Below are 121,896 nucleotides of genomic sequence, written 5' to 3' on the forward strand. Positions count from 1 at the left end.
CGTAGGTCTCAACCACAAAACACAGGACCAGCTCCTGCCACTAGGCGTCAGCAGAGCTCTTCCAGACAAGGTAACTGGCAACGCAGACAGGAATCACATCAAAATAATGGCCCTTTTGCACTTAGGCAGCAACCTTATAATCCACATTTTAATCCCCACCCATATGATAACGAAAGACTGGACCGACAATAGGGAGGCCCAGGTGAAGACGAGGGACAGTGTGAAGCACTACACACGATGCTGCATTTGCAATTGTCCCGTAACACAGAAAGCTTGCCCACGTTAGATATAGAAATAGGTGAAAAGATTTATTCCTTTTTAGTTGACAGTGGAGCCACTAAAAGTTCACTGTCTGGAAAATTCTATAGTGGGCCTGTTTCCTCTGTGTGCATCAACACCATGGGAATAAACGGAACTCTAGTGCAATGCCCCAAAACTCATTCTCTAAAAACACGCTGGGGCCCAAAACCAGACGAAATTACATATCATCCATTCATAATTATTCCAAACTCGCCTGTGAATCTATTAGGCAGAGATTTAATGGCAAAAATGAACTTGTGTATTTCATTTAACACAAAGGGTGAAATGTTTGCAGACAGCTATGTTTTCTCTGCCCTATGCACCGACACCATGGAGAAGGAACAGCCTCTGTGTCAGCTGGACGCCTCAGCAGAGAATGAACTCAATATCCATCTGACTGGTACCCCACGTCACACACTGTGCCAAACACGTGTACAGACACCACTACCAGGTAACCCCATGCCTGGAAGCCACATATTTGTTTCTCTCACACTGTTCAACAACATGATAACTGCTCACACCAGTGAAGGCCAAACAGTGGTTTTGTCACATAACTCAGACATAGGCTATGACATTACTGCACCATGTCGACACATAGATCTAACCTACCCCATACACTGTACTATCTCTGCTGTCACATTGCCAGCTGAATATCAAAACATGACATTATGGTCAAGAGGTGAGAATGATGTAGGATTTATCGACTGTACACCTTATCATGCTCAGCTGAAAAACAACAAGCCGGTATATGTCAAGCAATATCCCATTTCCGCTGAAAAAGCCGCAGCCTTAGACATCATCATAGGAGATTTATTGACAGCTGGAGTAATAAAGCCCACAGTATCTCCATATAACACTCCTGTCAATCCTGTGCCAAAGCCTAACAAACCTGGCGTATGGCGTTTCACACAAGACTTAAGGCAAGTTAATGCAGTCATTATGCCTCTGCCACCTCTCGTCCCAGATGTTCCCAGCATACTGACATCTATTCCAGCAACAGCCACACATTTTACTGTGGTGGATTTGTGCTCCGCCTTTTTCTCAGTACCTGTGCATGAGGACACACAGCCGATATTTGCTTTTACACATAGAGATAAGCAGTACACATGGACTCGCTTACCCCAAGGCATGGTAGACAGCCCTGCGGCTTTCTCAATGGTGGTACGTGCTACCCTGGACGGCTTCATTCCTCCAGAGGGCTGTACCTTGATCCAGTACGTGGATGATCTCCTCCTCTGTGCTGAAAGTGAAAAACTATGTCAAACTGCCACACATATGCTACTCCAGCACCTCCAACAGACTGGCCACAAAGCATCAGCAAAGAAAATGCAGTACTGTCAGACTTCTGTTCAATATTTGGGATTTACATTGTCTCACGGACAACGTTCCATGACTACAGACAGGGTCAAAGCTGTGACCTCTGTCCCTAAGCCCACTACACAGAAGGAAATGCTGTCTTTCCTAGGCATGGTGAACTATTGCAGACAGTGGATACCAGACTGTTCTTTTCATGACCACATTCTGCGTGAATGCTGCAAAAAAGACAAGCCTCCTCGAATACTGTGGTCAACAGAAATGACTGCCTCTTTCAATGCATTACAGGGAGCGCTGACCTCTGCCCCTTGTTTGGGTCTGCCTGACTACCACTTACCGTTCCACCTGTACGTCACAGAGAACGGCACAACCTGTGCAGGCGTATTGGCCCAAGAGCATGGCTGTGGCTACCGTCCAGTAGCCTTCTACTCAAAGGTGCTGCCAGCAGTAGTTCAGGGGATGCCGGCCTGCCTGAGAGCAGTAGCAGCTTGCTCTATCATGATAAGGGACTGCGAGAAGCTCACACTCTCACATGACACTATTCTACACACCAATCACCAGGTCACGACCATTCTAGCAAACATAACTACACAACACATGACCGCACAACGTCGCTCAGGTTATGAAGCTACACTGACTTCAACAGCAAATCTCACTATAAAAGCAAACAGCACACCCAATTCGCCAGCACACTTACTCATTCGTATGCTGTGTTCCTCTGACCGACAGGATGGTTCAGACGACCCTGACGATCATGATTGTATGACACGTATACAGGAATCCACAGCACCACGCCCAGACTTAGAGCAGACACCAATACCAGACTCAGTCATTGTTTATGTGGACGGGTCCTGTTCAAAACCAAATGACAACTCATTTCTTTGTGGCTATTCGGTGGTGACATTGCCTGACATCATACTAGAGGCTCACTCATTACCATTTCACTCAGCACAAAAAGCAGAGCTCATGGCTTTAATACGCACCTGTGAGTTACATGTGGATAAGCGGGTAACAATTTACACTGATAGCCGTTATGCATTCGGTGTGGTGCATGACTTTGGCACATTGTGGAGACAGAGAGGCTTCACATCTGCTGATGGAAAATCGATCGCTAATTCTGATCTTGTTCAAAGACTTTTGCAGGCTATACAGCTGCCATCGGCAATTGCAGTTGTTAAAACGAAGGGGCACAGCACGGCTGACACAGACGAAGCAGTGGGAAATGCTCTTGCAGACGTAACCGCGAAAGCAGCTGCTGCCTCACAGCAACCACCCAGAAAGGAAGTATTATCTTTGCCTTTACAGCTGCCACTTGTCGCACTCCCAGACTATTTAGAAACAAATGTTGACCTAAAATTCATACAAGAGCAAGCCTCTGCCTTAGATTACACTTACTGGGAAAGTAATGATTGTACCTTAGATAACAGAGACGGCTTATACAAAAACCTTGAGGGTTTGATTGCCCTCCCATCTTCACTACTGCCAATCCTTGTCCGCCATTTTCACGGTGTGAGTCATGTCGGACAAAGAGGGGTAATAGGAGCAATAAAATCAAGATTTGTAATCGAGAAAACATCACACGCAGTAAAACGCATATTAGCAACCTGTCTAACATGTGCACGAACTAATGTAGGTAGCTCAAAAGCAAAACATCAGCATTTACCACAACCAGATTTCCCATTTCATACATTACAAATTGATTTTACACACATGCCAGCACAAGGAAGCATCAAGTACTTACTGGTAATAGTGGACCAATTTAGTAAATGGGTAGAAGCTTATCCAACATCAAAAGAAACTGCAGAAGTAGTCTGTCAAAAGTTGTGCAATGAAATAATACCCAGATTTGGAATACCTCACCAGATTAACAGTGATAGAGGACCTTCATTCACATCAGAAGTAATTCAAAAGTGTGCTAAAACTCTAGCAATAGACTGGAAATATCATGTGCCATACCATCCTCAGAGTTCAGGAGTTGTAGAAAGAATGAATAGGACCATAAAAAATCGCCTGACTAAAGCAATGATAGAAACAGGAATGACCTGGTTCAAACTACTTCCTCAAATCCTCTGCGAGATTAGAATGACTCCATCCGCAGCAACCAAATTATCTCCATTTGAAATAATCATGGGAAGACCGTTTCCAACACCATGGTCAGCCTCCAGAGGGGCACCGCTATTGGAAGGGGACATAGACACTGCATTGTCTGACTATGTTCATAACCTGGTAGAAACACTGAATAATAACTATCAGAAAGTTTGTCTCTCTCAGCCTCTCCCTTCCACAGATCCAACCCATCCGTGGAAACCAGGAGATGCGGTGTTGGTGAAGTCGCTAAAACCAAGGGCACTCAGGGAGGCCGCGTGTTCCAGCCCCCAGACTGTACTTGCAGTGACGAGAACCAGCATCCTAACAGACGGACAACCTCAGTGGATTCATGCCAGCAGGGTTAAGACCAGCCCCACCAAACCACCTAAGGCGTCGGATCAAGTAGATGACGACTCAGGCGAGCCAGCGCCCGGATTCAATACACCTACACACGCACAATCACTGATTAACACACAACGCCTGAAAGAGCCAAGACTCAGAAAGCCCTTTGATCCCCCACCTGAACAACAACAAGGTACTCGAACATCCAGCAGGAACAGAAAGCCTAGAGTACCACACAATGTCTAACCTGATAAAGATAGACTCGTTTCATCCTGATAATGGAAAAAATGAAATGCCCATTGTCATCACACGACGCTTAGGTCTCTCGAACCTGGGACCAGGCCAGGAGACGACTGAAGAACTGTGTTTTTTTATATATTTAGATTATTAATCATATCTACTGCATTAACCTTAGGATTTTTATTTACTATTTTGTATTGTAAACTGCAACCCTGTTCACATTTCTACAAGCCACATTTTGCTGACAATACCTCATGCTCCACTTGGCAAGACACCCACCTAGTACAGCTACTTCAATGTATTTGCAATTAGCACAAATTGATCCTGAGGATGTGCCAGATGTTACCAATGATGATCCTGGTGTGTATATTGAACATTAGGCTGTGAACTATTACATTTTATGATTTGCTTTTTATATTATGTTATTACATTTGTGATTTTTCCTTTCTATTTGAGTTATTATTTTAAAAAAATAATAAAAGAGGGGAACTGTTAGGTATTTTAGTACCATGGGAGCATTTACTGGATATTGTTTTATAGTGACATTATGCAGGAAAACTCTGTCATTCAATAAGGCCCCTTTGTTTTAGTTATTTTTCTCTTTGACCCAAGAATTGATGTGTGAGAATCACAGGCTGGTACAAGGTTGAAATACCACAGAGATCACTCCCTCAGCTACATTAGTTTCTTAATCTTTTAGGAGACGCCTGTTGAAGGCCAGATGGTTTGTTTCAGAATTCACTAATGAAAGAACTCTTTATTTCGTGCCTTGAAAATATGTCGCTGAGATAATCACAATTGTAGCTGAACTGATACACTATACAAAGGATGCTTCTTCACCCAAGGGCAGAAAGACGCTCCCTTATCTTGGTCTGTACTGGTTTAAACTGAGAATCTGCTGACTCATGAATTTGTCCCTCTATATAAACTGTTGTACTTGTGAATAAAGTTGAGTCAATTTGGGAAGACAACCTGAAGCAGTCTCTGTTTTCTTGTTCTCCCAAGCTGCTCCCGAGCTCGTACTAACACGCTGAATGGCATGCTTGAATATTACTTGAGAATATATTTGACTGTGTTACAGACTAAGGTACATTCTCTGCTGATAGACGTCCACGCCTCGGAGGAAGCCGATCCACGGATTAGGCCCTGGAAGCCGTTTCCTTCAGTGATAATGTAACACATTATCACAGTTTAGCTCGTTGGGTTGTGTTGGATTGTTACGTTTTTAAAGCTTTGTAATGCGACAGGTGCGATAGCCGACACCACACCTTCACCTGACGTACAACGTGACGTATGACGCACACGTTGGGTATTCACTTTCAAAACAACACTGGGGATAGAAAATAGTGCTCGAGGTGGTTAATGCTCCTTTCGCTGGTTGCCAACCACCATTAAATAACAACAAGAAGAAAATATTGATCTGCTTCTCTTAGTTTTGCACGTTTAAGCCGCAATTCAGACTCAAACAAAGCTGCAAAGCAGGAGAACGACATGGCCATCAACTATTCTGTGCCACAGATACAGTTCGCTGCAGCACAGAGTGATGATGAGACCGTTAACATGTGCAACTTAGAAGTAGTCAGAGGTAACTGGATGTTCAATCGGGTTAAATGCAAGGTTGATTGGATTATATCTGAAGATCGTATGCTATTCGTGGTAACTCTGCTAGACTCCAAATTGCTGCTCGTCCATGCGGGAGTATCTCAAAATTAAATGAAACCACTTAACACTTTTTCCCTAAAACGGACTGACATGGGACACATTAAAGTTGGATCGGAACCTGCTAATCAGTCTGAAGGTAAGTGTTTTTTTCACTTATTCGAGAGAAGTCCGAAATGCGTTCTTAGTACTGTTTGTTTTGACTTTTAAGCTACCCTACCAGGATATTTTCATTTAAAGACAAATTGTCAATATCTCTGAATGTGGAGACTCAAAAGACTAGTTAGGTAATTTGCCAATGGATTTATGAGACTTGATAGAAACTTGGACGTTTGCAACAGGTGAATCGGTGAACTACCGAGGTTGCGCCCAAATGCTTAAAGCTGTTAGCTGGTCAGTGTTTTCAGGTGTGCTTGTACTACCTGTACGGTGCGGAGTGCTGACTAAGTCATGTTAAACCCATTAAAGCGTCGAGCTCAAATATCTTTTCATTTTTGTGCACTGTTCTCTTGTTGGCACACATTTTCTGTTTATTGAAGCCTTTTGTGAATAATTTTGATCATGTAAAAACTGGGAATTGGTCCCTATTGACAATACTCTTATTTTTTGCATTGAATATGTCCTTTAGCAAAGGTAATTGGTCACTGAAGTTTTTGCAACTGTGTATTTCTAAATTTTGTGGCTTCAGTGCACACAAATTTATATTGTTCAGCTTGCATGTTAAAAGCCTGCCAAGCTGATTATGCTTGGTAAGAAGTCATTTATGACATAGAGCTGATTAGACCATATTAAAATTTCTGTTTGGCACAGGAGCTTTTCGTGGACACAGGTATCCAGTCTCTGTTTTGTTAGCTCAAATTTCTGTAATTTCCTTTATAAACCAAGGTTGTTGGACATGTGTCTCAGTGAATCCAGCAAAGTAACAATATCAAATTTCACATTACATATTACTGATCAACAGTAGTCTAGCTACACCAACAGCAGGAATACTGAAGTCAATACTGTAAAGTTTAACAGCAGCACAAACTATAAACTCCAAAATAACCATACAGTTGATTCACCTCTGGTACTTTAACTGGGCTGACTCTTTGTTAGGTGTGTTTAATGTGCAGAATAATTCCCAATTATATACAATTATAATATGTTAAAATGGACCTATGTACACAAGGCCATTAATAATTAACTGTACGTAGGTATTTGCTTTATGACTATCTAGACAGTGTGAAGAAGTGAAGTATTGAAATTATTTTATGTTGCATAATGACAACATGTTGCCCCTATACATTTAAGGACAAAGTTCAATGACCGCCACCTGCTGGATGGTGAGTGCAGAGGGGCGTGTAATTGTTGAGCTGGACAAAGAGAACACCTGTGCTGATGCAATGTCAGTCTTCTTTGGTTCATTCTATGTATTGAACCTGGAATACCAGGAGTCAGCGTGTGCAAGGTTTTTTGTAAGGATAAACCCTGAAGAGGGAACAAAATGTACCTCCAAGGTTGGGACAAGAAGGACTGGGACCACTGTGAAGCGAAAGGTTGTTCATATTAACCCTCATGTCACAACTTTCCTCCAGTGGCTTACTGAATTTGAGTGGAGAACTTCAAATTAGGGAAATTAGTAAATTTCTTGTATAATTTAAGTGACCAATGTGTTGTTACCCATGTCTCCACAGATGATCCATGGCCCATGCTTTCTGGACATTTACACAAGACGAGCAACAATGAAGACAAGCTCTCTCGCCATCTTGCAAGACGCTGTCTCTGTCCAATAGGTTTTTTTGAGTGCAACAGTTTTGATTTTTTTTCCTTCTTTTACCCATCCATCCATCCATCCATTCACTTCCGCTTATCCTTTTTCAGGGTCGCGGGGGGCGCTGGAGCCTATCCCAGCTGTCATAGGGTGAAAGGCGGGGTACACCCTGGACAGGTCGCCAGTCTGTCGCAGGGCCAACACACAGGGACAGACAACCATTCACACTCACATTCACTCGCACATTCACACCTAGTGGCAATTTGTATTATCCAATTAACCTATCCCCACAAGCTGCATGTCTTTGGACGGTGGGAGGAAGCCGGAGTACCCGGAGAGAACCCACGCAAACACGGGGAGAACATGCAAACTCCACACAGAAAGACCCCGGCCTGATGGTGGAATTGAACTCAGGACCTTCTTGCTGTGTGGCAACAGTGCTAACCTTCTTTTACCCGTTTGTTAAAAATTATTTCAGCTACTTACACTTTAATTGTCACATGTATTGGCTCACCCTACAAATCAATGAACTCAGTCCACAAAGCAAGATCAGGGTTCAGTGCAGGTCAGTCAAGTTCCTTCACACCACACACGCTCATCCATGTCCTTGTGGACCCTGTTTTGTGCAATGATTTGGTCGTGTGAGCCAGTATTTTGGACAAAGTGTATATAAAGGCAGACGTGTGGGGCTTGATATTATATCCATTACAATTCAGTTTGTTTGTATGGTGCCAACAAAATGAATGCCAAGGCACTTCACATTGTAGGTTTGAGACCCTACAAAATATAAGTAAGGAAACCCAACACTTGAGCATGTGTTGTCTGCCATGATATGGATATGACATAATATTGTTATTGTTTGTACAACCATCTGAGAAAATAATGGATTACATGGTTTAGTAAAAACAAGTGCTTCCTCAATGAAAATATGTTTTCAGTTCTTTTCAGTTTTTGATTTTGGAAATGTGTATTTCAGCAGGGAAGAATCAGAATTGAAATAAAGTGGTGTAAAGCACATGAATTATATTTTGTGTGTGTGTGTGTGTGTGTGTGTCTATCCATCCATCCAACTTTTTTGGAACCCTCCAGTCTCTTACAGTATGTTACTGTTAACTGAAATTACGGTAAATTACGACCTTTTAAAAGAGTAAATGACCGCCTGTTGGGACACGGTGTCCTCTAGCAGAGATGAATATTTTTGGTACTGATGATGCGTGATAACGGTAAGTTACTGGTTAATATATTGCAGTTTATTACCTTGCAGCGGGCTTACAGTGACATACCGTGAATAAGCGGTAGTATACCAATTTCTTAATCACAGTATGATGTTACTTTGTTGACGTAATTTACGACATAACGACATAACGGTATCTCACTGACATAACTGTCGCCAGTGAGATACCGTAAAAAAGGCTACGGTGCGTTACCATAATTTGTCCAAGAGTATTATACCACACCAGCAAAAAACGGTATCATCCTGCAGAAAGGTAAGCTACCGTAACACGGCGTCACGATATGACGCTGGCAGCAGTGACGCCAGTATGTTACCGTAAAGTGGCGATGAAAAGTCTAACGGTGCAGATACACGGAGTAATCAGAAAAGTTTAGCATGAATCTGGACATTAGATTTAAGATTTAAGTTTTAAGCTTATCAGATATCACTTGTTAGAAGCTCCTTACCGTTTGAATAAATCTCTTCTCAATCTGCTGTCCTCTTCTGCTTGCATCTTTTTTTTTTCATCTAACACTGACGTTATTTTTTCTCCGTGAAAAACACAGCAACTCATCTTATCCCGGGGTGCCAGGAAGTCGAGCTGCGGATCTCAGCAGAAAACTTTTCAAACTGATTCCAGGTTGATCCAGGTATACATTTGAAACAGGTTCTCCTCGGTGACGTGACAGTCGGAATGCATCTGCGTAACCATGGTTACAGGGGGACGCTTTGGAGCTCTGCTGCTCAGCAGCAAAATATTTCAGATCAATATGTAAATACTCCAACTCTAAAACCAAGTAATATAAATATGCTGCATATGTGTATAGTGCGTTCATGTGTGTGTGCGCTGCGTGGTGACGTAGGCGCGTGCATGTGTGCCCCGGTCACAGCTCCTTTCAGCATGGCCGGAGGTAAGTCACTGCCACGTTGCCCTCAGCTAATTAAAGTTTGTTCAGATCCCAAGCTGCAATGTGAATACAGCCAAACCGCCGCGTTTTTGTTTGTCATTAAGAGACTCATTCGGGATAAGTTTTGTGGAGGGCGGAGTTCACTAATATACGCTTATGAGTTTTAGCCGAGAACGCAGCTAAAATGCTAGCATGCTAAGTTAGCCTGATTGCTAGCGGCTACTCGCGGCAGTCTTTTTTTAACAGCATGCACTCCTCTATGGAACGCCAGGACTGCCATAATGAATTAATTAAATACACCATTAAATAATTAATTAAATGTGGCAATAATTAATTAAAATTGGAATTAATTAATTAAATAAATAGTTATGATATATGTAATTAATTAATTATTGACACATTTAATTAATTATTTATGTATTTCACGTTTTAATTAATTATTGACACATTTAATTAATTAATTATTGACATATTTAATTAATTATTTATGTATTTCACATTTTAATTAATTATTGACACATTTAATTAATTATTGACACATTTAATTAATTATTTAATGATATATTTATTTATTTCATTTTGGCAGTCCTGGCGCCTGGCTCTCATCATGAAATAATTTTATCTGTCAGCCTCACCCATCAAACTCAGGGGGCGGGGTTAACGCTGATCGAGTCAAAACCATTGCTTTGGCCTGGTGGCCATTGTTTCTAGCACACAACAACCGGCATGTGGAAGCTAACAGAACTGAGCTTTGAAAAACCCTGTTTGTGTGTTACCAAATACCGTTTTAATATTTTTTTAGCCGAGAATGTAGTGGTTTAATCTTCATGTGTCTGGTCGGTTTGTCAAGATACAGCCTCTTTGCAAAAGTGTTTCGATGATTTCGGAGATGTCGTTCCAGTCTCACGGCAAAGCGTGGGATAGACCCGCTCGCCTCGCAAGCAATCCCACCGACAAAGCGCAGGCCCCGGTACACAGCTGTAGTAACCCCCGCTGACTTCTTTTACTGAGGTTATATTTATCGGTGTTTTATTTCCTGATGTTCTTATGTGTCCTACGTGTTTCAGTCGCCAATTCTGAATTATAACTAACATTAAAAACATGTTTAAGGAGGAGAGAGAGCAAATAAATCTGTTTAACATCTGATCTTTGGGTTTTTGTTCAGTAATCAGCGTGACCTGTGTATAAACACATAAAAGAGATAACGTTGGTGTTTCCGTCATGTAGTAACTGCTGGCTTTAACTGTACAAAGGTTGTTCGACACTATGAAACACATACAGACTTCATGATGTTCGGCTAATATTTTTATTGTGAATATTAATCATGCTGACCTCGCTCTGTACACCACGCAGCGAGGTCAGCATATCCACGATATCCTCAGCTCCATGAGTTAACACAAAGTTTCCCAGCTGACTATCTAACTGCCAACTATTCCAGAGACGTGAAAATATACAGCATAAAGAAAAGTGTAAGAGACTCAGCAGCAGATTAGAATAACAGTTATACATTTAATAAATCACCAAATGAATCCAAGAAACGAGCAAACCTGTTCCGACAATTTGAATTTGTGTTCCCTCAGCTGCAGACTCGCTGCTGTTTAAATGTTTGAAAAGGAAGATTAGATATAAAAAACGTCAAACATAGACTCAGTCTGCCTTCACATTTGATATGAGGCCAGCACGTATAGTGGCCTCAGCAGGCTATTACTGAAATACACGTGCTATATCATAAACTATGATATAAACAGGGAGGTCCTATTAACATGTTTAGTTTTAAAGGACACCTTCCTGCCTTTAGTCTCATTCATGAGCAGTATTAGTTTTCTTCTAACATCCAGAAGTCTGCACAATGTGTTTCATAGTTTGTAACAAGCCTTTGACAAGTAAACATAACATGACCGAAAAAGCAAAAAAAAAAGAAAAAAAAGAGAGAGAGAGAGTGTTGACATAAGAAGAGAAAATGCTCTCAATTATGGAGACAGGCAAATGGTTCATTTATGTTTGATGTGTGTTTATTCCTCCCTAAATATCGTCGGTGAAGTTTGCCATGCACGTCAGATTTTCCTGCGCATTTTTATACCTCTGCCAACAGAGAGAGAAAAAAAATCACATTCTAACAGACAGCTGGTGCTTAGAATACAGTTGAATAACTATTAAAAAACAGATGATATTTAGATGATAGTTCAGTCTAACACATGTGCCAGTGAACCATTAAACGTCTGTGAAACTATGCAGTTATGAAACGTAACTTTAACCTCAGCCAAACCGATTTGCTCAGTTGTAAATAAAACAGCGAAGTAAACGTGACCCGACAGACAGAACCTGAGTGAATGAAGTCCAGCGTTTAACCACTGAGAGCTAAAACTCAGCTGAGGTTTGAAAGCTGTGTGCCGGTGATTGGACATCAGCCGCCGATGAAGCTGTTCGCCTATAAAGTGCTCTGTAAGGAAACAAGCTCCAGCAGCTCTGCGCTCGGGGAAAACACTATATTTACTTATCTTGTGCAGAAAAATGCGCTGACATTGCTTTATATCGAGCACCGGCTGCCCAGTTAAACTGTGACTATCACCAGGTAACTAGGCGTGTTTCTTGAATTAGCAGCAGGTGTTAAACAGCTGACAGATGAGGAGGAGGATGCATGCAGGTAAACTGAGGGTCTGCTGAGCTGATCGCTGGTTTCGTGAGAAAAATGTCAGCTCGTTCTTTATGTTACAGAAGCACAGAGACACAAGACCAGGCGGAAAGAGACGATCGTTCGGTGAAAATGAGAATCTGCGAATGCAACATGTGGAACACGGAGAGTGGAATATGTAAACAAACCGGTTAATGTACCCCCTCGGTGCACTCTGCATGCTAACTGTTAGCAGAGCTAGTGAAATCTCTGAAAACATCTGAGCACTTTTGCAAACATGTTCTATGTTGACAACCTGACCAGACATACGTCGCGACATTCGCAGCTAAAACACTGTTAAAAGTGTAGCTGGTGACAGAAAAACGGGGCATTTTAAAACTACACCACCACCATTGCTGCTTGTGATTTGATCTGCATTCTGGGATAACTGGCTGCCCCAAGTCTACACAAGCAATCGATTATCTAGGATCGACCTGTTTTGACTTACTTTGCACGGCAACCAATCAAATGTTAGAGAAGCTGCATGGGCAGCGTTAACCCCGCCCCCTGAGTTTGATGGGTGAGGCTGACAGATAAAATTATTTCATGACGAGAGCCAGGCGCCAGGACTGCCAAAATGAAATAAATAAATATATCATTAAATAATTAATTAAATGTGTCAATAATTAATTAAAATGTGAAATACATAAATAATTAATTAAATGTGTCAATAATTAATTAATTACATGTGTCATAACTATTTATTTAATTAATTAATTCCAATTTTAATTAATTATTGCCACATTTAATTAATTATTTAATGGTGTATTTAATTAATTCATTATGGCAGTCCTGGCGTTCCATATTTTCCTTCGTCAGGAGAGGTGTACTGGCAGTCGCGTGACACACACAGATCAGACACATATTTCTGTGTTGCAGGTATGGAGATGTTCTTATGTTTTGGAGATGCAGTCTTTCATTCATTGTTTTTATAAGTACAGTGTTGTACTGCCTGTTAGATGGCGGTTATTAATATAATTGTACTGAAGTATAATGTTTGAACTATAAGTACCAGAATATTGGGTCCTGGTTATTGAATTGTATTTATCTGACTGTTTATTTGTTTTTGAATTATTTTGTTTATTGTTCTTATAAGTTGTTTTTGATGTTTTTTTCAGTGACATATTATTTATTTTGTGCTTTTTGTTTTTGAGAGCTTAAGTTAATGTTTTAAAACAATTTGTTGTATTTGATTCATTATATTATTGTAGTGTTAATGAAGCTGCAGACACAGCTGCTTTCAGCATGGCCGGAGGAGAGGTGTACTGGCAGTCGCGTGACACACACAGATCAGACACATGTTTCTGTGTTGCAGATGTGCAGTAAAGAGCCAAAGACCCAGTACTGTCTCCTGCCTCTTACTTTCACGCCAGAACACAACGCAAGAACAACAGGCGTAACACATGAACGGGTTACACATACTGAGGTGAGTTGTTGAGGATATGTCGAGCTGTCGATAAGCACGGCTGGTTTTGTGCTCTTATATACTGTTAGCCTGTTTTGCTGGCGTTAGTGAAGCTGTTTTCAACTGGATGTAACATTGTTGAACTCTGATGATTAATGAATAAACTCTCGATGTGACGATGTGAGCATGTAATTGTAACCCTGTGTTCATTTAGTCGTTTGATACCGTTTAATATCCAGTACATCTATTGGGTGTTTTATAACATGCCCTGGAATCATTTTAAGTTTTACAATGCCGGTGATTTACGACTCTTTCGCGACAGTCAACTGTGGCGTAAACTCTGGCGGGTCTCAGAGCTAGCTTATGTGAGCCAGCAGTGACATCTATACATGCAGTAGCCTTAAAATACTGATTATTTATTCTCCTGCTAGGTAAGAATTTGTGTTTTATACGTTTATTGTCACATTGTGCGCCATGTTATTGTTTCGGTGAAATGAATTTCTACAATGGCGGACTTAGACAAAATAGTGTTACTGTTAATTTGACTCTCTGCAGTGTTTAAATGCTTACACATACACACACAGTTACTGTCCCTCCACACGTAGGACTCAGTTCTGCTTCTATGCCCCATCTTTGTTTACTCTTTCCCACCCAACAAGTGCATAAATAAGATGTTAAAAACGTCATCATCATATCAAACATGATCGATTTGGGGGGAGTTTGTTTGGCACATGCTGACTGCATTCTAATTATAACCAGAAGAGGAGGCGAGAGCAGAGAACGAGAGTGCAGCAGTTTGGTGAAAGGAACAGGTGAAGAAGAGGTGAGCATCCAAGAGACGAGCAAGAGGACAGTTTCAAAGCAGACATTATGGCACAATAAAAGCTGTGAGAGCAGAGATTCATTCATATCTTTACTATTTTTCTTTAGCTTCTACTCCCGCTGCTTACAATAAATGAGATAAAGAACAAACAAGAACAACTCACATGGCATTGATTGTTTAGTTCAGTGTCACTCTGTGATTGTTTGACATTTCATATAAATGTGACTCTAAAATATAGTCAATAATATTAAAAAGCTGCTGTTACTGAATGAAACTTGAAGGATTATGATAAACTTCAGTTCTTACTGAATCTGTAACATTGCTTTTTTTAAAATTGTTAAATGACTTTTGTGTCACTGTGCACAGTGAAAAGCTCACCTGATGGTGGTGTAGTGGTGAGGCCATGTTCACCACTAGATGGAGACAACCTGGCACAGGTATTTTCTATACACTAAATTTCACACTGAAAAGCCTTGGTGGGAATTTTTGTTTCATAGAAAGTAAAGGAAAACATGTCTTGAGGTCTTTTTCCAGTGTTTTCAAAATTGTGTTTTTCACATACACATCAAAACTTCACACAGACAAACACACACACGAAACAACAAAATATGTCAAATTAGGGAGGGCAGAGAGGGCAGCCTTTACATTGTTTTATTGTAGAGTGACAGGAACTGCCTATGAGCTTCTAATCAAGCAGAAGTGTTGACGGAAAATCTATCAAAGGAAATACATTGATGAAAATCAAAGAAGAGAAATATTTATGTGATGTTCCATTTTCCTGAGAGCTGATTGGCTGTGATGACTCCTTCAAGTACTACATGCTACTTTGTCCTGCTAGTTAAGCCTGCTGTCTGTTCTCAGGCCTCCTCCTGTTTCACTGCCATATATCCACCACCAGAGGGCTCCACTGACCTGCCTGCCGACATCAGAGCACACCCCTGTGTCATGTGACCTGGCAGGAGTAGCAAAGCTGGACTCAGACCTGGCCAGGCAAGTTCAAAGGCAGCTGTGGTAGAGAGAGTATATGGGCTCAAATTGTGGTCATAAATATTTTGTACTTGTAAATCAATTTGTGTGGGTATGGGATCAGAACGATGCCACCTTGAAATGAAACCGAAAAAAATATTGAAACTGAAATAAATGTACAGCGCGGCTGCGGTCACGGACAAACTTGCATGTGTCTGTTCGGGAATGGCAGATGCTGAGAGGTCCAGCGTTTACATTACCGGCTATTTCAAAGTGACAGCCTGAGGTGTTCTTCAGTAAATTGGACTACCGGACAGGAGGACCTGAGGCCCCACCGTATTATTTTCGGTAAGTTAAATGTGTGTGTAAGCTAATCCGTAACTTAGGTCCTTAGGTGAGCACTCGGCTGTCGGGGAAACTTGTTTTGTAAAGTTCGTTTAGCTAACCCGTGCAGGTGAATGAATTTACCCTGACTAAAGAAATCAAGAGAAACGCACCGGGCTGCTCAGTGACTAACCACGGTTACTGTACTTTCTTTATGAGTATTATACTGTAAGAGCAACAGGCTGGACTCTGCTTCTGCTCCTGTGCAGAGCTGATTATTAATAAGAAGCTCGGTATACAGACAAGGATAACACAGTACCCAGGCTAGAAAGACAACTCCAGTTTGAGGCGCATGTCCTCCTGACATTTGGTGTTTGTGTTAATGATCCAATGGAAAAGCTTTGATGGGAGTGAGCTGTTCACTTGCACTATAGCACACAAAACGCTGCGCTGAGCACTGAGTGTTGCATCCGTGTACACACTGCATTGCTTCATATTTCACTCGTAAAGTAGGAAATGGGTGGAGCAGTTTATTAAAAGGGTAAACGTACATGGGTTTGATTGTAAGGCCCAAACAGAGCTGGCACAGGTCTAACAAGCTTGTGCATGAAGGGACAAACTGAGTGTGACATAAGGAAATGCTTACATGTGTAATTATCTTGATTACTGGTGAAGGACTACGTCACATGTAATCAAACATGACTCATTACTTATAAAAACCCTTTAACTAAAAGTTTATCAGAAACTCTCCTCTATTGTTTACTCTGTTTATCACCCAACAGTGACCTCGACCCTCTTCAAGCTCCTCACTGGTCAGTTCGAGTCAGGACGGCTGAAAATCCTCAGTGTTTACTGGGTAAGTTAAACTGATCAGTGGGACACTCAGGGGCAGAGACCATGATGCTTTGGGGCTGACCACAGAGGTTTTACTAGTCAGTACAGATTTCAAACACACCGCTACATACTACATTAAGGTCAGTGCATTAAGTGCACTGACCTTAATGTTGTATTTTTCTGGTTGCTAATACACTTGGATCCATTACAAACATACACATTGTTGTGTGATGTGTGAAGACTTTTTATGGCTTTGTTTTTTGTCCGAACAGCACAGAGGAAACTATTTCTAAGCCAAGAGGCTAAAATTCATGCACCAAATGATACGCAGCAGATAAGATGGATGTAATCAAGCTACCGATAGAAAGAACATAATCAAGGACAAATAAAGTGTCTTTTTTTCCTCATTGTTCTCTGTGTGGGCCTCCTACTTCCTCCGTGTGGTAGTTTGACTCGTACTGATGTGGCTCCTCTGCTTCTTTTCACAAACAGTTTTTCCTTCCTGGTCACTGTTGAGCCCGTCACACTCAGCAGCTCGAGCTCGAGCTAAGACAGCCTTGAATCTTAAAACTACAGCCGTAATTGCATTTATGTCTTAGAGTGCTGGCCACAGATATTGATCCCATCTGACAGCAGCTCAGTAAAGCACAAGAGCGTCATCTTAAACAGGATATCAGGCAGCGTTCTTATTTTTATTGTCTACTTCTGGTCACATCCTGCTTTTGCCACTGAGCGATCAGCATCCTGTGTTTTATCATGAAGTGATGACTACGTGAGCTCCACTTGTTTAATTCTTCTAACATCTAGAAAACAACAGAGTTTCTAAATGACAGACTTATTTATTTGTGTTTGTGTCTCAGTATCTGTTTCCAGATGCTGCTGTGGAGAAGTCTGACTGTAAGAATAACACTCAGCTGTCCAACTCCAGTGGGACATCGGAGCAAGAGAAAACCTCTGATTATGTATGTTTGCCTCTTCACCACTCGCACACTCAAGGTTACACTCAGGTCAGGTCCAATATAAGTTTCAGAGTGAAGACAGGCTCAGTGCTGTCAGTACTTTGTCAGGATTTTTATTAGAATGTATTAAATTTGGTGTCCTGCTGTTTGATTTCATGCTGGTCTTTTCCCTCGTTGTAGAACCTTTTCCACCAGCTGAAGTCAGCCCCCAGTGACAGTCTGACCTACCGTCTGGCTCTGTGTGTGTGTCTGGTCAACTATTACTACGGTGGGCTGCGGGCTGTTGGACACCTCTGGCAGGAGTTTGTCCTTGAGTTGCGTTACCGGTGGGAAAATAACCATCTTATTTGTGGGTGGGTACCTCACAGGCTCGTGCTGCTTTGATTTTAAAGATGTCACACATATTAACATTTTCATTTTATAGCAGGTAAAATAAGTATTGAACACGTCAGCAGTTCTCTAAGCAAATATATTTCTAAAGGTGCTTTGATGTGAAATTATCACCAGATGTCGGTAACACAGGGACATTAAACACACAGACATTTATTTATTACTTTATACAAATGTTGGTGATGACAGTTCATGGCAGCTTCTGTATGGAGAAACCAGTCCCATCATTGCTCATGACTTTGACCCACTCACCACACAAACAGTCTATAAATCCCGAATGCTCCGTGGATCCTTCCCACAGATTCGGCTCAGGTGATTGGCTGGGCCGTTCCAGCAGCTTTACTTGATTTCTCTGAAACCAACAGTTTCCATTGGCTGTGTTTGAGATCATGGTCTTGCTGAAACATCCATCCTTGTTTCATCTTCATCATCCTGGTAGATGGCAGCAGATTTTAATCAACAATGTCTCCATTCATCCTTCCTGGAGTTAGATTTAATAGCTCAGTCCCTTTTGCAGCTTGTTATAAAGTTTTTATGCATAACTTTTCTAAGCAATCACACATTTTTTTGGGAACATCAAAATCATCATGCTCCCACCTCCAGACTTCAGTGTTGCTGTGGTGTTTTTGGGATGCAGCCACCCAAACACGGTGTGTTTACAGCATTCAAAGAGTTTTGCTCTTAACAAAGGCAGTCGCACTTTTCTCCTCTCCCTTAGCTTCCCTGCTTAGCCTCTTATGTCCTTGTCTTGTCTCGTGTTTTTTGTATTACTTTTCCCTGGAACACTCTCTCACAGTCTGTTCTCTAAAACCTAAAAGAGGAATTATGGATTTGATCAACTGGTCCCTGAATGCAATTGACACCCCTTTCTCAACGAGAAGTCTGGGCTCGGGTGAGCCTGAGTGCTGAAGATATCTACCTGTTCGGAACCATGGTAACAGGGTTCTGGCTGATCGGAGCTGGCTTGGCCCTGACTTATCGAAGAATTAAGAAAGCGGAACCGGCTGTTCAAACCCCCACAAGGCTGCCCGCTGGGATTCAAACGATGGGAAGAGGCGTGAGTTTCTCAAAATGGGCTCATTGAACGCAGCATGGATAAGATCTTGGAGAACGCACGGCTGCTTTGAACACTCAGAATAAGACTTCTGAGTGCAAATTGGATCACATCTTGGAGAAGCTGACTGCGGTCGTTACTAACTTGTTATTTTCTGTTATACTGCGAGAGTACTGTTGCCCGCGAAGGGTTGTTGTTGGTGTGGAGAAAAATGGCGTAACAAATAAAGCGCTGGGAGTGAGACTACGACGTCGTGTCTTTGAGTTCTCAGAATCGGCTCTCTGAGCACAAGAATGACAACATCACGGAGCGCAAGTTTGATAACATCATGGAGAAGCTCACGGCTCTCCAACGGGAGATTGAGAGACCAGTGTCGGAGTGTTAGAACAGCTTTGAAATTCATATGAGCTGTTCGCACTAAAGTAAAAACCTCCATCACTTATGCGGATACCCCTTCGGCCCCAGCCGTGGGCTCAAGGCTGGAGCCGAACAACAACTCCCTGATAACGACTGTGTTTAGACTGTTCTTCCCACTCCATGCAAGGCCACCTGGGTTGGCTGGAAGACTGTTTACTTAGCCTGGCAGGGAGGAGGACACTGTCTCAGCTGAACTCTGGACACGCACACGCTTACACAGACATATATACACATGCAGATGTACACTCCTCCCCCCTCCAAACGCCTTCGACGCTTATTCCCCTCCGATGCTGACGGTGGATCAAGGAGACCAGCGCACGCAGGCCCGGATGTACTGTCTACGCTGGCTGTCTCTCACCCTTTACCCATCCCTGTTGCTTGTCATGTGTTTCATGTGCAGAGGTGATTTTTTCTGTTCTCAAACTGATCTCCCTGTTGGAGCTCAGTCTGGGGGGAGTTGTTTTTTTCTCCTTATCTTTCCTCATGTGGTGCATTTTCCATTGTTACACCTCTCTGACCTGTCTTCCCCATGTGATGTTTGTGTCATGTATGTATGGTCAGAAGGGTAAGTTGGCGCTGGCAAAGGTCGGCAGCCTTAACCCAATTTCCATCGGGGTCAGCCTTCAGGATCAATAAAGTTTTATTGAATTGAATTAAGTGACCAAACTATAAAGTTAAAGCGTATTGTTGTACCTATGCATTACACTGGAGCAGAGCTTGCATACATTCTTACCTGCTTACACTCATCATTCATTCGTCAAACTGAATAAAATAGCAATAAAATAGGGTGGCTGCAGCTCAGGCGGTAGAGCGGTTCGTCTACTGATCGGAAGGTTGGTGGTTCAATTCCTGGCTTCCCCCAGGCTGCATGCCAAATATCCTTGGGCAAGATACTAACCCCAAATTGCTCGCCGATGCATTCATTGGAGTGTGTGTGTGTGTGAGAGAGAATGTTACTTAGAAAGCACCTAGAAAAATGTGCTTGTGCGAATGGGTGAATGCACAAGTTGTGTAAAGTGCTTTTAGTGCTCAGAAGAGTAGAAAAGCGCTATATAAGAACCAGTCCATTTACCATTTAACCAGAGGAGTATTGCACTGGTTGGATGGCAGCAGCCATGGAGGGAGGGTGTAATCGTCCCGTGTTATGCTGGTGTTTTGTATTAGATGTAAGCTTACATTTGGCAGCATTAGTGAACATTATACTGAATGTTACACAGGAGTGTCTCAGGTAGGAGGGAGGCTCACTCGGTCCATTCACTGAGCTTAGTGTTCAGTGATCGATGGTCCAGGGGAAAAGCTGTTTTCTTAGCCTGGCTGTCCTGTTTCTTGAACAGGTGCTGTCCAGGATGAGATGAGATTTGATTGGCTCTCCTGAGACAGCGAGTGCTGACCATGTCCTCCAGGGAAGGAAAGGGACAGGCACTATTCTTCTGTGCTGTCTTAATGACCCACTGAGCAGTTAGCATACCAAGCTGTTAGCAGTAGGTGGGGACACACTATGGTGCTGTGGTAAAAAAGCCACCAAGACTTTCTTCTCCAGATGGTTCCTCCTCCTCCTCAGCATCCTGAGGTGGAGTCTTTGACTTTGGACCATGAGAGGTCCTCAGCTACGTGAGTCCCCAGGAACGAGGACACTCGCTGAACACAGTCTGCTTGATGTGGAGAGGAACGTGTTTCCCTCTGCTGAGGTCACATCTCCTTAGTTTTGATGGCGCTGAGCAGACGGTTGTGTTCATTGCAGCAGCCTGTCAGGTTTTTAACCTCCTGCCTGTTCGCCGTCTTCTCCGCTGATGATTGTCGCATCATCAGCAAATGTAACGATGGTGTTAGAGGGGCAGGTAGGTGTGAACTCATGAGTGTACAGGAGAGCAGGCAAAGACGCCTGTGGATACTTTATGAATGCAGATGATAATATTCTGCCAGCGTTTCACAGACTTGTTCAGCAAACTTTAAACACACTTCACGCTTCTCTTTTTTTCTGTGGCTCTTGCACACATATTGTTTTCTTTGAAACAGTCGTACCTGCTGATTCCAGGCCTTTCTGTGGCTCTTCATAACTGGGCCTTGACTCTTCTGATAATTCTTTTCACTGGTCTGTGTGAAATCTTGTGGGAAGCACCTGGTCGTGGCCCATTTATGGTGAAATAATATTCTTTCCACTTTACCAAAAGTGCGCTGGAACCTTCAGTAGTTCTACTGTGACCACTGCCACCAGCATGTTTTGCAAAAGTCTTGAGAGAGCTCGTTGTTTTTACCCGTCATGAGACGTTTCTTGTGTGAAACCTGAATAATGAGACCATCAGTTGGGACTGAACCAGCTGATATTTGATTTGATATTAATTGGCGAGGTCTGTGACGAGTTACATGACTCTTTGGTGGCAGGACTCCTGGGCTGGAGGTGCGAGTCCCACTGAGTCTGTGGATGTTGTTGGACTGTCCTGGTTTCCCACCTCGGGATAAGCAGACTACAGTAGCGGTTTCCCTTTCTAAGAAGTGGGACTAGGGGCTGTGCTTGAACTTGGGAATGATACTCCAAAGCCTCCCTGGAAGTCTGTGACTGGGTCAGTTCGTTAGTTGAACCTGAGGTTGAGGATATATTTTCAGCCCTGGAGCTCCTCTGTCAGATGGTGACGGCATACAAAGTATCTGGTACCACTGTCCTCTGTGTGCTGCTGTTGGTCCGTCAGCTGTGGAGAGAGTGAAGAATAAGTGATAATGAAAAGTTGTTGTTCTCGTTGAACTCTGTTATTGCTGCTTTATTCGTGGCCAACACTCAGCAGATATTGGCACCAGCCGATTTCAGTCGGGATCTCAAAGGACTTCGTGGAAGAGCAGAACCTATTTGCAGACATTTGTGGGACCTCGTTAGACTGTTGACTTGGACACAGACAGAAGACAGAAACACATTTTGAGACCAGAGGAGATGGATCTGACAGAGCGGGGGCCCCCAGGCTGTGGAGTGCTTTGCCTCCATCATTATGTTGCCTTGATTGCATTTATTTTTATAAACAGCAGCTTGAGACTCATTTATTTAGCCTGGCTTTGAACTAGATTTGTGCTGTTTCATATTATTGTGAAGCACTCTGTGGTTCTTATCCTGTGCCATATAAATAAAGTCAAATGCTGGATGTCTGTACTTTGTCCAGCTTCAGCTGTCCAGCTGAGCCGACACTTTAGAATCAGGCTTTGGTCTTGTTGTCAGTCATGTTGGATCTCCGTCCGTCTCTAATAACAGACAAATGACCAAAATGTAAAAATCCAAGTACATAATACCAGGCACAAAAGCCCCTGCAGTGTTTGTGCCGTGCTCTAACTAAAACTTTGCTTGAAATTGTTTAAGCAGTATTTGTTTCTCTGTTAACACACTGGTGTTCACTCATATCCATCTCTGTGCTTCCTAATCTGCAGGCTGGCAGGTGGAGCTCCTGATCTTCGCTGTTGTCTTTTGCATCAGAAGTTCCAGGTAGCCACACACAGTGCACAAAGTGCAAGGACTAATCGAACGATTTAAAAGACAAAAAACAACATCATGCACATTTGTAGACTTGCAACTTTAATTCCAGTGGTTTATCAAAAGTGTTGTGTTAACTTTGATAATTGGAACGATGTTTAGGTGATAAAGAGAAAAATGAATTCTGAGAGCTGATGCTCAGTGTGATACAGCATCTTCAAACTCCCAAACACCTGTTTATGTCGTGTTGTCTGTTGAACACAAGTAGCAGTGTTATGTTTCCATGTGTGAAAAGAGTTTTTGTTCCTGGACAGATGCTGAATTGTTGTATCGAAAGGAAGAAGGCCAGAGATGAATCTCACAAGGTACCCGAGGGGAAAGAAAAGGAACACAGGGTCTCAGGTGCCTGCCAGAAGAGCCGCCAAGGACCAGAGTGTGCAACCAGTGCTTCCAGTTCAACAAGAGAGATGTCTCAAGGAAAATCCTGGGACTCGTGGAGTGACAGCGAGGAGGAATTCTTCGAGTGCCTGAGTGACCAGGGCGAGACTGAGGCGACACAAGCTGAGGGCAGAGCTGAGGGCAGGCTGCACCCCCACAACAACATGACTCTGCTCAACTCTGCAGAGCCTCTCTATGTTCCCGTCACACAGGTCAGAGTCACTGCCTCACTGTGCAAACACATCATATGCTGTTATTTATTCCAAATACAGCATGTTGAAAATAATAGTCGGGGTCACACGGGGTGGAGCCTATCCCATACCATAGGGCGAGAGGCGGGGTTCACCCTGGACAGGTCGCCAGTTGCAGGGCGAACACAGAGAGACAGACAAACATTTAACCCAGGGGTGGGCAACTCCAGGCCTCGAGGGCCGGCGTCCTGCAGATCTCACCCTGTGTCAACACACCTGAATCAGATGGTTAGTTCAGCCTCTGGAGAACTTCCACGATAAGGATAAGCTTTATTTGTTGGTTGCCTGCAACTGAGATGACCTAATCGACCATACATACAATGTACAAACTTAACATTGGGGATACAGGTCAGGCTAACTAGCAACAAAGGATAGCCCTAACCCAAGACACGTTGAGGAGGTAATTTAGCCATTTAAATCAGCTGTGTTGGATCAAGGACGCATCTAAAACCTGCAGGACACCGGCCCTCGAGGCCTGGAGTTGGACACCTCTGATTTATGCTCTCATTCACACCTGTGGGCAGTTTAGAGTCAGAGTTAACCCAACCCCACTCGCTCCATGTTCAAAGACGTGCAGTTAATAATTAGAACTAAAAGAAAGCGGTTGTAACAGTACAGAGGCGACCTTTGTGTGACAAAACCATGAAAGCAGATCTCATATAAGTGGTTCACAGAAATGTCATTAACCTCAGCTGAAGCTGACTGAGTCTGATATCTGTGCGTCATGTTTCATTTTCAGGAACCTGCTCCAATGACAGAGGACCTGTTAGCAGAGCAGTCAGAGGTACTGACCAAACTGGGCACATCAGCTGAAGGTACCCACCTGCGTGCTCGGATGCAGAGTGCCTGTCTGCTATCTGACATGGAGTCCTTCAAAGTGAATCGGACACACTCTGGGTCAGCTGTCTCCTAAGTTTCTTAGTGCTTCCTGTCTAACATCCACACTTAGACGGACACATCGGAGAGCAGCTTAGGGTTAGTATCTTGGCTATGGGGCGATTATGGCTCAAGAGTTGGGAGTTCGCCTTGTAATTGGAAGGTTGCCGGTTTGAGCTCCGGCTTGGACAGTCTCGGTCGTTGTGTCCTTGGGCAAGACACTTCACCCGTTGCCTACTGGTGGTGGTCAGAGAGCCCGGTGGCGCCAGTGTCCGGCAGCCTCGCCTCTGTCAGTGCGCCCCAGGGTGGCTGTGGTTACAATGTAGCTGCCATCACCAGTGTGTGAATGTGTGTGTGAATGGGTGGATGACTGGTTGTGTAAACCTAGGGACTAGTAAAGCACTATGCAAATACAGGCCATTTACCAAGGATACTTGGCCTGCAGACTGGAGGAACCAGGGATTGAACCACGACCTTCTGATCAGTAGATGACCTGCTAATGAGCTACAGCCACCCGTTAGCCTTTAGCATTAGCCACATGTTGTGGAAGTTTTCCATTAAATAAAGCCTGCAGACGAGCGGTAGCTAACATTCTTTAATCAAAACAAAGAACAGAAAACCAAGCTTGGTGGAGAGCCTGCATGATCGCGGGGCAGACGGTCAGCAGAGTCTCCCTGAGCCTAGCATGGCTCTGTGTTAAAAGCCTTCTTCAGGAACAAAAGGCAGTGCACAGCTGTTTCACACCTTAAGGTCCACACTCCCTTGCTGCCTCCCAGAGTCCTCGAAGAGACAAAAGATTCTTCCTGTGGAGTTCTGCTTCCCCCCAACTTCCTTACCAGACTCCCACCATCTGTCTAACTGCATGAGTGTGAGACATGCTAAAATCCAGTGGCACCAAGGCATCATACAATAACATAATATGAATAATACATAAATAAAATAAATTCTTATACACACATTAGCGTCAGTGTGCCCTCGAGTTGCTACATGTCTGCTAGTTTTACTGTTCAGGATGTTTTGTGTGTGTGTGTGAACTGCCTGCAGTGAACATAACTGTGCAGTCACACACACACACAGTAGTCACAGAGAGTACCGCTGTGGTAGGGTGACCATAAAGAGGACACTGGGCCCAGTCATGAAGAACTTTAAGAATACTGTTAGCTTAAAGAAAACGACGTCTTCTCTGTGCAGTTAATGATGAATTAATAAAAAATGTCATGTAGGCTTTTACAAGTAAACTAGTGTGAAATAAGAGGACTGTTGATCAGCCTACGCTGTGGAAAGCTGTGACTCTGTCACTGACACGTGTGGCATGATGGATGCAGTCATGCTGGGAGAAGCTACGTGAGTGCAGAAACCTCTGATCACCAGACGATCACGTGGTCGTCAGTTTTCAAACAGCTCATTGCAGTTTGATAAATCATCTTCAGAGGTTATTTGAACCTTGTCTTTGCAGAGACCTGCAGACCTGAGGCAGTAATGCAGTGATAATGACCAGCACACAGTGTAAGTCATGCTGCAGCTGCCCTGAATCTACAGTGTTGGTTATTCCCACCATGTTTCTGATCCAGTGTGGACGAGCTCTTTATTCAGTCTGAACTGGTTTTAATACTAAAATACAATTGATTTGTTATTCATAGATTTTCAGATTTACTCTTACACAAAAAAGTAAAACATTTTTGTTGCCAGATCACACGTATTTACTTCCAGTCCTGAACAGAAGGAAATCGTTTTGATGCCTAAATGACATTTTATGTTCAGTGACAGCCTGGTGTGCTTGGGTCCATGAATGCAGTGGTGTCGTGAGTGGGCCCTGTTCGAGTCGTCAGTGCCAGTATGAGGTGTCAGTGAATATATTTACACATTACTTCATTTAAAGTACGAGTTTGTGTCTCTGTCCACAGGCAGCCAACCCCGGCTGTGTCCTGGAGGATTTTGTGCGCTGGTATTCACCTCGGGATTACGTAGAAGAGGAAGTGGTCGATGAGAAGGGCAACACGATGGTGACGGGGACACTCAGTCCCAGGATGAAGATCCCAGGCAACATGTGGGTGGAGGCTTGGGAGACTGCCAGGGTCACACCTGCACGACGCCAAAAAAGACTTTTTGATGACACCAAGGCCGAGAAGGTCTGAAGCAGGTCGTTCGTTTTGCCACATGCATGTTTTAAGCCAAACGTGTTTACTAAGTGGATCACAAAGTGTTTTCATGAATGTTTCTGCTGATTTTCAGGATCAGCTTCTGCCATGGGACCGTTTTGGCTCATGTATGTTGGAGAAGTCAGTTTAACACAGATCTGTGCTCACAGACATGTTGAAGCATTTTCACATGTTGATGAAAAAGGATCTGATGCTGTCACACACGATGTTTAACTGACACACAGCAGCTCTCTGTGGTGTGATGGTGTTAAATGAAGAACAACTTTAAACCAGCTTCTATTAATGATCCGGTCGGCTTTATGGGAAAGGGACAAACAGTAACTGGGGTTAGTTGTTTCCTCACCCAAAGAGGGTCCTGGATTTGGACCCGGGCAGGTCCCTGCCAAGCGTTTGCATGTTCTTCCTGCACATATGAAAGCAGAGCTCGGAGCTCCAGTTTGCACCATCACTGAAAATGTTGCCTGTCTTTTAAAGACATTGTTTATCCAAAAAGAGAAAGTTAGAAATAATGCTCACTGATAGTCTTATGACAGATTTAAAGATCTGGGTATGACTGGTCCCTCTGTGAATAACCATCATAGAGAAAGGTCACCGTTTATCTGGAGTCTTCTTCAGAGGCAGCCTGTTGGCTGTGCAAAAATATTCTGTTGATCTGAAAGAGCAAAAGGAAAACAGAAGCCAGGCAAACTAAACTTTTTGGGGGTTTGTCTTTAGGTTCTGCACTACATGGCGATGCAGAAACCTGCAGACCTGGCCCGTCACCTCCTGCCCTGTATACTTCATGCAACTATTCTGAAGTTGAAGGAAGAAGGTAAGTCCTCACCGTTTGGTTGAGAAACACGTTTATATGAAATAAAATCAGGGAAAATAACTCTGAGCCCACAGCAGGTAAATTACAGTAAGACCGAAATACAAAAAACTAAAGATATTAAAATAAGTACTAAGAAAATGAAATGCAACCCGAGATGTTAATGGAGAAAAAAACCAGAAGCTGCATGAATAAAAAAGTAGAAATCTTGGACGCTGCCAGCATAATGCACAGGCTTTTGACGGGGCTCGCACACAAACACAAAGCAGAGGATGAAGCATCACCAAATATGTTTCCAAGCCAAAGAAGATAAGATGAAGCATACCTGCGCAGCGGTGGGTGATGAGGAGAGGCCGCAGCGTGTCTGTCTTAAAGTGCAAGTTTGTGACAGTTTAAAGCTTAACAAGCTAAGACGCCAAACATCCAGAGCACAAAGACAAGTCAGAGGGCTTTTTCAGACACACACTTCTAAACCGTCGTGCTCAACAGTGTCTCTGCTAAAACTGCGTCTGTGCTCTGCCCCTGTAAAGTTGCCTATCGAGTGCTTAATGATAAGGTGCATGCTAGCTGCTTTCCTCTGCAGGTGGATGAAGCCACTGATAGTGACAAAGGAATGACTTCTCTGCAGACAGGCTCCTGCCAGAAACGTGAGGACTGTGTGGGGATGTGCAGACGGGGGCGCGACGGCTGGGAAACGAGGAGGGCTGCAAGTGGATGCACTGTATGATACACGCTGGCGTCTACACAGCTCAGTCCTGAGCTGAGTGATGTAATGACTGATTGCATCGACACAGTCATTACATCAAAATACAACCCCTTTTTTTCGGCACTGAAACGAAACAGGCTCTGCCCACACAGCCGTTCTGTATCACAGCTGTGATGCAAAAAGATTTGGGCACCACTGGTATAGAGTGACTGAAACCCAGAACCTGGAAGTGTCCAGTGATGTGAGGGTAAAGGACGTCTCACTGTGTACTTTGGTGCACAGATGAGTTTGTGGTCGGTTCAGTGAATGCAGCCCATGAGCTGCAGAAAAAGCCCAAATCCTGAGCCCCCCAAGATTTGGGCTCAAGATGTGTTCTGCACTGCAGGCCCTTGGACTCCATCAGGGTTTGGGCCAGTTTTGAGCTCTTATAAGTATCAGAGATGGACACGTGATGTTTTCAGGGCTGCGTAGGCATGATGGGTAGAACATGACCCTGGTGTTAAAATGCAGGTAAATGTGATTTAGTTTGTTTACTCTAACTAGCTACCCAACCCTCACTGTGAAAGGAGCCTGGAAAGTTTCCCCAGCATGAATTTCTTTCAGTCAAGTTTTCTCCAGTAATGATCAGAAATCAGATAAAACCCACTCTTTATTTTATTCTACACACAATAAATTGATAATTATTCCAGGATACAGAAAAGTCTAGATTTCGTCTTCAGACTGTCACATCTGGAGCAGGGCATAATTTGATTTGGTTTCTAGAAGAAGCTAAAGATCTTTCAGTCGTGTTGCTGTTGTTCCCTGACACCTGCAGTGCAACCATTAATTTAGCTAATGAGAGTTCACGTATAATTATAACAGGTCTTAGTTTCTGGATCGTCTCTAAGTTGACGGTATACTGCTAAGACCAGTTCTGAGTCTAGAGACAGCCAATGAGAGACACTAGTAAGGACATCACTGAGGAGAGTTTTCTAGTACTTTGGAGAAACCTCAATCAGCTAACGTCCTGCTGTGATACTCAGACCTTTTCTCTAATTAAACCAGAAAGCTAGTTTTCATTTATTCTGTAATATCCCAGAATGTTTCAGCAGGTCAGAAATGCTTTGGTGCATATCCAGGTTGTATGCAAATTAATTCTGATTAAGTCTGGACTACAAAATACAAAACATAGCTTGGACACAACAATAATGTCCTCGTTTCACTTCTTTAAAAAATGTATTTTGATCTTATGACACTTACTAAAAGCTTTACTTCCAGAGGTTGACAGAGACGCTCCGTGCTGATAACACATGAATGTGTGAAGGTTTGTATCATATCTATCTAACAGACTCCAGTTTGTGCATGTAAATGGAGAGTCCTCTTCACACACTGAGGTTAATTATGGAGTTCCACAGGGTTCAGTGCTAGGACCAATTCTGTTTACATTATACATGCTTCCCTTAGGCAGCATCATTAGAAGACATAGCATACATTTACACTGCTATGCTGATGACACCCAGCTCTATCTGTCCATGAAGCCGGATAACACACACCAATGAGTTAAACTGCAGGAATGTCTTAAAGACATAAAGACCTGGATGGCCGCTAACTTTCTGCTTCTTAATTCAGATCAAACTGAGGTTATTGTACTCGGTTATTGCAGATGGCCCTGCCCCTCCCTGAGCCTGGCTCTGCTTAAGGCTTCTTCCTGTTTAAAGGGAGTTTTTCCTTGTGCCAAAGCACATGTGGGTATATTCCTGGACAAAAGGCTTAGTTTCTATTTGCAGATGTGTTCTGTGATCCTCTGAAATAGCTGGATTAATTAACTCCAATAATAATCCATCAAGACTTTGTGGATATGTTTTAATCTCTGTAAAGATTATTATAAAATGTTGTGAAGGTTTTGTTTATTTCAAAAGGATCTGTATTAGTAAGATAATAGTTTGCAGGTTTACTCAATTTTAGGCTTTTTCTCATGTTAACAGTAATTGAGGTTACAAACGTGGCAGGTCTTTCTTTTAATCACAGCTTTCTGTCACTCTGGAAACACTGTCATTTCTTCTCTTTCAGAGTCTGCTGAAGATATTCCATCAGTGTGAAAAAACATTCAGCAAGCTACAGTTCAAGCGAGCAAGCTCCTGCAGTCCCCCAACCAGGACTACAAGAAGTTAGAGGTCAGTGAAAACTCGACCGGACTTTCCACAAATAATTCAGTTTAAAAGAAAGTATCATTAGATTCACCCAAAAAAGTTTTGTTTTTAAATAAATTATTGATTGATTGTTAACTGTGTTTGTGTTGTAGTTGAGTATGTGCTGTACATGAGGTGTACGTAGACTGGACAGTGTGCACCATGGCTGAGAACTTGGCTGATAATTATTATGGCCATTGATGGTTGAACCATGAAAACAGGGGTGTGGTGCAGTGGGATTGTAGTGGGAGCTGGAGTAATAAACTCCAGTGCTTCCTCAGTGATGGCTAACTTTTTTCTAAACCTAGGTAATTCCTTCGGCTGTTCCCACCTGGGCTCAAAGCTTTTATACTCTGCTGATATCGGATGTGTTTATCAGTGATCGAAAACAGAGACTGAGATTGTTATTATTGAGTTTGATCACACGTTAGGTGCATTAAACGTCTGCTTTAATACTGTCCTAAAGTCTGAGAACAATCATCACTTCTTCACATATAAAAATGTTCTTCTCACTAGCACTCAGTATCCATACAGCCCATACTGTACAGCTGCACAGCTAAACCCCACCATGTTAGTTTTGCTTGATTGGACAGTCTTGTTGTGTAAAAGCATTCTTGGCTTTCTCAAAGTACATTTAAGTATGCCATGTATCCACTGTGACTCCAAACACGCCTTTTACACCCCGAGACTCAGCCTATAACGTTGCCACGTAGTCTTGGGGTCTCATGCTGTCAGGATTGAGCAGACAGTTGTTCTTGTCCTGTGTGCAGGATTTCATTAACCAGCTGCTGAGCATGGAGACAGTCATCACTCAAGCTCGCTCGCTCAAGGCCAAGTTCTCCGTTCCTGAGGACGACAGCGGAGAGGCTGCTGATGAACTGAAGAAGTGAGTCGCAGAGTTTGAGCTGCGCTCACTGACAGCTTTGTTTGTGCTGTTGGTAACATGTAACAGTCTTCACCGTCACTATAGATAGTTAGTCAGTAACTTGTTGTCACGATGAATCTGTTTCACAAAGACGGCGTCTGAAGGATCACAGTCAGTTCACACGTTTCTTTCTCGCTCATGTTGGTGGTCTTATTTTATAGTTTTGGCGTCTTCAGGTTTTACATGTTCTTATTTAAGTGTTTTGTTTTGTGGGAATATCGTAACATTTTCCACATTGTGTGTTGTCTCTAGGTTTGTGAGCTCCCTGCTGGAGGAACCAGAGGTGGTAGTGACAGGAGCAGGCCAGGGCCTGGCTGGCAGTATAATCCACAGACTCTTCATCAGTGCTCAGAGGGTAACTCTCACTCTGCCTCCGTGTCCTTCCCACGTCTTGCTGTCAGTTTCATGTATACAGTCATGTATTTGTCATCTATAGAGACATCTTTAGAGGTACACACACACACCAGTCAACCACTTATTCAATATCAGCATCAAGAATAGGTCGGTGTCCCGGTCCTAGAACAAGACATGAAGTCAGCGCTGTTTTATTTATATATGCTTCATGTAGATGAAACTGGAAGGACGTGGTCAGCACTGATGTAAAGACGCGGTGTTTTCTGTCAGTGTCAGGAGAGTCTGCTCTATTGTAACGTTGTTTCTTCCTGAAACACACAATTGCTGCTGCTGTGCTGTGAAGCACGTTCAGAGCTATAAGAACCAGTCTGTTTAACTATCAATGAAAAATGAAGAATTATCAGTTTGACTGTGTGACAATTCTGCAGGAACAAAGTTGTGCAGCTCTCTCCGCAGTGGAGCAGATCTCCTTCCTGTCTTTGACGCTTCTTTTTCTCTTTCTGCAGTAACAACTATTAATGTGCATTTGTATATGTTTACAGTGTTAGCAGAAACAAAGCTTTGGTGGCCGTGACTCCAGAGATGGAGCCGAGTATCTAATCGAATCATCGGTTTGTTCTTTAAGCCTTAAAAGTGTCCATGTGCTCCACACTGGATCCCAGATTGACTCTGATGCATCAACTGGAACATGAATCCAAAATCCTGCTCCTCACATTCAAGGTCTTAAATAATCAATAATAATTTCAACTGTATATTTGATGATTGTCAGCACAAAGAGGGAGAGAGAGGAACAGAGAGGGAGAGAGAGAGAGGGAGATGCAGAATGAGGACAGAGATGAACAAGAGCAGGTGAGACTCACATGTTAGTCAAATGGTTGTTTACCAAGAGTATCACCGTATCACAGGTCCTCATGTATCTCGTACCTAGTGTTTCTTTTTAGGTTTGTTATTTTTCAAATTATATATTTATTAAGTTCTGCAGCTTGTTTGCACAACAAGGCTGAATAATTATAAATGTTTCTCAATCTAAATAGTGGACTTTGGTAGAATTAAAAAAACAAGTGTAGTGCAGGTCTATGATGATTTTTAGTGCTGCTATCATCTAGTTCTGATTCTGGTTCTGTCTTTGTTAAATCCTATATGTCCTGATTTTGAACTGTTGTAGTCCTGTTTTAATTCCGGATCAGTTCTGGGTCTGGTTGAATCGGGGTTTAGTCCTCGTGTCTTGATACAGCCTGACTTTGTTCTGCCTCGCTGCTTAATTAAAAAACTAGTTTAAGGTGTCCTGCACATGTGATATGTATTTTCCCCTATATGAAGTCATTCTTTTTTGAACAAAACTCAAAACTCAGCCAATTAATCTTTCAGTCATTTCTAACCCCCCCCAAAAAAAAAAAAATACATCCCACATGCATAGGGCTAAGCCCCGGGTGTTTCAAATGTCTGGCTCCGCCTCTGGTAGAGAGAGTATATGGGCTCAAATTGTGGTCATAAATATTTTTTACTTGTAAATCAGGATTTGTGTGTTAGGTGAGCACTCGGCTGTCGGGGAAACTTGTTTTGTAAAGTTCGTTTAGCTAACCTGTGCAGGTTAAAAAAAAAAAAAAAATGACAAAGGATGAACTGAAGCTCTGCCATCACGTAATGTCGCATACTGCTGTTTCTGATGTCATTTAAGAAAGAAAAAAAAAACCAAAAAAAAAAAACCTGTGCAGGTGAATGAATTTACCCTGACTAAAGAAATCAAGAGAAACGCACCGGGCTGCTCAGTGACTAACTACGGTTACTGTACTTTTATTATGAGTATTATACTGTAAGAGCAACAGGCTGGACTCTGCACATATTTAATAATCAGTTCTGCACAGAAGCAAACAGCTGCATGTTTTCTGTCGCTTTCCACATGTGGAACGACATTAACGCCAACTTTTAAAAACCTGGCACTTCAGTAACCCCTCATTAGTCAATAGCTACGGATTAAATAGCAAAGCCCGATACTTATGTACTGAAACCAACTACTTCCGCTTGGCAGCTTAAGTTAAAATGTTACATTTTCCCCTGATTATTATTATTATTTTTTTTTTACTGAGTTTGTTACAAATATTCAGGTTAAACTGTCCAAATTATTTTTAATGAATTATGTTCACAAAGTCACATGTGCAGTACTCTGTACAGCTTGCATCCTTTAGGACAAATAATTTGAAACATTAATATTTCTTGTTCAATACTGAGCTGATAACACCTCTGTATGTTGTGACCAGGATGCAGCAGCAGACTGAACCTCGACTGAAACCTGCTCCATCATCTCATCTTTGCAGATGTCCATTTATAAAGCATCACCAACTCAAAGGTAAACATGATATTAGAAAATGTGTTAGTAAGGCCTTTAAAACAAATAAAAAATAAACAACTGTCGGCAGAACTGTAGGACTGAACAACTTCAGATCCCGAGTGTGTGAGGACGGAGAAGGATCAGCTCTATTTCAGATTTGAGATAAACTTTATATTTCAGTTTGTGATGATTCAGGAGCCGTCCTCAGATTCAGATCTCAGCACCACCCAGTGACAGCAGACAGATCATCTTATATCTTCACTCTTTGTAGTAACTCCAAAATTAACTGAAGAAAACAGTACAAAGGTTAAAGTAAGTAAGTAAACTTTTCACAGATAAAGATCACAAAGTGCTTTACAACACAGAAAATGGGAATATAAAAACAATATAACAGTAAATAAAACAATGTAAAACAATAAAACTATAAAAACAGCATAAGAAGAAATTCATCCATGCTTTTCTAAATAAAAATGTCTTCAGCTGTTTCTTAAAAGAATCAATGGAGTCCGTGCAGCGAAGAGACAGTGGGAGAGAATCCCACAACCGTGGTGCCGCCGTCTGAAAGGCCCGATCACCACGAGTTTTAAAATGAGTGCGTGGTACCACCAGCAGTCTCTGATCTAATGACCTTAAAGCCCAGGGAGGCCAAGACTGGAGTGATATGCGATCTTCTCTTGGTGCCTGTTAAGAGACGTGCTGCAGCGTTCTGCACAGTCTGAAGACGATTTGTTAAACAAGTAAAAAGGCCGTTACAATAGTCTAAACGAGAAGAAATAAAAGCATGAATAATCATCTCAAGTTCAAGCTTTGATATCATTAGTCTGAGTTTAGAAATATTCCGTAAATGATAAAAACAGTTTCAGACCAGCTGCTTAGACTGCTGCTCGAGCGACATGTCAAATATGACACCGAGGTTTCTAAGGCTTGATTTTACAGAAGGGTCTAAGAAGCTGATACGCTGCCTGATTTCTGGGACCATGTGGTCTGGAGCAATAATTAGAGTTTCTGTTTTATCAGAGTTTAGTTGGAGAAAATTGTCATATAACCATTTGTTGATTTCTGTCAGGCAATTACTTAAATTAGACAATTTATAAAACTCAGACATTTTGAAGGAACAGTATAGTTGGATGTCGTCAGCATAGAGATGATAGGAGATATATTTATAGCGCTTAATAATTTGGCCTAGGGGAGATACATAAAGTAAAAAGAGAATTGGACCCAGGACAGATCCCTGAGGTACCCCACACGGCAAAACTGTTGATTCTGACGTGACATGATTCATGCAAACAGTAAAAGATCTCTCAGACAGATATGATATAAACCATTTTAAAACAACACCAGTAATCCCAAACAAGTTCTCGAGTCTGTTTATCATGATGCTGTGATCTACAGTGTCAAAAGCAGAGCTGAGATCCAGCAGGACCAGCACTGTGTGCTCTCCAGAGTCTGCTGCCATCAACATATCACTGGATACTCTAAGTAAGGCCGTTTCAGTGGAATGCAATTTATGAAAACCAGACTGGAAAGTGTCCATAACAGCATTTTTATCCAGGAAATAGTTAAGTTGTTCTAGTACTACTTTTTCTAAAATTTTTCGATATAAAAGGCAATTTTAACTTGTAATTCTATGTTATAACAACAACTTCAGTCATCTATCGTCAAACTGATATAGAACAATATGTTGAAATAACAAACGTCTAGAATTACATTTTACAGTGCACAAAGACATAAACACAAAGCGTTTATGGATCACGGATCAGGATCAGTGAGATGTGGCTTTCTCACCCGACAGCACGGACACGGTCGTGGCTGAAAGCCGACAGCTCGCTGATTCTGATCCGTTGGCCGGTCCGCGTTTTGTGTTTACGCCCTTTTTGCACTGATTCTGAAGCTGCAGCTTTTATCTCTGTCCAAACAATATTGACTGAACTGTGGTGTAATCTATATGGATGTACATGCATGCGCCACTAGGCGGCAGTACTTACCCACAAACAGGAAATGGGTTGGCACGTGAACAGCCACGAGAAAAACTGCATTAAAGATTGTTGTTGCTCCACGTTATCACTTGAGCAGGAGTTTTATTCAAGAGCCCAACACAACATGAAGCAGCAGCAAAAGAAGATCCAAACTACGCTTCACATAAACATCGTCATGGATTCACTCTGACTTTTGCTGTTTCGCTTCGAGCGCGGTAAAAATCACACTTCATGCACAGCTCTCTCGCTCTCTCTCTGTGATGGATGCATGCAACCACACAACTGAGATGCTTGGTAATATTCATTTGGTCTTTTGTCTTATGTTTACGTTATGCTCTAAAGCTTCTGTGATCATAAGTTAACTAATTTGATATTTTGAGTTTACCTGTAATGCATGACAGCACTAAGCTATAGCCCAAATGGTGGCATAGACTTTGCTTTGCATGTTATTTTATATAGGTATGTTATATTGATTATATTTCTGCTCTTTCGGAGTTACCTGACCTCCGCTCCAGTCCTTCCTGGTTTGGCTGAAAGAGGAGGCTGAGGGTGGAGCTGGTTTAAATGCAGAAGCCAATAAAGTGGACTGGACCATCTATTGTGATCATGCAGGGGGAATGGGGTTCTTCTTGAATGATGGTTAGCTGTTATCTCTTTAGTTTTCACCTTTGGTGTATATAATGGTTTATTCATTTGCTATATAACTGGAGCTGTTTCTCATTTGGGCAGGTCAGTTTGTTGAGTTATGTTTTTGTTAAGTGACTTTTGAGTAGCATTCTGTTAAGTTAACCTCTTTTATGGGCCCACTTGGTTCCTAAAAACTTTATTTTTTGTTATTTTGAATTTTTGTAATCATGTTGTCCTTTTTGGGCGTATAATAAAACCCATTTTTTTGAAGATTACATTTGTGCCTGTGTTCCTGGCTGCTTGGATCATGACACTCTCTCTCTCTGTATCCCGTCTAAAAATCTGTTTTCTGCATTATTCGCTTGCTTGTTACGCACAAGTCTACCACATATTTAAACTTTTTAAAAATTAGAAACTTTTGCTGTGTCTCTAATCCAACCTCTGTAACCTTGTTTCACTTCAGCAGCATCAGGTAATGTTCAGATGTTGATTCATGGTTTTCTTTCGTTTTTGATGTACTGCAGAATATTTTTATAAAATCCAGGGCAGGAAAATCACCTTCATGTTTCTCTGTTTTATCCTCAGCTACTTTGACACAAAGGCCTCTGCTGTGACGCTCACACCTTTGATAAAGTCTGGCAAGTGTCAGCTTTCTTTTTATAGATATAAAAATATGGATATGTAGTGATGCATGATCAGAATCCAATCGTGGAATCGATTCTAGAAATCAGTGACGATACCGAGCCCTAACAGTTACACAATCATATCAAAAGTTTCCACTTTCTCTTTTGTATCAGACACACTGAGAAAATATTCGGGATAAATAACCATGAAAAGAATGTATATATTCAGTTTAGAGGTTTACACATCACATCATTATAATCACAGAGCCTGTTTCACTAGAATCGTCCACTTGATGGCGCAGTAGAGCAAATGAATCATCACAATGCTTCAAACCATAAATCGACCAGTTGGATAGAAGCTTCAGTTCATCACGAAGCTTCATCTCACTAACACTACTCACCAAGTCCCGTTCAGTTATGTTCTTATTATAGTTGTAATAAGAGTCTGAACACATATTTTACCCATTTTACCTGAATTAACACGAAAACAGTGAAGCAGCAAGTTTAACCTTTCACATGTTTTTAAACACAAATGAAACACTATATCATGAATTGCATCATTGTTGATGTTTTTTAATTAGTTTTTTAACCATTATGATCTATTTATTGATTATTTATCACCTGTAATCTATTTCTTATGACTGTTTTTACTAGCAGGCTTTATTTATTGACAGCTATGTTTACCAGGGTTACATAGAGCTGCTCAAAGCTCATTCCTGTCTGGAGAGCTCATAGTGCAGGAGGCCAGCTCGTCCACTAGAGGGCGCTGTTACACAGGCACACACTCACATTCAAACATTTAACAGTAACGTGTGAACGACAGAGACTTTAAACGAGAACCTGAATATGAAAACAGAAACACTGTGACCACAAACACCGATGACACACTGTGGATGTGACGTCACAGTGGGCAGTTACACACTCTTTAACACACACCTCTCTGATTTCACCTGAACTCACACTTTAATAAATTCACCTGCTGATCTTTATTCACACACGGACCGGGCCGCACCTCCACAGAAGAAAATACAGTCAGATGATCCTGACTTCTCAGCAAAGGTTCACATCGTTCATAAACTCATTAAGACAGTGCACCATTTAAAAAATATTTCGGGGGACGTTCCTCCTCCCTCTCTGAACAAGATAGTTTAATAGTTTAATTATTTTACACTGTTACTGATGTGATGTTCTATAAAGTGGTTTTAATAAAATAAAAAAAGAGGCAAAATTTAGTTTGTTTCTTTATTCAACTTTTGAACAGTGGGACTCAGTCAGTACATATTCAGTTAATGCAAATTATTTACACGGCAGTGCACTACAAGCATACATCTAGACTCCACAGTAACAGGTGGGGGTTTTCTTTTTTGAGGACGGCTCCTTTTACCTGTCACTACAGATGGTCTGTTTATGTTTTGATCAAGAGCCTTTTTTTGGGCAGCTGAAGAGGAGAAGTCTATCTTATGGCCAACCTCTGGCTGTATCTTGGTCACATTACCCAGCAAAACCCAGTATGCAGGTTCATCTGTAACAGTCCTTTTGCCACGGATCAACACTGTTGCTTCTACTTTAAACAGAAGAGCAGTGACGTGGCTGCAGGTCTCTGCGACTCCGGCCATACAGGTGCAGTGGGCGGCTTCAACCTTCCCTGTGATGCTCACAGTGACCCATGGCTGCAATGCTGGTTCATTCAGGCTTAGAGTGCAGCACCTGAAACACACACAAAGTTCATTTAAAGACAAGAACTATGAGCCAAGGCTGACACAAATGTGTTTAATCTACTTTATCATAAATGTAACAAAGTGTCTAGAAAGTTAGCACATGTAATTTTTCATTTCTTTATGTGTCCATCGCTGCAGGTTATAGTGTAAACCTGCCTGTTCTGTCAGAAACCTGCCTGCAGAAAATGAACCTAAAGTATGTAATGCAAGGATGTCATCACTGTAGAGATGGAGAAAGCATCAAGTGACAATTATGAATCACTTAATATGATAAGGAGATTCTGCAGGTCATTGATCAATATATAAAATTAAAATAAAATGTATTTTTAGTGACACAGGATACAAACATGTAAGCAAGATGTGTAATTAGGATTATTTATAATAAATATGAATAAATTAGTGCAATTTCTTGAAACCATAAAAAATATCTAAATCCTTCAGGACAGTGTCTCATCAATGCACTGAACTCACTATGTTATCCCTCTAACAGCCTCCACATGTTCTCACTGTAATTTCCCCTCATGAATGAATTTATGCTGCACTAATCTGAATGTTTGCAGGGAAATCAAACGCATTTCACTCGCAGTACTCGAGCTGACTTACCTTTGTTTGAATGACGACTTGTACGCGCTGACTCCACAGACAAGGTACAAAATAGCGCTAGGTGTTCGGGGTTTCTACTCCACGGCCGTATTTCATACGGGTCCACATTTCCAATGCACGCTATTTTCTGCAAGTACAGCTGCTTTGCCTCTGAATGAAATCGGTCTCTATACAGTTCATTCTCTTTTGAGCTGCTTTTAAGCATCTTTCTTGTAGTCGTGGTTCCAACACAGTGTGTTTGTTTTAATTCGTAGATTGGCGCTGCGCTCCCACAATGCATCTGTGTGACGTCAACTCCAAAGCCCTATATAAACCTAGTGGGAGTGACCCCCCACAGAGGGACAAAAGGACCCCTGATGATCCTCTAATCGCCTGAGCCAAGGTGTGAAACTGGGTGTGGGACCCAATCAGCCAGAGTTTCGGGTGGGTTCATTGTGAAACCTGGCCCCACCTTATCATGCGAATTCCTGAGGTCAGATGGCCCAGGATGTGAGTGGGCGTTAAGGCGTCTGGGAGGGATCTCAAAACTGGATTATAGATGGCAGAGAGTTGGTGTCGTAAACCCCGCCTCTGTTCAAAGATGGTCGCTCACAGTGGACATAGATGCTTCTTTCACTCCTCTTTCAAACCATCTGTCCTCTCTGTCCAAAATGTGAACATTGGCATCCTCGAAAGAGTGTCCTTTATCCTTAAGATGCAGATGGACTGCTGAGTCTTGTCCTGTGGAGGTGGCTCTTCTGTGTTGTGCCATGCGCTTGTGAAGTGGCTGTTTGGTCTCTCCAATGTAGAGGTCTGGGCATTCCTCGCTGCACTGTACAGCAAACACCACGTTGTTAAGTTTGTGTTTTGGCGTTTTATCTTTCGGGTGAACCAGTTTTTGTCTGAGCGTGTTGCTGGGTCTGAAATGCACCGGGATGTCATGCTTGGAGAAAACTCTCCTGAGTTTCTCTGATACACCAGCTACATAGGGGATGACAATGTTGTTGCGTCTGTCCTTCTTATCCTCCCTCGCTGGTGTCTGGTCTTCTTTTCTGTGCCTCTTTGCTCCCTGTAGTCGTATGAATGGTAAACTACACTCATTGGCAGCAGCATAGGCACATTTAAAATTTCTTCTGAAATTTTCCCTCTCTAGTTGTATTTATACTGGTCTGGAATTGCACACTAATAAGCACTTCACTGCATGTCTTGCTGTGTATGATTGTGTAACTGACAAATAAAATTTGAATTTGATTTTATTTTACCTGCTCTTTTTGTTCTGGTACAACATGACAAATGCGAAGATAAAAAACCCTCCCAATCCCTCTCCTATGGGAGTTATGCCTGTGCAATATTCTCTCTTACACACACCGACTTTCTCACTTTCTCTCTTTGCCTTTTTTTTTTATCTCTCACACTGATAAGTACAGCCTGAGGCTGCATATGTCTCAGGTGTGCTGTTACTTGCCCAGATGTGTTCTTTCTTTTGCGATGGAGGCAGAAGTAGGTATGTTCCATATTTACTCTAATTAAGTCTATCAACTATCTTTTAAGTCAAAACTCGACCTGCTGTTAGAAAAGTCAGGCAGCTTTGTACCTCATATGATCAGCTGATTTGTTCAATTTAACTGGAATAATTCGCATTTCATAGAACTGTAAGCCTGCAAACAGTATTTTGTGAAGCATTAATTGCTCTGCACTGAAATGTATTTGGGGTTGTAGATATAATTGGTAATTAATAGTTGGTGTGTTAAATTGTGAACCTATGAATTTGTTTTATCGTTTCACTATTCTAAAGTAGAAATTAAAGGTTGGTGGGTATTTTCAGTGTACATATAAATGTTACCACCAAGTTTTTGACAGTTTTTGTCATTCGACAATTGTACTTTTTAAATATGTTCAAGGTCCTGTCAGACCATTCTAATCGATTGTGGCTATAAGGATGTGTGACAGATCACATCAAGATATTTATCACTTTAAGTTCATACCTATAAACAATATTCCCAGGAGCATGATAAATATTCAGTACTTCATTCCATTACACACACACACACACGCACATCTTGAAATGTAATTTGCAAATCCTATTTAACTTGTGCAAAATTTGTGAGCATGAATATTTAGAGTATTTGTATTTTTCGTGTTAGGCATTCTAAGGAGTCCAGAGAAAGCTTTGTTTTTGCACATCACTAACACGATTAAGTCAGTGTTTTACATGTAAATCACGGAGAAGTTTGAATGATGAGAAACACTAGCTCCCATCTGGATTATGCCTTTTCCTGGGAAAATTGTTTTTGTTATTAATTTTTTACCTACCTTTTTAACCTTTACAGTGTTCCAACTGTTTCGAAAAACAAGTTGGAAATCTGTTTATATTTACTATGTTGTGAACATACTGATCCAACATACCTATCCACTTCTGTTTCCCATAGCACTTTCCCTGCAGGGGACAATAAAGCTAACTTAGAAACAACACAAAATGATAACTTGCCTCTCCATAAAGAACTTGTGCAATAAAACTGGCTTAAACGCATGGAAGGTGTTTAAATGTTCAGCAAAACTTCATTTTCCTTTCATTCCTGTGAAAGTGCATCAGTCCCCTCAGGGGGTTGCATTTGATTGCTCTGTGAAAACATACTACTCTGTCAGGCTCTTTTATTTAAATGGGAGGAGGCATATTATATTCAACCAATACCCCACTTTCTTTTATTCAGTTTGAAAAAAAAGAAAGAACTAGCATTTAATCGAAGGTTAGCAGATTTTTCATAACCATTTTCTAGTTATAGTACATGAGATTACTATCTTATTTACAAATCACTTTTTCTTTATTTTGTCATATATGGTGACATTAATGATGACATATTTGTCATGTGCTTACTAGAATTGTTTGTCTCATAACACAATTAAAATACAATATCTGTTTCAACTTTTCCAGGGGACTCCACAGTGTAAAGATAGAGACTCAGTTAACAGAGCAGCCAACAGCAAATGAAATGTTAAGAGGCTGGATAAGAGTCAATTCAGAAGTGATTATTGTTGTGAACTGCTCTATCAATAAAACAGAATTGAACTGTTTATTGATAAGAACATGAAAAATTATCGGTGTGATTTTTATTTGTTTCCCTTAAATGTGTTTGGTTTTGTTAAATATACATTTTATTGTTTATGCAGATAAAACTGACCTTAGATTAGCAATCACGAAATGAGTAATTTAGCAATAAATGTGATGAAGATGTTTACATGTTTTTGTGCTCAGAGTAAGAAGAATTTGCTAGAGATCTGTGGAATCTACCTGACCAGCCTCAGCACAACATGATCTTTCACTTTTTCATCGGTAAGTTCAGTTTCTAATCACTGCCATATGTTTTCTGAACTTTCACTCAGTGAAGGAAGGACCATTAAAATCACTAGAGCTTGGAAACAAAGCACCTGGACTTCTTTAAGTTTCCTGAAGACAGTTCACCTCGCATCCAAGAAGCGTCTCCAGTTATAAAATGAAATGGTGGAGAGCCCTGGGTATTTAAACCCTAGTAGGAGTGATCCCAAAAGAGGGCCTGGGAAGGATCTCAAAACTGGATTATAGATGGCAAACAGTTGGACACTTCCAGTGCAGGACCCCTGGGGTGTGGGACAGAGGGAAAGGGTGTGGTGGTATTCTCACTCACTGAAATGAGGGAAACAGGTGTTAGAATGGGTTTCAGATGCTGATCCAAGGTGTAAGTTGTGAATTGCAAAGTCTTTTCACAGGCGCAGGTGAAGCATAGAGGGATAGGTGGTCAGGGTGAGGTGCAAAGGTAATCCAATGAGTGATCTGTTAAAGTCAGAGTGCTGGGTGGGGAGCAAGGCAGGTGAGCATAGTTGGAGAAACTGCGAGTTGAAGCGATTGAACCAAGGCAGGCTATGGCAGTGAGTCTCAGCAACATCCGGAGATTTTCTGTGAGAAGAAAGTCAAATTTAGGAATAACTATAACCGCGACTAATGAGGGCTAGCAGACAATCTGGGCTGCCGGCTTAGGTGCAGCCTTTCAGCAGTGATGCGGCAGCTCTGCCCAGAGGTGGAAATGCCAGGATTGTGAAAAAAACCCAGCACTCACGCAAACCATGACAATTCCAATCACTTTCTTTTCAAACTCTTTACCATGACCTGGATAACAAAACATTAGAATTCAATGTTTAATCTAACAATGAATAAAACTTCCTGTAAAGAAAGTGACATTGCAGTTCTCATGTTGTGAGATGTGATGTCCAACACCTGCAGGTGCACCTCCTCTTTGAGGAAAAGTCCAAGTTGTTATGGCCAGGGCAGGGAGCAGTTGTCAGGTTGATCAGGTGTGCTGTTCAAGGTATTTTAGCTGAAGATTTGCAGACATGCAATCACTTGTTGAAGGTTTTCCTCTTGTTGTCACGTGTTTTTCTTCCCAATCTATTAAATTTAAACTTATTTTTAGTTCTCATCATAACTCTTGTAAAAACAAAAATGTGAACACCTTTCTCCTTCTAGAAAGCTATAATTTAGAAAAAAAACACTTCACTGTGACGCTTTGGAAAAAAGGATCGATTTAACGATATGCTGAAATATTTAAACTGCAGACAACTATTTTATTTTTATGTCTGTTAAAAGACCTACTTTCCCGAGTCTGGAAGAAATGTCCAATACCTCAAATGTCTTTGGTCAGTTTGTCTCTCTGCAGCTTTCCTTCCAGCAGTTCACCTTCAGGACTACAAGGACTTCCAGGACCCATGCCCCATCAGCTCCTGTAACCCCCAGCTGGGTGACCTGTTGGTGGGTCGTGCTGCTCAGCTCTCAGCGTCATCCACTTGTGGTCTGGATGGACCACAAAATTACTGCATCATCGGATATCTGGAGGTCAAATAGAAAATTCATACACACAAAGTGTGTGTGTGTGTGTGTGTGTTAAGTGAAGCAAGATATGTCAGCCTGTGTGTGAATAAACTACAGCTGAACTCATTTTCTCTTTGATTGATGTTTCTGGCTGGTCTTCATACTGAAGCATGTTCAGATCTGTGTCTTTATTATCTGACGCTGTTCTCTTCACCCTGAGGATCATTTCCACCTCTCCCGTCGTGTATGCTTTTCTCTTTATTTTCTTTTCCTTCTGATGTATCGTCAATCTTTGCATTATTTCTCCAGCATTCAAAGTTCTTCTGACTGGTGAATCACCCGAGCATGAAAAGGCTCAAAGGATGAACAAGTAAAAATAACAGACAACTTGGCAATGATCCAGTTTTAAATTGTATGTTCAGGCTCTTCAAGCACAGCTTAAAGCATGACTCTGTCTTCTACATTGATCAATAACAAAATAAATTTGTTATATCATGGAAGATGCTATTTTTGCCTGGGCTAATAGCCTGTTCCATGATTTGTAGGCGTTGGTATAATGAAGAAATAAGCATTACCTCCTTTATGGTGATTGAAATACTTAATAAATGAAATTAACTACAATAAACTACATGAAATATCATTACTACTAAAGTAATGATATTTCATGTAGTTTACTTGTAGTATTATAAACCCAGAGGTAATCATTGATCAGGCTGGTTTATGTTTATTCATAGGAGGGGCAGAAATGTTTCACATGTGACTCTCGGCTACCATATCATCGCTACAACAGCCCAAACAGCCATCGTATTGAGAATGTCATCACAAATTTTGACCTCGAGAGAAAGCTGAAGTGGTGGCAGTCGGAGACTGGTAAGTTTGAGTATTTCTGCAACAACAAACTGTCCAATCAGAGGGAGAAGGAAAACTATGTGAAATCAATATATTAGTTACAAAAAACATTTTGTTTAGGTGGCAGAATGTGTTTGGGTAAGAGAAAGCACTTAGCTGTGCAACTCTACCCCTACTGCTCTGTGTGTGACAAAGAAACACGACTTACTGTTTGTGGAACGTTACAGTTAAAATATGCTATCACAAATAATCTGCAACACTGTAAGTCTGCTCTGTGTTTGCCTTCTGTGCAGGAGTTCATAATGTCAGCATCCAGTTAAATCTGGAGACTATGTTCCAGTTCAGTCACCTGGTCCTCAGGTTCAAGGTATACCTCTAAAGCGTACTGAATTTAATGTTTTTAGGGAATTAACTTAATGTTAGTCAAAAAGTCGTATGAATAGAAAAGAGCCTACACCTTTAACATTTGCCTAATCAAACATTAAAATAATGCTAATCTGCTCTGTGCAGAGTTTTCGGCCAGCAGCCATGTTGGTGGAACGATCAAGGGATTTTGGGCGAAGTTGGACAGTTGTCCGTTACTTTGCAGAAGACTGTTCTCTTCATTTCCCTTCAGTGTCGACTGCGCCCGCCAGGAGCATCGATGACGTTGTCTGTGACAGCAGATACTCTGGATCAGAACCATCCTTAGTTGGAGAGGTAACAATTGTAACTACAGCCAGTGTGAACATGAGCTTTTTTCTATAGCTCCCCTGGGCTTCAGTCATTCTGGACTTTGTCATAAGAATTCATTGAGACAAAACTGAAACTAATTCACAGGAATGATAAAATGATGAAGTAATATAACAGCAAAGCATTAATGATGCTTTTTTATACTGGTTCTGTGTAAGTAAATATGTTTGTATTTCTTATATTTGTCCTCTAGGTGGTCCTGAAAGCTCTTGATCCTGTCTTTAAAACAGAAAACCCTCATGCACCGAACATCCACGGTGAGGTTTTCCTAAATAGCTGTCACTGTGTTTATATGTAATAATAATAATAATGGATTGCATTTATATAGCGCTTTTCTAGACACTCAAAGTGCTTTACAATTCCACTATACATTCACTCTCACATTCACACACTGGTGGAGGCAAACCATAGTTGCCCTGGGGCAAACTGCGGGGGGGGGTCAGGCTTATTTCTTTTATAACGTTTTAACATGGGAGTCTAAGGCTACATTCACACTGCAGGCGAAAGTGCATCAAATCTGACCTTTTTGACCCTATGCGACCCATATCCGATCATGGTATGACAGTGTGAACAGATCCGATCTGGGTCACTTTCGTATGTGGTGCTGAATCTGATACATATATGATGTTTTAGAAAGCGACTGCAGTTTGAATGATCATGTCGCATTAAATCCGTCTTTTACATCACTGACACAGGACAGACGCCAATTATTAGCACCGGAGAAGTGCACGAGAAGACATCGTGAACACTTCCTGGCCAGCAAGTGTAGATGTTAGTAAAACTGTTGGGAAGACAACGTTGGAGAAACGTGAACATTTTATTTGTACTGTATAATCTGCAGATTCTGACAGAAATCTGCAGCTATCCTTTAAAGCACCGCTCCTCTCTAAAACAGCAATAAGGATAATTACTAGGCCATATGTAAATAACAAAATAACTTTATAACTTAAAGCAAAATTGGGAAACATAAGGTCTGAAACAAGTCTTTATATTAAGGTCCATCAGTCAAACAATATTGCTTGCTCTGGGTCTAAACGGAGCGTGTTGTGTGTGACATCTCTTTGCGCATGCGGGCCGCTTTGAGGGTTCACACTAGGGCGTGTTTGCTGTCACATTTTATTTGTAGTGTGAACGAGCAGACCAAAAAAATCTGATTTGATCAAAAAATCGGAATTAAGCATTAAGACCTGCAGTGTGAACATAGCCTAAGGGGACCAATGTGCTGCGAACATTAGAGGAACTGCAGGTTTTAGTCTTTCACCCATTTTTTTGCCTCAGGGGTTTACGCTCTTTAACAAGAGGTACAATAGATGTCTAATGAGCCTCCAATAAATGTATCATTCACTAGCTGGGCCCACGTCGTTATTTGAGGTTTAACAGCTTTTTTTGAATAGATAATAGTGAATGGCTTAAACATGAATTGAACTGCAGTTTGGAGTTGAACTGGAGGCGTCTCCTAGGCCTGGCAGATCCCTCATGTACTAATGTGAAGTGAAGAAGTGAAAGACTTGAAAAAGGAGAGGGAGAGTGGTGCACGAAAACGAGACAAAAGAGCTTGTAGAAATGTATATATATATATATAAATATATATATAAATGGTTATATATAGATAAGAGCTGGAAGGGGCGTGTTTAGAGGCGTAGTCCCCCTCCTGAAATTCAGAAAATGTATCTCCAATTATGTTCTCTGCATATTCATCATTGGGAAAAACTTCCCAGCGACAGACTGAAGATAGACCCTAACAAATGGCGCTCAGCAGCCCTGACACTTTTAATGTGTCTGTCAAATGGAACATTTTAATGGGAATAGGGGAAACGTGTAAAACTGAATATTGTTCTGATCATCATCCTCAGATCTGACCACCGTGACAAACATTCGGGTGAACTTCACACGTCTTTTCACACTTGGTGACACACTGCTGAGTCGAAAACGCAGGAACCCTCAGGACAAATATTACTATTCTGTTTACAACATGGTGGTTCAAGGAAGCTGTTTCTGTAACGGACACGCCAGCCAGTGTGTGCCCATGGCTGGAGTCCACAGGGACGTTTTCACCCAGCCTGGCATGGTATGGAGTAGAGCCGGTCTGAAATTATTCGTCCTTCAGTGATTAACTTGATTATTTAAAGTGATTAGTGCTTCCCATCTGTTAGGATTAGTACTAGTACTTGTTTTTGTACTTTGTTAATATTTTATAACAATGACTTATTGCATTATTGTGAAGCACTTTGGTTTTAAATGTGCTATATAAATAAAATTGTATTGTATTGTGATTTAATCAATGTTAACGTGCTGGGTTTTTTGTTTTTAACAAACAGCTTTGAAAGGCGAATCAAGAACTTGAAAGTCAGTAAAAAGAAATTAAAGATGAAGGCAAAAATTGAGAGAAAAGATTATATGTATTTGGGCAGCTGTGGCTTAAGAATTAGAAAAAGTCATCATGCATGTGTGACCTCTGCTATCCACAAATCAGTGGTCTTTGGGTAAAACTGGTGTTCTGGCCAGCAGGGGAAAATAGATGGAGTCCTAATATAACCTCTGCACATTTTTAATCAAATGTGTGTATGCATCATTTTTCCCTCGACATCACACTACACCTGAAACTGCAGTTGAGCTCAGCAGGTAAAGATATTTTCTGATTTCAGGTTCACAGACAATGTGTTTGTAAGCACAATACAGCTGGAGAAAACTGTGAGAGATGTCAGGATTTTCACAACGACTCCCCCTGGAAGCCTGGAGGAGAGGGTGCAGCAGACATCTGCCGAGGTAACTCAAATTGACATAAATGTATCACTTTTTAATGTTTTATTTAAAAAAAAAAGAGATTGTTGGAAACATTATCAAAAATATTTTTAGGTTTTTGGCTAATACACAAATGTCATTGTGATTCAGTTGTCAAACTGATGTTTGCAAAATGTTTGCATATTTGCAAAGCCTGAACGTATAAAAAATAAGAAATCAGTTTTCCCTTTCAAAGAACTTTTGCTGAGGCAGCAGAAGGTCAACTTCCTTCTGTAGAAGCTACATCTGTATTACAGATTCATTTTAGATATCAGAATACCTCACATGATATCAAATTACAACTAGAGTAAGTAGTAAGTAGAATTGCTTACATTTGTGGATAGCATATGATTATTAGGGATTTTCAATCATTCTTAAACACATTCCTTTGATGTGAAATGAAATTTTGCTGTCTGGTTAAAAGTCAAAAGTATATGTCCACTTTAATGACTGAATTATTTCTTTTGTTCTGATCTATTTTAGATCCAGACAAAGGTTAAATTAAAATAGATGAAAGACACAAAACTAGAAGCTCAGGTGATGCATTTGATGGTTTTTTGTCCCATTTTAAAATTGAATATCAGCACTTTTCAGTAACAATAAATGGTTCTGTGTGTGGTCATAGAACAACCTTGCACAATTTAAGCATGATTTAGACTTTCTACCACCTATTTTTTTTTATTAATGTTATAATAAAATAATATTAGTAAATTATAATACATTATTTCAGTCTAAATTTTTATTCAAATCATTTTAATTCTAATAAATGTGTTCACCTTGAATCAGAAAAGTAGAACATGAGCAGCGAAAAAGAAGTAAAATAAAATAGCTCTGTTTCCTGTTGCCTCGATTGTAGAGGGGGACTTTAAACAGGAAATAAGCAGGGAAGAGGTCAGCGCGGATTCAGCAGGTAGGGAACATAAAATCAGCTGTAATGTCTCAGTGTGGGGAAAACAATCACAACCATTTCTGCTGAGAGCTTCAGTCCATTTTCTTACACAGCTGAATTCAACCAGATGTGAGCAGATGTTTCCTGACCTGTCCTGGCTGAGTCCATCCTCTACCCTGACAGTACCCTGTTTATGCTGTATTTATATTACACTATAGAGTTGGTATGAATTCAGTCAGTGAGTCTCTGCTGCAATTGATGGAAGCTAACTGTGACCATGATCCCACAGCCACTGTGCAGCAGTCACACTGTTCTTTACTTTGAACCCATCACAGTGCAGTAAACTCTCCTGTTCATCCTGCACTAACCTGCAGCCTTTAAATAACACAGTCTGCCTCAGTTTGTTTAGCAGCAACATTATGAACAAACATCATGTGTCACGTACAGATTCAGAGACATGAGGACTTCCATGTAGGGCTGCCACAAATGATTATTTTTGCGATTAGTCGACTAATCAGATCATCACCCATTGGACGTAAAACATACAGCTTATTGCACCAGCAGCATCTGCTCTTATATAACTATCATTAGCTTACAGCTGTAAGTGTTTAAGGTCTGTGCTAACTAAAAATAAAGACAAGATGATAGTTTATTAAATTTTAATGAAATTTGCAGATTGTTTCGGTGAAGTTTAATAAACTCCTTGCTCTCTAAAATATAACAGGACACCGGAGTATATTCTGGAGCATCTCACACTTCTGATAATCAGCTGTCTGCTTGACGTTTATTCAGCTGTGTAAAAACTATAACTTTAATCTCAGACAAACCGATTTACTCAGGAACAAATAAAACACTAAAAAAAAAAGCCAAACAATAACATTTTTAAGTTATCTAAGTGACTCATATATCGTGTTTAACCTGAGTAGCGAAAGACGGCGGTGGGTTTGAAAATGATTTGCCGGTGTTCTCACGGGCTCTAGTGAGCCTCGCCCCCGGCTAGCTATCAAGCTAGTGGGTAACAGACGTCTCCAAAAACGTCGGAGCGCTTTTGAAAATATGTGGTGTCTTGATAAACTGAGCAGATATTTGAGGTTTACACAGCTACATTCTCGCCTGAAAATATGTTAAACGTTTATTTTGTGACCCAGAAAGAATAATAAGAGTAACATTAAAACTAACTAGCTGCCGCCATTGTTGGAAACTGAGCTGGGCTGCGCTATGAATTCTGGGTCAGAGCTACTTTTTCTTCTTCGGGGTTTAACGGCAGCTGGCATCCTTGTACATGCAGTGCTGCCATCTTCTGTTTCAGTCCGTTATTACACTCTTAAATCCTGCTACTTATTCCTGCGTCTTTTGGGATCTTACAAAGCTTCAAACGACGCGTCAACTATTAAATCAGTCGTTGAAGATTTTGATAGTCGACGTAGTCGTGACTAGTCGACTAACCGTGGCAGCCCTACTTCCATGTGAGCTTTAAATGAGGATCCTTCCTTTAATTCTAACCTCTCTCCTTTCTCTCCTTCTTTCTTATCTGTCTCCATCTCTGAGTGAAATTAGCTTTCTGCCTTTTCTCTCCCATTAGAAATAAACCAGCTGGACCTTTGACATTATTTATCAACATAAATTAATACAAATTAAAAATAGGAATAGGAGGAATAAAATTCAGTAAAATTTTACACTCCAATCTCATTTTCTGGCAGAATTTTTGGAGTTTAAAATTATAAACCTCTGACCATTATTGTCTTATTGGTTAAAATGTGAATGTTAAACAGCACTTCCTGTTCTTACAGCAAAGAGGTGGCTGGGCAAAAGGAACAATAAAGGATTGTATCAGTTTGGCCAGAAAACATCTTGATGATCCCCAAGAATTTTAGGGAAAATACTCTGGGGACTGACAAGACAAAAGTTAAACTTTTTGAAAGGTGTGCACCCCATTACATCTGGCATAAAACTAACAGCATTTTAGAAAAGCAACATTATAGCTTCATTAAAATATGGTGGTGATAGTGTGATGGTTTGGGGCTGTTTTGCCTTCTCAGCACCTGGAAAACTTGCTGTGGTAAGTGTAACCATGAAATTTGCCATCTACCAAGACATCCTGAAGGAGAATAGCAGGCCATCTGTTCATGACTTCAAGCTGAAGCGCACTTGGTTTCTGTAGCAGGACAATAATCAAAACCCAGCAGCAAGTCCACCTCTGAATGTCTTAAAAAACACTTTGGAGTGGCCTAGTTAAAGTCCTGACCTTAATCCAATTGAGATGCTGTGGCATCACCTTAAAAAGGCAGTTCATACTCCAAAAACCTCCAGTGTGGCTGAATTACAACAATTCTGCAAGGATGAGTGGGCCAAAGTTCCTCCACGGCTGTAAAAGTGTCATTGCCAGTTAATACAAATGCTTGATTGCAGTTGTTGCTGCTAAGGGTGGTCCAACCAGTTATTAGGTTCAGGGGGCAATCACTTAATCACACAGGGCCATGATGGTTTGGAATTGCGCCCCCCCCCCCCCCCCCCTAATTATAAACCACTTCATTTAGAAACTGCGTTTTGTGTTCCGTTTGTTATCTTTGTTTTATACTTAAATTTGTTTGATAATCTTAAACACCTCTGTATCTTGTTTGTTGACATGATTATTTTTTTCCATAACTTTTATACTTTAAAATGCTGTTTTCTGTCTTTCTTAGCATGTAATTGCCACAGTCACTCGGACTCGTGTCACTTTGATGCAGCTCGTTACGAAGCGACTGGAGGTGTGAGCGGCGGTGTGTGTGATGACTGCGGCAACAACAGGATGGGGCCTCAGTGTGAACAGTGTCAACCTTTTTTGTATCAGGATCCGCAGAGAGCGAAGGATGACCCACAAGCCTGCATACGTAAGCTTTTATTGTTATTTTACTTTTTGAATATTCATGCTCTCACTGTTCCTGTAGAAATGAGTCTCACCTTTTTCTGTTTCTATTATTTTCTTTCATTGCTGAAGTGGTGCGGCTGGATGTTTGTCAGAATGCAGCTCTTTATGGGATATTTTCTATGTTAACAGTAATGTCTGAATGTCAAACCCAGTGCTTTATGACTTTTACCAACATGGTGCAGTAACAGTCTCCATTAACTCAGTGAAAGCTGATAGTAAAATATGTTTATGGTACAGGTATTCAGATATTCGTTAAGTTGCTTGAAGACATTTCACCTCTCATCCGAGAAGCTTCTTCAATTCTAGGTGGAGAATCCCAGAGTTCAACCATTTGACCTTAGAACTGAAGAAGCTTCTCAGATGAGAGGTGAAACATCTTCAAGCAACTTAAAGAAGTCCAGACGCTTTTCTTTCCAAGATCCTTAGACTACAATGACCTGGATGACTGAGAACCTTCACAGACAGTTGTTCTGGTAATTAAATCTCAGCAAGTTTGTGGCTGATGGAGTCGTGCTTGGTCCATGAATTTGACTTGGTCCATAAGCTGTTTTCTCATCAAATGGGCTCCTCACCACAGCCCATAATGACGCTTAGGCCGGTGTCCCAGTGGACCGATAAGTCCACTCCTGGCTCCAGTATAGCACTACATTTCTGATCAAGATGGCAGTAGATTTGGGTGTAGTGTTTTTTTCAGTTTATCACAGCTATGGTATCATGCATAACTTTTGTCGCAAACAGAATGTGTGTAATTGCCAATTTCAATCACAGTAGTAGCAGACTGTCTATCTGTAGTTGATGGCACAATAACGAGAGCACTGTTTATGTTGATATGACTGTAGCCTCAGGAGGAGGGTGATTACCCAACACAGATCAGCCCCTTGTTTCTCAGGGAAGCTGTCTCATGACAAGATGATGATTATTGTATGGTCTTTAATTTATAATGTTGTTTTGATCTGGTCCTTTAGAAATAAATCTGCATTGAGTGAAATGACGTAACAGCTTTGGGATGATGATGTCATACCATGTAATGGTGATGTGTTTCAGCATGTAACTGCAATCCAGCTGGTTCACGTGGCGGCGGTCAGTGTGACGCTCTGAGCGGTCAGTGCGTATGCAAAGAAAATGTGGAGGGTCAACGTTGTGATCGCTGCAAACATGGCTTCTTCAGCCTGAGGCAGGATGACCCCACGGGTTGTCAGGGTGACCAAACAACTTTATTTGTCCTGTTGTCATTCTCAACAAAGGAGCTCCTGCTTGTGTGTATATGATGATTTCAACGAGCTGAAGGTATGAGCATGACAGAAACTTTCAGGCTGACTGTGTGTGTGTGTGTGTTTCAGCGTGCAGGTGTCATCCTTTGGGGAGTGTTGGGTCATGTGATCAGCTAACAGGAACTTGTGAATGTGACCCAATGGCAAGTGGACCGCTGTGTGATCGGTGTCTGGTAGGCCACATCTGTAAAATAAGTAATTTACTCTTTAGCTTCCTTTCATCCTCATTAAATTTAATTGATAATAGAGCTGGGAAATAATTCAAACAAATAATAATCCCAACCTAAGGAATATAATGTACACAGATAGGTAATGCCAGGATTCAAGTGCCTGTGTCCGGCCTGCTTTAGATGTGCCATGGATCCAACACAGCTGATTTAAATGGCTAAATGACTTCTTCAGCATGTCTTGAAGTTCTCCAGAGGCCTGGTAATGAACTAATCATTTGATTCAGGTGTGTTGACCAGGATGAGATCTAAAACCTGAAGGACATTGTCACTTGAGGCCTGGCGTTGCCTACCCCTGTACACTGTTAAGTGCTGATTTTTACAACCAAACAACCTCTGGCTAAGCAGATGCCACAACACAGAGGAACTACCTGGTTAGGCCAGGACGCTGCAGTCTATTTACACCTACAGGCCAGTGGACACTCTTTCAATGGTGAGGATGTATCGTGGACAGGGAGGAATGCTGGTTTGAGCATGGAGTCAAGGAGGCCATTTACAAAACTGAGCTCACAGCCCATTGTTCCTTCAGTGGTTTTAGTTTTAATCATTGTGCAGATGAACTGCTCATAAGGTTGGAAACCTGCAATCAGCTGAGACTGAGAAGTCACATGATGATGACGAAATGTGTCTCCCACTGAAAACATTTCTATAGTTCGTGGACCCCATGGGATTTTCTGGGACTTGGAGATGGCAGTCATAGAAAATAGAGTGGTTGCTGTTGAAACTGCCCCTAGTCATAAAAAAGAGAACTGTGATACACAGCATCAACAGGCTTAAGAGCGCTGGCAGTTAAAGACTGCACAAATTTTTTTGTATACAATATTAAACCCAGTATTTAGTTTCCTCATCAGTTCCACAACACAAGTAATAAAATCTCAAATTTCATCTAAGAAGATACTGAAGTACTAATAACATCAGTTACTGTCATGTAGTGAGAGCATTTTCCATCCCGGATGTGGTAACACGGATGTAGGTAGTGATAACAATGGAAAATCAAAATATCTGAATCACATTAAAACTATCTAATAAATATAATGCTGTGCTCATTCCTGAAGCAGCAAGAAGAAGAAGAACAAAAACTGTATGATTTGAAGGCACATAAAAACTCATTCAAACTCTGCAAGCATTGTCTGAATTTTCAAAATAAATGATGAATGAGTTTTAAAGCATAAAACAGTGTTTAAGTAAACTATATTTTGTCCTTAGTTTGAAATGATTGCCTGGACACAGTGATTCTAAAGCAAATATCACAACATTTTAGCCAGTCTGAGTGAAAGAAAAGTCTGATTTTAATGTCTTTTAATGTGTTTGTGTTCAGCCAGATTTCTGGGGTTTGGGAAACTCTGTGTTCAGATGCTCACCTTGTAACTGTGATATTGGCGGAGCTCACGGCAGCACGTATGTTTTCTTTCTGTCTTTATTTTGTGTGAAACATAATAAAAAGTATTGAATAAAGATCAACAGTCAGTTTGATCTGAATCACAGGTTAGTTTGAGAAAGAAGAAAAATTAACAGGAAGCACCAACTGAATACCAGTAAAATAATCAGAAAAAACAGTTTATTACCTTATAGGTATGGCACGCTGTTGTGAGCTGGAAATTCATCATAAAAGCAGTAATTAGACTCTTAATAACTGACACCATAGAGCCTCCAGTGTGTCACTTCCTGTCTTTTGGGGGGATTTCCTGTCCCGTCAGGTGTTCTCCAGAGGATGGACAGTGTCGCTGTTTACCCAACATGATTGGTCGGCGATGCTCTGACCCTGCACCTGGGTACTTCTTGCCTGCACTGAATTATTTCCTCTATGAGGCTGAACTCACTTTCCCACTGCTAGGAGGAAGGTCTTCTACAATTCCTCCTCCATCGCCTTCTTCTTCTGCTGATCCATCATCTTCTTCTCGGGTGTGTAACAGATGACAAGCCACCTGACACAGAGCTTGGAAAGAAAGTGAATGGAGTTCTTTAAGATAGATAGATAGATGCAGCATTTTGTGAGAAAAGTTGCGAGACATGTAAAGAAGGTAACTAAAAGGAGTATTCAACTGACAATTCTATGTCAACTATTGCAGATGATTTTAAATAAATTTTTAATATCTTGTAGATTTTAGTACAACATGGCGGTGCACATAGTCGCAGTTGTTTAAGGGCCCCCAATTAGGTGATCTTCTTTTTCTTTTTGTTTCCTTTTCTTTTTCTTTTGTTTCCCTTATTGTGTAGCCAAATTCACCTTAAGTCATTGGGAATTATACAACATCAGTTATGACAGCCAGAACCCCGTTACCAGCGATTATCAGTGGATCAACAACATCCCAGAGAACTGCCTGCGGTGCTAATAACAGCAGTCTACATACCACCAGACGCTAATGCTAGCACAGCCCTTGCCTACCTGAACGACACGATCTCCGAACAGCTACGGACATATCCAGAGGAAGTACACATCATCGCAGGGGACTTTAACAAAGCATGCTTAAAAACTGTGCTGCCTAAATTTGTACAACATGTGAAATGCCACATGAGAGGGAATAACACCTTGGGCCATGTTTACTCAAATATTAAGCAAGCCTACAGATCTGTTCCCCTCCCCCACCTGAGTATGCCCGACCACCTCTCCCTGCTCGTTGTCGCGGCATACACACCACTCAGGAAAAGGACAAAGCCCACCATCAGAAACATTAACACCTTTTCTAAGGAAGCTCTGGCTCAGCTGCAGGACTCTTTTGCCCTCACAGAGTGGCATGTCTTCGAACATGGCGACCTATAGACCCACACATCTGCAGTGGTGAGTTATGCACTGCATGGACACTGTCACCACGGAAAAGTAGGTCCAGGTCAGCCCCAACTGTGAAACCTGGATGACGAGTAAAGTTCAGGAATTGTTAAAAGCACACAACTCTGCATACAAATCTGGGGAGCATGATATGTATATCAGAGAAAGAGCAGACCTTAAAAAAGGCATCAGAGCAGCAAAACCGGACTATTCAAATAAACTATCGGATCACCTCTCAGACAACAACTCCAAGAAGGTATGGGAGGGCCTGAAACACATCACCAACTACAAAGGCAATGGGACAAATACGGATAACATGGACATCTCATTAGCAGAGGAACTTAACCACTTCTTTAGCCGCTTTGAGAGAACTGTAGACACACCTACCATGCACACCGCTCTGCCACAGCCTTCTCTGAGCACAGCCCTCACACATTTACTCTTCAAGAAAACTAGGTTTGCAGAGCAGTACCAGAGAAAAGCTGCTGGCCGAGATGGAATACCTGGGAGTATCTTCAAAGCCTGTGCCGACCAGCTGGCTCCTGTTTTCACCAGACTATTGGACCTCTCCCTGTCACATGCCACTGCCCCTCATTGCCTGAAATCAGCAACAATAGTTCCGAGTCCACCACCATCAGTGCTCCAGTGGTCGCAAAGTTCTTCAAGAAGCTGGTCTTAAAGCACATAAAGGACTGCATCACACCTAGTTTGGACCCCAACCAGGGTCGGCAACCCTGGGCACGCGTGCCACAGCTGGCAAGCTAAGGGTTAACTGATGGCACAACCATAGCTGGACTGGCCATCGGGCATATCGGGCATTTGCCCGGTGGGCCAATAGTGAATTTTGTTTTTATGGGCCAATGTTTTTTTGTTTGTTTTAGTTTTTGTAACAGTATAAACAATGAAAGGTGGTGTATTGGCCAGGTGCTGGCCAATGTGTAAAAATAGCTCAGTTGAAGTTATGAACTGTTTCTGACAGAGAAATAACACCAGGATACTTTTCTAAGCACCTGACACCTGGTAACTGTGCAGGGGCATGTCTAGCAAAGTTTTGCCAGGAGGCCAGGCAGGGCATTAACAGGGAAAGGGGACACATACTTTTCTTTCTTATTCTCATTAAAAATGCCTCGCTTTAAGTTTTTATCTGATGTAAAATGTATAGAAATCATACCAACAAGACGGTGTACATCACTGTCACAACAGTGTTTATTTTCATTAAAAGGCTTTATGATTTTCCCTGCAATACCTGGGGGGCTGGTCTGTAGTCAAAATGACCAGGCTGATTTTTATTTGTCCCAGTCCAGCCCTGGGCACGACATGCAGTGAATTAATCTGAGAAGGTGCATTAAAAAATAAATGGCCGGGCCAGTGGTACACATTGCAAATTAACTAGCATAGACACATTAGTTGTGTCACTTCTTAATGACGGTAACTTGGCTAACAACCCCAACTACCAGGTTCAACGTGTAATTGGCTAAAAATAGCTTCGCCTACCAGTGAGAGGGATGTTGCTAGCTGGCAGTTTTTTCAAGCGATGTTGAAATTTCTACATTCCAACACTTCGAATGCTTCAGGAGCTCGACTCTATGAGGGTCAAAGTTTGCAGAACTACGAACGCAGCGGAAATCCATAGCTGTGCATGTTCATGGAGCTTTTTCACCTGCTGGACATCACTCCCAGTCAAGTTTTACTGTCTTCAGTGTTACGGCCGAGCGGGCCAGGCTGTGGGTGTGGACTCAAATGCAGACACAGAGGGAAGAAAAACGGGTGTGAACACAGTGCTTTATTTGCTGTGCCTAGTGAACTTAAAAAGCAGGAAACTATGAATGGTATGAACTGTGGAAGCTATGAACAGAGAACTGTGAGGCCAAACTGTGAACATGAAACTCGGAGTGCTATGACTAGGTGCTAGATTTCACGGATGGATCCGGGGAATGGGAAAAAGGGGCAGCGGCTTGGATGGAGGTACGCAGTCACTATAATGAGAGGAGACAAGTTGTCAGTGGCAGTCTAGTGAATCACAGCTGAAGGATTAGACTATGGTGGTTAGGGCTTACGCGTTGCAGGTTTAAAGTGTCATGCGAGGAGGGGGTGTCCAGAGAGGATCCAGAATATGCTTGGAGTGAGGGGCTTGGCAGGGAGGCAGGCAGGTGTAGTCCGATGATGGAAAGGAAGCAACCAGATGACAGAACCAGCGTCCAGGCGGAGATGTGAGTAATCTAGGTTGGGAAGCGCGACTGCCAGGTGGGTCCTATGACAAAGAAAACACGGTGAGGAGAAAAGCAGTAGTTAAGGGTTCTCACAAGGGCTTGGCGGCCTAGCACTAACATGAGTTAGCAGAAGATCTGGCAGAGGTCTGTTGTGAATGCTGGTCTTATATGCTGGTGACTTGATTGGAACCAGGTGTGGAAGCTGATTGGAGTCTCTGCCTGAAGGTGGAGCCCAGCGGAGTGGAAAAACCCCGTACTCACCTGGACCATGACATTCAGAACATTGCAGAGGCCTTATTGACAGTATTTGGCTCTACATATCTGTGTGAGCAGATTTTCTCTCACACAAAAAGTGTCGTGAGGTAGCCATCTGAATGGTGGACACTCATAGACCTGTGTCGCTGATTGGAAGACCAGAGATCACATTAACATGTTTATCCCTGTATTAACAAACATGCCATATTGGCCCAGTTTATTTCTCTTATCATTGTTGTGAGGAGACCATAAATAGCATTTATATTTTCTTTTGTACAGTTCATTTGCTGTTACTTTTTATCCATAACAAGAACTCTGTATCTTTTTTTGTTTCAAAATAGCTGATAACTATTCGCTGATAGCTGCCAACATCTGCGAACAAATACTGTATAATTCTATTAAGTTGTTCTATACAGTGTGTAACTGTCAATATAGAGCATTGTTAAATTTATTGCTAATGCAATCATGCAGCACACTGACTTCTGAGGACATTTTAGATGGCACTCATCATCTGAAAGGTTGCCGACCCCTGCTATAAGGCAAACAGGTCCACTGAGAAAGCAATTTCCACTGCCCTCCACTCTGCTCTGCATAACCTGGAGAATGCTGGGACTTCAGTAAGGATGCTCATCATTGATTTCAGCTCAGCCTTTAATAGCATCATCCCAGACATTCTTATAGTCAAGCTGGTAAACTTAGACTTCCCCCTTGCTACATGTGCGTGGTTCAAAAACGTTCTCACAGACCAATCACAAAGAGTCAAGGTGGGCAACCAGAGATCATCCACCCAGCACTGGCTCACCACAAGGATGTGTGTTGTGTCCACTCCTATACACCATCTATACCAGTGACTGCACCCTCACACATCCCTGCAACATCATCATCAAATTTGCAGATGACTCCACTCTGATGGGGCTCATCACCGATGATGACGACACCGCCTACAGAGATGAGATCCAATGTCTGACAGAATGGTGTGACTACAATAACCTAACCATAAACACCAGGAAAACCAAGTAAATGGTCATGGACTTCTGCAAGAAAAAAAACTCATCCCCCTCCCCTATCCATAAAAGGTGACCACATTTCCGAGGACCTATACTGGACAACTAACACATCAGCCCTGGTGAAGAAATGCATGATGCAACCATACTGTTCCAATGCAATGTGTGCACACGTGTGTATGTGTGCACAAGTCTATGTTTGTGATCGGGAATGAAGGATAAAAAGCGCTGCCGTAAAGGCTGGTGTAGAAGCACAGAAATGATGGCTCACTTGACCGCGGTCTGAATTTTAATTGAATTAAAGAAGTCCAGTTGCTTTCATTCCAAGCTCCTTAGGCTACCATGACCTGAATGACTTAGAACCTACACAGCTATAGTTCAGTATTAATATGTGTTTATAGGTAAAATTGTCTTTTTACAGTGCATTCAGCAAAGTATTCACAGCATTTTGTTCGTTCTACATTGTGTAATGATACAGCCTCAGTCTAAAATTCATTGCATTCATTTTTTTCAACTCATAATTCTACACACAATACCCCATAGTAGCAAAGTAAAAAAGGTTTACTCGAAATTATTGCAAATTTATTAAAAATTAAAAAAAATTATATCATGTACATAAATATTCATAACCTTTCCTCAATTCTTTGTTTAAGCATGTTTGGCTGCAATGGCACCTTCAAGTCCTGTTGAGTACAATGCTACAAGCTTGGCACACCTGTTTTTCTGCAGTTTGTCCCATTCTTCTTTCCTAGACTATTTAAAAGTGGAATGAGAGGCAGAGTGTTGCGACTTTCATCCGTAAATAAAGCTGCAGCCGGCTGAGTTGGTTGTGTCCCTGTGACGCGCCTCCAATAATCCATAGTGAGTCATACTAGTACTTTGCGCATTTATTTTAAGAACAAAACAAGAACAAACATTTGCGCTTTCAATCAATTTCCAACTAGCGCATGGATTAACTGGTGTGCCAAAAAATGACGGTCAACAGAAAAGTTTGCCCACAAACCACTCACCCAACACACCTGCTGCGAACACCGACATCAGGTAAATAGACTGTGACCACACCCACATACCATCACCTGAGACGCAGGTAAAGCTATACACCTGTGCCACCAAAACAAAAAGGAAAAACATAAACATTGACTTTGGCTCTTACACAGAGCCTTCAGTTTTCAAGCCCCTCTTCTGTGGAACCAACTTCCAGGTTGGATTCAGAAGACAGTGCTGTGGAGCAGGCAGGATAAGGGACCCAAATGCAGGACTCAGAAATGGAAAGTTAAACTCACAGCACAGATTTATTGCTGGGAAAACTCTTCATAGAAATGAACTCAATCAGAAACACGGAAATAGACACTAAAGTGTGCAATGGAACCTAAAACAAGAAAAAAGGAAATGAACCAGAACTAAAAGCAAGTCTGAGCTCTGTCTGGACAGCACCTTTCTTATCTTAGCTGTGTGCTTAGAGTTGTTGCACTGTTGGAAGATAAACCTTCGTCCCAGTCTGAGGTCCAGAGTGTTCTGGAGCAGGTTAGGATTTCAAGGATATCACTATACATTGCAGCATTTATCTTTCCTTCAACAATTACTAGTCTCCCAGTTCCTCCTTCTGAAAGTCATCCCCATAGCATGATTCTATATCACCGTGATTCCCTGTAGCAATGGTGTTGAGCATATAATGCGCCGTGGCTGGTTTCTTCTAGACGCGATGCTTGGCAGTCAGGCCAAAAAGCTCAATCTTCATTTCCTCAGACCAAAGAATTTTGTTACTCATGGTCTGAGAGTCCTTGGTATGCTGTTTAGCAAACTCTTGATCCTTTTACTGAGGAATCTCTTCCATCTGGCCACGCTACCATACAGGTCTGATTGGTGGAGTGCTGCAAAAATGGCTGTCTTTCTGGAAGGTTCTCGTCTCTCCACAAAGCAACCATGGAGCTCTGTTAGATTGAGCATTAGGTTCTTGGTGACCTCTATAAGTAAGGACTTCTAGCCCATTCCTTCAGCTCCCTAACCGTTTGCTGAGCAGCCAGGTTTAGGAAGAGTAATAGTGGTTCTAAACGTCTATTTATGAATAATGCAGGCCGCTGTGCTCATTTGGGATCTTTAGAAATGTTTCTGTTCCAGATCCGTGCCTCAATACAGTCCAGGCTCAAAGGTCTACAAACAATTCCTCCTTATAGCTACATGTTATTTGTTTGTATTTTAATTTTTAATAAATTTGCAAGACTTTAAGGGAAACTCATTTTACTTTGTCATTATAGGGTGTTCTGTGTAAAAATTTGAGGTGAAAAATGATTTTAATCCATTTTGGAATAAGGCTCTAATATATGGGCAGAAATCTGTGCCATCAGAAACTGAATTTGAATGAGTTCAATTTGAATTTGAATTGCTCAGATTGAATCTGAATTGTAACTTGAATAAATGCTTTTGAAAACTGAATTTGAATTAGTCTAATTTGAAATTGAATTTATGGTTTGAAAATGAATTGATTTGCTTTGAAACTGCATTTTATCCTTTAAAAATCCAGCTCTCGAATAATTTCAGATTCACTTCTCACCATTCAGTTTCAGTTCTACAATTCAATTTCAGTTCCAAAATTCAGTTTTTTGGAACTTACATCCGGTTCCGGTTCAAGCGCCGATTAATAGAACTACGTTTTACTGGCGGACCGAAAGTGTTACTGACGGGAATCTACAGCGTCTTGAGCTGAATTAAGACTTCAGAAGTCATTCGTCATGTCGAATGACCAGCGGATGAACTCTCAGGTTGGTAATAAATGTATTACATGTATAAGAACAAGCGTCATGTTAACAAATGATAGCCGTAAGGTAACTTTTATGCTTATTGTAGCTGCTAGCTAAAAACGCTAATTTAGCGTAGTTTGCCCTGGATTCAGCTTTGAAAAACAAATATGATCGACTGTTTCTAGTAGAATTCCAAAGTTGTCATCTTGGACCCTCTCAGAGTACCCCCTCTGTATGCTTGCAGAGACCCCTACAGTAGAGAAGCATGCAAAACAGTGTCCAAACCTTTGTATTTTAGCTTTATTTATGTCTTACACAGCATCCCAACTCTTTAGCTAACTTAATAACTTTAGCTAACGTGAATAGTTAGTCTAATTCATTAGTGCAGCATTACTGGATCATCTCTGTTTGAAGTGATATAATATGATATACAACTATCACTGAAACAGCAAACTTTGTAAATAAGCAAACACCACTTCTCATTCTCTAAACGTTTGGCCACAGCTGTAGATTACACTATCAGTGCTTGTTCACTCTTGACAATAATAACATTTCTAAATTTACTTTGTGCATTTACAGGTAAACAATATCTAATATTTTATTTAAATGACTGCTTTGTCTTTGAAAAGGGTGAAGAGCCTGAGGCCGGTGACAGTCCAGTTCTACTCTAAGTACATCCTTATAGTGGCTCACAGGACAAGGCCACATTCCTGTCCTGCCAGAAGAGAAGACAAACTTCAGAGTCTTCATGCAGTTCAACCACACCTGTCATATTCCATATGACAGGGGTCTCAAACTTCAGTCCCCAAGGGCCAGTGTCATGCAACTTTTCCATGCCCTCGAGGACTGGAGTTTGAGACCCCTGCTGTATGGTGTTCATGCTGTTTTCTACCCCACAGTTACAGCATGTCTGACTGCCTGTTCAGCATATGCAAAAATATATGATGAGTTTAAGCATGTGATGACTAAGGCCTTCCATTATGGTGTTTGTCATCACATGTCACAGACATCTGGATGATCATTTGGAATAAACAAGAAACTAAAAACTTGTTACTTTATCTTTTATCTTTTATCTTTATTAATATTATTATTTTACACTTTTCATTGTTAGGCATTAGGTTTATTTGTAGTAGTCCTTTCCAACGTCTTTCCCTCTTCCATGTTACTGTGGCAGCTTGTCAGCATCTATTTGGGTTTGGGAGTGGAACAAAAAGTAAGGAAATCCAAAGTGCCATTAAAACCAGGAGAGGTTCTTATATTTCAGAAGGAGGGATTAATTCAAAAGAAATGACCTCAATGCCATATTTTATTTAGGAACCCTAGAGAGCACTTTGCAAAATAACACATTCTTATAATTTCACCCTCAGATGAGCCAAGCTATGACTGTCAGGGAAGGTGATGTAGGTACAGAGCATATGAGAGTGGTGAAGTTTGTCTCTTGTCTAGATGAAGGCACAAGAGGGATCAAAGGCAAGGCGTAGAGATTCAGTATCTTCAGTCTTCAGTGGACACTCCATTTCTGGCACAAAACACCTGTAAAAGATGGTCGATTTAGGAGGTGACCCGACAACTTCAGCCTGTCAAACATAGTAATGGAGCAGTATGCTTTAAAAAAAAATCTAATTAAGCATGCACTCAGTACCCTAAGAATTATTATGGTAGTTAAACACAGTGATAGTTGTATATCATATTATATCACTTCAAACAGAGATGATCCAGTAATGCTGCACTAATGAATTAGACTAACTATTCACGTTAGCTAAAGTTATTAAGTTAGCTAAAGAGTTGGGATGCCGTGTAAGACATAAATAAAGCTAAAATACAAAGGTTTGGACACTGTTTTGCATGTTTCCCTACTGTAGGGGTCTCTGCAAGCATACAGAGGGGGCACTCTGAGAGGGTCCAAGATGACAACTTTGGAATTCTACTAGAAACAGTCGATCATATTTGTTTTTCAAAGCTGAATCCAGGGCAAACTACGCTAAATTAGCGTTTTTAGCTAGCAGCTACAATAAGCATAAAAGTTACCTTACGGCTATCATTTGTTAACATGACGCTTGTTCTTATACATGTAATACATTTATTACCAACCTGAGAGTTCATCCGCTGGTCATTCGACATGACGAATGACTTCTGAAGTCTTAATTCAGCTCAAGACGCTGTAGATTCCCGTCAGTAACACTTTCGGTCCGCCAGTAAAACGTAGTTCTATTAATCGGCGCTTGAACCGGAACCGGATGTAAGTTCCAAAAAACTGAATTTTGGAACTGAAATTGAATTGTAGAACTGAAACTGAATGGTGAGAAGTGAAACTGAAATTATTCGAGAGCTGAATTTTTAAAGGATAAAATGCAGTTTCAAAGCAAATCAATTCATTTTCAAACCATAAATTCAATTTCAAATTAGACTAATTCAAATTCAGTTTTCAAAAGCATTTATTCAAGTTACAATTCAGATTCAATCTGAGCAATTCAAATTCAAATTGAACTCATTCAAATTCAGTTTCTGATGGCACAGATTTCTGCCCATACTAATATGACAAAATGTGGAACAAGTGAAGCACTGTGAATGCTGTCCACTTGCACTATATAAACAGTATCTGCGTGTGTGTTTTCAGCTGAACCCACGAGTGTTACCTCAGTGTGAGCAGTACTTCAAAGAGCAAGGTTTTGACACCAAGTTCCAAAATGGACGAGTTATTTTAGTTCGGCAGGCTCGCCAACTTGCCCAGCAACAGAAAATGAGAAAGAGATTGGTGAGATCCATTTTCTGTTACACTTTAATGCTTTGATTATTTGGAGACTATAGGTTGTGTCCAAATTCAGGGGCTGCATTCTTCAAAGGCAGCGAAGGCCAGAAGTGCAAGGCTGTGAACTTGGACGGTCTAGCCTACAACATGGGGTTCCTGTTGCCTGGCAACCATGACAGTCGCAGCTACTGCTGTGGTGGTCAGCTTTATGTTGTTTTTTCATCTACATGTGAATCTGGGTACTGAGTCCCCTTAACCAACAATGAATCTAAGTTTAGCTAGTTTGCTAGAGTAGAGCATGAGACTAGTCTCATTTCATTTTGACAGTACAAATATAATAGGTCTCATCAAGCATTTGGTAACTTGCAGGATGAAAGCACAATTTTCTTATTAGAATCATGGGACGTACTTTCATTTTAATCAGAGAGAAAAAAAAAACTAAGAGAAATGGGAAACAGGACATAAGCTCAGGCGGTAGAGCAGGTCATCTACTAATCGGAAGGTTGGTGGTTTGATTCCTGGCTTCCCCTAGTCCGCATGCCAAATATCTTGGGCAAGATACTAACCCTAAATTGCTCTCCGATGCATCCATTGGAGTGTGAATGTTAATTAGAAAGCACTAAGAAAATATGTGAATGCACAAGTTGTGTAAAGCGCTTTGAGTGCTCAGAAGAATAGAAAAGCGCTATATAGGAACCAGTCCAGTCCATAAGATCGGCATAAATGTTGGGCTTTATAACAAAGGTTCAGGTTATAACTAACCAAAGTTTGCATGACCCGATTAAGTAGCAATATCACTAACGTCATGTAACTTAGATGAAGGTTAGCTAAGTTTGATGTTCTAAGATTCTTTGGTGTGCTAACATTTGTTCCACTGGATATTTGGGTGAGATAAAAACCCAGTACTCACTTTTTTATTTCTGGACTGCTTTGCTACAACTGTTTGCCATGTTTTTTTTTTTCCAAAAAATTGCTTGTACCTTAGACTCACAATGAATCCTGGATTCAAACACCATGTTAAAACATAAGATCGTCCATAAGTCCACAAAGTGCAGAAAGTTCTAGGCTGATCGTGGCTCAAGAGTTGGGCGTTCGCCTTGTAATCGGAAGGTTGCCGGTTCGAGCCCCGGCTTGGACAGTCTCGGTCGTTGTGTCCTTGGGCAAGACACTTGACCCGTTGCCTACTGGTGGTGGTCAGAGAGCCCGGTGGCGCCAGTGTCCGGCAGCCTCGCCTCTGTCAGTGCGCCCCAGGGTGGCTGTGGTTACAATGTAGCTGCCATCACCAGTGTGTGAATGTGTGTGTGAATGGGTGGATGACAGGATATGTAAAGCGCTTTGGGGTCCTTAGGGACTAGTAAAGCGCTATATAAATACAGGCCATTTACAGGCCATAGGTCGATGATCGATTTTGTAATCGTATCACCAGACCTGCGGCCATATGTTCTGGACCCTCGGGTAAAGAGAGGGGCTGAGCTGTTAACTGATCACCATCAGATCAGGTGGCTGGGGAGGACATTGGACAGACATGGCGCAGCTAAAGGTATAGTGAGGGTGTGCTGGGAATGCCTGGCAGAGGCCCCCAGTCCGCAAGATCTTAAACACACACCTCTGGCAGAGCTTCAACAGTTTTCCAAGAGAATCTGGGGGCACTGAGTCCAAATGGACCATGTTCAGCACCTCCACCGCCAAAGCTGCTGCACTGCGCTGCGGTTGGTGCCTGTCATGGTGGTAACACCTAAACCAAATGGTGGACACCAGTAGGGATGGGTATTGATAAGATTTTCATGTTTCCGATTCCATTTTCGAGTCTGTTTAACGATTCGATTCTTTATCGATTCTCTTATTGATTCTTATTTTTTAAAAAGGAGAACACTAAGGTTGATTAGCTTAGAACTTTGTTTTATATCTTCTCTAAGTAAGAGTAACATGGCCTTACAAACCCAAAAGTGAGATCTTAAGAGATCCACAGCCTATGGCTCTTCAATGGGTGTCACAGGGTCCCCAGGAAAAAAAATGTAATTGTAAAATAATAAAATAAATATTCTTCTGTAGCAATAACAAAGCATAACACAAATTATTCTGTAGCAATTACACAAGAATATCCAGTAATGTCCCTGCCTACAATTAAACACATACACTTACTGAAAATCATCTGCTGTGGCAAACAGCTGCAAGCCTTTGACCACAAACTGAGTCACTGCTCTGTGACATTTGTCTATCCTGGCCTGAAAGGAGACGCTACCGGTAGACTGCAGCGAGAACTGCCAGCATCTGAGCCAGCCAGACTTTGTCTCTCTCATCTTGGTCACCTAAATGCACAGTAATGGCAGGTTTTGTAATAAGGCACATCGTGCTAACATAATATGCACTGTTAGTTGATTATTTACCTGCCGCATTAACGGGAGAGGACGTGCAAACGTTACCTCTGCTGCTGGGTTGAGATTCACGAGTCCGGAGCAGAATTAAAAACACGACATTCATTTGAGGTTATTGCGTGTTTTGTGAGCAAATGCTTTTGCATATTCGTAGTGTTTACTCCCTTAAATGAAGTATCTACTTTACAAGTATTGCAAGTTGCCCTGTTGTCATCCGTTCTCCTAAAGTATAACCAAACTTTTGAGTGTTTGAGCCGCTTAGGCGCCATGTTACCCGCCAGGTAAATGACACTCTGCAACGTGGTGACGTCATTCGGGGCGACTGGAATCGATAAGGGAATCATTTGCAAAAATGCCAAACAATTCCAAGGAATTGAAACAGTGGGAACTGGTTCTCAACAAGAACCGGGTTTCGATACCCATCCTTAGACACCAGAGGTGAAGGGAGCCACCCGGCTGAAGAAGGAGTCCTATTGAAGGAGTCCTTGGTTCGCCTGTGGGACTTCGGAGGCAGCTGATATGTACTAGTGGTGCAACGGATCACGGTTGATCCGTAATCCGAACCGATCCCACTCCACGGTTTGACACCCACGTAATCCGAAGATGTGTATGGTGCGTCTGTCAAGCGATAGTTATGGCCAGCGCTAGCGGTCCAGGTGGAAGAGCAGAAGAGTTTTCTGTATTTAAGCAGCCCTTTGCTGCCCAGTCCGATCGGGCTAAAGCTATTACAAAAGCTATTGGGGTGTTTAGCTGCAGACGGCAGGCCATATTCCGTTGTGCAAAACAAGGGGGTTAAACTATGATGAACGTGCTTGAGCCATGCTATGATAACATGATAAAAACCAGATAAAGGAGGAACAATGCGGTTTTCGTCCTAGTCGTGGAAAACTGGACCAGCTCTTTATCCTCTGAAGGATACATGAGGGTGCATGGGAGTTTGCCCAGCCAGTGTTTTGGCTGTGGGCATTCGACCGTGTCCCTTTGAGTTTCCCGTGGGGTGTTCTTCAGGAGTATGGGGTGTTTGGCCCATTACTACAGGCCATTCAATCCTTATACAACCATTGGAAGAGCTTGGTTTGCATAGACGGTAATTAGTGGGACTCATTCCCAGTGGGTGATGGACTCCGCTAGGGCTGCCCTTTATCACAGATTCTGTTCAAAATTTTTATGGACAAAGTTTCTAGGTTTAGCCAAGGGGCAGAAGGCTTTCACCTGATGGTCTAAAAATCTCATCTCTGCTTTTCGCGGATGATGTGGTTCTATTGGCTTCATCAGGTGATCGTCTCCAGCTCACACTGGAATGATTCACAGCTGAGTGTGAAGTGGTGGTAATGAAAATCAGCACCTCCAAGTCTGAGGCCATGGTCCTCAGCCGGAAGGGTTGGGGTGCCCACTCCAGGTCAGGGATGAGTTACTACCCCAAGTGGAGGAGTTTAACTATCCTGTGGTCTTGTTCACAAGTGATGAACAAGTGGGCATCTTCCGAAGGGTGGCGGGCCTCTCCCTTAGAGAGGTTCAGCCATCTGGCAGGGGCTCAGAGTAGGGATGCTGCTCTTCCACATCGACAGGAGCCAGTCTAGATGGTTCAAGCATCTGACAAGAATGCCTCCTGGGCGCCTCCTGGGTGATGTTCCATCAGGAGGAAGCTCAGGGGCAGACCCAGGACACGCTGGAGAAATTGTATCTCTTGGCTGACTTGGGAATGCCTTGCTGTTCCCCCGGATAAGCTGGAAGAGATAGCTGGGGAGAGAGGTCTGGGCTTCTCTGGGACACAAAGGATACACCGGACTCTCTTCAAATCCGGGGAAAAGGAAGACGCATTAGTGGGCCGCATTTGGAGCAGCCTTTGGTGTGCTGTGATATAGTCATCCCACAAATGTGGTCTCCAAAGGATGCAGCCCCTGAATTTGGAAACAGCTCAACTCATATGTTTCAGCTAATCAGATCGTCCTCTTTCCTCAGTGCATCTGTTGTTTATTTCCATCCAGCAGCAAACCAGCATACCTCTGGTCCCTGGTTACACCCTGCAAATCATTCCCCGTCAAAGGGCATCTCACCAGCCAGTAACCTGGACTGGCCTAGGATTGGTCAGAGTGTTTGAGGGGGTGGGGCTTAGATTTACTGTGGACAACCTCCATTCTTCGACTGATTACCAGCTGGCGATTTCCTATGAACCGGAGGTGAGGTGATTTTGAATGGTAAACTTCATTTAAATGTACATGTTTAATAAAATTGACGGAATTGTCTTTCTATAACTCATGTCAATTTATTATTTTCTCTAGTCTGCATCTGATTGGATGGCTATAGTCAGTATCGGCAAAGTGTCACCAGGCGATGGTGGCTGCAGCAGCAATCCAACAGGAAGTAAAACTGTGATTCTACCTGGAAACTCCAGGTGAGAATAAAAAAACAGGGCATCTATCCATGAATGTCACATGACTATTGTTATAATTTCACATCTGAATAGTGTTGTGGCAGATTTCTGATGTGATATGATTAAATATGTGATTAAATCATATCCTTACTAGTAAGATTACTATACACCAACGACCACCTTAACTCAAAAACACAACTACAACTACTTCAGGCATGACAGCCTGATTCTTTAATCAGTTGTCATCTGCATTCATTCGCTGATCGCTCTTGGGTGGTACAGGGTCTGCTCTGCAGTCGCTGAGTTGGAGCTTGGCACACCCTTGTTGGAGGAGGGTGCTCTTTTCACCCTTCACTCTCTCGTTCCAATGCAGCTGTAGGTTAAAAGGGCAGAGATCATCTGACACCCTGTTGTCTTCCTCAGTGTCTAATGCAGAGATCTTTAACCTTTATGGTTATTTCTGTGGTTCTGGAATCTTCTCATGATGACTAGTAGGGCCCCAAACCGCACGACCTTTGATCTCAACCACTGCCTGGGCTGTCAGCTGTGCTATGAATGATCCCTGCTTCTCGCTGGGTCTCTGAAGACTTCTGATCAGCACCCAGTCTCAATCTCAGTCTGGAGATTCCACCCTTGGGATGATTTCTTCCAGCAATACTCTGGCTACTGCACCTGTATCTCCTTACTAGGAGGAAAAATTTCTAACCATTTGGAAAACATGTCAACCATCATCAAACCACATTTTCCTTTTAGTTCAATGAAGTTCAACCCTTATCTAGGGCTGTTCGATATAACAATATATATCGAATGACGATATAAAAATGTCTATCGTTTCATTTTACGCTATTGTTTGTTTCGTGGTGTCACAAAATAAACTGTTTACTTCAATATTTTTTCATCGTTTTCATGGTGGCTGTAGTGGCTATATTAATTTCTTAAAGTTTTCTCTTTCTCTTATATTTAATATAACTACACTACGGACGGACAAGCGCCTGCTTTTATGCGTTGTCATTAGCAACAACGACGGCAAAACCATTGCGTGTCCCCTGGTTTAGTTTCCACATTAACCTTTCACAATAAAGTTCAAGATCCTGTTGAGACTTTTCAAAATAAACTCAATCACGTGAAAGAGTATGCAGAGTATTTACGGATGAGAAGCCAAAAAGAGCCGTCAGGTGCTAAAAGACTCAACGTTACAACAGGCTTTTCCCCGCAGCACGATGGGTAATAAATACTCACAAAGAAAACGGCGGCAATTACAACTTGTGTCTAAAAATGTATCGTTTCATGCATCGGTTAAAACACTCGACTCCAGGTACATGACGCCCACCTGGAAACACTTCACGCAAGTCAAGCTGCCCGAGATTCATAGAATATACAGAAAATATTAAATTATTGTGATTTATATCGTTATTGGGACGATAGATGTCTTATATCAGGATATGAGATTTTGGTCATATCGCACAGCCCTACCCTTATCTGAACATGTCTGTGCCCCATGTAGAGGTTTCATACCTATAAATGAACTGTTAATCCCACAAAAAGCCATGGAAAAATTATCATGAAAAAACTCAGAAAACATAGAGAACATTGTTTCATGTTAAACCTGGATTCCCTCCTTTTGACACATGGTCTCTCCCATGAGTCAACTCATCAGAACTAGGAGAATAACAACACAAAAGGGTAGTTAGATCATTTCTCAGACAACATCAGGGCTTCTCCTCCTGAGTAATTTCGCTCCAGCCCTTTAAACCCTGTGTTAGAGAATAAAATTTGTATTAATGTCATGTTAAGTAGGTCTAATTCTTGGCTCTGCCTGGAGCCTGCATCCACACCACGATTACCCAGAAACCAAAATCAGTGAGTAAATACAAACTTCACACTTGCAAACAACTGTAGGTTATAAGAGTAATAAGGCATCCCACACCACAGACACAAGTGTGCCTTGCGCAGTTTATTTCCCCAAATCATTAAAAACACTACTGTTGCCATAATTTGCCAAATGTGTTTATTCAAAGCTACTGTAGCCAGTGACCTTTCTTAAGTAATGTCACTCACTTGTTTTAAACACTGTGGGCTCAACACCTTAAAATGAAAAAAGATATGATAATGAGCCCCACACTAAGATGTTCTGTAATAACTGCAAAACCTGCTTCATTTCACTTATGTCTGCCTGTGTGATGCCAAAACCCTTAGAGAGGAAAAAAAACATTAGCCGGTGGTGTGTCCTCGCAGGTCGGGCCTAGATTAACAGATTCCAGAGGTGCTGCTGTAAATCATGTGGTCAACCCTCCTTTTCTGCGAAAGGAGTGATACTGATCTTAACACAGTATGTGTTTCACACTGAATATACATTTTCCCACTGTAACATTTAACATTTCCCAACACTACAATGTGGTACCATAACCAACAAGCAGCCAGTAAAACCACAGTTTCCTTCACACAAAAATCAGTAACACAGAAAAGTGCTATGTAAAGGATTAAGTCTGCAGGTTCCACACATATTAATGTGAACCCACAGGTCTCCCCCTCCTCTGGTCTCTGCCATCCTCCTGCTCCTGCAAAAACAAGAAAACAAAAAAAACCCCCACATACATCCACCCTTTTTTCACTGTTTGGGGTGGATTAGGCATTAGAAGTGACTAAGTGACATCATCAGTCCAGCCACAGTCCAGTCATATGCATTCATCTCAATCACATGCATTCATCCAGTCATATACATTCGTACAAATCATTGCTGATAGTGGAAAACTGCGCACGAATTTAAGTATCCATTGGCAGCAATATTACGTCATTCCAAAAATAAAAACAATTCTTTTTGCTTTTGAAATGAATTGAATCGCTACAATCCTTTTAAACACAGGACTTGCCATCTAATATGGTCCTAGGTAGGTGTATTTCTCCTAAGCCATTGTAATCTGGAGAATCTCACTTTGTATTTGCTCTCAGTAAAGTATTTTATAGCACTTTTACTTCCAATCTTGCTGCCTGCTTAAAGAGAGCTGATTATTAAATCATCAACACACAAAATATCACACCCAGAGGGGTGATACCTGGCAGGTTTTTTCCTAAGTGCACTGTTACAAAAATAAAACCCATATTGGGCCCAGTTTGTACGTGCAAAAAGAAAAAGAAAACAACCCAAACCTAACTGGCAGAATCAGTCTGGTACTAAAACAAAACCCCAAAATCTGCCAGAAAAATCACAGGAAACGTTTTGCCTTCAGGTGAAACAACATGCTGTAGGGATTAGAACCTGCCATGCAGTCACTGCTCCTGGCTTTACTTTAATTTATAACTGATGCTTACATGGTCTAAAATCAGACTTAAGAGTCACTGCCTTTGTTCATTTTCCCCACATCATATTTACTGGTTGCCCACAAGAGCTCCAGAATATCACACAATCCTGGAAAGTCTGGGGCCAACAAACATAGATCCACCTGCTAAATACACAGAGAAATCTCCCTCTTTTTTATTAGCAGCTGCACAGTTCACACAACACTAATGTTCACCATTAAACGCTTCCTAAACACTTCATATCAATGTTTTATCACTGGAATGTGAATTTCTTCCCCAGGTCACTCATTTGTCACTTTCACAGACCCAATCATTTCATTTAGCTTTTCTCCTTTTCTCCCCCTCCAAAAGTAAACGTGTAACATGTCATCATGTATTTCACAAAACAAGTTTGTTTTATGTATTCAGTGATGTGTATCTGGGTGCAAGTTTCACCCACACATCAGAAACAGGAAACTCAACCCTCTGCTACATCTTATTCACTTGTTTTATAATCCAGTCATCTTTCCCTGATCTAGTAACAAAAAATATTATCACAAAAGAGAATTTCCTTCATACAGTAAATTAATTGTGCTGCACCAATCAAGCAGAAAACATCTCACAATTTACTGTATCAACAACTAAATTTATTGTCTGATCACTGGTTGGTCAAACCAGAATCTTTTTTCCCTTCACAAAAGGTAAACTGTTGTCCTGCAACCCTAGAGAGTTAAATAATAAATAATTTCCCCCAGGGATCAATAAAGTATTCTGATTCTGATTCTGATTAATTGTCAGCAGTGGATACACTCAGCATTTGATAACAAGTGTCTGTTAAATTTACACTATTTTAACACTGATGAGAGATAACAAGCTGATCTTCATTGCATGTGTGTGTGTGTGTGTGTGTTAGTAGGCAGGTTCAATGCATGTGTGTGCAGTGGAGCTGCAGATTCAGCAGGGCTTTGTCCTTAAAGCTGCTTTTCCTTCACATTTCTCTGTGTGCGTTTGTGTGCATTTTATTTTTACCTTTGTTGCAATCCTACGGACTCTTTCTCAACCTCCACAAGACAGTCGGCCACAGTTTCCCAACACAATTTTCATGTGCTCTCACATTAACAACAACGGCCTTCATTTTTCCTCCATGCTCCCACTTCTCACAGCTTCTGTCTTTCTCCTGCATCTGCAGCAGTTCATGGTTGTGGTGTGTCAGAGGCCAGTGGGCCGTTCTTCGGCTTTGCCTTTTGTTTTTCACTCTTTTCAGTCTCTTCCTTTGCCATTTCAACTCCCAGTATGGCAAATGTGAAACTCAGACAGTCTTCTCAAGTCCATTCACACACAGTGATGTCGCTGGTGAACCTCTCAGCTTGTGATCAGGAGCGCATGCTTCCATCCACTATGGCATGTGTACATGCTGCTGAACCCTTTAAGGTTTAAGGTTTAGGGCAGTGTTGCTGTCTCTTCACCTTGTTGACTCTTGAAGTCGACGCCGTTGCTCTCGAACTGCATTTCGTCTTCAGGGAGAGATTGATTGTCTTCGAAGCATGTTCTTCAGGTTAAGATGTGCATAAAGTGAAGCTGTGAAATATTCAGCCAAAACATGGGCTGTATGCGGTTCCAATTACGTTGATCTATCATTTTACTCCGGCCGCTGTGCTTGTGGAGGGCGCTGATCCAGTTCCGTAGCAACCTGTACTAACACACTAAAACATTTATTTAATATCATTTTCATCACTGCTCATTAACACGTTCCCTCTCTTATTCTTCTGTCCACATTTTAACACATCTCTTTTATACACACACCCACAGCACTCCTCACACACACACACTTCTCTTCACTGCATTCCTCAGTTTCTACACACTTCATACTCCATGTATTCTTTCCCATATTTCTGAAACAAAAAAAATCATACAATCAAAACCTGGATTTGTCCAGACCACCTGAAGGGATGCCTCCTACAGCCTCACTGGCCGTACTGCTGGGCTCAGCTTTGTGGACAAGCGCGTTCACCGTCTGGCCTTTTCCTTCCGATGCAAAAGTGTTAAACACCATAAACTAAGGACAGAGTCCTTCCCACAACAGTCCTGAAATCAGGCGTCGTATTTCTGAGGTTTCCCTCCCAGTGGTCCATCTAAAACAAATAAACAGAAAACCCAACAACAGCAACAACAAAAAACTACAAACAATAAAAAACTCTTATCCCTGTCAACATATCTTTTGTTGAAATTTCCCAATTCTTTGAATCTTTGGGCTGAAGGAAGGACAGTACTCGGTGTATAAATGCTCAATCAACAATCATTTATTTCCATACAATTCAACACTTAAGAGCATTAAAACCATCATGATGGGGAGACCTGCCTGCAGAGGGTCACAGCAAGTCTCAAAATGGTGACGGGTTACTCAGCTTTTTATACCCTCTAGTGGCCCCCACCTAGTCGTAAAAGCCTAAACATTCACATTCTTTCTCTCTTACGGCGCCTAAGTTATGACCTCGGCTTCCTTATTTCTCTGCTCTCTGTAAGGTGGGGGTATGGAATGTGGTCTGTTTCTTCTATTATCTGCACAAGGTCCTCTGCACACAACATTCTCTTCATGATTCAGCAGTATGAAATGTCAAGAAACAGTGTAACACATTCAACAGTGTCGAGTAATACAGGTCAATCCAATAGATCTAATGATTTTCACACTCTTTTAAGTCAGAAGTAAAATGCAAACTAAAACTACATACTGATCACACACTCTATGTTAAAGGGTATAATATGATCTACAGCAGTATCATACTTCAACTACTTTGATTACATATATAAGGTAACATATGATAACAGAATAATATCACACTTTCCATCACACAACCATCTTCCACACACTTGGAGTTTTCAACCAGACAACGTGGAGGAATGCCTCCCACTGCTCCAGTAGCCATTTTTCTGAGCCCAGCTTCCTTTGTACGAACAAGGCCTTTCTGCCTTTTTTCACTGGTGCAAAAGTGCTAAACTGCCATACACTAGAATGCTCAAATTATTGAGCTTCTAAGATCCTGCACTTACTACCACAACAAGGTGCAATTTCTCACACTAGGATACCCAAATTCGTTGAGTTTCTAGGACCCTGAATCTACTTGTTGCAGTAATAAGTAACCAAGGCTTTTCCCATCTGTCTGGTTAAGAACCCTGCCCAAATCAAAGCAGCTAAATCATTTGCAGTCCGTCTCTTGGTTCATTAAAAAATTCCTGCATGTGTGAGTCGCTGAAGCACATCTTGTGGTTCCTTCTTTTTTTGAAAACAAAGGAATGGTGGGACTAAGGCAATTTTACCTCAGGAAATTCAAATTCAAATTTTATTTGTCACGTACACAGTCATACACAGTACGATATGTAGTGAAATGCTTGGACAACTGCTCATGACCTAAAGAAAACAAAAAAGGAAAAGGCTATGAATAAGATAGGAAATAAATATGAAAAATTAAAAAGGGTAAATTTAACTAGGAAGGAATAAAATATAAATTAATGTTAAAAATGAAATAACTGTACAACACAAATTAGAATGAAGGGTAAATTTAACTGGGAAAGAATAAGATAAAATATATAAATTAAAGTTGAAAATAAAATAACTGTACAACAAAATACACAGTATAGAACTATATAAGTATGTATGAAGAAATATAAATAAATATATACACAATAACAGCAGCATATACACAATGACAGCAGCGTGATTTAAGTGATGAAGTGAAAACAAAGTCCAGAAAGTCCAGTGTGTGTGTAAGAACCATATGTGTGGGTCAGTACTGTGTGGTGGTGTGATTGAGAGACCGTATCGCCTGCGGGAAGAAGCTCCTCCTCAGTCTCTCTGTGTTGGTCTTCAGGGAGCGGAATCGCTTTCCTGACCTCAGCAGAGAGAACAGTCTGTTGTTGGGATGGCTGAGGTCCTTCACGATCTTCCTGGCCTTGGTCCAGCACCGCCTGCTGTAGATTGAGTGCAGGTCAGGGAGCTCGGAGCGGATGGTGCGCTCAGCTGATCGCACAACCCTCTGTAGAGCTCGTCTGTCCTGCATGGTGCTGTTCCCGAACCAGGTTAAGATGTTTCCCGTCAGGATGCTCTCTATGGTGCACGAGTAAAAGTTCCTGAGCACCTTGGAGGGCAGTTGGAAGTCTCTCAAGCGTCTGAGGTGGTAGAGACGCTGACGGGCCTTTTTCACCATGGAGTTGATGTGACAGGACCATGACAGGTCCTGCGTGATGTGAACTCCGAGGTATTTGAAGCTGTCCACTCTCTCCACTGGGCACTCGTTGATGACGGGGGTCTGGTAGTTCCTCTCCTGCTTAGTGCTGAAGTCCACTATCAGCTCCTTTGTCTTACTGACGTTTAGAAGGAGGTTGTTCCTCTGGCACCAGTTCTCCAGATTCCTAATCTCCTTCAGGTAGGCCGTCTCGTTGTTATCAGAGATCAGGCCCACCACGACGGTGTCGTCAGCAAACTTGATGATGGTGGTGGAGCTGGTAGTGGCCACACAGTCATATGTGTACAAAGAGTACAGCAGGGGGCTCAGAACACACCCCTGGGGGGCTCCAGTGCTGAGAGTGGTGGAGGCTGAGACATGTCCGCCCATCCTTACTGCCTGTGGTCTGCCAGTTAGGAAGTTGGAGATCCACTGACACATAGATGAGCTGAGTCCCAGATGCTCCAGCTTGGTGGTGAGTGTGGAGGGAATTATGGTGTTAAATGCAGAGCTGTAGTCTATGAAGAGCATTTTAACATAATTCCCCCTTCTAGTGTCCAAGTGAGTGAGTGATGTGTGGAGGAGATGAGAGATGGCATCGTCTGTGGAACGATTTGGACGGTAAGCGAACTGTAGTGGGTCCAGTGTGTCTGGTAGTGAAGAAATGATGAAGTCTCTGACCAGGCGTTCAAAGCACTTCATCACTACTGAGGTGAGGGCTACAGGGCGATAGTCATTGAGAGAAGCAGGGTGGGGTTTCTTCGGGACAGGAACAATGATGGACTCTTTGAAGCATGTGGGGATCACCGACTGAGATAAAGAGATGTTGAATATCTCAGTGAACACAGGAGCTAGCTGGTATGCGCAGTCTCTTAGGATACGACCTGGGATGCCGTCTGGTCCTGCTGCTGATGGCCAGTCACTGTGTGCCCGTAGTTCAGCGAAACTCACCGGAGGAATCCTGCCTGACAACGGCAAATTGTTATGGAAAATTTAACAATTACCTGCAAAACACCCAGTGAGCTTGATTTGAAGTGGGTTTAATAAACACATTGCAATATGGAGAGAGCATCCCAGTGAAACACCAGGACCATCTCTGAATTGTGGCCACCGCCCTTACATCATATATACAGAGACACAGACAAAGAACATTCACAAACTCTTACATGTTGGCCCCTCTCACGTGGAGCAATACCTCCTCCCTCAGAGAGAATTATGACCTTGTTTTCTGCTTTGGCGTCACCTAAGGATTTACATCCCTGATAAGCAGGACTCCCACTATCTGTTTAACGGCCTCACTGTGTTTACGTTCCACATGCATGTAAACTATGGAGAAGGAGTGCTCTTACTATAGTAAAGTGAGAAAGTGATTGTCATGTTTCGGCTGTGTGGCAGGCAGGAGAGGACCCAAACGCAAACTCACGGGGACAGAACTTGAACTCAAAAGCACAGCTTTAATTGCTGGAAAAATAGAACACAGGCAATACAAAACTAAACTGGGAAAGCTAATCATAAAGTATACCAGGAAACACGGAGAGCATCACACACAGCATGAGGGAATTTACGACACTGACAAAGAGAAACACAGGGCTTAAATACACAGAGGGATAACGAGGGAATGAGACACAGTAGGAGAGCACAGCTGGGAGTAATCAGGCTGGACGAGACGAGCAAAGCAGGACACATTCACATAAGACACGGACCATCAAAGTAAAACAGGAAGTATCATACAGAGACGCAAGCTTGGCACAGTGGAGAAAGCAACTAAGAAACAGAGACATAAACCATAAGGCAGAGGACTCTAAGAACCGAGGGACAGAGGGGAACTCAAACATGCCGACACAGACTTACACAGAACAGAGGGGACACAGAGAAACATGAAGGGCAAGGGATCGAAACTAGAAACCATAGAATAACTCACACAAGTACAATATTACAAACATCACAAGGAACTAAAAATGCTGGGTCAAGGGACCCAGGACCGTGACAGTGATATTACTATAAATAATGTGATATGATTAAATATGTGATTAATACATGAGAAAAGAAATCTGCCACAACACTATTCAGATGTGAAATTAAGCAGGTTCTTTGAAACTAGCAAATTGTACAGGATATTGCAAAGAAAGGCGTCTGGACTTCTTTAAGTTACTTGAAGACGTTTCACCTCTCATCCGTCTTCAAGTAACTTAAAGAAGTCCAGACGCCTTTCTTTGCAAGCTCCTTTGACTACGATGACCTGGATGACTGAGAACCTTCACAGACATACAGGATATTGTACAGTGTCTGTGTGAGTTGTTAATAGAGGCCATGATCAGGTGGCCTGTGGGTGACATCATGTTTGTGGCTGAGGCAGCAGGCTCTGTGTGCATATCAGTGACAGGGCGTAGCTGCATGTGTGTGATGATTTAATAAACTTTGCAGCACTTTGTTGTCAGTCCTAGTGCAGCTTGTGAACCATACCAGGATGTACTGAGAGAGGACTCTCAACAGAACATCTATAAAACGACAGCAGACAGCCAGCAGCTACAGCTAACGCACATGAGCCAAATGTTGTGCCTTTGTACTCCTGGTTCCACGTACAGAGACATTCTTACACATTTGTACTTATGTGAGCTCCAAGGTTCTCTGAAGCCTTAATAGTGTACTTGTGTCAGAGATTGTGTCTCAGTAGCAGCAGTTTTTGTTTGTTTTTTCTTTTTGTTTTTCCAGACGAGGTATTCTGGACTCTTTGCTCTGTCTAAATGCTGGAGGTCAATATTTTGTGGATATCACCTTTTATAAACAGCCCAGATCTGATAGTTCACACATCCTAATTGACTCGGTAAGGAGGTCTTCATCTATTCAGATAAAGTGATTGACATATTCCCTGAAATCCTCCTACTAACAGTAACTGTCCAATCATAGCTGAGGAGATAAATAAATTTGGGAAGATTGCATGGTTTCAATTTTCAATTTTTCTCTTCAAAATTAAATGATGGGATGTGTCTACATGAGGTGATTTCTACATGTTTAATCATGCCCCCCTTTTTTCAGATTAGTCTTTTTAATAGAATTGGGTCAGTCCAAAATTTCTGCTCCCAGAGCGACCTCGACACTTTTCACCAGTTTCACTGTACTGGATTGGCTGTCAAGCCTGGCCCTCAGGAGTCGCTACCTGAAGTCTGCGAGGGACTCATCGTGAGCCTTTCAGCACAAATCCACAATGGAGCTGTCCGTAAGTAGTTGGACTGAGATGATCCAGGACTGAGACAATGGAAAAGATGAGTGTTTCATATGTTTATATCTGCGTTTTACCTGTGGTCAGTTTGCAGGTGTAATGTTATTGGCTCTACTGGACCATCCTGCAGTAAACTGGGTGGGTTTTGTGACTGTAAGGCCAATGTGATTGGTCGTTGCTGCGATGCCTGTGCCCCAATGACGTTTGGCTTTGGACCTGAAGGCTGCAAACGTAAGAAACCCAAACCAGAGGGGAAACACTGCCTTTCGTTTTCTCTCTGAGCGTCTGACAGTTGATTCACAATGAATTCTCACCTTTTTGTAGGATGTAATTGTGACCCCCATGGCTCTGTGTCAGAGCTGTGCGATCAGGTCAGTGGTCAGTGTGCATGCCGTTCAGAGATTACGGGTCAGCGCTGCAAACGCTGTCAGATGGGATTCTGGGGATTCCCTTCATGTCGATCGTGTGAATGTAATGGGCTATCAGAGGTGTGTGATGGATTTACCGGAGACTGTCTGAACTGCAGGGAGCACACTACTGGACCCAGCTGTGAAAGGTTAGTCACTGACAAACAATGGACTGTGAGGTCAGGTCCTTAATCATTAATATGCAAAATTATCATGATCAATGGCCATGAGTACCATTCACAGAGAGTTCGGGAATGGCTGCAATCACAGCATTGTAAGATGGTGACAGATGTACCCTTAGGCCCTCTCCTCGACTCAGAGATGTAGTACATACTATACTCCATAATGATGAAGAACAGAGAGAATTAGACAAAGGGCTGGGTTTTCAGTTTTCAGCTATGCAGCTTTTATCTGCAAGTAGATGCAATTTCAAAAAAGGAACCTTTGTTTACTGTAACTCAGCTGGGTTTTTTTCAGCTGAAAATTTCCCTCTGAAAATGTCTTTGCTACGTCTCTGAGTAAATTTATATAAATTAGATTTACTCAGGAAATAAGTGTGCCAGTACTTACTGCTGAGGGTCGGTACCTGTTCAGGTAATCATGATAAACCTATTTTGATGCAGGTGTGTTGAGGGTTACTATGGTGACCCAATCTCCAGACAGGCCTGTCAGCCATGTTTGTGTCCAGATGTTCTGAGCAGTGGACGATTCTTCGCCACTTCCTGTCAGCATGACCCACAGTCCCTCAGGCTCATCTGTAAGTGCCAGGAGGGGCACACAGGTAAGAGCCAGTATGTTTGCATTACTTACTTTTACCTTCTTTACATAAAAGAGGCAACCAGACAGACAGACAGCAGCGATGCTAAGAGTCAGTGTTTATCAGCAGATTTTTGGAAAGACACATAAAATATATCACTCTCCATTTCCCTTTTAGGTGTAAGCTGTGACAGCTGCAGCCCTGGTTTCTATGGTGATCTGACATTGCCAGGTGCAGTCTGTAAAGAGTGTCCCTGCAACAACAACATCGACCCTGATGATCCCAACTCATGTAACAGCACAACAGGAGAGTGTCTACACTGCCTTCACAACACAATTGGCCTGCACTGCCAACACTGCAAACCTGGCTACCATGGCAACGCCTTAACCCAGGACTGCAAAGGTGACAACAAAACATAGAAACTTCATCTATCATCCTTTCATCCGCTTACATGTATGCAAAACCTCATCGGGGCACCAAGTATTCCTGTGTCCTCTAATGTGTCCCTTTTTTGGTGGAACCCACAGTCTTCACCCAGCTGGACACCCAACCCACTAAACCTCCACTGAGAGGCAACTTAAACATGTCTTGATCAGGTGCCTGAGCTACCTTAACTTTCAGTGTAAAGGAGCGCTGGTTCTTGAGTGTCTGTAAGGCTGAGTGAATTGAAAACTTTAAATTCAATCTTGACTAGGGATTCGAATTGATAAGAATTTAGCAGTTTCAGTTCTATTATTGATATCACTTATCAATTCAATTCCTTCCCTTATCAGTTCTCACTGGCTCCACTTTGAGAGTCACCACCATCAATAATCAGCATATCAAAGAAATTACACTCATGCACATTCACTGCATGCTGCGGGTCACATGTTTGTGCATGTTGGAGGTGCTTCCCTCTGTTGTGATCAGTGTTGGTGTCGTCACTCAACAAAGTAATTATTACACATATTACACAGAGCAATTTTCTTCAAAGTATTGCAGTATGTTACTTAATTACACCCAGAAGAAAGACATTCGTTGGTCTACTTGTTACGTTACTTTCATGTTACTCTGTAAAAATATCTGAAATGCACTGCTTCATAATCACCATTTAATAATATGAACCTGAGGCCACAGCCCCACACACTAAAACAGATCTCTACCCTAATAGAATAGAGTAGAATCCTTTTTTTTTTCTATACACATGTACAATCTCCTACTCAGTGCAGACATTTGGGAAAATAAAAGCCCAGTTCTGCACCACTATAAACATACAAATGGTATTAAAAAAAATATATACTATTGGAAAAATAATATGTTGGATCTAAGTTTCTCTGGTCCCCTCCCCAATCAGACCAGGAGTGACATGTTTAGCCGCATGTTCTCCTTAAATTGCTGGCTGTCTGAGTGGTGTCCCAGAAACGATGTGGGCTTCATAGATAATTGGCAAACCTTCTGGAGGAAACCTGGTCTTGTTAGGAGAGACGGCATCCATCCCACTTTAGATAGAGCAGCTCTCATTTCTAGAAATATGGACAAATTTATTAAACCCCCCAAAATATGACTATCCAGAGTTGGGACCAGGAAGCAGAGTTGCAGTCTTACACGCCTCTCTGCAGCTTCTCTCCTCCTGCTACCCCCCCAAAAACCCATCTCCATAGAGACTGTGTCAGCTCCCAAACAGACAAAAAACAAACTAAAAACCAGCAACAAACAACTTAAACATAAACAATCACAAAGAAAGAACAATACAGTATCCACATCTGAACAAAAGAGTAAAACAGTGAAATGTGGATTATTAAACATTAGGTCTCTCTCCTCCAAGTCTCTGTTAGTACATGACTTAATAATTGATCAACAAATCGATTTACTCTGCCTTACAGAAACCTGGTTGCAGCAGGATGATTATGTTAGTTTAAATGAATCAACACCCCCGAGTCATTCTAACTACCAGAAATCTCGAAGCACAGGCCGAGGGGGAGGTGTGGCAGCAATTTTTCACACCAGCCTGTTAATCAACCAAAGACCAAGACAGACTTTTAATTTATTTGAAAGCCTGATGCTTATCCTTGTCCACATCAGATGTAAAAAGGCCAGTCTTGTTCGTTATCATCTATCGTCTACCTGATTTCTCAGACTTTTTATCTGATTTAGTGCTCAGCTCAGATAAAATAATTAATCAAATCAAAATTAAATCACTTTTATTGTCACATCACATGTACTGGTACAGCTCTCTGAAGAGCTTTGCAGTTGTAAGCGGTGCTGTTGCCGTACCAGGTGGTGATGCATCCAGTGAGGATGCTCTCAATGGCACAGCAGTAGATGGTCCTGAGGATGCGGGGGCTCGTGCCGAATCTTTTCAGTCTCCTGAGAAAGAAGAGACGCTGCTGGACCTTCTTCACTGTTTTGTACTGACCATGTGAGATCCTCTGCCAGGTGTACACCTTGGAAGCGGAAGCTGCTCACTCTCGCCACAGTTGATGGTGGTGGGGGTGTGTGCTTCTCTGCACCTCTGGAAGTCCACTATCAACTCCTTTGTCTTTGCGACGTTGAGGGTGAAATGGTTGTCTCGACACCAGTGGGTCAGGGCACTGGTTAGCGCACCTTTGGTGATAAGACCCACCACTGTAGTGTCATCCGCAAACTTCACAATGATGCTGGAGTTGCTAGTGGCCGTGCAGTCATAGATGTAGAGTGAGTACAGGAGAGGGCTCAGTACACACCCCTGTGGAGCACCTGAGTTCATTATGATGGGGGATGAGGTGAAGCTGCCAATCTGACCACTTGGCGTCTCAGACAGGAAGTGAAGGATACAGCAGCAGAGGGAGCTGTTCAATCCTAGATCCTGCTGTTTCCTGTCCAGCTTCGAGGGAACAATGGTATTGAATGCTGAGCTGTAATCTACAAACAGCATTCTCACATACGTGTCCCTCTTCTCCAGGTGTGACAGGGCAGTATGTAGTGTGAGGGCTATGGCATCATCAATGGACCTGTTGTGGCAGTATCTGAATTGTAGAGGGTCCAGTCAGTTGGATAGTGCAGAGCGGATGAAGTCCCTGAACAGCCTCTCGAAACATTTGCTCATGATGATGATGCAACTGGTGTCTTGGTGCAAAATCAACAATCTTGTTCTCAGTACTTCAAAAACCAAAGAACTTATAATTGACTTTAGAAAGAAAAAGACAGAGTTTTCACCCCTAACTATAAAGGGAGACTGTGTGGAGACGGTGACGGACTTTCGTTTTTTGGGAGTCCACATGGAGGAGAACTTGTCCTGGAGTATAAATACCTCTGAGCTACTGAAGAAGGTCCAAAACAGAACTGTACTTCCTGAGAATTCTCAGGAAGAATAATATCACACAGAAACTGATGGTGTCCTTCTATAGCACTACCATTGAGAGTGTAACCCTGACTCGACCCAAAAGATAACTGGTTGCCCTCTCCCTATGGTGAAGGATTTACATTTCAATTCAATTCAGTGATGTGGGTCAGGGCTACCGGTTGCCAGTTGTTCAGTGATGAGATGGTGGAGGATTTGGGCACAGAATGATGGTGGCCATTTTGAAGCAGGCTGGGACTACAGACAGAGTCCAAACAGGCACAGTTTTGGTGAGCGGCCACGTGGCCAACAGCTGAGCCAAAACAGTTCTGCTGGGCGGCTGTGTGGCCAGCAGCTGAGGCGAATGAGCAGGTCCGGAGGCCGACCACGTGGAAGGCATTGGTGGCAGCTGAGCAGGTCCGGAGGCCGGCCACGCGGAAGGCAGTAGTGGCAGCTGAGTAGGTCCGGAGGCCGGCCACGTGGAAGGCAGTAGTGGCAGCTGAGCAGGTCTGGAGGCCGGCCACATGGAAGGCAGTGGTGGCAGCTGAGCAGGTCTGGAAGCCGGCCACATGGAAGGCAGTGGCGGCAGCTGAGTAGGTCAGGAGGCCGGCCACGTGGAAGGCAGTAGTGGCAGCTGAGTAGGTCCGGAGGCCGGCCACGTGGAAGGCAGTAGTGGCAGCTGAGCAGGTCTGGAGGCCGGCCACGTGGAAGGCAGTGGTGGCAGCTGAGCAGGTCTGGAGGCCGGCCACGTGGAAGGCAGTGGCGGCAGCTGAGTAGGTCAGGAGGCCGGACACGTGGAAGGCAGTGGCGGCAGTTGAGCAGGTCCAGAGGCCGGCCACACCGGTGACAAGGTCCAGTCAGCGGCCTGGAAGGTGGTCGCTGATGCCAAATCCAACGTGTATGAGGAGGCTGCGGCGGAGCAGCAGCTGCAGACGACACCATGGGAGCCGGCGGAGGAGCAGTTGCAGGCAATAGCGTGGGAGCCTCTGGCTGGAGGCAGGCAGGGCCAGCGGGTGCAGAAACCTGGGCTAGTAAATCTGGTGCTTGAGCCGGAAACAGATCAGCTAGCCTGACCAGGGATAGTGCTAGTGCGTGAAAGGCTGGATCAGGAGGTGGATGAAGTGGTAGACTGACAGGTGGAGAGGCTAGCTCTTCCGAGCCTCTAGGGAGGTCAGACTGGGTTCTAGCTGCCCTCAGCCTGGGCGCTGGGACAGGCACGGGAGGTGGTTGGACATCAGTCACACCCACCCGAGGAACATGAACAGGTGCAGGAGCGGACTGGGTCACAGCTGCCCTCAGCCTGGGCGCTGGCACAGGTGTGGGTGTTGGCTAACTGATAGAGGTGGAAATAATGACAGGGTGAGTGATACTGGCAGGTTTAGGTGCATGAATATTTTTAAGAGTGGCCTGGGCTGATGAAACCGGAACAGGCTGACAGGTAGGTGAAGAAGCCGGCTTAGATAAAACAGTCTTAGAATAAGCAGACCTAGGGTTTGCAAACAGTCACTGGAACTCACCACCGGGAGTTCCTCAAAATAGTCCATTTTATGGTGGCGTTTGCGCCGCTTTCTCCGGGAAGAGGAAGCGGGCAGGGTAAACAGCTGAGCCTCTGGCACGGGAGCCTCCATTGAGCGGAGGTGGGAGACGGAGCCGCTGTGCCGTGGCGAGGCGGAGAGTCTGGTGAGTGAAGCAGCCGACTTGCCCGTCGGCTGCCTCCCTCGAGGAGCAGAGCAGTGAGGGAGTGAGCAGCTGAAGCTTGGCCAGTGACACCCACTCTCCGCGGTGAATGCTTTGATGCAGGAGAGGCAGCAGGCGAAAGAACACGGCGTCCCCGAGGCCTGCCCAGAGCCAGACGAGTCCCTGCAAAGACGTGCTCTCTCTCCACGAAGAGCCGCTGTTTTCCCCTAATCTCCTCCGTCCAGTGAAGGAGCGCTGGCTCCTGCCGCTCGAAAAGTTCAGAGTCCCCTGGGTCCACAAGGCGGGGTCGTGTCATTCTGTCAGTGGTTGCAGTGTGGGTGAAGAAAGGAGGACCCAAACGCTGGACTCACAGGTAGGTGAGAACATCTTATACATACATACAGTTTACAAGACACTGCAGAGGGTCGTGAAAACTGCCCAGCGCATCGCCGGAGCACCACTTCCTGCCATAAAAGACATCTACAGGAAGCGGTGTCTGAAAAGGGCTGGGAAAATCATCAAAGACCCCAGTCACCCATCACATGGACTCTTCACCCTCCTGCCCTCTGGGAGGCGCCACAGGAGCCTCCGGACTAAGACCACCAGGTACCGGAACAGCTTCTTCCCCACAGCTGTCAGACTCCTGAACTCTGCCTCCTGACATCTGACCCACGTTAAACTCATGGACTGAACATACACACACCCACAATGGACAACTGTACCCTCAAACACATAATAATAACATGGACTGAACCACCACTCACAACCACTAGCACTTTATATAGCCTCTGTAGAAACTATCTACACCCTCACTTATCTTAACTGCACTACTGTATAGCTCTGTGTAAATAATCATTCTGTACATTTGATAATCTTTAATCCTACAACTGTTTACAACTTGCATAGTTCCCATTTCTGTATAGCTGTATATCTCAGATTCTGTAAAGTTATTTATTTCATATTCTGTATAGTTTTTCATATTTATATCCTGTTCATATCCTGTACATAGCTTGTACTCACTACAGCCTGTACATACTTATAGTTAGAGAATACTCACAACATACTTCATACCGTGTACATTATAACATACCATAATAGACCCATTTCTGTAATATACTTACATATCTATACTATTGCTAATATATATTGTAATATATCTATATCACTAACTACAACAAGTGAAGTCTTAATTTAGGTTTTTTGTTATTCCAAATAAATATATCAAAGATACTGTTTAACTTATCAAAGAATTCTTTTGGAAAAGGCAGAGGAAGTGACTGGAACAGATATAAACATTTTGGTAATATGTTCATTTTTATAATGTTTCTATGGCCATTCACTGATATGGCCATTGTCATTCATTTATTTAGAGATTCCTCCACTTCACTAATCAAGGGTCATAGTTTGTTGCTACAATGGTGTCAATGTCTGGGGTGATTTTAACTCCAAGATACACAAATCCTTTTTGCATTAATAAGCGAGGTTTGTATAATAGGATTTAGCCTTTCATCCTTGTTCAGAAATAGGATGGAGGATTTTGAATCATTATAGCCAGAAATAACTCCATTAGTTGCATTAATTTTGGTATACTAATGGAGAGCCTAGTCAAAAAAATCTATCAGGTCATCAGCATAAAGGGCCAATCTATGCTCTTGATCTCCTAACTGGAAAACAAATATGTCAGTTCTCATTCTAACATCATCGCCAGCTAAGAAAAATAGCATTGGAGATAACGGGCACCCCTGGCGTGTGGAACGCTCCAATGTGATAGGGTTAGAAACTTGTTATCTGTTAAAACATTAGCTTTGGGATTTGTATACAAACGTTTAACCCATTTGAGAAAAGTGTTTCCAAATCTATATTTTGGAAGAACATTAAATAAATATGACTCCTGTATTCTGTCAAAGGCCTGACGAGCATCAAGTGATAATAATGCTGTATCTTTAGCATCAAATTTCTCATGAATTATAATCAAAATCCTTCTTATGTTGTGAAACCCTTGACGTTTTAGTACAAAGCCATTTTGATCATCATGAACTAAATGTGCGATACAGGAGTCTAATCGTCTTGCTAAAACTTTACAAAGTATTTTAGTGTCAACCACCATTAGTCTAAATGATGAACTCTCTGCAGGGGCTTACCAGGTTTCAGTAGCAAAGTAATCATTACCTGTTCCAGAGTAGGTGGGAGAGTTTCATTTACGCTTCTTCAGGGTAAAAAGAGGAAATGTTAATTTTTCTTGGAAATTTTTACAAAATTCAACCGGAAAGCCATCTGGCCCAGGTGCCTTACCACTGTTAATGCTTTGATAGCCTGTGATATCTCTTCAATAGACGTCCGTCTAACTCCTGCTTTGTGTTTTCCATTAGTGTCTGGAACTGATTTTGATCTAAGAATACGTCCTGTTCTTCTGAGGCATAAGCACATTCTGATTTATACAAATTTTCATACAATTCTCTAAAGCTGTCATTAATTTCCAATGGATCTACTGTTACATACCCTGAAGAGGTCTTTATACTATTAATTGCTCCTTCACTCTGCATTTTCTTAATTCTCCATGCCAAAAGTCTACCTGCTTTCTCTCCTTGGTCATAATAAGATTGCTTCAGCCACATTAGACTTTTTGCTGCAGGGATTATTGTATTGTTTTAGGGTCTACCTTACAATGTAAACGCCTTGAGGCGACTGTTGTTGTGAATTGGCGCTATATAAATAAAATTGAATTGAATTGAAATATGGAGACCAGCACAAAGAGACTTCAAAGCAGTCGTCATGGTGATCCCACTGTAGAAGCATGAACAGGTAGAGGCTGCAGCCTGACTGCAGCAAGTTTTTTACTTGTTGTTCAGGCTCTGGCTGCTGGGCTGAGGTCTGCATTTACTCAGCTTTAGCATCACTCTGGGTTCTTGGCTAGCTTAGCATTAGCATGCCATCTGTGAAGGTGCTTGCAAAGAGCTGAAGTTGTGTTAGCAGAATAATGCAGCTGTTTCTGTTCTGGAGCAGTCTCCACTTTACCATAAAATATCCATATTCATGCTGTAGGCTGTGCCACTATTTTCCTTCTCCTGCACACAAACTGAAATTAGCTGATTGTCCAAGTGCAAGCAGAACCGATAAGTGTGATCGATAGGCAAAGCATTTTTCCCCTTTTTCTTAAGGACATGACTTCATGATATCAGGTACTGTTTATCTGCTGTTGATATCGTTTTAGGCCTCACACTTCTTCTTTAGGCCTTCACTTTTCCATTGTCCTCAGTTTTTTTTTTTACAAAGGCACGCTGCTCACAATGCCAAAATGTGCAAACTTTTCAGCTAACAGGTCTGCGAGAATAAACTTGCTGGTGCAAAAGTACTATTTCATGCTGTCAAAATGTGTTGTTTTTTTCAATTAAAGCTGTGAAAATGCTAAGGAATGTGTTATGTATTTTTATGACAGGCTGCTAGTAGCAAAGTATCTAAAGATCCTGTTTAAAACCTGATTCTTACTATAACCATTTTAAAGTTAAACTGCAGTTTTGAAAGAGGGATGAATGCTTCCATCATCAATAATCTTCTTGCATAAATTTTCTTCTTTATTGCTCCATCTATACTGTATACCCTGTATTTCTTTTCTATATTTCACAATGGTCTGACAAACACTAAAATAAAAGTATTTTCCAGAATGCTCCTGTGATCGACGGGGGACTCAGGAGACTCGGTGTCCTCTGGGGAGACCCTGTTTCTGTGATCCCAGGACAGGACAGTGTCCCTGTAGGACAGGTGTGATAGGTAAACTCTGTGATGAATGTGAGGACAGATACTGGAATCTGAACATAGCCTCGGGATGTCAGCCCTGCAGCTGTGACCTCATCAAATCTATCTCCAACATCTGTGACAAGGCAAGAGCTCCACAGCCACAGACAGTGTCGGCGTGTGACCACAGGGTTCAGTTTTCATTTATCATTTAGGGTGTGAGACTGTCACTCTGCTACTCCTCTCACCTCAGAAAAACAGCCTTGTGTGTTTGTGTGTCCATTTCAAGGTTGTTTTTATTTCAAATAAAAAACAAAATTATAAATAATCACCTGCAGTAGATGCTGATGGTTAAACTTTGAATGAATGTGCTGTGACATATTCAGGTAACTGGACATTGTCCATGCCATCCTGAGTTTGGAGGAAGGCACTGTGATGAATGCAGAGAAAATCATTTTAGGAATCCAGACCTGCAGTGTATCTGTGAGTAATATTTCAATGTTTCCTTTAAGTGGACAATTCTTCTTTTCTTTTCTGACATATGTCTCCAGTGGTGTTTATTCATATAAATCATTCCAAAGTTTCAAATATTGAGGGCAGTGAACCAAAAACCAAAAAAAGGGTGCAGACTGTTCTGAAGACTCATTTTATCACACTTTTTATACTCTTTGATCTGCTTGATGTCGCAGGATGGGGATATTCTTATATGGTCACTGAAAGAGCTGCACTCAAAGCACAACATCCACATCTACCACTTCTGTCTTATTTGGAAACTTTGCACTGTTCCAGGAAGAACGCAGGTCAAAGACAGGGTGTGGAAGAGAACCAGACATTAATATTAACTAATAATTAAATGCAGACAGGTGTGTAAATACATTGGTGCATCCTGAGAATCCCCCAGCAGCCTAGACAACTGATCCAACCCTATCTATATGCTTTAGAACAAAGGAAAGTTTGAAGCCTAATCTTAAAAGTAGAGATAGTGTCTGTCTCCTGAATCCAAACTGGAAGCTGGTTCCACAGAAGAGGGGCCTGAAAACTGAAGGCTCCGCCTCCCATTCTACTTTTAAGGCATAGACACACTGATTTATTGAGTTTACAGTTTATTGGGGGAAAGTGTATTCTAAGTAGCAGCAGCGCAGGTCCACTTTAACCTTTTCTAAATCCCCCTTGTTTTCATGCGAAGATACCATGTTTTATCTTGTTTTCAGCTTGTGACTGCAATCTGGAGGGAACCAAACAACCATCATGTGACCCTGAGACTGGCAAGTGCATCTGTCGGGCGGGTGTAAGCGGTATATTCTGTGATGAGTGCACGCCCGGCTTCAATACATTATTCCCAGCCTGTGAACCGTGCCATCCCTGCAACGCACTCTGGACTCAAATTGTCACTGATGTCCAGCGAGCTGCCCAGAAAATGAGGACCCTTATCCCTCATAACAATGTACAGCCCACAGATAACCAGCACCTGCAGGAGATGATTAACATGCACTCTATGCTGGACAGCCTGGCCAACCTGAGAGTAATCTCCCCACCAAGCGTGGAGAAACTGGAGAAAATGTCTTTGAAGGTTAGGTAAGGCATGAGAGGATGAACTTAAAAGGAACTCCACTAATGCTAAATGTAAAAATATACAGTATACTGGAAAACTCTTGAGTCATCCCTCATTTCTTTATATTTTGCTTCCAAGGAGCCAGACTTTCCCGTAATTTTGTAAAGTGTTTTTGAGCATAGTTTCTGAAGGTCTTTCAAAGTTTTTCTTTGGACATAGGCTGCTTTTTTACTCATTTTCAGTCCAGTTCTTGTAACTTACCAGATTCAGAGGAAGGAAATTTGATATGTATCTGAAGTGCCAGGCCTAAAAAATTTGAACATTTCAGATGAACAGTGTCTAAAACATCATGTCCTTAAGAAATGCCAAAAAATTTATTAAACTAAAATCTGACGGACTGACAAATTTAAAGGAGGTGGTCAGAATTAAGATCTTTGATAAAACTGATGAATGCAGAAAAGTACCATCAGCTTTGATCCACCATACAAAACCATGTAATACCAAAACACATAACAGAATACTGTTAGACATGGAGTTGCTTCCCCATAGCCTGCACATCAACAATATTTAAGCAGTGTGGGATCATCATCCAAAGAAGCACTTTGGATGTCCTTCAAGAAGCGTGGAGAACTCTTTCTGTGGACTAAAACAAATTACAGAAAGCTACCTCAGAGAGCTCAATCTGTGCTGAAGAATGAAGGTGATCATACCAAATACCAGAGGTGGGATCAAGTCATTGTTTTGCAAGTCTCAAGTAAGTCTCAAGTCTTTATCCTCAAGTCTCAAATCAAGTCTCAAGTAATGTCAGGCAAGTCAGAGTCGAGTCTCAAGTCACTGGTGTAAAAGTCCGAGTAAAGTCACAAGTCTGAAATTTTGAATTTCAAGTCCTTTCGAGTCTTTAAAAAAACCCGAAAAAAGCATGTTGCAGTTATGCTAAATGTAAATATTAGACCATGTAATTTTTAAATCTGTGTTTTTCTCAACACATGACAAAATAGTGAACTTAGAAAATATACACAAATTGTGAAATTGCACCTCTTTAAAATGCAGCTCAATTAAACCTAGCTCCAAGAATAATTTTCACCGACAGTTCTGAGATAAGCTGCATGTTATTCTTGGATGCGCTTGTAGGACCGGCTTTAAAATCGCATGACAAAAATATCATACACATTAAAAAAAACTGCATCACCAACGTAGCCTGGACAACATTTGCCAGTTAGATGAAGTCAGCTATCTCATCGTAGCATATTTATATGCATGTTTATAAGCATACGGTTCTTGGAGTGAGTGCATACACTCATGAAGTTTAGTAACTTCAGGTCATGCAACAAGCCCAGGTACAGTTTACCGACGGATGGGTACAGGACCTTGAAATGCACCGAACGAAGGACCATCGTACGTATCATAATTTTACCAGTCTCACAAATCGTCTTCATAAATACACATTCGTTAACCGTTTATTAATATAACCTTTGAGCTCAACGGTAGTTAATTAGTAGTGGAAATAATTTCTGGTAGCATCACAGAAATGTAGCAGTGACAATAATACTGTATGCTGTAATCGCACTGGGCAATTAGTGATACAAAAAACCTGTTTTATCCTGTGAATAAAAGTATATGTTTTTGTCAATGTACCATAATAACAGAAGCGAAACGCAATATTGTGTCAGGACAATTCACTATTTATGCACAATAAACAAAGGAGCATAGCGCAACAATTTTTGTTCAGCGCCAGACTTGCTTGTAACCTATATCACCAGTTATGTTAAGAAAAATGACGTATTAACTACTAAAAAACACTGACCTTTGTGGAAATGCTTGGAGCAGACTAACATGTGAGCTGGAGGGTTCTGGGATGTTAAATTTGGTCTTTGAATGGCTGCAATCCAGGCCATCCGTCGCCTCTTTGTTACTTTGGAAACATGGCTCGAACTATTTCTCTTCAACGACGTAATCCGATAACAACCGATCTCTTTACCCATCGGCTTCCCGTGGCTGTCATGCGACCGGCTATTGCAGTTAATAATACAACAGCTTCTTGCCATTTTTGTGTTTCTTTTTATCGCTGTGTGACTGATTTCAATTGAAAGCCTGCATGTGCTAGTACCGCTTGCCACGAGTTCCCAGAATCCTTTGCGGTTTTACCCCTGAATGACGTCACATTTTCAATCTCTATATAATATGCATGTTAAATTTAATATTTGGGGTGAAATATTAAGTCTTCTCAAGTAAACCAGTTCAAGTCCAATTCAAGTCCCAGGTCATTGGTGTAAAAGTCCAAGTCAAGTCACAAGTCTTAGAACATTTTTTCAAGTCAAGTCTAAAGTCATAAAATTAATGACTCGAGTCTGACTCAAGTCCACACCTCTGCCAAATACTGACGTTCAAGTTTGTTAGAATTGTGCAGTCTGTTTTTATCTATTTCAATTTATGGCTGCATGTTTCAATAAATAGTCACATATTTGCCTTTAACTTAGCAAAATATTAAGAAATGAGGTTGACTCAAGACTTTTTCACAATACTGTACAATCAAAGAGCACTCAGGAAGATTTAGCTTATGCTGAATAATCAGAGTGTATTCATCTCACAGGAAGGTGAAAGATGCCATCGACACAAATGTGATCCTGATTGACATGTCTCCCCTCTTCAACACTGAAATTGACGACATTCATCTAGAAATCATGAACCTTAAGAAGAAACTCACCAGTGTGCCAACTGATAACGTAAATGACCAACAGAAAGGTACATTCCTTTTTTTATATGTTTTGTTTTTAAAATCACATCACATCACATCAGAGGATTTTAAACATCTTCAGATAAACTACACAAGATCCTTTTCTGAGTTTTTGAAGACTCCACATTTAAATTAAAGATCAGGACATGCACGGTCTTAATGTGAAGCTAAATACCTAAAAATGTTCACTTATCTCTAACAGAAAGTGAAGAAACATAAATATTCTCAGAAACTGCTTTCATGGTTCAGTTAAAAACAGAGCAGATCTATTTGTCAGGCAATGAATTCATCTTTTTAAACATAAACCTTTGTTTTCATCACAGAGCAGACTTCATGTTTCATGATTTCACTTTCTCTGCTTAGCGCGTGTCTCATCTGAACCTGTTGTAGAGCTGTTGGATGAGATCCAGACGCTTTACAGATTCTTCATGTTGGAGGATGAGAGGGTGGGAAATGTCAGCAAAGCTGTAGAGGACTCCATGGACACCAGACAGGAAGTCAAACACAAACTGAGCATGTGCAATACAGGAGACCTTGCACTGCTGAAGAAGAAGGTCACAGAGCTGAGTGTGGTTCAGCTCAAACAGAAGGTGACTATCTTTACCAAAAGATAGAGATAAAGATATCTTTATCTTTACCAAAGAGGTTTGAGTTTGAACCTGTGGTGAGGTCACTGACTGGGAGCAACTCAGCTCCTATAAAACTGGAGGGTATGGTGATCAATAATTTTTTAGCCAATGATTTAAACGCAATTCAATTCAGGTTTATTTACATAGCACCAAACCTTAAAGCTGTTATCTCAAGGTGCTTAAATCACAATCACAGTTCAGCAGATCAGAGTTGATGCCAAACTCAGCAGACATGTTTAGTTTACAGCACTCTCCATTAGAAAACCCGAACACTTAGACAAAATGTCGAGCGTCTCCTTGCTTTGAGCAAACCACACCTGTTTTAGCCAGTACCGTTAGGTCACACAGGTACACCTGAAAACCACTGGCACATTTCCTACAAAGAACAAACCTATGAATTTCGTTTGACCCAATGATGTTAGGCAAGACATCACCAACACCAAACCTACCTTTCATTAAGTCAAGATAAGATGATGTAAACATGGAAATTGTTCTTTGTTGGAAAATGACCAATCTAGAACAACCAGATGCAGTTTGTCAACAAACAAACAAACCAAAAACCCTACAATGTAAACATTGAACTGTAAGGTCATATGACTAATATATCACATGAGTAGCTGCAGGATTAAATGAATAGCTGATTGTCCTGTTGTCTCAATGCTGCTGTGAAAATCATTGATTCCATATAATCAAATCAACAATGACCGCTGGGTAAATGTGAATACTGTTTAAGCAATTTGTTGTGATGCGATAAAGGTCTGTGGCGATCCAGGTTTGGAGGACTGTTCAGGGTGTACTGGAGCTCTTTGTGGGCGTGATCTGGGGAAGAGGAAGTGCGGAAGTCCAAACTGTAAAGGAGCTGTTCATGTCAGTGAGGATGCTTCTAAGACTGCAGAGAAGCTGAAAGACCAGCTCATGAATTTGCCTTCCAGACTGCAGGACACCAAGAACAAGGCAGGTCTATACTGGAAACACTGGTGAATGCTCTACTCTCTATGGGAGTGGGTGAGGGTTAAACACAGGTTAAACCTGCAGGCCTCTTACCAAGCACCACGTTGGTTTGGAAGTGTGTTGGTGGTGTGTTGTGGTGTCATTTGACGAGACCAGTGAGTTTTGCATCTACATTTCTTTGATATTTGTGTGTGATCGACAGAACAGTAGAGCTCTTCCTGTTTTACTTTTTTGGATGAACAAACAGAAATGTTTTTTTCAATTTGATGACTCAAATCACACTTTCTTTTCTTCCTCACAAAGATGTTTTTAATTTTGCAGATGCTAGTGTTGTAGCATTATAAACTTACGTGTAGACCAATTACCATAGTGTAATATTTCACATCCCTCTCCACAAACTAAATCTTTTAAAAGGTGATTTCTTTTGTCAGATCAATAATGCCAATGAGATGACTTGGGATGCCAAAAACTGGGCCAGAGATCTGCAGGACCAGATCAACAACAATACAAACTCGTGTGAGAGAGAGAAAAACAAAATCAGAGAGCTTATTCAGCAAGTCAAAGACTACCTGATGGGTCAGTGCACACTCCACATTCATTAACTTATTGTTTAAAGTTGTAGAGCAATCATGTACAGTGTGTTCTTTCTCAGCCTGCAATGATCATCAGATCATCTCACTTTCCTCAGTGAGACATAGATCATCATCAAATCAACAGATTTAAGAGACAGTAATTCAGATCATTTATAAGCCACATAAAAGGCAGATGTGGAGGTCCTGTACAGCCAGAATAGAATAGAATAACCCTTTATTGTTGTTGTACTTGTACAACAAAATTGTGGGTGCTGCACACCAACTGTCCCAGAATAAAATATAAATAGTAGACAAATAGAACTAAATGATAAGTCTCAGTGTAGGTCCTCAGTCAGGTCACGGAAGCCTAAGGAGTTTGGAAAGAAAACAACTGGACATCTTTAAGTTTGTGAACATATTTCATCCAAGAGGCTTCACCAGGTCTAAAATTAATTGATGGATCATCCCATGTATTTAAACTGTAGTGGGGGTTGTTCATTAAGAGGGTCATGGGTAGATTCACCTGATCCAGCCCTAACTATATGTGTAAACATACACGGCAGACCCAGTGGCATTTTAATACTTTTTATTAATGCTTTGACGGATGCTGTCCACAATACTCACAGAGCTGCAGCTCTACTGCTGCCCGCTCAACATTATCACAACAACAACGCCAACCACAGGACCCAGTACAATATTCAATTCGTGATTGCGGATGCCGTGCAGGTGCGCCCACCTCCTCTGCACGGCACCGCAATCACGGGTGTGCCATGGGCTCCCCAGTTTCACCCATTGTGGCCAATTTGTACATGGAAGAAGTGGCAAAGAGGGCTTTGCTATCCTACCCTGGAACACCATCAAGCCGTTGGTTCAGATTTGTGGATGACACCTGGGTGAAAATCAAATCTCAGGACATACCACATTTTACGGATTACAATAACTCGGTGGACCGACACATCAAATTCACCAGGGAGGATATGAAATAATTGCAGGTTAGCCTTCTTAGACTGTGAGATTTCCATCAGTAATGGGGGACATCTAAAAGCTGACGTGCACCGTAAACCTACACATATGGATAAGTATTTAGTCTGGTCAGAGGGCCCGGTGGCGCCAGTGTCCGGCAGCCTCGCCTCTGTCGGTGCGCCCCAGGGTGGCTGTGGCTACAATGTAGCTGCCATCACCAGTGTGTGAATGTGTGTGTGAATGGGTGGATGACTGGATATGTAAAGCGCTTTGGAGTCCTTAGGAACTAGTAAAGCGCTATATAAATACAGGCCATTTAAGGCTTGACTCTTATCATCCACTGGAGCACAAACTGGGTGTCATTAGGACGCTACAGCACAGAGCTAACACCATCCCCACTGACACAGTGGCCAGGGAAGCAGACGAACATCACATGAAGAAGGCCCTGAGTAAATGTGGTTATCCCAGCTGGACTTTTGTCAAACCTGGGAAGGCACCTAAACAAAGCTCCAGCCGATCCAGGAGAGAAGGACAACTGCTGTCTAAGTGAAAACCTGTAGTAGTGATCCCGTAGGTGACAGGAGTATCGGAGCAGCTGAGACGCATTTTTTCTAAACACTGCGTCTCTTTGGCTTTTAAAAATTGGTCCACCCCAAAGATCGGGTCCCCCAACACAAACAGAGTAACATAGTGTACGCTGTTAAGTGCCAGGAGGATTGCCAGGATTTATACATCGGGGAAACCAAACAACCTTTGGCGAAGCGGATGGCAAAACACAGAAGAGCTACCTCGTCAGGCCAGGACTCTGCAGTCTATTTACACCTACAGGCCAGTGGACACTCTTTCAAGGATGAAGATGTACACATCCTGGACAGGGAGGAACGCTGGTTTGAGGGCGGAGTCAAGGAGGCCATTTACGTGAAAAGGGAAAGACCATCTCTGAATTGAGGAGGGGCCTAAGGGTACATCTGTCGCCATCTTACAATGCTGTGATTGCAGCCATTCCCCAACTCTCTGTGAATGGTGTAAATTAGGCTTTATACATGTAGTGTTTCATGTCCACTTTGAGGCAGTACCCACCAGATGGTAGCAAAGTACAGGATGGATCCTTTGAAGTCAGAGAGAGAGAGCGTGGCTTTACAGAGAACGTTGGTGCTGTTGTGATGCTGCTGTATGTGAGTATGTAATGTTTCTCTGCAGGAAACCTTTTCATTGCTCTTCACATTTCCTCCCTGACAGATGACATGGTTCCTCCAAAGGACACTGAGAAAATGGCACAAGCAGTTTTGAGAATCGAGCTCCCACAGTCACCTGCTAACATCCAGTCCATGATCAGCAACGTCAATAATTTGCTGAAAAATGCCACCAGATTCCTGGAGGACTTAAAGAACCTGGACAAGCAAGCCAAGGCAGCCATGGACCTGCAGCAGGAAGCTTTGGAACTCAAGTCAGTGCTGAGAGCATAAAAATGACATAAAAGCTTAATTCAAACCAAAAACTTTAAACTAGAAACTAGAAATGAAATGCAACCTTTAGCCTAAAACAGAGGTGGGGGTGCTCCAGGCCTCAATGGCCAGTGTCCTGCAGGTTTTAGAAATGTCAGCTGATTTAAATGGCTAAATGACCTCTGATAGCTTTAACTAGGCACAAACCTATTGCTGCAACAACCGAGACAATCCACTACAATGGCAAAAACAACACACCAGACACCAGAGCTATTTGTGTGATCTCGTGCATGAGGGAGGTGACCGGGACGAGCGCTGTTCCTGCCGCTCAAACGCCAGTCACTATATGTCAGCCCCTCTGTAGTCTGCTCTTTATTGTGGTTACATGAAAATGCATAGTCTCATTAACATATAACATATCAACCAGGCATGCGGTCCGCCTAAACAAAGGGCTCTTATACTCAAACAGATAAAGTAGGTGTCCTCCTATACTATATATCAGAAAGAGAAGGTAAGACCTCTATCATGACCTTAGGACGTGTGGTATGCCAGAGCATTCTGGAACGCACATAGAGTCTTTGCAGACTACTGAGGATCAGGCATTATATCATTATGCAATCGATTATATACCTCTCAGCATATATGATTATATGTTTCTAAGAGCTAACAACCTCCTCAACATGTCTTGAAGTTCTCCAGAGGCCTGGTAATAAACTAATCATGTGATTCAGGTGTGCTGACCCCAGGTGCTATCTAAAACCTCCAGGACACCAGCCCTTGAGGCCTGGAGTTGCCCACCCCTGCCCTAAAACCACCATCAGCTGCAGTCCCACTGACATCCAGCAGAGGCTCCAGCAGGGAGTCATCCCCATGTTTTTTTGTTTTTTTGTTTTTTGTTGTTTTTTTTTCCACCCCCATGGATGGTGTTAAGATTCAATATTGAGGAAGGGTACAAGAGGTGATCGAAGAATAACCACACCAATCCGGCCGGGTGAAGTCAAACGATGATTTTAATGAATACACGCGTGGGAAGACAACTCTGTACGCAGACAGGAAGTAGTCTTCGACTTAATCAAAGCATGAACAGATATTTTATAGCATCAGGGTTTGTTTACTGACGCCCCTTCATGCGTCACCGGTACATTTTATACATAGATCAGATCAACATCATCATGACTTTTCACCTAGAAAATCATCTTCTATTTTCATGGCTAGCCCTTCCTGTCTACCTTTCAGTTCTTGTCTTGTTCCTCTTTCTTGCCGAGACACCAAGAAACGGTTCCTCTTTTACCAAGACAATTTTGCAGTTACAGCCAAACATAACTAACCTCTTCCTCTAAATAAATCTAATTTAAAGTGTGTGTGTGTGTGTGTTGACCTCACATGCTCTTTGTGTCACCTCTTCACCTACTGTCTGTGTCTCGTCCTCAAATGCTCTTTCTCAATTCACCTGTTGCACTTCTGACCTTTTACCAGACCAGAAGCTCACTGAAACTATGTGTATGTCTTCTACTAAATAAATGTTTTAACCAAGAACCTCTACTAAAACCTTAATATAAAATGACCTGATATAAGTGTTTTGTAAGCATGTATTGCGATTCCTTCTATGGCTCCAAGTCACTTGCACAATAGATTGTCCGAACATCGCGCCGAACAAAGCTTCCGACCCCCAATTAATTGACCGAGCTCCAACTCTTTAATAAGCACAGATATGCATTGTGTATAAAATAGTCATAGCTGCTTAAGGCCTTCTTAAAGCTATCTGTTACATTGTTAAAGCCTCGTCTTAGCCCGCGGCTCAAAATAACTTCCTGCTTTCACTTCTGCATACAACTTCCTGTCAGCCTGCAACTCAGTCTTTCTGAAAGAGACACACACTGTTCTACCCCTGAATCAAGAACCTCCAGATTTTATTATTAATGCAATGGTAATGATGACAATTATTTAACTATAGCAGTAAAATAATTTCCTTTCTCGACACTCCCTCTTTTGACCTCTGGAACACCAGAGGTCACAATACATTGTGTCCTCACGCAGACCCTTCTCTGGTGGTCTCGAACCTCGAGATCTCCAGGATCCTCGTTTCTGGTTTGTGTTATTAGCTTACCCAGTTTAGGTTGTTTTTTCCACCAGTGCTGTTTTGTGCCCACCGTTGTAAATAAATATTCACCTGCACCAGAGCTGCCGCCTTTTGGGTCCTTTTCTACAACTCCACACGGCTTGCCTCGCAAACCGTGACAAGTTCACTTTTAATCCTTTAACCTTAACTTAAAAATAACAGTTTCAGTTTTACCATACCCAAATGATCAAAAACCCAAAAGGTCCTAAAATGATCCTAAATTATTAAACAATTAAATTATTAAACCCTAAACCCCCCTTTATCTTGATACATTTCATGTGTCAAGATACTATACAAAACTTAAAACTGCTCAGTTTTCCCCACTCATGATCCAATCTATGTCATAAAAATAAACTTAAAACAGAACAATTATCAGTCATGTGTTTCTACAATTAATGGTAACTGAGTTACATCAAAAATATTTCCCCTTTAGCATTTGGCCTTCTCCCAACAATATACTATAATCCCATAATCTAACCCCACCTAATAAAACAAAACAGAAATTTTCTCTGGTAAAAACAAATTGTTTGTCCACATTAATTCATCCTCACTCACATACAGTATCACATTCACTCACATGCAGTCACACCATGTATTTGCTGATAGTGGAGCCTCCCGCACGATCAGATACTCCACCCTCAGCAAAATGAGCTCCGTCATTTTTATTTTCCATAGGAAAATATTTCTTTATGCTTTTGGACTGGATTGACTCGCATAAAATCCTTTTTACAGGGACTTACGACCTTGATCAGTCCCCACAGGTAGCTTTCCTCAGCCAATTGTAATCTGGAAAGCCCCCTTATATTTGCTCCTCCCGATAATTTTCAGCGCCGTTATTCACTGTTGCAGGCCTGCTTAAAACAGAAATGAAAAATAGAGCTGATTGTTAGCTCATAAAAACAAAACAAAATCACCTGACAGGTTTTCTTTAAGTGCACTGTTACAAAATAATGGGCCCAATTTTAGACATGTCCATGTTTCCTAAAACTCCCTCTATTAAAAACAAAAATAACAACAACAACCTACCTGACAGAATCAACCCATCACCACAACAACCTTAAACACACAAATCTTGCCACCACATAATTTCACCTCCTCAATACACCAAAAGTCTCATTAAAACCACTCAATTTGCACACAAAAATCACCCCCTTATACTCTTAAATTCAGCATAAGACCCCTTACGACATCATATAATCACTAAACTATAAATTCCCTACCCCAATCTGCACTTCTCGTCTCTGCTATGCTTCCTCTTCCTGAAAGTCACAGTCACACACACTCCAGCTAATTTGCATACTGAGTCATCTCTCAAGAAGCTGTAACAACAGAAACATATGTTTAAACATTCCCAACTCATTAAATCATTTTATTTCTTCCAACAGTGATCACTAGTGTTGATCACTCAGTACGAGAGCACTCCTAAGTCACTCTTTTTTTAAAACTACTTTAATCCCTTTTTCGTTTTCATAACTCCCTTTGTCATATGGCTTATTCTATTCCTCAATTACAAACTCAAATGTATTTTATTAAACATTCACACCCTTGTATCATTCATACAAAATAGCAAGCTGTTCTTCATTGCCTATGTTTGTGTTCTTAGCCAGGTTTAATCAGTGTCTATGCATTAAACTCCATGAGCTTGTCTTGTCTTTATAAGTTTAATGCATTTTCTGTTTGTGTGTGTGAATTTGCATATGGTGCTTTTACAGTGTGTCAGACTCCTTCATAATTTTGCCTTTAAACAGTCAATTTTCTCCTCCCCAAATTTACTAACCCAAATTCTGATTTCCTACCTTAAATAGCAGCATTCCTTGTCCTCAGCCAGAAGGTAGGGCTCCACTTGCCACTTTCCACCTCCACCCTAGCCCAGCGGCCTTACCCGTCAGGACCCGTCTTCTTACTGAAGCCGAGAGTAATCGTGACTGTGCCTGCCTTAGGTTGTCCCAGGGTTTCGAGGTGGGATCTTACCCGTCATGGGCTATCCAGCCTTCCATACTCGCCTGATACGGGGCCCAAGTGGGCAGGGGAGGGAACACACTGGCTCTGGGAATTAAAGGAATGTAAGCTGCTTCCTTCATTGCATCTTATGTTAAACTATCTCTATAATAAGCTATCTCAATTCTGACTCCTTCCTAGAATAATTTCACATATGGCACTTTGTGTATGTGTGTTTTCTATTCATTAATGTAATTGTCAGTTATTTTCTCTCCCGGTCAGGGAACCACATTATTTTCTCTCTTCATTTTACCTTCTTTTGTTTGTTTGTGACGTTCTACTTTAGCTCTACTAAACCTTGATGTAAAAACAATACTCCCTTATTTCACGCACACACTCTGCCTTTTGCCTACACACACACTTCTCTCTCAGACTTCCTCTGTTCACACATCACCTTATATGGGCATGCAAACTTCCTGTCACCCACACCATTTCCTGTTACACACACACACCGCACGCAGCTGCTCAGAGCAGCTCAAACTGCTTTGCTGTTTCTCCAGGCTAATCAAACTTATTTTGTATTTACAATCTACAAACCCTCTGTAATTCTACTAACTTTTGACCTAAAATGTAGCATCATTCACACAATGATTTCATAATCCTCTCACACACACCTTTTAAATAAACTAAACTCTTATAACATCACTCATGCCTCTCTCAAATTAAAAACACTTTCCTAAGAGTCTTTTAGACATGCTTGTCATAATCAAAAAAGCAAGTAAAAAACAAACAAACAAAAAATTGAAACCTCCATTAATTCTCACCGCACACACAAGAAATTGAAAAAATAAAACCCACCAGCAGCTAATGCTGGAGAACAGTTACTACTGAAAGTCATGTGTTAGTCTTAAGTATATACAGTGCACTCAATATATTTATATATCTACATCCAAACTCAGTCAATTACTATACATCCACTACGGCAACTCAAAACTTTATTTATAGTCCTCTAATAAACATAAATGGCATTTTAAACACACACTCTACAATGTTTGCAGCAGTATTTGTAAAACCAACTGTGGCTTAAACAGTTCACTGCTTACTCATTTGCATTTTCACTCACACACACCGTCTAAAAATAGCAGCAGCATTGCCTCAGACTCCTTTCACACAGAGATCTCTTATTACAAAGACGTCTTATATTTACAACTGCACAGATTTTAAACCTTTTAACACCTATCGAATTTCGACAAATTTAACATAACAGTTTAACCGATAAACTCCCTGAGTTTTTTGCGATCAATTAACCAGTATCAAGACTTTAACTGTTTCTGGCCTCATTTCTAAAATCCCTAACTCAATTTAAAAGCGTCAACCAACCCAAACTTTTTGAAGTTTTAGGTTAAAGTTACACGCCCGAAGTCCACTTCTGCTGGCCAAAAAAGCGCAGATACCGTTGCAAACGGTAAGGAGACTCTAACTCCTAGTTATTCTGGAGTGCCCCAAACTCCACAGTGACCAACTGACTATCCCTCTTCGAGGACAATGTCTAAGCGTCCTTGACATTGGCAAGCGTTACCTCTGAGCACTGCGCTTCCTAGCAGACTCTAACTGCCGTTCTAGAATAATTTATAATACTTTGAAACAACAATCAACACCCAAAACAAGTGTATAACTGAGGCAGATCGACCCTGATGGACAATGGGGACTCTAACCCACAAATTGACCGACAAAGGTCTGACCTAATGACCAACCGGGACTTTAACCCACAAAATGACCAAATACCCTACCAAACTACTTGAGACTCTAACTCAATTTCTTTGGGACTTCAACCCAGTATTTAAACTTTTCTTATCAGACTCTTAACTACTTTCATTTCTTCTTAGCAGAACTCTAACTGCTTCAACTCATGAGATTTTCATCAAAATCAAAACAGACACCCACCAGTAACTTCAGTGAGTAGACTTAAATTTTATCATATCCAATTTGGCACACTTTGGAAATAATTCAACAGGTAGTGCCTTACCTTTTGGATAAGCCGGCTTATGCCCACTCACTTAGACCACTGGAATTCATGTCTGCCCGTCAGACCACCCAAGACCCCGGATTTCTCCGTCCAAACCTCCAACTCTCCCTCCTCAATAACCGGACGAAGCCCCCAAATGTTAAGATTCAATATTGAGGAAGGGTACAAGAGGTGATCGAAGAATAACCACACCAATCCGGCCGGGTGAAGTCAAACGATGATTTTAATGAATACACGCGTGGGAAGACAACTCTGTACGCAGACAGGAAGTAGTCTTCGACTTAATCAAAGCATGAACAGATATTTTATAGCATCAGGGTTTGTTTACTGACGCCCCTTCATGCGTCACCGGTACATTTTATACATAGATCAGATCAACATCATCATGACTTTTCACCTAGAAAATCATCTTCTATTTTCATGGCTAGCCCTTCCTGTCTACCTTTCAGTTCTTGTCTTGTTCCTCTTTCTTGCCGAGACACCAAGAAACGGTTCCTCTTTTACCAAGACAATTTTGCAGTTACAGCCAAACATAACTAACCTCTTCCTCTAAATAAATCTAATTTAAAGTGTGTGTGTGTGTGTGTTGACCTCACATGCTCTTTGTGTCACCTCTTCACCTACTGTCTGTGTCTCGTCCTCAAATGCTCTTTCTCAATTCACCTGTTGCACTTCTGACCTTTTACCAGACCAGAAGCTCACTGAAACTATGTGTATGTCTTCTACTAAATAAATGTTTTAACCAAGAACCTCTACTAAAACCTTAATATAAAATGACCTGATATAAGTGTTTTGTAAGCATGTATTGCGATTCCTTCTATGGCTCCAAGTCACTTGCACAATAGATTGTCCGAACATCGCGCCGAACAAAGCTTCCGACCCCCAATTAATTGACCGAGCTCCAACTCTTTAATAAGCACAGATATGCATTGTGTATAAAATAGTCATAGCTGCTTAAGGCCTTCTTAAAGCTATCTGTTACATTGTTAAAGCCTCGTCTTAGCCCGCGGCTCAAAATAACTTCCTGCTTTCACTTCTGCATACAACTTCCTGTCAGCCTGCAACTCAGTCTTTCTGAAAGAGACACACACTGTTCTACCCCTGAATCAAGAACCTCCAGATTTTATTATTAATGCAATGGTAATGATGACAATTATTTAACTATAGCAGTAAAATAATTTCCTTTCTCGACAATGGGTATCGTTTAGGTTTTATCCGATACCGGTGCCAAACCAGTACTTTTGAAACGGTGCCGGTGCTTAAACGGTGCTCGAACCGGTGCTTAAAGAATGGAGAACACAAACTTTGTCCAAAAATCTCTTATGTTATTATTTTTAGCAGTCTCTTTTTTTCTGCAAAATGATTACCAGGTTAGCCTTTTTTGCAGCTATAGGGCATATATGGTATCACTCTATCAAACAAGAAGACAGCCGCATGTAACTACGACGGTGTTTGCTAGTTCACCTTACGTGCATTAATGTAATAACGTGGTTAGCCTACTCAACGTAAATTACACACGAACAACATTAAGCTACTCACGCAGAGAAGAACGGCTGCTGCTGCCATCATCATCCTCATCATTTCTGCTACACTGGCAGGGCTAGGGGGCAGGACTCTCCTCTTCAGGTGCTTGGGGGATGTTGCTAACTCCGGGTCCAATAACAGGCACCACACCCACAGTAGTTGTGCTCGGTGTGAGGTCTCACAGCAAGCTATCAAATACGGTGCATTTCTCAGCTTTTAAAAAAATGCTATGCGTCGCCAGGTGTTTCATCAGATTTGAGGTGTTACCTCCTTTGCACAGTATCACAGTATCAGCTTAAAGCACTTGTTGCAGACTGTTGAGTTTGCATCTTTTGCTGTGAAGTACAGCCAGACTTTTGACTGCTTCGCCTTGGGCATTTTTAATCTGTAGCTCTGCAATAAAAGACTGTAAGTACCTGGACCCGCCTACTATCCTCGGAAAGGTAAAATGATTGGCTAGAATCCAAAGTGTATGACATCTCAAGAAAAAAAAAAGCACCGAAACCAAGCACCGAAATGTGCGCTGCTTTTCGGCCTGGTTACTACCGTTTATGTCAGTGCCATAATGGCACCGGATACTGGTACCCATCCCTAGTTAAGACTTTACCACAGATACGTCCATGTTTACTCTTTTGATTTTAGATCATTTGCTCTGTCTCATTTGTGTTTCCCCCATTTTTGTCATCAATGAAAGACTCTATAACATTTCAAAATGGAAAAGGTAAGGACACAACTTCTCACTACAACGCTGTCCAACAGGAGCTTCATGATGTCATGAACAATATAATACCGTGACTGTGAAGATGACCTCAGACAGTATCAGAGGCCATTTTTCATTTTTAGTCTTTCAGACGAACACTGAGGAGTTTTGGACACATCCACAGCTGATCTGTGACTGCATGAAACATTATTTTTCTTCATATGTTTTAGATGTTTTTCTCAGGCATAGTGAGATGCTTTCAGTGCTGAACTGGTCCTTTGGATGTTCGGCAGCAGGAGCAGAATCAGCTTTCTGAGTCTGAGTGTCACTGCTCTCTGATGTTTTTACTTCCTGTCCTTCTGATTAGTGATTTATAGGTGGAACACATATTTGTCCTCTTCGTGTTCTGAACCTTAATCGTCTTTGTTTATTGTATTTAGGGAGCAGATGGAGAACACTGATGTGAAGAAGATCATTCAGGATATTTATGAAGCAGACAAAGCTCAGGCCAAAGCTAACAACCTCTTAGAGAGAGCGAGCAGAAACAAAGATGAGACCAAAGACAGGATCCAAGATGTAAAACATCCAAAATATTTCACATATGACCTCTGAGACGTTTGTTCAGCCTGATGCTGATGTGCTCGTGTTTGTTTTCTGTTTCAGGCTGAAGACACACTGGACAACATCGAGGCGAGGCTCATGATTCAGACCAAAGACCTGCAGAAAGAGATTGAAGCTATGAAGGACAAAACTGAAGAGAACAGAGAGACAGCGAGAGAAGCCAGAGAGGTGGCAGAGAGTGCTTTAAACATGACCACTGATGCAGAGACGGTAAAAACACCAACAGACACATTTATATGTGTTTGAGGCTTTAAGATAAGAAAAATCTATGTAAAACTTTGCACACAACTTTGAGTCTCTGTTTTTAGTTTCAAGTCTCAGATGAAAATCAGAACACTGTTTCTGCCCAACAGGAGCTCAGTGATGTCACTAAGCAGTTTGAGGTTTTAAAGCAAAATCAACAGAATCAGGAGGTCAAGGGTCAAGCTGCTGGTCGACTGAAGAACATCATGATGGAAGCTGAGGACATGAAGAGACAAGTGGAGGACAAACTCCAGCAGATACAAGGTCAGAGCGCTGACCTGCTGGTGTGTTTGAGGCGTGATAGGTGTGACCTTCAGATAAACTCTGAGGCACTGAAATGTCATTTCTGTCGTCACTGGACAAAGTAAAATCCCTGTCCCCATCACAGCTTTGCTTCTGTGTTTAACTATTGTATGTTTCCGGTCATGTATCTCCACTCCCACTTCTATATATAGATGCATAAATACAATAATGTTTATTTCGTAAATATAACTGAAATAACAAGAAAAAAGAAAAACCTTAACATCAAGTTTCGTGATTATCTCTATGTCTACACAATGTGTATGCTAGAAAATGAGTAGGATAAAGTTTGCACCTTTTCTGTACCTACCCCCTCATTTCAAATTCCAGTATTTACAAATCAGTATTCAGACTTCGATATTATATAATCCATACATGTTTAACTGTATACAAGTCTACTCATATACAACACACACATAATTTAAGCTAATTTAACCAAAACAACAAACTACAATTTTACATAAACTAAGCACCCGATGGTTAACACCCACTAAATCTCAAACTAAATCAAGTGGCTTTATTGTCATTCCAACTTTGTGCTGTGGTACAGTACACAGTGAAACGAATTCCTCCATATGGTGCTACATATAACAGACAATAAGCGCAAGACTACATAAGGTGCAATGTGCAAAAATTATTAAGAGTAATGCTAATAATAATAATGATACATTTTATTTCTAGGTGCCTTTAAGGCCCTCTAGGTCACCTTACAATAGTACAATAACAGTAACAACAATACAACATATTAAAATATAGTAAAACTAAATAAAAACACAAGTTAAATGAGAAAAAAAACAAGCATGAAAGTATAAAAGCTAAGAATGGTAAAAATGCACTAAGACAGAGTCATAATGAAGGGAATGCAGTTCTGAATAGATGGTTTTAAAATACAATTTAAAAGTGAAGAAACAGTTTGTGGTCTGGAGATCTGGTGGAAGTACATCCATAGTCTACCAAAGGCTCTGAGTCCCATCAGGCGGGCAAGGTGGAACAGACAGAAGGGAAGCTGAAAAAGAGCCGAGTGTACGAGGGGGTGAGTATAGGGCTTTGGAACTGATGTAACGGCACAATGTATTGTGGGTGCACGGCGCCACATTTGAAGGGCACGTATCAAAACAAACTGTGTTGGAAGGACGATTGCTACCAACCATGCTTTAAAAACAGCTCAAGAGAAAAAGGACGGTATAGAGACAGGTTGCGTCTGGATGCAAAGAGATTGCTCCAAAGCCCTATTGAAGGACAAGATCAGATAAATATGGAGGAGCGAGGTTATGAAGCACTTTGAAAGTATGAAGCAGGATCTTGAAATTGGCACAGAGGTGAACTGGAAACCAATGGAGCTGTTTAAAAACAGCTGTTATATGTTCAGTGCATCTATTTCTGGATACAATACGAGCAGCTGTAATTTTGAACTAAGTGCAATTCATGGAGGGATTTATGAGGTAGACCACAGAGAAGAGAATTACAGTAATCTAAAAGAGATGTGACAAGAGCATTGACAAATATGGCGGTACTGTTTGGAGTGAGTGAGGGACGAAGGCGGTTAATAATATGAAGATGAAAATAGGAAGACTGAGTGATATTATTTAAATGTAAAAAATTGAAAAAAAAAACAAAGACAGTGCAACACCAGACAGAAGGATACAGGCACAAGACAGTGCAGACACAACGGTGTTAAAGAAACATGCAAAAGACTATGGTTTCTCGTTTGGCTCTTGGCGAAGGCGGTCGCACTTTTCTCCTCTCCTCTCTCTCTTATCTTCCCTGCTTAGCTCTTATGTCCTTGTCTAGTCTCGTGTTTTTTGTATTACTTTCCCTGGAACAGTCTCTCACAGTCTGTTCTGTGAGAGACTGTTAATGCCCTACATGCCCCCCTGGCAACACTTTACTAGACCCGCCCCTGCACAGTTACCAGCTGTCAGCTGCTTAGAAAAGCATCCTGGTGTTATTTGTCTCTCAGAAACAGTTCATAACTTCAACTCATCCATGTCACCTAAAAGGTAAACCTGTTTCTCCATCACAGCTCTGATGATCCAGTAAGGACATCTCCTGGTTTCATCTTCATGTTTCCCTCTCACCACATATCCAAACCGACATCATGACCAGCAGCTTTACAGCTGTGGCTCCAGCAAACATCAGCTGTGTCATGGTACTAGGCCATGAGGCCCAGGGTTTAAGTTCTAATGCATATTTTTGTATCCACATGTGTAGTTTAACGCATCTAGTTGTTTTCTAGTTTGCAGTTTAGTCCTTGGTTTCTTAGTCCCTTTTGTCATCTCTCCCTGGTCCGTGTGTCTACCTGTCATGTTTCATGTCTCTGGTTAGGTTAAATTCATGTTCTATCTCCATGTCTATGTCTCTGTGTTTCTTGTTTTATTTTGAAAGAGTATGGTGTTCTTTGTTCATTGTAGTTAGTGTTACTCTCCCCTGTATTGTCATTATGTTTCCTTCTAGTCAGCTGTGTTCTCATGTGTCTCCACTTCTCCTGATCACCTCATGTGTGTATTTAAGTCCTCAGTCTTTGTTCATCGCCGCATCGTCTGTTCAACTTCCCCCATGTTACGCCAGGTTTCAGGACTCTGTGCTGGTCATGTCCATGTTACTTACGTATATACGTTTCATAGTTCCTTGTTGTTCCAGCACAGAGACCTGTTCACAGTTGCCTCCGTCATGTGCATCATTGTCACCCTGTCTTAGCCTTCCCTGCTGTCTGAGTTAAGTGTCAGTTCTTAGTTTTCCCAGTTCAGCTTCTAGTTTAGTTTTGTCTCAGTGCTTTCTGTTGTTTGCCACGTTAATCAGCCCAAATAAAGGCACTGTCTCTTCGTCTGTGTCTGCACCTGGAACCTCAAGCTGATATTATTAAATACATTCTAACAACAGCTGATCAAGCTCAAACGTGCTGCTGATGTTTAGCGCGACATCCACTGGTGTCCTCTTTCTGGCGCAAAGTGGGAGATAAACAAACGAGAGAAAAAAGCTGATCAGCTGATCATTAATCAGTTTCATGATTGAAGTAGCAACAGGAGAGGGAGAGGAGAGAATGAGAGAAGAAGAATAACTCCAGCTTTGTCTCTTTTTCCATTCTAGCTGAAGTCCGGGACAAACTGTTCCATTTCACCTTAATACAAACGCGTAATATTTTCTCTGAATACGGGACCGCCTTTTTACGGGACGGTTGGCAACTCTACTAACCTTTTGAACAAAATAAAGTTCACTATCAGTAACATCACAGCACCCACCCAGCTGTATAGAAACTCCGTCATGCTAGCTAGTACGCAGTACGAGTTATTGCAACTGACTGTAAAAAGTCAGCACAACAAAAATAAACTCCACCTAAACTTGGTTTATATCTGACCCAGATAGACTGCAGGTCATAACTTCTGAAGTTCAGTTCACCTGACACTCGGACCGGCGGCCGCCTCGGGTCTCTCCTCCTCCTCCTGTCTCATCTTTCCCTCATCCACCTGCTGGCCTCTGTGGCAGCTCCACGATAGCCACCACCAAACATTTAGAGTTATTTTTACACATCGGCCACCACCTTTCATTGTTTATACCGTTACAAAAAAAAGAAAAAAAAAATCATCGGCCCATAAAAACGAAAAATCACCATGCGTGCCCAGGGTTGCCACACCCTGATACATACACAGATAGATAGATAGATAGATAGATAGATAGATAGATAGATAGATAGATAGATAGATAGATAGATAGATAGATAGATAGATAGATAGATAGATAGATAGATATGAATTCAAATGAGTTTCTTTGTGTTTCTGCAGACATGGAGCAGAAGATCCAGCAGCTGCTTCACAGAAGAAACCAGAAAGCTGCTGAAGTGTCCGACCTGCTGGAGATGGCTGAGTCAATTCGACAGGAGATCTCCACTCAAGTATACACTGAGTGTACTGGATAAATATACTGTGATAAATACCAGTGAGTACTGCAAACAGCAGTGCTGCCCAGAATCAGCTGTAGCTGAATTTAATCAGAATCTTATTCACTGTTTTTTACCTTTTTTTTTACCTTTGTTTCAAGTTTTCAAACTTTTTAAAGTTTTTCTGATGAGGTTTTGAGTTGTTTTTAAATACAGTATGTTACAATACAACTGAAGACATGCCTTTAGAAATATGACGACAGAAAACTACACAGATGAACATTTTTCAATTATTTTGTAATAAACTCTTAATCAAATAGCTTCATGCCTTATATGACAGAAATGTCCAATTAAAACTTTATGGACAAAACAAATATTAAGACTTGTTATATTTATGTTTGGATTTGGTTTAAATCAGTAAATCTGACAGACACAAATGCCTGAGTGATGCAGGAGTCTCTCTCCATTATCTCTGGGGAAGTTGAGAACAATCCATTACCTTTCCTCTCCTACAGTTACTCGTTGATGTAGTCACCTATGTAAGATCAACTTTTTAGAGCACTGAACTCCTCCTGCTGTTCCTTTCTGATAATAACTGTAACACATTTCTCAACCATTCTGAGAAAAAAGGCGATTGACATGAAAGATGGTCCTCAGTAGTGTGAGTCATTTATTCCCTTTGCTCGAATTGCACTCAATGACTTAACTACAGTAATGAGTAAAATGAATTTTGTGTGATTGACCAAGAAAACTTACATAATGGGCTAAAAGGTTTGCCTGGTGTCTCCTGTTAGACTGGGTTTGTTTCTACTGGTGGGACCTCTCACACTGCATCTCTAACCTGTAGGATTCCACAAGGTTCAGTTCTGAGTCCATTATTTTCTTTCTGCTTTCTGCTTCCTTTAACCTCCTAAGACCCGAACTCTTCCACAACATGCATTTTTAATTTCTCTTTGATATTTGGGCATATTGGGGCCCGATGAATGTAAAAAAAAAAAGAATTACCGGATTTTTTTTACCTTATTTTTGTTTTTAAGAAAAATGAGAGCCACAAATGAGGATATTCATTTAAAATTTTGATAGAACAGTAGCAGTATAATGTCCTCGTAAGTGGATATCAGGCCCATGTAGAGCAAAATTGAGTATTTTGGTCTAAATAACCCAAAATGTGATGTCCACATATGTGGACAGCAAGTCCTAGGAGGTGGCATCATTCAATCTTTTAATAACATTTTTCATTATTTCTATGCTGATGACATTCAGCTGTACATGTTTTTTAAGCCTCATGAGCTGGATAGGCTGTCCACCCTAGTTCACTCCTTAACTCAGGTTACTGATTGGCTCTCTAGCAGTTACCTTGTTTTAACTGCCAGAAGGACTGAGACCATAATTATAGCCCTTGTAAACTAAATCCAACATCAGTCAGCTCCTTGCTTCTTTTTGTTTAACTACTAAATGTTGGTGTAACAATTGATTCTTCTCTGGGCTTCGACTCTCATGTAAAATCTTTGTCTCATTCTTATTTATTCCATTTAAGGAACATGTCTAACATTTCTTCTCTTCTTTGCATTCAGATTATTTTAATGCCCTGTTTACCAGCTTAAATAAATAATTTCTTTCAAAAAAAAATTATGTGGGCTTCATAGATAATTAAGATTTAATAAACCCCCCAAAACGTGACTATCCAGAGTTGGGTCCAGGACCCCAAGTTGTTTCTCTCCTACTGGTATCCCCCCACAGAACGCTAGACCCCTTAGAGAGTGTGTCTGCAAAAGACAAAAGACAAAAAACAAACCAAAACTTAACAAACCAAACACAACACAAAAATCACAAAGAAAGAACAATACAGCGTCCTCAACAGCACCAAAGAGTAAAACAGTACCATTAGGTCTCTCTCTTCCAAGTCTCTGTTAGTACGTGACTTAATAATCAATGATAATGATCAACAAATCGATTTACTCTGCCTTACAGAAACCTGCTTGCAGCAGGATGATTATGTTAGTTTAAATGAATCAACACCCCCGAGTCATTCTAACTACCAGAAACCTTGAAGCACAGGCCTGCTTCATGCCCTGGGGGACGGGGCTATGGCTCGCTACATCCCCTTGCAGACCATTACATGTGGAAACCATTTGAATACAAGCACGCTGATCCACACAGGTGTGCACACGGGTGTTCACTGCTCGTAGACTTAAATTACACCTTTCTTGGCTGCTACTTCAAAGCACATTGTGCGCTGTCTGTCCTGCGTGCTGCACAACAACATTGAATATTTAGTATTTACTGCTGTTTACACTTAGCTAGATTGATGCGATGGTGTTGTGTTTAGTATGTTGCTTTGTTTTTTTGTTTTGTTTTGTTTTGTTTTTTGCTTGTTTTCTCTTCTTCTCTCAACAGCTGATCCAGGAGATTTTTTATCTCCCCCCTTTCTCACTGTCCCTCTCCCCTTCTGTTTTTCTTTTCCTTCCTCTTTCTCTCTCCCTTTCCTATCCCTCACTCATGTCTGTCCCGTCTGTAACATCTGAAAATAAAATTTAATAAATAATAAAAACAAAGGTCGATCAAATGGACCAATACGGCAATGCCACGATGATCCATTTGGCAAAGTAAATCCATTGGGTCTCCTTGTTGGTCTTCAGACAACAATTCTGACGGCTAAAGAACCAAATGGGACAGGCGAAAAAAATAGTCCTTCAACCTGTCACACTCTCCCCCACTCAAATAAATGTCGTCCCGACATCATACCAACAAGATGCTTTTCAGTCTATATTCTCTTGTAGTCAGGACATTGTTACGAGTTCAAAATTGGGGATGGAGACAAGAGAAAAAACCACAATAACAACACTGGTCTGGCAGGGTTGAGTCAAACGATGATTTTAATGATCACACGCGTGGGAGATGGACAATGTATGCAGACAGCATCAGATCTCAAAATGGTGGAGCATTGATCAAACTCTTATAGCCTCTGGTGTCTCCACCTTATCATAAAAGCCTAAACATTCACATGCTTTCTCTCACACGGCGCCTAAGCTACGACCTTGGCTCCCCGTTTATCTGCTCCTGCTGAGATGGGGCAGAAAACTCCAGCATGTTCCGTTCTCTTCTAATCAGACAAATAAGGCGATGACTTTCTGCAAACAGTATTTCTTATAACATCATAAAACAATATCATTATTCCACAATAAATCAGCAGTCTAATGTAATGCAAATCAGTTTAACTAATGTAATAGTTATCAGCTTCTTCTAATTCAGGAGAATAATGCAAACTAAAACTACATAATAATTCACAATCTTTAATTAGGGGTCTAACATGGCATAAAATAATATTATAATCTAACAACATCAACAGTACGGTGAACCAATGTCCTCAATTCTGTGGGTTTAACACCTGTTTCACCACAGTCCATCACTGGTGACTGAAGACAAAGTCTATAACCAGTCCATGTGTGAGTCTTCACAAAGTCTATTGTCTATGGTTATAATCCACAGATGGGAAAAAGTTCATGTCTTTTTCTTGATGACAGTCTGTAAGTACAGTTCTCAAGTCATCAGTGAAAAAGTGTCAACTTACATTTGCTGGAGTCCATACAAACCAATGGGCTGGGTGCAGTATGACTGCACAGCTGGAAACCATGGAACCAGGCCCGGGTACACAGGAAGCAGTTGCGGTGCTGGCTGAACACTGTAGCAAGATGGGGTGCCCAGTTGGTCATACGTCATCCGTCTTGGCGGGTGTCTCTCTCGCTGTGGCCGCTGAGGTGTCTCCTCCTCAAGTCTCTCGAGTACAACAGGTGGAGGAGGGGCAGGTATGTCACCTGCAGTGGGCTCTGCCTCCTCACCAGTTGTCTCCACGACAGCTGGGTCAGGCGCCTCCAGATGGTCTCCAGCAAGAAGCTCTGGTGTTGGTGCAAGAGCAGGGACTGAAGCTGCGAGCTGAGACGTTGCTGTGAGAAGTTCTTGTTCTGATGGCTGGGACACAGGTTGAGGTGGTGCGTAATGACAGCGGTATTCATCAAAACTGCCCTCATCATCAGAGTCTGGCACAACAGCGACAGGTTTATCAGTCTTTTTCTGTTCATGTCTTGTACGATTATCTTTTTCAGGCACTTTTTCAAAAGGTAAGTGGTCACATGACATAAGCAAGTTTCTGTGAAGCACTCTAGAGCGCCCTCTGCCTCTCTCCGGTCTTACCTCATAGATAGGGAGGTCAGGCCCCATTTGTCTGGCTACTGTGTGAACAGTGTCCTCCCAATAGTCTCTCAGTTTCCCTGGGCCTCCTCTAGGTGTCAGGTTTTTGACCAGAACTCTCTCGCCAGGTTGTAACACAGAACTCCTTACTTTTGTGTCGTAGTGTCTTTTGCCCTTTTCAGCAGCTTTCTTTGCATTCTCATTTGCTATAGAGTATCCTTGTTCCATGCCCTTTCTCCATTTTTCAACGTAGTCTCTGTGGTCACTAAAATCTGTTTCTGAGTACAGTCCAAAGAGCATATCTACTGGTAGCCTTGGTGACCGTCCAAACAGTAGGTAAAATGGGGAGTAGCCAGTGACTTCACAATGTGTGCAATTATATGCATACATTAGCTTATTGATAGATTCCTTCCAGTTTGACTTTTGTGTTTCGGTTAGCGTTCTAAGCATTTGCAACAATGTCCTGTTCATACGTTCAACTTGACCATTCCCCATTGGGTGATAGGGTGTTGTCCTAGAACCGGCCTGACTTTGAGGTGGTGGCATAGGCTTGGGCAAAACGTGTGAAGTGGTCAGTTATCACTAGAATATATTCATAACCGCCTTTGCATTTTTCAAGATGGAGAAAGTCTATACACACCAGCTCAAAGGGCTGCGTAGTTACGATGTTTGTTAAAGGAGCTCTTGTTTCATGGCTGGGCTTTTTCTGCTTTACACAGGAACAAACGTTGGTCACATAATGCTCGATGTCTGCCTGCATGTGTGGCCAAAAGAAGAGTTCACGTATCAAAGACACTGTGGGATCAACACCTTGATGGCCCATATTATTGTGCAGCTCTTCACGTACAGTCTTTTTGAACTGATCTGGCAGGACTAGCTGTTTCCGGGCAGAAGTGAGTCTGTACAAGATGTCATTGTTATCTAGTCTTAACTTGCCCCACTCTCTGAACAAGAATTTTGTCTTAGGGTCAAATGTTCTTAGCTCTTTGGGCAGTGGTTTTGAATCTGTCTGTTTACACTGTAATACAGGGCTTATAACAGGATCAGACTTTTGCGCTTCATTAAGCTGTTCTTTTGGTATGGGTGTGAATGTTGCTTCTGCTGGCTCACCGTCTGCTGTGACTGACATTGCTGCAGCTGAGAGTGTCCATGCGGCAGGTGTGTCTTTCTGTACCTCAATGGCCTGGATAGCAGCTGCAATAGTGTCCGGTGGCACTTCCTCCGAGCAGTCTCTCATCAAGGTTTCGACATCAAGTGGCATTCTTGATAAAGCATCTGCATCACTGTTTTCCTTCCCTGGTTTGTACTTAATGGTGAAGTGAAAATCAGCGAGCTCAGCGACCCATCTTGATGTGGTGGCATTCAGTTTGGCTGTTGACAGAATGTACGTTAGCGGGTTGTTATCGCTGTAGACAGTAAATGTTGGGGCATAGTACAAATAGTCTCTGAATTTGTCAGTGATAGCCCACTTCAATGCTAAAAATTCTAGTTTTCCTGCATGGAAGTGGTAGTTTTTTTTCAGCCGCTGTTAGAGTACGGGAGCCATAAGCAATAACTCACAGCTTTCCATCTTGTCTCTGGTACAACACTGCGCCTAGCCCTTTGTGTGAGGCGTCTGTGTGAAATCTGGGAACCCCAGCACTGGTGGGTGGAGCAAACAGTGTCATGGTCTCCGTGCCTGCCCGGCCGGCCCCACAAGGCTACATTTGCTGGCCCTTTTGTGGTGTCTGAGTTCTCTGGGGTTTTGTCAGCTTTTAACAGTTCATACAAACAACCTGCTTTTCTGGAGAAGTCTTTTATGTATTGTCTGTAGTAGGAGAGAAGGCCTAACATTTTTCTGAGCTGACCAACATTTTGTGGTTTTATACCTTTGAGTGCTTTGACTGCTTCAAAGTCTGCAGGATCCACTTTACTGCCCTCTGCAGACACTATTCTGCCCAAATAGCGCACCTCAGACTTAAACATGTCGCACTTACTTGGCTTAAGCTTTATACCAAAGCCTCTCAATCTCTGGAGCTCTTTTCTCACGTCCTCCAAGTGATCTTTGAACGTTTTGCTGTAAACTAATGTGTCATCCAGATAGGGGATGCAGATGTTGTCGCGCAGCCCATCCAGGCACTCTTCCATACAGCGCTGAAATGCTGCAGGGGCATTCATAAGTCCAAAGGGGATGCGAATCCACTCATATAATCCCCAGGGGGTCACAAAAGCAGTGAGTGGACGACTTTCTTCTGACATGAACCCCTGGTGGTACGCTTTCCCCTGATCTAAAAGCGAAAACCAGGAGTTTCCACCCAAACTGTCCATAATATCCTGGACGCGTGGGATGGGCTGGCGATCAGGATGGGTTTTCCGATTCAGGTCTCTGTAGTCTATGCACAGTCTTAAAGTACCATCTTTTTTTCTAACACAAACAACTGGTGAGGAGTATGACGAGTCTGACTTCCTGACCCAGCCTTGTGCTATTAAATCATGCAGGTAACTTTTCATCTCTTGGTAGAGCGGCCGTGGCACAGACAGGTATGTGCGTTTGACTGGTTCGTAGTCTTTGGTCATCTGGTCATTTTCAGTTTTTCAAAAGACTGGCATTCCTCTCTGAGCATCTGTTTCGCTAATACTCTATGCTCTTCACCCAGGTGGCTAAGATCTACAGGTGGGTCCCACTCTTCACTAGCGCTACACTGGGCTTGTGTATTTGTCTGGTTAACAGTAGCTACAGATGTGGCTTTTTCAAACACCTGAGCAGGTAAAACAGCTGTAATAGTCTGAACCGAGCCAACTAATGTACGGCCTGGTATGACAATTTCACGGTCAGTTGGGTTAGAGACACCTAGTGTTATGACGGGTAAAGTACCCTTCTTAACTTTAACCAAAGTGTCAAAAAACTCAAGATCGTCTGGCCACTGGGGGTTTAAGTCTGGCTCAAATATCATGACCATGTCTTGTTTAAATGGCCCTGCTGCTATACGACCCTCAACATGCATGTGGCTTTTTTTAGGTACAGTAATACAGTCTTTCTTTGTCATCACTTTGTACTCGTCAACTGCATCCGCACTAACAGCCTGTATAAAAGCTTTCACCTTGTGTCTTTTGAGGCTGGGAAATGCTTTTCTCACTGTGCTGTACAGTTTAGCTTGGTCAGTCTTATTCACAATGTATTCAATTACAACAAACACTGTAGCAAGATGGGGTGCCCAGTTGGTCATACGTCATCCGTCTTGGCAAAAAAACGATCTGTCAGCGTCTCATTCACCCAGCGGTGCAGAAAGAGTTAAATTAAGTTCTCTACTGCAGTCCTACCTCGTGTGACAATTATGGCCAATGTGATTGGCTGAGCCTTTCAGGGAGCTCTGTTTAGTTTTAGCAGCGGCAAGCCTGCGCTGCGAGGAGGAGAGGAGGACGGCAGCAACAAGGAAGAGCCTGGATATAAAAAAGTATTTTGGAAACTAACTGCACAACAAGCAGCACTATTAGTTCTCTCAGTCTCAGAGCAGCGTTTCTAATTTTGATTGAAGCTGTCGGAGAAAACAGCAGCCTCGAGCAGCCAGGATATTAGTTTACAGAGGCTGTTAGAATTATATGTCTAACGTCAAAATGTTAGTGACACAATAATTTCATCCTAATGGCACTGACATATTCATAGGGTTCATTTTTGAGACAATATATCATGAGGTAGTCATGATTTTGCAAATATCCACCTTGTAGTGCAGTTTGCACAACTTGTTTTAAAAATGCACTCAGCCTACAAACATTACTGACGAGTCAGGATCTGCACAAAGTGACAGAAACACTGAAGCAGCTGCACATTTTATTCTTATTGTCATGTTTGTCCTGTTTGTCAGGTGATAGAGAGTAATGGTGACACAAGATCACAGGTGAAACTGGAGGATGACCTGGTGGTTCGTGACTGTATTTGAAGCACATGTGTGGCTGCATGTATGTGGAGTGTCTCACTGTTATTCATCAGGTGACAGAGGCAGCTCTGCCATGTTGTAGCTGAGAGGTGAAGAGCCGAGGTCGCAGGTGACTGATGATTCGGTGCTGTAGATTAACTAGTATTTATTATCATGACAGTTGTTAGGCTGCTGATGTAAACTGATTCATTAGTGTATGTTTGACAAAGAATCTGAATTGACACGTTTCACTTTTTATATGGCACGAATCCATGTGTTATTTTATCAGGTGGCAGAGGGGAGGAGCCAGGGCCAAAGGTGAGGCAAAGCAAGCACATAATAATACTTTTAATCTGAGGATAAAACGCAGGTACTGAGGCTGAAAGAAGCTTCAGTGCTCTCAGAAGACTAAAAACA

The 121,896-nt window shown here is 41.9% G+C and overlaps 2 protein-coding genes and 3 long non-coding RNA genes across 7 annotated transcripts; 2 read left to right on the top strand and 3 right to left on the bottom strand.

Annotated features, from left to right (window-relative positions):
* Positions 1 to 13,282: 13,282 nt before the first annotated feature.
* Positions 13,283 to 23,507, top strand: LOC113024980 (uncharacterized). 2 transcript variants are annotated; one of them, XM_080304023.1, is made up of 10 exons: positions 13,283 to 13,911; positions 14,650 to 14,777; positions 15,080 to 15,150; positions 15,575 to 15,703; positions 15,912 to 16,027; positions 16,786 to 16,859; positions 17,711 to 17,799; positions 17,977 to 18,122; positions 23,066 to 23,120; positions 23,423 to 23,507. In XM_080304023.1, exons 1-4 carry the CDS (start codon positions 13,889 to 13,891, stop codon positions 15,662 to 15,664), a joined length of 312 nt encoding a protein of 103 aa, XP_080160149.1. In that variant the 5' UTR covers positions 13,283 to 13,888; the 3' UTR covers positions 15,665 to 15,703; positions 15,912 to 16,027; positions 16,786 to 16,859; positions 17,711 to 17,799; positions 17,977 to 18,122; positions 23,066 to 23,120; positions 23,423 to 23,507. The 2 variants fall into 2 exon arrangements, with proteins under 2 accessions (XP_080160149.1, XP_080160150.1); XM_080304024.1 differs by having other exon boundaries at positions 14,653 to 14,777.
* Positions 23,508 to 23,619: 112 nt separating this feature from the next.
* Positions 23,620 to 114,043, top strand: lamb4 (laminin, beta 4). Of its 2 annotated transcripts, XM_080304022.1 has the most exons (39): positions 23,620 to 23,758; positions 27,547 to 27,643; positions 28,269 to 30,499; positions 31,285 to 31,400; positions 31,692 to 34,140; positions 42,902 to 42,979; positions 44,322 to 44,512; positions 45,223 to 45,358; positions 45,631 to 45,704; positions 45,848 to 46,036; positions 46,263 to 46,326; positions 47,923 to 48,137; positions 48,715 to 48,835; positions 52,424 to 52,612; positions 53,695 to 53,850; positions 53,991 to 54,094; positions 55,467 to 55,546; positions 55,846 to 56,050; positions 65,740 to 65,877; positions 70,235 to 70,426; positions 70,529 to 70,641; positions 80,829 to 80,940; positions 81,153 to 81,333; positions 81,424 to 81,567; positions 81,661 to 81,892; positions 82,367 to 82,524; positions 82,678 to 82,902; positions 91,136 to 91,353; positions 91,594 to 91,690; positions 92,419 to 92,782; positions 95,350 to 95,501; positions 95,884 to 96,083; positions 96,879 to 97,076; positions 97,505 to 97,649; positions 99,848 to 100,055; positions 108,801 to 108,936; positions 109,024 to 109,191; positions 109,335 to 109,488; positions 113,304 to 114,043. In XM_080304022.1, the coding sequence occupies exons 6-39, from the start codon at positions 42,958 to 42,960 to the stop codon at positions 113,435 to 113,437; spliced, it is 5,415 nt and encodes a 1,804-aa protein (XP_080160148.1). In that variant the 5' UTR covers positions 23,620 to 23,758; positions 27,547 to 27,643; positions 28,269 to 30,499; positions 31,285 to 31,400; positions 31,692 to 34,140; positions 42,902 to 42,957; the 3' UTR covers positions 113,438 to 114,043. The 2 variants fall into 2 exon arrangements, with proteins under 2 accessions (XP_080160148.1, XP_026028062.2); XM_026172277.2 differs by lacking the exons at positions 23,620 to 23,758; positions 27,547 to 27,643; positions 28,269 to 30,499; positions 31,285 to 31,400; positions 31,692 to 34,140 and adding an exon at positions 41,073 to 41,152 and having other exon boundaries at positions 95,857 to 96,083.
* On the bottom strand, positions 38,577 to 39,932 carry LOC145429897 (uncharacterized). The gene is made up of 2 exons (XR_013910228.1): positions 39,670 to 39,932; positions 38,577 to 39,055 (listed from the first exon to the last, which is right to left on the bottom strand). It is a non-coding gene; the product is annotated as an uncharacterized LOC145429897 (long non-coding RNA).
* Positions 58,684 to 59,167, bottom strand: LOC145429896 (uncharacterized). The gene is made up of 2 exons (XR_013910227.1): positions 58,973 to 59,167; positions 58,684 to 58,891 (listed from the first exon to the last, which is right to left on the bottom strand). It is a non-coding gene; the product is annotated as an uncharacterized LOC145429896 (long non-coding RNA).
* On the bottom strand, positions 101,046 to 107,449 carry LOC145429895 (uncharacterized). The gene is made up of 2 exons (XR_013910226.1): positions 106,800 to 107,449; positions 101,046 to 106,748 (listed from the first exon to the last, which is right to left on the bottom strand). It is a non-coding gene; the product is annotated as an uncharacterized LOC145429895 (long non-coding RNA).
* Positions 114,044 to 121,896: the final 7,853 nt, after the last annotated feature.

This window comes from Astatotilapia calliptera, chromosome 7 (genome assembly GCF_964374335.1).
Source record: "Astatotilapia calliptera chromosome 7, fAstCal68.1, whole genome shotgun sequence".
Classification (NCBI taxonomy): Eukaryota; Metazoa; Chordata; class Actinopteri; order Cichliformes; family Cichlidae; genus Astatotilapia; species Astatotilapia calliptera.

Excerpts from the sequence above, each read along its gene's own strand:
- LOC113024980 (XM_080304023.1), top strand. The coding sequence starts at position 13,889 with ATGAACGGGTTACACATACTGAG. Across the intron at positions 13,912-14,649 it reads AACGGGTTACACATACTGAG|AAGAGGAGGCGAGAGCAGAG; the intron begins GTGAGTTGTTGA and ends AATTATAACCAG. Across the intron at positions 14,778-15,079 it reads ATTATGGCACAATAAAAGCT|TGAAAAGCTCACCTGATGGT; the intron begins GTGAGAGCAGAG and ends CACTGTGCACAG.
- lamb4 (XM_026172277.2), top strand. The coding sequence starts at position 42,958 with ATGATCTTTCACTTTTTCATCG. Across the intron at positions 42,980-44,321 it reads GATCTTTCACTTTTTCATCG|TTTGTCTCTCTGCAGCTTTC; the intron begins GTAAGTTCAGTT and ends GTCTTTGGTCAG. Across the intron at positions 81,334-81,423 it reads AATCCACAATGGAGCTGTCC|TTTGCAGGTGTAATGTTATT; the intron begins GTAAGTAGTTGG and ends ACCTGTGGTCAG.